The sequence below is a fragment of the Spermophilus citellus genome, assembly GCF_964194105.1.
Source record: "Spermophilus citellus genome assembly, chromosome: X".
NCBI lineage: Eukaryota > Metazoa > Chordata > Mammalia > Rodentia > Sciuridae > Spermophilus > Spermophilus citellus.
Genome location: NC_138190.1, coordinates 87,499,742 through 87,625,364, shown reverse-complemented (window position 1 = coordinate 87,625,364; position 125,623 = coordinate 87,499,742). Strand labels below are relative to the sequence as shown.

The window sequence follows — 125,623 nt, the reverse complement described above, 5'->3', positions numbered from 1 at the left end:
GCTGGCACATGTCTATAATCCCAGTGACAAAGGGAGGCTAAGGCAGAAGGATCACAATTTCAAGGCCAGCCTGGGTCTCAAGATAAAAATTAAAAATATAAAAGGCTTGGAATATAGCTGAATTGTAGAGCAACCCTAGGTTTAATCCCCATTACCTTAAAAAATATATATCAATATATGTAAAGTTCATAATTTTGACCCATTCAACAACTTCCAGCAATTTATCCTAAGGAAAAATTTAGGCATTTACACAAAGATTATAAGGATATATATACATGTTTATTTGTAGAAGCAAAAACCATAGAATCAATATCTAGTAATAGGAAAATAAATGAATTATAGTATTTTCAAATGATACTAAAGTATTTATTATACAATCATTAAGAATGAGGGGCTGGGGTTGTTGCTTAGTGGTAGAGTACTTGCCTAGCATGCGCGAGACACTGGGTTCAGTCCCTGGCACCACATAAAAATAAAAAACAAAAATTAAAATAAAGGTATTGTGTCCATCTACAACTAAAAAATATTTTTAAAAAAGAAAGATTGTGTTTGGACTGGGATTATAGCTCAGTGGTAGGGAGCTTCCCTAGCACAAGAGAGGCGCTAGATTTGATCCTCAGTACCACATAAAAATAAAAAAATAATGAATAAATAAATAAAAGTATTGTAAAAAAAATAATATTTTGATTGGGCTGGTATTGTAGCTCAGTGTTTGTGCTTGCCTAGCATGTGCAAGGCTCTATGTTCAATCCCCAGTACTGCAAAAATAAACAAAAAGAAGCAATGTGTTTTTGCAGTTGTCTAATGACAAGGAAAAATTCTAACAAGTGAACAAAAGCAGGGGGCTGGGGATATGGCTCAGTTGGTAGAGTGCTTGCCTTCAATCCCCAGCACCACAGGGGGGAAAAAAGAAAAGAAAGAAAAGAAAAAAGCAGTCATAAAGAAAAGAAAAAAGCCCCTGACTAATAGGGGCTGGGGTTGTGGCTCAGTGGTAGTGCACTTTCCAAATATGTGTGAGGCACTGGCTTGGATCCCTATCAACATATTTAAAAATATACATAAATAAAGTAAAGGTATTGTATCCACTACAACCAAATAAAAATAAGAATTTTAAAAATTGACTAATAGGATCAGATTTTGTAAAACTAATTTATGTAATTTTGTTCATAGGGAGGGAATTAAGAAAAAGATTGGGCTGGGAATGTGGCTCAGTGGTAGAGTGCTTGCCTAGCATGCATGAGATTCTGGGTTAAATCCCCAGAACCACCAAAAAAAAAACAAGGTTAATGATAAAATTGACCAATATAAATTTAAAATGTTCATGTCTTCACAGTGCGGATCATGAATTATTTTTCCTTTTATTATAGAATTTGTGCATTTTATAATGAATATGTATTATTTCCATTATCATATAATTTGGAAGAAAAATATTTTATATAATGATCAGTTGTTGAACTATGAATAGGTTTCCCGAAGTGGTCATTTTACTGCCATATTCAATGTAGGATATTTGGAGAACAAATTACAAAGACAAACACTTTATACTTTGGTGTATTCTTCCCAGTCTTTTTAATATATATATATATATATATATATATATATATATATATATATATGAAAAAAATTCCTCTCTTCTCTAACAAATCCTACTGTTGACTACACAACATTGAGCCCATTGAAAGCAGTGTCTATCCCTCATCTGTCCATGTATTCCTGCAATGCCTAACTCACTTGTATACACTTTGTAGGTACTCAGTAGTTTATAGGTTTCATAATCAGAAAAAAAGTCTGAAATTCTTCCATCACAAGATGGAACGGAAATCCCATCTGTTTCCCTCCCTTACACACAAAGATGCATTAGGTTCTCCTGCACAAAAAAATATTGTGCTGGGGGGATATATATTGTTTTTTTTTAATTTTTAAAATTTATTTTTTTCTGGGGCTGGGGATGTGGCTCAAGCGGTAGCGCGCTCGCCTGGCATGCGTGCAGCGCTGGGTTCAATCCTCAGCACCACATACAAATAAAAATGTTGTGTCCGCCGAAAACTAAAAAATAAATATTACAATTTTAAAAAATATTATTTTTTCTAATCAGTTGTACATTGCAGCAGAATGCTCTTCGATTCATTGTGCACAAATAGAACACAATTTTTCACTTCTCTGGTTGTACGTGAAGTAGAGTCACACTATTCATGCAATCATACATGTACCTAGGATAATGATGAATGTCTCATTGCACCATCTTTCCTATTCCCATGCTCTCTTTCCTCCCCTCCTCCCCCGTTTGCCCAATCAAAATAGGGGAAAATGGTTTCACCTTTTAATTTTTTTTTTTTTTGTACCAGGGATTGGATCCAGGGGCCCTTAATCATTGAGCCACGTCCCCAGCCCTTTTTAACATATATATATTTTATTTTGAGACAAGGTCTTGCTAAGTTGCTTAGGACCTTAGTAAGTTGCTGAGGCTGCGGCTGGCTTTGAACTCACAATCCTGTGCCTCAGTCTCCTGGGCCACTGGGATTACAGGTGTGTGCCACAGTAGCTGGCTAAATGCTTTTAATCTAATGCATTTCAGAGTGAATCAGAAATACAGAAGAAGCAAGCAAAAAACTACATCTACCGGGGTATTATTGTATTTTAGACAGTATGCTAGGCAATTTGCATGCATAGAATTCTTACAACAAATCTTTGACACAAAATTTTCCATCCACATTTGATAAAATGTGGAAATGAAGTCTCAGATGAGTTAAGTAACATCCAGATTTACACAGTGGCAGATATGGGATTCAACTCCTGAACTTTCTGGCTCTGACAACACTGTGTGTGTGTGTGTGTGTGTGTGTGTGTGTGTGTGTGTGTGTGAGAGAGAGAGAGAGAGAGAGAGAGAGAGAGAGAGAGAGAGAACTAATGGTGCAAAATATTATAGGAGAGGCCTCAGAGCAATGGGTAAGAGCCTGGACTCTAGAAATGACTGACTAGGTTTGAATCCTGGCTCCACACTTACTAGCTATATATTCTTGGGCAAGTTACCTAACTTCCCTGGTGCTCAATGCCTCTATCCATAAAACCGGGACTCATACATACCTAGCTCACAATGTTACTGTAAAGGTTAAATGAATCAATACAAGTAAAGGACAGTGCCTCACACATGCTGAACAGTCAATAAATACTGTTTTGTTTTGTAATAGAAAATTGAAAGGGGAAGAAATCATATTCATCTGAGTGGATCATGGAAGGCTTAATGGAGGAGGTGACACTTAAGAAAATGTGGAATGTGAATGAAGAATGATGAGGAAGGGGAGTGATCAAAGGGAGGAGTGGTGGGAAGGGGCAAGTAGTATGGGACCATGAATAGAGAGATGTGGGGTGGCACATGGCAGTTGGGAGGTATTGAAAGATACATCTTCAAAGTGACAGGGGTCAAAATGTGGAGTGTTTTGAATATCCAATTAAAAACTGGAGTTAATCATTGAGCAATGGGAATCATTAAAGGATTTTGAGGAAGAGATAAAGCCTTCATTTGGCTGCAGTCAAGCCTGACAACTTTGCACTTTTATTGTCCAGTGTTACCCACTGCAGACACCAGTGACTCTTTGAGGACTAATGTTTTGATTAAGGGAAAAGAAGAGAAAGCGGTAGAAAAAGGGGGTGAATAACTAAAGGAGAATGGTGGGAGGGGAAAGGAAAAGTGGCCTGGTAGGAAGTCTTCCTTAATTCTTCATTCCAGGGGATGTTCAGTGACAGAACTTGAGGCATAAAGCTACTTTCTCTCCATTAAAAACTTGAACTCCCCGCCACAGTTTAGGGCTTCCTTTAATTTCCAGACTATCTTTTTGGCCTGTGAGGTGCAAGCGTAGGGCATTAGGACCCAGCGATTGTTGTAGTGAGAGTGGTTGAATCTCGATCTCTCAATTTTTCTCTCGAGCTCCCTCCTCTCTCTTTGTCATTCTGGCTGCCTGCTGCCTCCGCAGCGTCCCTCTAGCTCTCCCTGTGCTAACTGCCTGCGCCTTAGACCGACGGGTGCGCAAAGCAGAAGGATTAGTTGGGACCTGCTTTGGTGACCTTATGGCATCCCCCAGAACCGTAACTATCGTGGCCCTCTCAGTGGCCCTGGGACTCTTCTTTGTTTTCATGGGGACTATCAAGTTGACCCCCAGGCTCAGCAAGGATGCCTACAGTGAGATGGTAAGTGAGGCAAACGGGCGATGAGGAGCGCACCTCCATGGGATTTCTGGTACCTCTCCCCTTCTTTCTCCGTCTCTAGTCCCATCCCCTTAACCTCTACCCCCACCCTGGATATTCCTTTCTCCCCAACAACTTTGCAGCTCGGGAGGAGCAGTTGGACAAGAGCGATTTCATTCGTGGGCTATACTGGGAGCAACTGTTTTGGAACCACTGAATATCAGTGGGGGGAGGGGCTGACCAGCGAGTAACCCCCAACCCCAAGTAAACCAGAAGGCTGAGCCCGGTGTAACACCTGTCATTGGCAGGAGTCCTTCCCTCTTTCCAGCACACACCCAAAGTCCAGGGCACCAGTCTGCAAGTCTGATTCCTAACCTCCGAGCTAAGAGTTTAAGAAGCCGGAGAGTTTATTTATTTTAGGGAGGAACAAAGAAGGAAGAGGGGGGAGCTGGGAAGAATGGGTTACTAAAAGGAGCAATTTGTAGGGGCTGGCTAGGTAGGTATTCTTCACCCCAGGCACAGAGCTGATAGTATTCCTCTAGCTCCCCTGCACGTATCTGGATCCTTAAGACAAAGCAGTCTTGGCCCAAATAAAGGTCATTGAGCTCCTGCTTCTGCCCTTCTCCTAAGAGAGAGCTAGATATTTTATTTTGTTTTTTAATGTAGGCTAATCTGCAAAATCTGCCTTTTCTCTCCTGCAAAACAGTCCATAATCCCACCTTTCCTCCAATGGATGCCTGGGGCCAGGCCCTCTGCAGGTTTTCCCCTCTGCAGAGTTGGAATCACCGAAGGTGACTGGCCAAAACATCTCTGCAACCTGGGGGCTGGGCTGCTTTCCTCAGTTGGGTGTGATGAGGACTTGCTTTTATGTTGTGGAGTACTAGGAGGTAGCAAGAATGTTTCCAGCACTTTCGGTTGCCTCTCCCCCTGTCACTTTACCTCTTCGTTTACCCGCCCCAGATGAAGGGAACCTGCTTCTCCAAGCCTTTGCCAGACTGCCAGTAATGGGAGGGAGCACATTACTGGGCTCTCAAGGTCAAGAAGGAAATGAGCTTAGGGGAGGAACAGAAGGGAGACAGAAAAGAGGCAAGAGGGACTCCCTGTTAGGGCTGATGCTGAGAGAAATAGCTTCACACGTTGAGATGAATTAATCACTCTCCTGGAGCCCAATGCAGAGCTTTCCAGGGCCCATCAACGTGAGCTGCAAATGGATGGACACTGGCAAATTATAGATGCTCAGAAAATGTTTGCAGGCAGCTCTGGTTTCTGTCTCAGGGTTTGAGCTAGAGCTTTCCATTTCTTCTTAACCACAGGATCAACCTGGGGTGGGGGAGGGTGGCTGGAACTCAGGGCTTAGGTCTAGCCCCAGTGGCAAATCCTAATATCCTTCTCCTTTCCCCCCTCCCCTCCTCCCAGCATGTTTGACCAGATGGAATTGAAATCAGGTCAAAATGAGTATCTAAGGCAGTCTGGTGGTGGTGGTGGGGGGGTGAGGTAGCAGAAGCCACCAAAGGGTTTGAAAAGATTGGGGCAGATGGAGAGGGTGCAGGGGAAATGTCACTATATTTTTGTCTTGGTTATAGTAGTTTAATGTTATATTATAAATAAATGAATGTGTTCTTGCTTTACTCTTCATATGTACATATATTTATGTATTTATGTGTGTGCACCATAGTATTTTAAGGCTTTCCCTGTCTTAGGGAAATTGTACCCTTCTTCAGTATAAATCCTGATCTCCATACCTTGCTCAGCTGCTTTAAAGGCCCCCAAAGCTGTGCCCTAAGTACAGTGTTAGGCTCTGCAGACAATCCAACTAAGATGGAGTCACCGGGAATCTTCCTACCAGCTTGGCAGGAGCTCATGAGGAGGACCAGCCACACATGGGTTTACAGTAGGCTTGTTCCTAGGGAGTAGAGCTGTCTATTGCAACCTAATGAAAGAAAGAAGAAACAAACATGAAGATTTCATGTCATATGTGGGAACATATTTAAAATAATTATAATCTAAAATAGTAGAGTGGAACCACTGTGTGTGTGTGTGTGTGTGTGTGTGTGTGTGTGTATTCACATCTATGCTTCTGTGCTCATGAGCATCTGGAAGGAATGGAAAGACTACATCTAACTGGGAGGTAGATGTCACTGTGGTATGAAGCTTTGAAGAGGATTTTGAGACTGCCCTTTTTCAGGGTCCTTTCCTGTACTGAGCATCAGGATAGAGATGGCTCTCTGGGATAGACCCACTGCATAGTGCCTAGGCTTGGCCCAGCTTTATTCTTAAGTCCATAGGAAAAGGGGGAGATTTAATTCTAGTACAAAGAAGGCACTCAATGTGTGTTTGTGTGTAGATATACATACACACATATACACATATATATGTGTATCTGTTATATATATAGAAGTGTGTGTGTATGTGTATATATATACACACACAAAAGTACAGTTTTTTGTATGTATATATATACACATATATGTGTATATATATACATACATATTTTTTGTATATGTATATATATGTGTATATATACACATACACACATATAATGGATGATGAATAAGAGAGTCATTGTAGGGCTGGGGATATAGCTCAGTTGGTAGAGTGCTTGCCTCACATGCACAAAGCCCTGGGTTCAATCACTAGCACTACACACACACACACACACACACACACACCAAAAAAAAAAAAAAAGACCTTAATTGGTCACCCCCCCCTCAGATTTCTTTGATTTTCTCTTTATTATGCAGTTCAGGAGCTATTTATTGTTTTTTAGAAGAGGTCAATAGTCCCTAAGAACCCCAAGCCTAGATCAGATTGGATGATTATCTGGAATTTTCTGTTTTCCATTTATGAGTGATTCCTCTGCATTGATGGGGTTAGTCATGTATTGACTGCAGTGGCATTTCTCATAAGATCTTAAAATGCTGTTGTAGCTATTATTGCTTTTAAGATGATTTGTTTTTTAAAACAGCTCTGTGAGATAGATTCATTTTATTAGCTATTCTTATTTTACTGATGGATAAACTGAAGCACAGCAAGTTTAATGACTTATCCAAGGTCATAGGGTAAGCTGTCGTTGGAGCAGAGATTAGAAACCAAGTTCACAAGCCAATACTCCCAGTGGAGGGGTCATTAGTGTTTAAAATTATTGGATTTTTTTTTTTTTGGATGCCAGAACCTACAACTGATTCTTGAAAATAACTGGTATGTTCTGCCTCCCTTTTTTTTTTTGTACCAGTTCAACTCCTCAATCTATATTTTTGGATTTTGTTTTATTTTTACTTTAGAACCAATTTTTCAAATTTAGATGTTTTGTTTTTACTTCTCTGCCAATTTTTTCTTGTCCTAAAACCATTAGTGTTATGCTTAGGTGTTATTTCCTCCATGGAGAATCACTGCTAAAAACGGAATAGATAAATGATTATGACCCCCCCCACCCCCCGTCTTGACTGGAGAGGCCAGAAAAGATTAGAGGAAAAAGTACAGTTTTTTTTTTTTTTTTTTTTTTGTGTGTGTGTGTGGTTGTTGTTGTTTTAAGTACTGGAGATCACACCTAAGGCCTTACACATGAAAGGCAAATACTCTACCACTAAGCTACATTCCCAGCCCAAGAATGCAGGCTTTGGATTCATACAGGCTTAGGTTTGTGTCCTGGCATTTTGGTGTTTAAGTTTCCTTATTTATAAAATGGGTATAATAATAAATATCTCAAAAGGTTGTAAATATGAACAGAGATTGCTTATGAAAGTATTTTATACAGGGGCTGAGGCTGTGGCTCAATGGTAGAGCACTTGCCTAGTATGTGTGAGGCACTGGATTCGATTCACAGCACCATATATAAGGAAATTAATAAAATAAAGGTCTATACATATAAAAATATTTTTAAAAAGAAAGTATATTATACAGTGTTTGCTGTAGTAGATGTTCAAGAAATGCTGAGAGAGGGCTAGTGATGTAACTCAGTGGTAGGGCCCTTGCCCAGCATGCATGAGAACCTGGGTTTGATTCTCAGGAAAGAAGAAAGAAAGAGAGAAAGAGAGAAAGAGAGAAAGAAGATAGAAAGAAAGAAAGAAAGAGAGAGAGAGAGAGAGAGAGAGGGAGGGAGGGAGGGAGGGAGGGAGAAAGAAATGCTCTGCATGAGGTGATGATGATAATTTATTATATTTTATGCAGTGGATTTCTAACTAATTGAATGGTCTGTTTAAGGGACTGAAATCAAGCATTTAGAAGAAAAAGATGCTATTTTTGTGTGCCCTGGTAAACAAAATTATATGACCAGCTAGTACTAAAAAATCTACTTGCTGCTGGGTAATGCACAGTGGATCCCATGTGGAACTTGCAGATGCATCTCTGAATAGCCCATTTGGCATGTGTTGTCTCATACCTCCTCCAGAATAAGCAAGTATTATAGAGTACTCTAAATCCTACGTGAATCCAACATGATTTGCTACTCCTTTAACTAAATGCCTTCATTAGTTTACTTGAATTGGAAGACAGTACTTACAGGTGCTGCTAGGCAGTTTCCTGTGCAGTGATTAACACATGAATGGTTAATTTGAATTAAGTTTGATATTCAGCTTTTTGTAGCAGTGCTTTTATCCTGTCAGCACAGGGAGCCAAATGTGGAATGATAAGAAAACACCAAAATTCTGTCAAAATGAAACCAAAAAATTTTGGCCCTGAGGATAATGGGACACATCTTAGATTTTTTGAATCTCCTCATAGTAGAGGTTTGTTGATTTGGTTGATTTAGTTATTTAGTTATCTGTCCTCCCATTTGTGAACCCTGGGGATACACACCCAAAATGTTCAGGCAGCTTATTTAATGTTCATATTTAATGAACATTAATCATATTTAATGTTTAATATAATAAGGTAGTCATTCACTGGTGCTTAGTCTGCTCTCTGTACCAAATGTTTATTTCCTTAGAGAGGAAACTGAGACCCTGAGATAGGAAGTGATTGTACTTAGTTATCACAGCTAGCCATCACAAGTTAATCTACACAATGGAGTTTATGTCAGAGAGCTTATAGATGCGTAGCCTGGCCAACAGTTTAGTTTGTTTCACAGCGACCTTTGACAGTAGAAGCCAGACTTTTCTTTTTGTAATATATGTGTGTATGTGTGTGTGTGTGTGTGTGTGTGTGTGTGTGTGTGTGTGTGTATATATATATATATATATATATATATATATATATATATATAGTTGTAGGTGAACACAATATCTTTACTTCATTTTTATGTGGTGCTGAGGATCACATGTGCTAGGCAAGCACTCTACCACTGAGCCAAAACCCCAACCTGAAACCAGACTTTTCTATCCTAAGATGTAATGTAGAAAGGATCCCCTATGGTTAGTAGGACCAAGCTTTTTAGCTTCCTCTTAAGGTGGGCACTAAATGACAATAGACAGTAGAATTGCTCTAAAAGTGTTTATCATTCATATGGATATTTGGGATATTTGGCAATGGAACAGGTGATGAGCTTTTTATTACATTTAAACAACAATATATGTCACAGGTGTTTTGGTTTTTTTTTAACAGAAATTCAGGAAAATCATACATGAGTCAGTAAATTTCACAGCACTTATGTCGGCTTTATGGTCCAAGATAGCAACCAGGCTGAGATTTTTAGACAAAATGTATTTTTTGTGAGTGCCCTCTTCTGCTCTCATACTGTTTTTCCCCTGTAAATTTTATTGAAGTATAACATTTATACCAAGACACACACAAGGAATTTTCAGGATACTCCCATGTAACCAGACATCAAAGACAAGAAATAGTATTGAGTCTGGCGCCATGGCACATGCCTATAATCCCAGAAATTCAGGAGGCTGAGTCAAGAGGATCACAAATTGTAGGCCAGTCTCAGTAACTTAGCCAGACCCTTAGCAACTTAGTAAGAACCTGTCTCAAAAATAAAAAGGAATGGGGATGTACTTCAGTGGTAAAAATCCCTGGGTTCAATCCCCAGTACCATTTAAAAAAAGAGAGAGCAAGCACTGAGTAGCACCCTCGCTACGCCCCTCATGGACGATTCCAGTTACTTCTCTCCCAAGGGTAATTACTATCCTGACTTCTAATGACATAAGTTAGTCTTACCTATTTTTGAATTTTATATAAGTATATTATACAGTTTATTTGCCCAACTATTTTTTTTCTTTCACCTAATTGGCATAAGTGACCTAAAGTGGATCAAATCACTTGCCCTTTTCCCCCATTTTGTCGTGTTAGCTGGCTTAGGTCTGTTATTAATTATAATCAAAGATGAATGTTATTTGACAGTTTTCAGCTTTTCAAGGTTTAATGTAATTAATTTGAGATCATGGCCCCTGGGGTGAGGAATAAATGACAAAAGAGAAAAAGGGGTATGACTAAGGAAAGTCTCCCTATACTTTTGGCTCATGTCTGAATCATATATCCTCATACCACAAGAATGGACCTGCTTGATTCATCACTATTATTATTGAAATTACCATGACTTGCAAATATATGGATTTCTAGTTGGGTGGTTCATTAATGATAAAATGTGTACACTGTGATTCTTTAACTAAATCCCCCAAATGCTCATTTCAATTAAAAAAAGGGAAACTGAGGTAATAAAATACCTGGTATTTTTTCCAAGCAATTAGGGGTAAAACCAAAATTGGAATTTAGATCATTTTTAAGAATACTGGTGAGCTGAGCATAATGGCACAGGCCTGTAATCCCAGCGACTCAGGAGACTGAGGCAGGAAGATTGCAAGTTCAAAACCAGCTTGGGCAATTTAGCAAGACCCTGTCTCAACATAAAAAATAAAAAGGGCTTGGCATGTAGCTCAGTAGTAAAGTGCCCCTGGGTTCAATCCCTGGTACACCCCACCTCCTGCCCCCTGGGGGAAAAAAAAACTGATCCAAGGATATTGCTGGATGATTGCCTTTGACTGGGGGATTAGAAACATTGACTAAACCCTTCTCTTTCCTGATTCTTTCCCTTATAGGGAAACTATGGTTTCAGGGTCTGCCTCAATTCAGTGGAAAGAAACAGACCTAATAAAGTAAATTGCAAGACCCTTTTGGGAAAACGAATGGGTCAACTCTCTTTATTCTTACTATCAATACAATTAAAGTCTTTAAAGACCTAGTTACCATAGACTCAAGACTGTGACTCTTCTATTGTTAGAAATGAGGTGGCCTGGACCAAGCTATAATAATGGGGCTTGGAATAGTAGGATTCTTTTGATGTTTCTATGTTATTCCACAAGAGAAAGAATAAAGAACTTCCTACAATGTTAAGAGCCAGCCAAGAGTCAAACACAGTGTTACACACTTGTAATCCCACTGGCTGGCTCTAGAGTCTGAGGCAGGAGGATCACAAGTTCAAAGCCAGCCTCAGCAATCAGCAAGGCCCTAAGCAACTCACAAAGACCCTGTCGCAAAATAAAAAATAAATAAATAAAAAAGGGCTGGAGATGTGGCTCAGTGGTTAAACACCCATGGGTTCAATCCCTGGTACCAAAAAGAAAAAAAAAAAAAGCCATTCAAACTCAGTTCCATCTCTAACAAACTACACATTACCTCTTTGGAGTTCTAGAAAATAGATCTTATCTATACCAACTCAGCTTTAAACTAAAGACTTGATAAGTGACTTATTTACATACAGTTTTCTCTTTAGAAAAAGAGGAAAGAAAGAGGCAACAGGTGCATAAAAATATTCACATGGGCTGGGGTTGTAGCTCAGTGGTAGAGCACTCGCCTCACACGTGTGGGACCCTGGATTCGATCCTCAGCACCACATAAAAATAAATAAGTGAAATAAAGGTATTGTGTCCAACTACAACTAAAAAATAATAAATATTAAAAAAAATATCCACAGCTGCAGTTTAACAGGTTAGTTAAATGGCTGGTTAGGGTGGTGTATGCCTATAATCCTAGAAATTTGGGGGGCTGAGGCAGGAGGATTGCAAGTTTAAATCCAGGATCAATCAGTAACTTCGTGAGGCCCTAAGCAACTTAGTAAGACCCTGTCACAAAATAAAATATTAACAAAAAGGGCTGGGGATGTGGCTCAGTGGTTAAGTGCCCCTGGGATCAATCCCAAGTACCCCCCCCAAAAGAAAAGTTAGCTAAAAAAACAAAAGAAAAAAAAAGGTGGGGAGGCTGGGGTTGTGGCTCAGTGGTAGAGTGCTCACCTACTATGCATGAGACACTGGGTTCGATTCTCAGCACCACATAAAAATAAAATGAAGATATTGTGTCCACCTAAAACTAAAAATAAATATTTAAAAAAAAGGAATATAGAGTTACACCAAATTGAGACAAAAAAGATCTTGAGAGAAAAAAGATCTTGGAATTCATAGGCACTTGATTTTAACATCTGAAATTTGGACCCAGGCTATAGATTGCACTACATTATAGATAAGAATCTATTTTTTGGTACCTGGGATTGAACCCAGGAACACTTCTTAAACCACTGAGCCCCTCCCCAGCCCTTTTTATTTTTTATTTTGACCCAGGGTCTTGCTAAGTTGCTTAGAACCTCACTAAGTAGCTGAGGCTGGCTTCGAACTTGTGATCCTCCTGCCTCAACCTCCTGAGCTTCTGGAATTATAGGCATAGGCCATAATGCTTGACAAGGATCTATTCTTAAATAAGTGGTTAACACTAGCCAGAAAGAGAGAGTTCCCAGAAGCCATTCAGCCAGCATTTGGAAGTCTTAGCTCAGAACTAACTGGAAAAACCCAACTTGCTTCCTGTATTCATCAATAAGAAACTTACACTTAGGATTTAGAAGTTGCCTCTTGAGAAACTTTATGTTGCTAATTAGAAATGGCCCTTACTTAAAAGTGTTAAGAGGCTGGGTTGTTGCTCAGCGGTACAGCGCTCGCCTAGCATGTGTGAGGCACTGTGTTCCATCCTCAGCACCACATACAAATAAATAAAATAAAGGTATTGTGTCCACCTATAACTAAAATACATATTTAAAAAAATGTTAAAGATACCCTAGATACATGTATGACTGCACATGTGGTGCGACTCTACATCATGTACAACCAGAGAAATGAAAAGTTGTGCTCCATTTGTGTACAATGGATCAAAATGCATTCTGCTATCATGTATAACTGATTAGAACAAGTAAAAAAACACATCAAAAAAAGTGTTGGGCTGTGGTTGTGGCTCAGCCGTATGTAGAGTGCTTGCCTAGCACGTGCGAGGCCCTGGGTTCAATCCTCAGTACCACATAAAAATAAATTTAAAAAAAAATAAAGGTATTGTGTCCAACTACAACTAAAAAATAAATATAAAAAATATTAAAAAGTGTTAAGGAGCTGGGGATATAGCTCAATTGGTAGAGTGCTTGCCTTGCATGCTCAAGGCCCTGGGTTTGATCCTCAGCAACACACACACACACATACACACACACACACACACACACACTCTCACACAAAGTGTTGAGAAGGTCTGTTTGGTCTATATTTCTTTTCCCAATGTCTCCTTGCTACCATCAGCTGCCTGCAGAGGAGGAGGTCATAGGCAGGTGGTGTATTCAGGCTAACAGAGGAAAGGGGTAAGCCTGTAACCATCGCCTCTGACCCTCGGCTCAGTTCTGCTCCACACGGGCTTGGCTGTACTCAGCCTAGATTTTACCTACTGGTCAATCTCTTTCCTCATTTCTCTCTGAAAAATCCCTGATTTAATCTAATAAAGAAAAGGGAGAGCTGGATATATAGTGGTGCACGCCTGTAATCCCAGCAACTCAGGAGGCTAAGGTAAGAGAATCACAAATTAAAAACCAGACTCAGCAAATTAGTGAGGCCCTAAGCAACTTAGCAAGACCATGTCTCAAAATATAAAACAGGCTGGGGCTCAGTGGTTAAACACCCTTGGGGTCAATCCCTGGTACAAAAAAAAAAAAAAAGAAAAAGAAAAAGAGAAAGAGAGGGGAAGAACAACTAACATTTTGTATTTCTTTGTGTGCTCAGGATCAGGTAGGGATCAAGATGAGTTTAAATTTTAAATAGGGATGGTCTCTGATAGGAGATTAGGGATAGTTAAGTGAGGCAAGGTCAGGTAAGTTAAGAGTCAGAGCCTACTATATTTTTTAAAAATATTTTAAAAATATTTTTAAAAAATATTTATTTATTTCTATTTATATATGACAGTTGAATGCATTACAATTCTTATTACACATATAGAGCACAATTTTTCATACCTCTGTTTGTATACAAAGTATATTTACACCCATTTGTGTCTTCTATACCTGTACTTTGGATAATAATGATCATCACATTCCACCATCATTAATAACCCCATGCCCCCTCCCTTCCCCTTCAACCCCTCGGCCCTATCTAGAGTTCATCTATTCCTCCCATGCTACTGCTCCCTATCCCACTATGAATCAGCCTCCTTATATCAAAGAAAACATTCGGCATTTGTTTTTTTGGGATTGGCTAACTTCACTTAGCATTATCTTCTCTAACTCCATCCATTAACCTGCAAATGCCATGATTTTATTCTTTTTTATTGCTGAGTAATATTCCATTATGTATATATACCACATTTTTATCATTTAAAATTTTTATATCTTCTTCATTAGAGATATTATTTATCTTGATTAATGAGTGTTTTTGGTAACCCCTTAAATTTTTCACCAAGGCAAGTAGACTTACTTTCTTTGCCTTTGTCCCCAACCTGGTCAGGAAAATGAGACATAGAGGTCAAATAAGTTACTCATGAACATCCCACTAGAAAGTGGCAGAGTTGAGCCAAGAGCAGTGGCACATGCCTGTAATCCCAGCAAGAAGACTGAGGCAGGAGGACCACAAGTTCAAGGTCAGGCTCAGCAACTTAGCAAGGCCCTAAGCAACTTAATGAGACACTGTGTCAAAATAAAAAATAAAAAAGCTGGGGATGTGGCTTAGTGGTTAAATAGCCCTAGGTTCAATTCCCGGGACCAAAAGAAAAAGAAAATAAAGTGGCACACCCAATTAGAATAAGTTACACTCCATGTTGTATAATATGTCAAAATACACTCTGCTGTCATGTATATCTAAAAAGAACAAATAAAAAAGAAAGTGGTGCAATTGAAATTGGAAGTCAAGTTTACTTGGGTCTATTCTCATGCTTTTTTTCCCCCCCACTAAGCCATCAGTCTTTTTTTTTTTTTTTTGTGCTGGGGATTGAACCCAGAGGCACTAAACCACTGAGCCACATCCCCATCCTTTTAAAAATATTTTATTATTTTATTTAGAGACTGAGTTGCTTAGGATCTCACTAAATTACTGAGCCTGGCCTTCAACTTCCGATCTTACTGTCTTAGCCTCCCGAGCTGCTGAGATTACAGGAATGCACTACCATGCCCAGCCAGATTTAATTTTTAAAAACACTTTTTATTTGCAGTTGGTTGAATCCACAGAGGTGGAACCTGTAGGTATGAAGGGCTGATTGTAATTGTATGACATCTGGTGCTTCCCCACCCCCACCCCCCAGTGCTGAGGATTGAACTCAGGGCCTTGTGCATGGGAGGCAAGTACTCTACCAACTGAGCTATATCCCCAGCCCATCTGCTGCCTTTTGTGTGTGAGTGTAGAGGGCATTCACATGCACACTGGGGATTAAAAGAAACTCACGCACATGCTCTATCACTGAGTTACACCCACAAACCCATTAGTCTCTTCTTTTATTTTTTTTTTAGTTGTTAATGAACATTTGTTTTATTTATTTATATGAGGTACTGAGAATTGAACCCAGTGCCTCACTCATGCTAGGCAAGCACTCTTGCCACTGAGTCACAACCCCAGCCCCATTGGTGTCTTCTAAAACTCCTTTTGGGGCCGGGTGCAGTGGTACATGTCTGTAATCCCAGTGATTTGGGAGGTTGAGGCAGAGGAATATAAATTCAAAGCCAGTCTAAGCAATTTAGTGAGGCTCTTAGCAACTCAGTGTGAAACCCTGTCTCAAAATGAAATATAAAAAAGTGCCGGGAATATGGCTCACTGGTTAAGCACCCCTGAGTCCAATACCTGGTACAAAAACAACAACAACAGCAAACTCCTCTTGGTGTCTGAGATTCTCTCTCCTGATTTTCCTCTCACTTTTTTGACCATAACTTTGTTCTGTGTGCTTTGTGGACTCTCTTTTCCTTCCCATATCTTAAATGTCTGTCACAGAATTGTATATACCCTCCTTGGGCATACTGATGACTATCCATGCTTGATCATTAGCCCAGACTTCTCTAATTGAGCTGCCTACAAATCATCTCCACTTGGGTGCTTTTAAAGGTATCTTGATTCAAAAACCCCAAATCAAGTTTCTCTTAGTCCTCCTACTCCCATCTCTCCCAATATTTTCTCATGTTTGGAAAATGGTAACACCTGTTTACCCAGGCATCCAAACCAAAGACCTCAGAATCTTTCTTGACTCTTTTCTTCAGTGGCTACAACCAATAAGACGCCAAATTCTGTTGATTTTGCTTTCAAAGTATTCTTTTTAAAATCTTTTTAAAAAATCTGTTCTACTTAGTTGTACATGACAGCAGAATGCATTTAAATTCATCATGCACAAATGGAGCACAACATTTCAATTCTGGTTGTACACAGTGTAAAGACATACTATTCGTGTAACCATCCATGTACCTAGGGTAAATGATGTCCATCTCATTCTACCATCTTTCCTATCCTTATAACCTTTCCCCAATCTTCCTTTTGCCCAATCCAAAGATCCTCCATTCTTCCCCCACCACCACCACCATTGTAGATCAGTATCCACTAATCAGTGAAAACATTTGACCTTTAATTTTTAGGGACTGGCTTATTTCGCTAAGCATAATATTCTCCAATTCCATCCATTCACCTGAAAATGCCACAGTTTTATTCTCTTTTAATGCTGAGTAATATTCCACAGTTTCTTTATCAATTCATCTATTGATGGGCATCTAGATTGGTTCCACAGTTTAGCTATTGTGAATTCAGCTGCTATAAACATTGGTGTGGCTATGTCACTATAGTACACTGATTTTAAGTCCTTTGGGTATATCAAAGTATTCTTGTTTTTTTTTTTTTTCTTTCTATCTTCAATGTCATTATGCTAGTCTGGGTCTCTACCTGATCTCTTTGTTTCCAAGTATCTCTCTCCCAATCCATCCTTCATTCTATTTCCAGAAGAACCTTCCTTAATAAAGCAAATTGATTACGTTTACTCCCCCTGGCTTATAGGACAAAGTCTAAAGCTCCATAACACAAAAACAAACACCATTCTTTTTTGGTTTTGTTTTTGGTACCAGGGACTGAACTCAGAGGCACTCGGCCACTGAGCCACATCCCCAGCCCTATTTTGTATTTTATTTAGAGACAGGGTCTCACTGAGTTGTTTAGTGCCTCACTATTGCTGAGGCTGGCTTTGAACTTGCCATCCTACTGTCTCAGCCTTCCGAGCCGCTGGGATTACAGGCGTGTGCCACCCCGCCCAGCCAGACACCATTCTTCATGACCCAATTCATATCTATTTCTTCTGTTTTACATCTCACCTCTCTTCCTTTCCTCCCCCAATCTATGCTAAACTCAGGAAGTGTTTGCAACAAACCAGTCTATTTTGTGCTTTAGGGGCCTTTTCTCATCCAGCTTTCTCTGTCTGCAAAGCCCTTCCTGTATTGATCTTGCAAATGCCTACTCTTCTTTGAAGATTTAACTCTCAATTTTCTGTCATCATCTAGGGAGATTTGACCACTCTCTGATGTGCTTCCTCTGTACCCAATACATAATTTTATTCAGCACTCACAACATTTTATTCCATTTATGCTTTTACATATCTACTTTTTCCCTTGTAAACTTTAAGCTTCAGGATGGCAGTGCCCTTTGAATGATTGATGTCTGTATCCAGAATACTTAATACAGTGCCTATCACAGGGAGACAATAAATACTGGGTCAGTGAATAGATTTTTTTAATGAAAAATAAAGCAGTGGACCAAACTAGTAAGACACTTGATAAAAATGTCATCAATATACTCCCAAATGAGGATTATGCCAATCTGAATAGTGAAAACTATGAATGACCTATTACCCTAAAATCTATATAATTCTATTATTTTGTAATATATCTAGTGACTCCTTCTTCTGTCCTATAACGTTTCCTTTTGGGTTGCCATTGGACCTTGTACAGACATCTATTATATACAATTAAACATGCTGCTATAATAATGTCATTTACATATCCACCCCCCACTAGACTGAGAGCTTCCTGATCCTGCCTTAGTTCTCTCTGTATCTTCAATGCACATACCAAAGTAGGTGTTCAATAAGTATTTGAATTAAGCTAACAAAAGTATTATCTTGTAAATGTCTAAAGTTTATTTCAATGAACAGTGGAATGATTTTTGTCTTATTATATTAAGATATATAAGGAGCTAATATTTACATACATTTTTATTTCTCTATTTGCACAGCAATTTTTATAGATTCCACAAATGTAAAATCCAGTTCAGTTCTTTTTGGAAGTATCATAAATGCCAAATTAGGGAAGTACAACTTTTTTATATATATATTTTTTATTTTACTTATTTCTTTTTATGTGGTGCTGAGGATCAAACCCAGGGCCTTGCAAAATGCTAAGCAAAAGCGCTACCACTGAGCCACAACCCCAGCCCTAGGGAAGTACAACTTAAAGAAGCTTTATCATACCATGCCTTGCCTTGTTTTATTTTTTTATTTTTTGGTATTCATTCATGTGCATCTGGGTTTGTATAAGGCAGACCCTAGGAAATGTGGATGTGGCTAACACCTACCAGTTTTTATAGGCCCAGTGAATTTTCTTTTAAATCCTTAATGCTTATAATTTCTTTTTTTAAATATAAATGAGCTCCCCTTTAAAAAATTAAGTTTATTTTAATTTATTTATATGCAGTGTTGAGAATTGAACTCAGTGCCTTACACATACTAGGCAAGTGCTCTACCACTGAGCCACAACCCCAGCCCACTTATGATTTCTTTTTAGCAGCATTAGGAATTGAATCCAGTACCTTGTACTGGCAAGCACTCTACCACTAAGCTACATCCTCAACCCAATGGTTATAATTTATAATTGACAACTTTTTAAAATTATGAAGCCAAATTCTTTGCCTTATGACATTTCGTGCATGTCTTAGTCCATTCAAACTACTATAACAAAATACCATAAACAACAGAAACTTATTTCTCATGGTTCTAGAGTCAGGGAAGTCCAAGGTCAAGGTGCCAGCAGATTTGGTGTCTGTTGAGGACATTCATTTTGGTGACTTCTAGCTGTGTCCTTACATGGTATAAGGGGCAAGACAGCACTCTCTGGGACCTCTTTTATAAAGGCATTATCCCATTTATAAGGACTTCACCCCACAGCCTTATTAAATCCCAAAGGCTCTATGTACTAATACCATGGTCTTGTGGTTTAGGATTTCAACATGAATTTGGGGAGGACAAAAATATTCACACCATAGTAGTACTATTACTAAGTTTTAAATCACAGGGAACATAACAGATTGCTTGCTTTTTCTTAATTATAAGGCTTTTATTTAGGGGACAAAATGAAAAATGGGATTCCCTTGGCTGGTGTGTAAGTGCCATGATAGGGAAGGAGGCCCCTGTTTGTTTTTCTTCATTTGAATGTTAGTTATGGTTAACACAGTGTTTTTCTTATGACATTCCCATTCTAGAAACGTGCTTATAAGAGCTATGTTCGAGCTCTCCCTCTGCTGAAGAAAATGGGCATCAATTCCATTCTCCTCCGAAAAAGCATCGGTGCCCTTGAAGTAGCCTGCGGCATTGTCATGACCCTTGTGCCTGGGCGTCCCAAAGATGTGGCCAACTTCTTCCTACTCTTGTTGGTGTTGGCTGTGCTCTTCTTTCACCAGCTGGTTGGTGATCCTCTCAAACGCTATGCCCATGCTCTGGTGTTTGGAATTCTGCTCACTTGCCGCCTGCTGATTGCCCGCAAGCCTGAAGATCGGTCTTCTGAGAAGAAGCCCTTGCCTGAGAATGCTGAGGATCAACCCTCCTTATATGAAAAGGCCCCTCAGGGCAAAGTGAAGGTGTCATAGGAAAGTGGAAGTGCAAAAAGTGGACCTTCCAGGCAGTTGCCTCCATGACACCCAGGAAGATGTCAGTGTGTATTTTTCATTTGATTTATTTATCTTGGGGAAAATGGAAAATATAATCTGCAAGTTAACTGGCTTGTGTACATTGTACTCTAAAATGACCTCCCCACATTGACATTTGTGCACCACCTGTAATCACTCTGGGGCAATGCTCACATCTTGCTGCATGTACATGTATACGGCTACTATTGAAGTGTATTTGTGAGATGGACTCCAGCAAGCATGTGACTGTGAGATTATGTGTGGGGAAATGTATTGAACTATTGTGTGTGTACACACACACACATGTGGAGAAGGCTCTGATCTTGAACTAATCCTGCACAGGTATCCTTCCCTTTATAAATGGATTCCAGTAAAGATAGAATAAAACAAATTTCCTAAAAAGAGAATTCCATTTTTGGTATAAAACAAGTGACCTGTTCCCTGGTGGGAATGGTATGTTCTCTAGATAAAGCTGAAAACTTAAACTCACCACTTTAGGGAAAAATTCCTTTAATTTGAAACACTGAGTTATGTGTAAAATTAATTAATTAGCCTTTGCTTCAATAGTTAAGTTTTAAATACTTCATATTGAGTTTAATTTAAACAAAGGATACATGCAGTCAATTGATGGTCTATTCTTCAAGTGATAAAATAGGACGTTTCACCTTGCCTTTGTTCAAGCCCAACCTACTAAGTTCTTTTACTAACATTTAAAAACTGAAACAGTAATCTTGTTACTAGACATCTTCTTCGGATTTTCTTAAGCTCACAGCTGCCTCACTTCCACTATTCTTAGTAGCTAACCAGGATTTGGCAGCTGCTCCACTGTTGTGGTTGAGGGAGCAGGCATTGGTCTTGTTAGAAATCGGAATCTCAAACGTTAGCTATTCTCTGAAACTGTCTCTGAAAATTGACAGAGAAGCTGTATCCTGTTTCCCTGCCAAACAGATTTACTACCCCTATTGATTCTTCACTGAACTTTGCCAGTGTAAGCAGAGTTCAAATCACCCCCAGAGTTGTCTTCCCTACACTTCTTTATCATTCCAGTAGGTGGAGTTTAGCTGGCAGAAGGACATTTGACATGGGTTAGTTGGATTGAGCAGTATGGAAATTTGCTTCCTTCATCACATACTGCTGTTTCTCCTTGTTAAATGTGCTTTGATGGTTTTAGTATTATTGTGCCAGGGATGGGAAAAGGGGTGGGGGGTTGTGTGTGGGGAGAGTACCTATTGTATTTTCTTCAGTGTCATTGTTCTTGGTAATTGATACCTCTGTCTTATTTCTCTCATTCTTTCAAAATAAAAAAAATTTTTGAAATTTGGAGGAAATTGTCTGGATAAATACTGAACATATGAAAAGAAAGGGTATTTAAAAGGATTCAGGCTTTTTTGTTGTTGTTGTTTTTGGTCTGAATGAAGGAGGAGAAGAAAGAGAAAGTATAAGTATGATCACTTAATACACTAATGAAGTTGCCAAGGCCAGTTTGCTAATTCCTTATAAGTTCCCTCGCAACTTTTTTTTTTTGTTTTGGCAGTACTGGGGATTCAACCCAGGGCCTTGCACATGCTAGGCAAGCACTCTACTACTGAGTTACACCCCCAGCCTTTTCTATTTTATTTTCAGACTGGATCTTGCTAAGTTGCCCAGGCTGGTTTCAAACTTGGGATTCTCCTGCTTCTGCCTCCTAAGTACCTGGTCCCTCACTTTTTTTTGAATGCATATAAGACAGAAAGTTGTAGTTAGGATCTCAATACAATTTCCAGGTTTGGGAGTTCTTTATTAGTTGATGCCAAGGGAAGGTAAATTATTTCAGAGAAAATTGAAGGTTTATTAAATAAATATGAAGTACTGTCTCACTATGTACATGTCCATAGAGAGATCTAAGTTTTGCAGTGCCCAAAATTTGTCATGTTAGGCAAGTTATTTCATTGCTTAGGGCACCAGTTTCATGGGCTTAAAAAAATAAAAGGAAAAAGGTTGCTGGGCATGGTGGTGCACACCTGTAATTCCAGTGATTCAGGAGGATGAGTCAGGAGGATTGAAAGTTCAAGTAGCCTGGGTAACTTAGCAAGACTTTACCTCAAAATAAAAAGTAAAAAGGGTTGGGATATAGCTTAGTGGGAGAGTAGCCCTGGATTCAATCCCCAATACTGCAAATAAATAAATAGGTGTCAAAATCTTAAAATCTCTTCCAATGTACCTTTATTTGAGGCTATGAAATGATTAAATGCATGAAAAATGACAAAATTTCAGTTTTACTAAAGAGTAGCTATCATAGAAAAATTGCAGAGTCTCTATTTTCATGCATGACTAAATAAGAGTTTGTCAAACTACTCTGAAAACCACATAAAAATAAGATGTGGTAAATAGTCATATCTTTTTTCCTTTCATGGAGGGGCAGGGATTGAACTCAAGGGCACTTGAGTACTGAGCCACATCCCCAGCCCTTTTTGTATTTTATTTAAGAGACAGGGTCTCAGTGAGTTGCTTAGTGCCTCGCTGTTGTTGAGGCTGGCTTTGAACTTGCCATCCTCCTGCCTCAGCCTCCCTACCGATGGGATTACAGGCATGCACAACCGCTCCCAGACATAGTAGTCATTTCAAATACATTATCTTAACCTTTGATTATTCATTTTTCTCTAAGATTGCAAAGTTTCCACCTACATTATGTTTTGGCCTCAAATCAGGGAGTACCATTACATTTATAGCTTTCCTCTATTTTTTTAAAAAAATTTCATTTATTTATTTTTTTGTACCAGGAATTGAACCTAGGGGCACTTAACCACTGAGCCATATCCTCAACCCTTTTTATATTTTATTTAGAAACGGAGTCTCACTGAGTTTGCTTAGGGCCTCAACTAAGTTGCTGAGGCTGGCTTTGATTACAGGCATGCGTGCCATGACCGGCTTATTTATTTATTTATATAAAGACATTGGGGATTGAACCCAAGCCACTCAAGCAGGAACAAACTTTATTTCCGAACTCCCCTGAACGCCACCCATGCGGCGGCCTTCTCCGGGACACACCACACACCAACCGGAACTCCCTCCACTGGAACTTCACCAACCAATGGGAACTCCCCAGGAATCCCCGGGAGAACTCCAAAGTAGCGGGCACCTGAGGCAGACAGTAGGGGTCTGTATACAATTGAATACACAGCCTGTTTCAATCCAGCATCATCCAGTTACAGCAATTATAGACAGCTTAACTTAATTATCATCATCTTAATGGCTCGCCTCTCAACCATTACTTTTGGCAAAATGCCAGGGGCCTTTCCAACTCGGCTGTGGCTCTCAGCATCCAGGTGCACTTTACCACTAGGCTACAACCCCAGACCCCCTTTTTTGGTAGTGGGGATTAAACCCAGGGGCACTTAATCACCAAGTTACACTTCCAACCCCCTTTATTTTTTATTTTGAGACAGGGTCTCATTAAATTGCTGAGGCTGGCCTTCAACTTTCAATTCTCCTGCCTCAGGCTCCCTAGTTCATAGGATTACAGGTGTGCACCACCACATCTGGCAACCCCAGACTTCAAAAAAAAAAAAAAGCATCTATTTATTTTCCATACCAGGGATCAAACCTAGGGGTGCTTTGCCACTGAGCCCAGCTCTTTATTTTTTTATTTTGAGACTGGGTGTCCCTAAGTTTCTTAGGGCTTCCGCTAAATTTCCCAGGTTGGCCTCTAACTTCTGATCCTCCTGCCTCAGCTTCAGCAGTCGCTAGGTGTACAGGCTACAGGCGTGGACGCTCTAGTCTTTTTTTTTTTTTTTTTTTTTTTTTTTTTAGATAGGGTCTGGTTTAGTTGCTGAGACTGGACTCAAACTTGCCATTTTCCTGCCTTAGCTTCCCCAGTTGCTGGCCTAACCGTTATGCACCACCACACCAGGTTTATAGTTCTCTTATTCCTAGTTTAAAAAGAAATTAAATCAGGTCTCAGACTAAGCCATTGTTAATATTTTAGGGAGTTTAAGGTCAATGGATTCGTCAAGGTTAGGCATATACTTGCTACAGCCCACAATCTGCAACCTCGAAGGTGGTTCAACATCTGGTTTAGGATACAAGTTTCCAGAAAACGTGGGAGGTTATCCATACCTATCCTAGGTAAAAGGAGGGCAGAACGTCTTTTTTTCCTCTCAGCCCCCTAACTTCAGGAGGAGAGCGACTGGAAACTTTAAATCTCAGCATGGGAGAAGCCGCCTTTACAGTGAAGTTTGCGGTTTCACATTTTCCTACAGATTCAAATTGATATTTGGGGTCAATCTGGGCAAAATAAACACTATAATCGATCATGTTAAATTTAACAATCTTGACACCAGTTACCGGTTCTACGCAAAATGACGAACGCGAACATTATTAGAAAAGTGAGAACACCAGCCAATTAGCTAACTCCAGCAGCAACGGCCCACTCGCTGCGCTCTCCGGGCTTAGGTAGGTGGGGCAAACCGCTCTGGGTAATTGGGTCTGCGTCATTGTCTGCGCGCGACGACTCCCGCCATAGAGCTGCATTCCAACCAATCAGGCTCCAGCAGAGCACGTCACTCTGCCCATTCGCCGCCGGATCTCCGCGGAAGCGCATGCGCGGGGCGCGGCCCGCGCCTTTGAATCCAGAAGGCGGCTTTCAGACTCCGGAGCTTGGGGGTTGACGAGTGTTTCAGGTGAGGAACTTTTACACACCGTACGAAATGGGACCTCTGAGAGCGAGGGGAATATTTCAACCTCTGAGGGCGGTACTGCACTGTGAAGGATAACTGGGATAGATTTTTTTCCAGCTCAGGAATTTGCCTAATGGGTGTTGACTTTGACAATTTGATTCTCTGCTTTGGCAGGTTGTGAGAATGAGTGATCCTTGGCAAGCACTGGAACGGTTCACTCCATGGGGTCAGAAGCTGCTTCCCTGCTTTCTTTCTTAGGACTCTAGGAAACAACTCCAAGTTGGACAGTTCCACTGGATTGGACGCATTTGTTACTCTACTGTTTTGGCATCTGTTCTAGGTAGGTGGGATTGAGTAAGTGTCATTACAATCATTCTCTTACTTTTCCCTATTTGAAGTAAAAAATTTAGAATTCATTCTTGGTTTTCCTCTTTCTTTTTCTTACATCTCATTCTTTTGTCACAGCCTGTCCAATCTACCTTCACAACATATACTGAATCCAGTCTTTTTCCATCATCTTCTGGACTTCTCCAAGATCCTTTAAGTGGTCTTGCTGCTCTTTGATCCCTAACATTTTAGTCTCCATACTGCAGATAAAATGGTCTTAAAACACAAATTGGATATTGCTCCCTCCTCTAACCACCTCTGTCCTCCTCTCCCTGTGGGAAAATCCAAACTCCTTATCGCTGGCCTACAAGACCCAGTATACTCCCTGGCTGCCTTTCTGACTCTCACCACCCTTTGCCTCTTTCACTCTCATCATACTGGTGTTGCTGCCGTTTCATTAACATACAAAACACTTTCTTGCTTTAAGGTCTTAGTATGTTTTCCTTTTCTCTCCGTATAAACTATTCTTTCACTGGAGGTTTACATGTTAGGTTCCTTGACACCCAAATATCAGCTTAAAGGTAACCTCAGAAGGGCTTTCTCTGAACACTTATTTCAATAGATTCCCGCCCCATGCTATTTCTATCACATCCCTGTATATTCGTTATTATTTGTTATTGGTTGATTCTTAATTTTCCCCAGCCTCTCACTCCAGTGTAAGTTTCATGAACGTAGGGACCTTGATTGTTTTATCCCTGGTAGGTAGAATTATGCTTGGCATATAGACAGTGTTCAGTAATTATTTACTGAATACATGCATTAATAAATGGAGAATGTTTCTGTCTTGAGAATGTTTCGTCCGCCTCCCAGTTTGGCTTTTTAACTACGCAGTTTTAACTGAGCACTGACAAAGTAGGGAACATAATGATTAAAAGCAAAATCAAGGAGGAATACAGAAAATAGGAGTGGAGAAAGTAGAGTACATGAGGTTTATTAGCTTTGGACTTGCTTATATGATATAGCCATTCTAAGAGGGCACTTAAATTTCACAGCTGATAAATGTTACCTTCTTCAGTTGTTAGTTTCTCTTTAGGTCAAGGTAAGCTTTTTGAAAAAGTTAACCTGTAGGTTTTATTTTCTAGATTATTGTCAACTTATTTATTGAATGCCTTTTATGTGCCAGGTACTAAGTACTAAATGTGGGAATATAGGTAGATGTGACCCCTGTCTTTTGGGGGGAAAAAGTATCGTTTAGCTGACTAATGATAACTTGACACTTGTTTCTGTATAGAACATATGCAATAATGTCACCTCAAAAGAGAGCCAAGAATTCCCAGGCACAAAATAGAACTTCACAAGTTAGTAATAGTTGTCAGACCAAACTCTCAGCTTGGAAAGCAAAACCAAGCAACTCAAAGAGCATCTTGAAACAAAACAACACCGTGGAAGATTGTGAACATGGTGATGATCAAGCTGAAGATGCTCTGCAAATAACATTGGAATACTTTGAAAAAGGTAAAGACAGATCATTTCCTTATGAAAGTCCTATTTTGATAAAAATACTTATTTTTTTCTTAAGATATTTTTAAAGGAAAACATGTTTTTTTTTTCTCATTTATGCTTTTGTTTATTTACATTTGTTGAACATTTACTATACATCAGTGTGCTAGGTATTATTATGGACACATAATGAAACATCTTTCCCAGTGGAGTGGTTCCCAAACTGCTGTACATCATGATCACCTGAGAAATTTAAAATATACTGATGCCTAGCATCCACACTTAGACATTCTGATTTTTTAAAAATATTTTTTAGTTGTCAATGGATCTTTTACTTTGTTTATATGCACTGCTGAGGATCAAACCCACGGCCTCACACATGCCAGGCAAGTGTTCTACCACTGAGCCACAACTCTAGCCCTTAGACATTCTGATTTTATTGGTGTAAGATGCAACCTGGCATTAGGACTTCTTTTATTTTTTGTGGGACTGGGGATTGAACCCGTGGCCTTATGCATGGGAGGGAAGCACTCTACCAACTGATCTATATCCGCAACCTGCATTAGGGCTTCTTAAAGGCTTCCTAGGTGATTCCAATATATAGTAAATTTTGAGAACCATTGTCCTAGTGTTTAAAGAGACTATAGTCTAAGTTGAGTGCTTTTAGTTAATTTATAGCAAGGATGCCAGGACATGATTCAGTTTTTCTCACTGAAAGTACTGTTGCTGTTAAATATTTTAGACTTTTAAAGGCTTTCAAGGGTGGGAATTTTTTTTTTTTTTTTTGGTAAAGCCATTCCTTTAGTGCATGCTGAGTTGTAATTGTTGGGGTTAAGGACTGAAAAAAATTTAAAGGGCTTCTTATTTAATAGTATTCTTTTCTTAAGGTCCTATTAAAACTTCACGAAGTAAAGATAAAATCTTGGAAAAACACTTGAAAACTGTGGAGAATATGGCTTGGAAGAATGGGTTAGCTCCAGACGCAATTGACATTCTATTAAATGCAGCACTCAGTGGCAAATTTGGTATGTCAAGTGGATACATTTGTCATGTGTTTGCTATTGGTTTTGCCTTTCAGACTTTGAATTAGATTGTTCATTGGAATCAGTGGCAGTTCTTTATTTTGCTATTCTCTTAAGATTAATCTGGTAAGATTATAAAATAGCCTTTCTTGTGTTCAGAGTACTTTATGAGCCAAAAATTTCTGTTTGCATATTGCTGAAATGACCAATTATCACCTCTTTACAAATTAAACGTGGAATCTTGTCACCAAACATGGAATCGTTTTTAGTTTTTTTTTTTCTTTTTTTGATTAAGCATAGATAATATTTTATTTATTTTTTGAAAATATTTTAAATAATGTTTCTGCAAGGAATTTTAGAGATCACTTAGTCTATTTCATTGCTTTTAGGTTTACTTATCTAGGACAAGTTTCTATTTGCACTGCTTTCATTATAGTATCTGTGACCTTAACAGTCAAAATGCTTTTTCTTTTGTGTAAATGTTTCTTTTTCTGTTCTCAGGTTATTGAATGGTGGATTGGGTAGGAGGGGTTCTTAGAAATAACACCTGGTCAATATTATTTTTACTTGAAAAGATTTCTTTTAACCTTCACTCATCTAAATTCAGAATTGCAAGGTATTTTAGTCCCTAAACATACCCATTTTAAAGAGGAGGAAATATTCCTAGAATAATTAGAGACTTTCCTTTTTTTTTTCTTTTGGTACCGGGGGTTGATCTCAGGGGCACTCCACCACTGAGCCACATCCCCAGCCCTATTTTGTATTTTATTTAGAGACAGGGTCTCACTGAGTTACTTAGCACCTGGCTTTTGCTGAGGCTGGCTGTGAACTTCGATCTTCTTGCCTCAGCCTCTCGAGCTGCTGAGGTTACAGGCATGTGCCACTGCACCTGGCAAGACTTTCTTTTTGTTTCCTAAGGTTTTTTTTTTAATTGTAAATGGACACAAAATCTTTATTTTACTTATGTATTTTTATGTGGTGCTGAAAAATTGAACTCAGTGCCTCATGCATGCGAGGCAAGTGCTCTACCACTGAGCTACAATCCCAGCCCAAGACTTTCTTAATGTCAGAGCCCAAACTGGGGAAATTAGATCTCCTATTGCACTTATACTATACTACATGGCTAATGCTTTTTTTCCTACTTAAAAAAAATGAACTAATACATTCATCAATACTGAATTCTTTTAATACTAAGTATTTCTGGACCCTGTGTATTAGCTTCCTTTGTGTATACTGGAGCATCCAATTTTACAAGTGTGTGTGTGTGTGTGTGTGTGTGTGTGTGTGTGTGTGTTTTAAAGTAACAACACTGTACTAACTAAATTCAATCTGTGACTCAAGTATTTGTTTTTCCTCTTTTACCTGATTAGTTCTGTGTGTTTTCTTAGAAAATTAAGTTAGACCTAATAAAACTGACTTTTATTCTTGTAGGTAATAGTTTCAAATTGTTTGGTTCTAATACCTTTCCAGGAGTCCATGTTGATTAGTGTCTATCAAGATCAATTTTACCACTCACTTATCCCATTAAAAGATGTATAGAATGTACATTTTTTCTATTTTGGAATTATCTTTACTGATATTAATGGTTAGGGAGTTTTCATGTTATATGCCATTGTGTTTCAAAAGGCATGTCTCAGGCTCTGGAAACTTGTACATAACAATTTAAAGTGAAACACTCTGCCTCTCTGTTGTTTTCATTTTTCTGTTGGGCTGGAATTTATCGAGGTTGAATATGACCTCCTTAATTCCTTTTCCCTTTTAGTTAGTTCTATGATACCTCCCCTAGATCTTTATATATAGCTCTTTTGGGAAATTGAAATGCATATTTAGATGCATATTTAGGGGACAATTATACTAGAAATATCATTATAATTAGGTGCAAAGGGACTTTAGATCCTGAGAAATTAATTAAAAAGTCACTGGAAGTAAAAACAAAGGTAGTATTGAGTTCCTTCTTTGATTTGGTACATGTGTAAGGTGTTAATGGTGAGACTCTTTAAAAATTTAAAAAGGTTTGTGAACAGGAGTGGGAGAGGAAAAAAAATATTAAAACAAGAAACCTCAGAGTGGAAAGCAGGGATTTTTATTCTTGTGATTTTTTTTTTAAACTTGCCATCACTGCTTTCTTTCTTCTTCACAGGGTGATGGGGTAGAAATTGGTGACATATTTTAATTATTGAAGCTTATTGCATAGAAGTTAGAATAAAGAATATACAAAGCCAGTGTCTGTAACATCATTTCTGTTACCAGATGAGAGAATACCATGGAGGCCAGAAGGCAAGATGGAAAGATTAGAATAGGATAAAATAATATCACCTCCAGCTAATTCCAAGAAGATAAGTTTCATTCTGCTATCCTTCCCCGTTTTATGGGGCAGTGGAGGCTACAAGTTTATTTATTTATTCTTAACTGTAGCATCTCATGCAACATGTCTACTAGTCTGAAACCAGTCTATTTTGCCATTAAAAATAAGAAAAATTTGATATTTTCCTGTGATTAAAGACTTTTTAAAAAATATTTTTTAGTTTAATTGCCAATGGATTTTTAACTTTGTTTATTTTATGTGATGCTGGGGATCGAACCCCATGCCTCATGCATGCTAGGCAAGCACTCTACCACTGAGCCACAACCCCAGCCCTGATTAAAGACTTTTTTTAGATATAATTTACATACCATAAAATTTGTGCATTTGAAAGTTCAGTGTTACCACTGGGTAATTCCCGAATATTTTCATCACTTCAAAAAAAAAAAAAAAAACCTTGTGTTCATCCTCCCCTTTAAAATAGAAATATGTGGGCCAAATAATTTGCTTCATATTTTATTTCAGGATCTGAAAGTACAATTTTGTTTTGACTAGTGTTTTATAATGATGATAAGAGGTACTAAATGTTATATAGTGTGTTGGTTTTTATTGTCTTCAAGGTAAAGTATTATTTGTATGACCAATAGTGAATAATAGTAAGTAAACAACTGAGATACTAAAACATAGTTTAATTTCAAGTTTGTTGTCCAGGGAATGCTGTAAATACGCGGATACTGAAGTGCCTGATTCCAGCAACTCTAATATCAGAACATTCTGTGGTTAAGGCAGTCTCCTGGCTCTGTGTTGGCAAGTGTTCTGGTAGCACCAAGGTAATCTTTTTAAACACTTTGATGGTAAGTCCTTCAGAACCACTTAAGGGCTAGCAAGGAAGAGCCACTTATGAAGTAATGGACGTGGTCTTTTGTGTAAAGCCTGTAGTTTTGGAACAGTATAGCTTGATACAAGGACTCTGTTTGAACAGAAATTTTTACTGAGAAATAAAATCTATTATTGTGTTTTGTGATAGAAGCGTCTAAAACAGCCCTGAGGGTGAAATTAAGCTCTTCTATGCCCGTTAGTTGTATTTTTCTAAAGATAAGCTTTTTGGGGCTGGGGATGTGGCTCAAGCGGTAGTGTGCTCGCCTGGCATGCGTGCGGCCCGGGTTCGATCCTCGGCACCACATACCAACAAAGATGTTGTGTCCGCCGAGAACTAAAAAATAAATATTAAAAATTCTCTCTCTCTCCTCTCTCACTCTCTCTTTAAAAAAAAAAAAAAAGATAAGCTTTTTGTCTCTCGATAGGTACTTTTTTATCGATGGCTGGTTGCAATGTTTGACTTCATTGATAATAAGGAGCAAATTAACTTGCTTTATGGCTTCTTTTTTGCTTCATTGCAAGATGATGCACTGGTAAGTAAACACTAGATGCGTCTAGCATCAATCAAATAGTACATGGATGTGAATTGATGCACCATATATGCTTCAGGGTGCTACAATGTGTTTTTCTGTATTTATTTAAAAATATATCAAATATACAGGAATTATAGAGAATAACATAACAGCACTTCACTTTCTCTCAGATTAATTATTGCCATATTTGGTCTATATCTATATCATCTTTTAAGGAAATAAAAATATTACAGATTGAGTTGATTCCACATTGCAGTTTCTTTGCTGATCTACAGCAGTGATTACCATTTTTTTCTCTCTTAAACCACTTAAGCAAACTCCTTTGGGTCACTTACTCTACATTTTCTTGATTAACACTGCAAAAATTTCATCACAATTAATGATAAGGAGAGGATTACTTTTCATGAGTTGCCAATGGACTGATTATGATTAAATGACATAATTATTCCCATTAAAAACATGAATAACTCTAAGAAATCAATCTACTGTCCACCTGGAAGACTTTCAAGGATCATTAGTAGTGAGTGACACAACTAGCTGAATTTTTCCTATAAGAAAGGAATTCATTCACTAATTTCATTTTTAAAAATTCATGTTTCAGGGGGCCGGGGATGTGGCTCAGTGGTAAAGTGCTTGCCTAGCATGTGTGAAGCACTGAGTTCAATCCCCACCACCACCAAAAAAAAAAAAAAAAAAAAAAAAAAAACAAAAAAAAAAACAAAAAAAAAACTCATGTTTCATCCAGGCATGGTAGTATGCTCTTGTAATCCCAGCTACTTGGGAGGTTGGGGCAGGAGGATAGCAAGTTCAAGGACAACCTGGACAACTTAGTGGGACCCTGTCTCAAAAATAAAAAAGGGCCAAAGGGATGAGATTGTAACTCACTGGTAGAGTGCTTGCTTAGCATTCACAAGGTCCTGGGATCAATCCCTGTACTACGCCGCCCCCCCCCCCCCCAAAAAAAAAAGTTGTTTCTGTTGTGTTCTTGTATTGTACTAGGCAAAAGTAGAAGATTCAGGCTTTAGCATAAAGTTTCTGTACTCCAAAAATTTAAAGTTTAATTGGGGAATTAAGGAAAGCATATGAGGTTAAATAACTTGAGGGTGAAATTATCAAAGACAATGTATGGTAGTGTGAGGATAGTACTTCCAAGAAGGAATAGAACACTGTAAATCAGAGGGATTACAAAAAACTTCATAAAGTATGTAGGTGTTTGAGCTGGGCCTTGAAGGTAGAATAGAATTTGGGATTTGATGAGAGGAAATAATATTTGATATAATGGGAATATTTCAAGCAAAGTTCAAGATGTGTATTTTAAGGAATGATGACTAGAAAAACATGTTCAGTACAAACCCATTTTTTTCTAAGTATTTTTTATCTGTAGTTGGTTGAATCTGCTGATGTAATCTGCAGTTAGAGGCTGACTATAGCTGTTTATGGAAATAAGAATGAAAGTTGACTATAGACAGTTTGGAAGGTCCAGATGAAATTAGAGAACATGAATTTGGGACCTTAAAATATGCAAGAGGGACAGGCGGGGTGGTACATGTCTGTAATCTCAGTGACTCAGGAGGCTGAGGCAGGAGGATCACAAGTTCAAGGCCAGCCTTGGCAACTTAGTGAGGCCCTAAATAATTTAGTGAGACCCTATCTCAAAATAAAAAGTAAAAAAAAAAAAAAAAAAAAAACTGGGAATGTGGTTTACAGGTTAAGCTCTGGGTTCAATCCTTGGTACAAAAAAAGAAAAAATACCCAAACACCAAATACACAAAAGAGTGGTTTCTCCAGAGTTATGACAAAGGTATAAGAGAGTGATTAAACTTCTGGACTATGGAGTGAAAAGGGAAGAAAGTGAAGACAAAAGAGTGTAGATCTGGAGCACATACAGCTTAGATTCAGGATGCCGTGATGACATTCAAGAAACATTGAGATTAAAAAGTGGACTGATAACAAGTTATAGCACTGAAGTTTAAGATTTCAGGAGGGGATGATTCAATGTAATGGCAAGGTTCTGAGAGACTGTCAGGTGATTTGCTGAAGTACAGTGAGGAAATGAACGTTATTAGAGTAGTTATTTTCTATTTCCTTATGGATTTCTTTGTTGTTGCTGCCCATCCGTCAATTACTGAGAGGTATGTTGAAAATCAGCTATGAAGGCAGATTTGTCAATCTTCCTTTAAAATTCTCAATTTTTGTTCTGTATATATTTTGTGTGTATTATTAGATATATGCACAATTATATATATATATATATATATATATATATATATATACACACACACACACATATATATGTATGTATATATGTGTATATATATAATTGTGCATATTCCTAATAATACACTAAAAATATATATAGAACATATATATGTATGTATATATATGTGTGTGTGTGTGTGTGTGTGTATGTATGTATATATATATATATATATTTTTTTTTTTTTTCTTCTGGTACTAGGGCTTGAACCCAGGGTTGCTTAACCACTGAGTCACATCCCCAGCCCTTTTTATTTTAAGACAACATCTCACTAAGTGGCTGAGGCTGTGATCCTCCTGCCTCAACCTCCTTAGTTTCTGGGATTATAGGCTTGTGCTATCACACCTGGCCACAATCATAATTCAATCAAACTTTATATCATGGAGTAACCCTTTGCTGTTAAAATGTTTTTCATCTTAGTTCAATTGTTTGTCTTATATTGGCATTGCTACCCTGCCTTTATTTTTGTTAGTAGTTGCTTAGTATATTTCCATCTTTTTTTTTTTCATACCAGGAATTTAACCCAGGGGTGCTTAACTCCTGAGCCACAATCTCCAGCCCTTTTTATTATTTATTTTGAGACAGGGTCTTGCTAAATTGCTCAGGGCCTTGCTAAGTTGCTGAGGCTGGCCTTGAACTTGTGATCCTCCTGCCTCAGCTTCCAAAGCTTCTGCGATTATGGGTGTGTACCACTGCACCTGGCTATATTTCCATTTTTTAATATTTTAAAATTTGTTTTTACATACTAGGGATTGAACCCAGAGGCACTTTACTGCTGAATTACATCCTCGGCATTTTTTTTTTTTCTAATTTGTGGTTCTTTTTTTTAAAGTTCATTATAGTTATACATAATATTGGGGTTCATTTTGACATATTTATATAAGCATGAAATATAGTTGACTCCAATTTAGTCTCCAGTATTTCCCTTTCTCTGCTCTCCTCCCTCCCCCTGTTCCCTTTCCTATACTCTACTGATCTTCTATTTATTTATAGTTTTTTAAAATTACTGTATTATGGATATACATAATATCAAATTCACTGTGGTCTATGCACATGTGTATATAGGAAAGTTTGGTTAGATTCATTCCACTGTTTCTTTTCCTGTCCCTCCTCCCCGCCTCAGTCCCCTTTCTCTACTTCACTGATCTTCTATTTTCATGAAATGTCCCCTGACTTTCTTCTTTCTTTATCCATATTTTGGTCTAGCTCCCAGTTATGAGAGAAGAACATTATGCTAAGTGAAATAATCCAGACCCATTGATTTTTTGGGTCTGGATTATTTCACTTAGCATAATGTTCTTCAGTTTCTTTTATTTACCAGCAAAGGTCATAATTTCATTTTTCTTTATCCCTGAGTAAAACTCCATTGTGTATATATACCACATTTTCTTTATCCATTGGACCCTTTTATTATTTATTTGTTTGTTTGTTTATGGTACTGGAGATTGAACCAAGAGATGCTTTGCCATTGAGCCACATTCCCCAGCCATTTTATTTTTTATTTTAAGACAGGGTCTCTTGCTAAGTTGCTTAGGGCCTTGTTAAATTGCTGAGACTGGCCTTGAACTTGCAATCATCTTGTCTCAGTCTCCCAAATCACTGGGATTACAGGCATGAGCCACTGCACCCAGTTTATTTTTTATTTTGAGACAGGGTCTTGCAAAGTTGCCTAGGCTGGCCTCAAACTTGTGATTCTCCTACCTCAACCTCACAAGGAGATGGGATTACAGGCATGCACCACTGCGCCCAGCTGCAGTCTTTTGATTTTGAAAAAAATCCTTTTCTACCCTTACATCTCAGATGTCTCTTTTTAAAATTGCATACAACTCTGTGTGTGTGTGTGGTGCTGGGGATTTAACCCAGGGCCTTGTGCATGTTAGGCAAGAATTCTACTGCTGAGCTATATACCCCAGACCCTCGATTTTAGTTTTGCTCTTTTTTTTTTTTTTTTTTTTTTTTTTTTTGTGGGTTCTAGAGATTGTACCCAGGGGCACTTAACCTCTGAGCCACATCCCCAGCCCTCTTTTTATATTTTATTTAGAGACAGGGCCTTGCTGAGTTTCTGAGGCTGTCCTTGAACTCAAGATCCTCCTGCCTCAGCTTCCCCAGCTACTGGGATTACAGGCATGCACCACTGTGCCCTTGTTTGATTTTTATTTTTGTTTATTTTATTTCTTTTTACTTGTATATTGATTATTGCTTTGGTAGAAATAAACTCAAATATTTTATTTTAGGTTTTCTAACCACTCTCCCCCAATTCTTCTCTATCTCTTTTCTTTTTGTCTACTTTCTTTTGGAATGATTGTGGTTTTCCCTTTATTTTTGTTGGGAAATTACATAATCTGTGCTCTTTGGTGTTTTTGTACTGATTTTAATATACTTACCTAAAGTGTAAGGATAACTGGTATCTTTATCTTGTATAATTCAAGGAACCTAGAGTGCTTTAACTCTGATCACATCCCTCAAAGTTATATGTTATTGTTTGGTATTTCTTCTCCATCCTCCTGTATGCACATAAAGCAGACATTATTATTATCTTTACAATTGAGTTTATTTTCATTTACCTTCATATGTTTTTATTTTTTAAATATTATTTTAGTTGTAGATGTACCTTTATTTTGTTTATTTTTATGTGATGCTAATGATCGAACCCAGTGCCTCACACATGGTAGGCAAATGCTCTACCACTGAGCTATAGCCCCAGCCCTACCTTCATATTTACTAGTATCATTTAAAAAAATTTTTTTTTAATTATAGATGGACAGAATACTTTTATTTTATTTGTTTGTTTTTATGTGGTGCCAGGGATCAAACCTAGTGTCTCATGCATGCTAGGCAAACGGTCTACCACTGAGCTACAACCTTGGCCGTATTTACCAGTGTCTTTGCTCATCATTTGCTTTTTGTATCTTAGACCTTTTTTTAAAAAAAAATTATTTATTTTTATGTGGTGCTGAGGATTGAACCCAGCACCGTATACATGCTAGGCAAGCGCTCTACCACTGAGCCACAACCCCAGCCCCTCTTAGACCTTTAATATGTGATCATTTGCAATTTTTTTGTCTTAACAGTATACTTAATATACTGTAGACTATTATTTCAATGAAAATCTGTTGATTATAAATGCTCTGTCTGAAAAAGTCTTTATTTTTTCCTTGTTTTTTCTTTAGCTTATTATATATGATAGTAGAATGCATTAAAATTCATATTACACATATAGAGCACAATATTTCATATCTCTGGTTGTGCACAAAGTAGAGTCACACCATTTGTGTCTTCATACATGTGCTTAGGGTATTGATGTCCATCTCATTCCACCATATTTCCTACCCCCATTCCCCTCCCTTCCCTTCTCTCCCTTTGCCCTTTTTTAGAGTTCATCTAATCCTCCAATGACCCCCCAACCCCATTATGAATCAGCATCCTTAAATCAGAGAAAACATCCGGCAGTTTGTTTTTTTGGGACTGGCTAACTTCACTTAGCATTATATTCTTGAACTCCATCCATTTACCTGCAAATGCCATGATTTTATTCTCTTTTAATGCTGAATAAAATTCCATTGTGTGTGTGTGTGTGTGTGTGTATATGTGTGTGTGTGTATATATGTATGTGTGTATATATATATATACACACACACACACACACACACACACACATACACACACACACCACATTTTCTTTATCTATTCATCTACTGAATGGCATCTAGGTTGGTTTAAATATTGTGAATTGTACTGCTATAAACATTGATGAAGCTGTGTCCCTGTAGTATGCTGTTTTTAAGTCCTTTGGATATAGACGGAGGAGTGAGTTAGCTGGGTAAAATGGTGGTTCCATTCCCAGTATTCCAAGTATTCTCCATACTGCTTTCCATATTGGCTGCACCAATTTGCAGTCCCACCAGCAATGTATGAGTGTGATTTTTTTCTCCACATCCTTGCCAACACTTATTGTTGTTTGTCTTCTTAATAGCTGCCATTCTGACTGGAGTGAGATGAAATCTTAGAGTACTTTGATTTGCATCTCTCTAATTGCTAGAGATGTTGAACATTTTTTCATATGTTTGTTGACTGATTGTATATCACCTTCTGAGAAGCGTCTGTTTAGTCCCTTGGCCCATTTATTGATTAGGTTATTTGTGTTTTTGGTGTTGAGATTTATGAGTTCTTTATATATCCTAGATATTAGTGCTCTATCAGTTGTGCATGTGATAAAAATTAGCTCCCAAAATGTAGTCTCTCTATTCACCTCACTGATTGTTTCTTTTGCTGAGAAGAAGCTTTTTAGTTTGGATCCATCCCATTTATTGATTCTTCATTTTATTTCTTGCACTATAGGAGTCTTATTAAGGAAGTTTGGGCCTAATCTGACATTATGAAGATTTGGGCCTACTTTTTCTTCTAATAGGTGCAGTGTCTCTGGTTTAATTCCTAGGTCTTTGATCCACTTTGAGTTGAGTTTTTTTCATGGTGAGGGATAGGGGTTTAATTTCATTTTGTTGCGTATGGATTTCCAGTTTTTCAAGATCATTTGTTGAAGAAGCTATGTTTTCTCCAATGTATGTTTTTGACGCCTTTGTCTAATATAAGATAACTGAAGTTATTTGGGTTTGTCTCTGTGTCCTCTGTTCTGTACCATTAGTTAAAAGTCTTTTTTGGTGCCAATACCATGCTGTTTTTGTTACTGTTGCTCTGTAGTATAGTTTAAGGTCTGGTATAGTGATGACACCTGCTTTACTCTTCTTTGCTAAGGATTGCTTTAGCTATTCTGGGTTTCTTATTTTTTCCAGATGAATTTCATGACTGCTTTTTCTATTTCTATGAGGAATGTCATAGGGATTTTATTGGAATTGCATTAAATCTGTATAGTGCTTTTGATAGTATGGCCATTTTGACAATATTAATTCTGCCTATCCAAGAGCAAGATAGATCTTTCCATCTTCTAAAGTCTTTAATTTCTTTCTTTAGAGTTCTGTAGTTTTCGTTGTAGAGGTCTTTCACCTCTTTCATTAAGTTGATTCCCAAGTATTTTACTGGTTTTTAATGTAGTCACAGTAAGTGCAATCATTAGCCTACTCAGTTTTAGAATATTTTCATCATCTCGAAAAGAAAACCCAAGCCAAATATGGTGACACATGCCTGTAATCCTAGCAGTTTGGGAGGCTAAGATAGGAGGATAGCAAGTTCAAAGCCAGCCTTAGCAACTTAGTCAGGCCCTAAGCAACTTAGCAACACCCTGTCTCAAAAATAAAACATAAGGGGCTGGGGATATAGCTCAGTTGGTAGAGTGCTTGCCTTATATGCACAAGGCTCTGAGTTCAATTCTCAGCACCACAAACAAACAAACAAACAAACCAAAACAACCAAAAACAAAAACATAAATGTTTGGGGTTGTGGCTCAGTGGTTAAGTGCTCCTGGGTTCACTCCCTGGTACCCCCCGCCCCAAGGAAGAAACCCCGTACCCTTTTGTTATCATCCTCCTCATGTCCAATTTCCCCTAGCTCTAAGAAATCTCTAATGTATTTTCTGTCTTTATAGATTCACCTATTCTGAAATTTCATATAAATGGAATCTTATAATATGTGGCCTTTTGGGAGTGGCTTCTTAGCAAACTGTTTGTAAGCTTCATGTTGTAGCCTATATAGTGCTTCTTTTTAAAAATCTATTGTGCTTTTTTATATCATAAAATTCACTATTTTAGTTCTTATTTTTTTCCTTTTGTGGTGCTGAGGATCAAACCCAGGGCCTTGTGTTTGCAAGGCAAGCATCCTATCAACTGAGCTATATCCCCAGCCCATAAAATTCACTATTTTCATGATTTCTGTGGGAGCTAGGGTTGTGGCTCAGTGGTACAGCAATTGCCTTGCATGTGTGAGGCTCTGGGTTCCATCTTCAGCACCACATATAAATAAATGAAATAAAGGTATTGTGTCCATCTACAACTAAAAATTTTTAAAAAAAGATTTTTGTATATAATTCAGCAGCATGAATTATATTCACAATGTCATGCAGCCATTATCACTATTTCCAGAAATTTTTAATACCTCAAACAGAAACTCTGTGCATTAAGCAATAACTTCCCATTCCTGCTACTCCTTTGCTCCTGATAACCTCTAGTCTACTTTCTGTTTCTATGAGTTTGCCTATTCTAAGTACCTCATATAAGAGGAATCATGTGGTATTATCCTTTTGTGTCTGACTTCTTTCACTTAGCATAATATCTTCAAACTTTATCCATGTTATAGCATGTAATGGGACTATATTCCTTTTTATGGCTTAATAGCATTCTCTTCTATGCATATACCACGTGTTTGCTTATCCATTTGTTTCTTGATGGGCATTTAGGTTGTTTTTACCTTTTGGCTATTGTGAATGATGCTGCAGTAAGCATGTTAAATAATAAAGTATCTCTTAGTATTTGTGGGGAATTGTTTCTAAGACCCCTCATGGATACCAAAATCCATGGATGTTCAAGTCCCTTATATAAAATGATGTAGTATTTGCAGATAACCAATGCACATCCTCCTCTGTATTTTAAATAACCTCTAGACTATGTTTAATACCTAATGCAATGTAAATTTTATTTAAATATTTCTTATACTGTATCACTTAGGAAATAAAGTCAAGCAAAAAGCTTGTACATTTTCAATACAGACTCAGTTTTTAATTTTTTAATTTTGTATTTTTATTCTTTTAAAATATACATGATAGTAGAGTGGAGTGTATTTTGACATATATACATGGAATATAACTTGTTCTAATAGGATTCTATTGTGGTTGTACATGATGTAGAGTTTCACTGGTCATATATTCATATGTGAACATAGGAAAGTTATGATCAATTCATTCTACTGTCCTCCCTCCCTTCCCTTCATTCCCTTTTGTCTAATCCAATGAATTTGTATTCTTCCCCCTGCCCCAGATGCAGTTGTTTTTTTTTTTACTTGAATATTTTGATCCATAGTTGGTTGAATCTGCAAATGTAGAAACTGGGAGATAGAAGGCTGACTAGCTGTTCAAGTTTCTATTTTCACTTATTTTGGGTTTATATAGAGAATCAAAATTACTGTATCAAATGGTATTTCTGTTTAAATTTTTATTTACTTATTTTTAAAATTTTCATATTTATATTTATTTATTTATTTATTTTTATGTGGTGCTGAGGATTAAACCCAGCACCTTGTATGTGCTAGGCAAGTGCTCTACTGCTGAGCCACAACCCCAGCTAACTTTTTTTAATAAGATTTTTTAGTTGTAGTTAGACAGAATACCTTTATTTTATTTATTTATTTTTATGTGGTACAGAGTATTGAACACAGGGCCTTGAACGTGCTAGGCGAGTGCTCTATTCCTGAGCCACAACTCCAGCCCCTCTGTTTAACTTTTTTTTTTCTCTTTTTTTTCTGTTTTTTTTTTCTTTCTGTTTAACTTTTTAAGGAATCATCACACTGTTTTGCATAGTGGCTGAATGATTTTTCATTCCCATCAACAATGTATAATAGGGTTTTGAGTTCTTCCCATCTTCACCAACACTTGTTATTTATGTGACTTTCTGATATAGTGGGCATAGAATGATATTTCACTGTTATTTATTTATTTTTTTTGGTGTTTTGTTTTCTCAGTCCTGGGGATTGAAACTAGGGCTGCTTTACTACTGAGTTACATCCCTAGCCCTTTTTTATTTTTTTAATTTTTATTCTGAGACAAGGCCTTGCTAAATTGCTTGCTAAATTAGGCCTTGCTTAATTGGCCTTAAAGTTTGAATCCTCCTTCCCCAACCTCCTGAATCACTGGGATTCCAGGCCACTGTGCCTGGCTCATTGTTTTGATTTACATTTCCCTGATGACTATTTGTCTTGAACATCTTTTCATGTGCTTATTTTTGTATTTGTATATCTCCCCTGAAAATAGGTCTATTAAGATGCTTTTCCTGCTGGGCACCATGGGGCACACCTGTAATCCCAGCAGCTTGGCTCTGGAGACTGAGGCAGGAAGATTAGGAGTTCAAAGATGGCCTCAGCCATTTAGCAAGGCTCTAAGCAACTTAGTGAGACTCTGTCTCTATTTTTTTTTTTCATTTTTATTTTTTGGTAGCAGGAATTGAACCTGAAGTGTTTAACCGTTGAGCCACGCCCCAAGCCCTTTTTATATTTTATTTAGAGACATGGTCTTGCCAAGTGGCTTAGGCCTTGATAAGTTGCTGAGGCTGGCTTTGAACTTGCCATCCTCCTTCCTCAAGCCTCCTAAAGTGCTGTGATTACAGGTGTGTGCCACCACACCCTGCTTATCTTTAAATAAAATATAAAAAATGCCTGGGGATGGGATGTGGCTCAGTGGTTAATTAATAGCCCCTGGGTTCAATGCTTGGTACCAAAAAGGGAAAAAAAAATTGTGTGTGTGTGTGTGTGTGTGTGTAAAACATATATAAAATACATGTAAAAATATATTTTACACACACACACACACACACACACACACACACTTTTTCTGCTGGGTGTGGTGCTGTAAGTTTGTAATCCTAGAGGCACAGGAAGCTGAGGCATTTAAGGAGACCCTGTCTCAAAAATAAAAATAAAAAAACCCCCAGCAAATAAACAACAACAACAACAAAAACTGCTAGGGATGTGGCTCAGGGGTAGGTTGCCTTGGGCTCAATCCCTGGTACAAAACAATTTTTTTTTTTCTATTTTTAACAGAGTGGTTTGTCTTTTATTGTTGGGTTGTAACGATTATTATTATTATTTTTTTAGATACAAGTCCCTTATCAAATCTATAATTTGCTTAGGAGTTGCAACTAATTCTTTACTTGAGTATTTCCAGGTCATAACAGGTAGTGTTAATTCAAATTGTAGACCTACATAGGGCTGGGTAGTGGTTACAGAGTTTTGAAAGTAGTTTTATTTTCACCCAGGATCAAGACAGGAAAGTTTATTTGTTGTTATTGTCCATACAGTGGAGTTTGTTTTTATTCTACAACCATATATTAGTGTATAACTTTTGTGGGTTCCAATTTTCTGATAGATCCCACTTTTATTTCCTGCAACATACCCCTTCCTGCCACACACACTTTGTAGCTATTAAACCCAGAAGTTCAAGGTTTCTAAGGTTTGGCAGAAAATCTTGATGAAAGAGCTCATTCAGTATTTAGTATTCCCATATTTTGTCTTTGTCTTTAGGAGCGGCAAATTCTTTGCTTTCATGTCAGCTCAGAAATATGCTTATACAGCTGAATACGATTTTAAAAAATTGCTAAGTTTTCAAGAAAGCAATTACCGACATTGAGAGTATCTAATATACAATATTTCTATGAATAATAATCAGATCATTGGCATTAAGAAGGTTAATAAACTGTGAGGCTAATGTGATTTGCTGACCCAGAGCCTCTTGTATACTAGAAGTACTCTACCACTGAGCTATATAACCCCAGCCTTAAGATTGTGCCTTTTATAACTCAATTCATGGCATATAGTATGTAAAGTTCATGAGAACAGAACTTTTTGTCTGTTTATTCAATAGTTAATAAATATTTCATGAGTGAATAGAACTGTTTATAAATGTCAAATGAAATGCAATCTCTTTGAGTACTTTTTCTTTTTTCTTTTTTTTAAGAGAGAATGAGAGAGAGGGGGACAGAGAGAGAGAGAATTTTTAATATTTATTTTTTAGTTATTGGCGGACACAACATCTTTGTATGTGGTGCTGAGGATCGAACCCGGGCCACACGCACGCTAGGCGAGCATGCTACCGCTTGAGCCACATCGCCAGCCCGAGTACTTTTTCTTATACTAACTAGAGTATTTCTTTTTCACATTGGCAAGAGGGAAGGGAGCCAACTTATTTTTCTTCTATCTTTTTAAATTTTTTTTTTTTTAGTTGTAGATGAACAAATTCCTTTATTTTATTTGTTTTTGTTTTTGTTTTTATTTTTATGTGGTGCCGGAGATTGAACCTAGTGCCTCATGCATGCTAGGCAAGTGCTCTACCACTGAGCCACAACCCTGATCCATTCTTCTATCTTTTTAAGAAAAATATTTAATAAAGTATACTATAATACAGAAAATTGATGATCAGCTTGGTTAATTTTCACTAACTGAATGCTTTTGTGTAAATATTACCAAGATCGGGCTGGGGATGTGGCTCAAGCGGTAGCGCACTTGCCTGGCATGCGTGCAGCCCGGGTTCGATCCTCAGCACCACATAGAAACAAAGATGTTGTGTCCACTGAAAACTAAAAAATAAATATTAAAAAAAATTAAAAAAATAAAATAAAGGTATTGTGTCCAACTACAACTAAAACAAAACATTAAAAAAAAAATATTACCAAGATCAAGAAACAGGAGAAACAGGCCTAAACTTTTAAAAGTAATATTTTAGAAAAGTCATTTTCATATAATTTGGTGCGAGTCTTACTCTGTAGTGACTCAGATGTGGTAGTTAAATATTTGCAGCAAGGTGACTGTAATATATTAGCTGCACATGAATTTTTCCTTTGAAGACATGATTAATGTTAGATTTTTTATAGTGCTGGAGCCCATGGCCAGTGATTGCATGACACTCATGAATAGTGTTGCTAATGGTTCATATCCCAGGGGTGTGAGGTAATGAATTTTTTACTGAACTCTAAATCCATGCTTAAAAGTATGTCTAAATTCTTCATCAATTTCTACCCACAGAAAAGGCAACATGGAATATGCTGAACTTCAAAGTTTAGAGTCATGACTACCAAAATGCAAATTTGTTTAAAGAAAGTATTTGTTTTATTGCTTTCAATAGTTCCATTAAATAATTCACTTTTGACTTTTCCTATCATGTAGAGCAAGTGTTGGCAAATGTTTTTCTTAAAGGATCAGGTACTAAATATTTTAGGCTTGCAGATGATACTATATGTCACAACTACTCAGCTCTGCTAGTGTAGTGTGAAAGCAGCTATAGACAGTACATAAATGAGTGGCTGTGTTCCAGCAAAACTTTATTTACAAAAACAGGTAGACTACAGGCTGGGGTTGTGGCTCAGTGGTAGAGCGCTTGCCTAGCATGTGTGAGGAACTGAGTCCAATTCTCTCTCTTTTTTTTTAATTGGTTGTTCACAACATTACAAAGCTCTTGACATATCATATTTCATACATTAGATTGAAGTGGGTTATGAACCCCCAATTTTACCCCAAATGCAGATTGCAGAATCACGTCGGTTACACATCCACAATTTTACATAATGCCCTATTAGTAATTGTTGTATTCTGCTACCTTTCCTATCCCCTACTATCCCCCCTCCCCTCCCCTCCCATCTTCTCTCTCTACCCCATCTACTGTAATTCATTTCTCTTCTTGTTTATTTTCCCATTCCCCTCACAACCTCTTATATGTAATTTTGTATAGCAATGAGGGTCTCCCTTCATTTCCATGCAATTTCCCTTTTCTCTCCCTTTCCCTCCCATCTCATGTCTCTGTTTAATGTTAATCTTTTCTTCCTGCTCTTCCTCCCTGCTCTGTTCATAGTTGCTCTCATTATATCAAAGAAGACATTTGGTATTTGTTTTTTAGGGATTGGCTAGCTTCACTAAGCATAATCTGCTCTAGTGCCATCCATTTCCCTGCAAATTCTATGATTTTGTCATTTTTTATTGCTGCATAGTACTCCATTGTGTATATGCCACATTTTTTTTTATCCATTCATCTATTGAAGGGCATCTGGGTTGGTTCCACAGTCTAGCTCTTGTGAATTGTGCTGCTGTGAACATCGATGTGGCAGTATCCCTGTAGCATGCTCTTTTAAGGTCTTCAGGGAATAGTCCGAGAAGGGCAATAGCAGGGTCAAATGGTGGTTCCATTCCCAGCTTTCCCAGGAATCTCCAAACTGCTTTCCAAATTGGCCGCACCAATTTGCAGTCCCACCAGCAATGTACAAGTGTACCCTTTTCTCCACATCCTCGCCAGCACTTGTTGTTGTTTGACTTCATAGTGGCTGCCAATCTTACTGGAGTGAGATGGTATCTTGGGGTGGTTTTGATTTGCATTTCTCTGACTGCTAGAGATGGTGAGCATTTTTTCATGTACTTGTTGATTGATTGTATGTCCTCCTCTGAGAAGTGTCTGCTCAGGTCCTTGGCCCATTTGTTGATTGGGTTATTTGTTATCTTATTGTCTAATTTTTTGAGTTCTTTGTATACTCTGGATATTAGGGCTCTATCTGAAGTGTGAGGAGTCAAAATTTGTTCCCAGGATGTAGGCTCCCTATTTACCTCTCTTATTGTTTCTCTTGCTGAGAAAAACTTTTTAGTTTAAGTAAGTCCCATTTGTTGATTCTTGTTATTAACTCTTGGGCTATGGGTGTCCTATTAAGGAATTTGGAGCCCAACCCCACAATATGTAGATCGGAGCCAACTTTTTCTTCTATCAGACGCAGAGTCTCTGATTTGATATCAAGCTCCTTGATCCATTTTGAGTTAACTTTTGTGCATGGCGAGAGAAAGGGATTCAGTTTCATTTTGTTGCATATGGATTTCCAGTTTTCCCAGCACCATTTGTTGAAGATGCTGTCCTTCCTCCATTGCATACTTTTAGCCCCTTTATCAAATATAAGATAGTTGTAGCTTTGTGGATTAGTCTCTGTGTCCTCTATTCTATACCATTGGTCCACCCGCCTGTTTTGGTACCAGTACCATGCTGTTTTGTCACTATTGCTCTGTAATATAGTTTGAAATCTGGTATCGCTATACCGCCTGATTCACACTTCCTGCTTAGAATTGCTTTTGCTATTCTGGGTCTTTTATTTTTGTATATGAATTTCATGATTGCTTTATCTATTTCTACAAGAAATGCCGTTGGGATTTTGATTGGCATTTCATTAAACCTATAGAGAACTTTTGGTAATATCGCCATTTTGATGATGTTAGTTCTGCCTATCCATGAACAGGGTATATTTTTCCATCTTCTAAGATCTTCTTCTACTTCTCTCTTTAGGGTTCTGTAGTTTTCATTGTATAAATCTTTCACCTCTTTTGTTAGGTTGATTCCCAAGTATTTTATTTTTTTTGAGGATATTGTGAATGGAGTGTTTTTGCTCATTTCCATTTCAGAAGTTTTGTCGCTGATATATAGAAATGCCTTTGATTTATGCGTGTTGATTTTATATCCTGCCACTTTGCTGAATTCATTTATTAGTTCTAGTAGTTTCTTTGTAGACCCTTTTGGGTCTTCTAGGTATAGAATCATGTCATCTGCAAATAGTGATAATTTAAGTTCTTCTTTTCCAATTTTTATGCCTTTAATTTCTTTCGTCTGTCTAATTGCTCTGGCCAGTGTTTCGAGAACTATATTGAATAGAAGTGGTGATAGAGGGCATCCCTGTCTTGTTCCGGATTTTAGAGGGAATGCCTTCAACTTTTGTCCATTCAGAATGATGCTAGCCTGAGGCTTAGCATAGATAGCTTTTACAATGTCAAGGTAAGTTCTTGTTATCCCTAGTTTTTCTAATGTTTTGAACATAAAGGGATGCTGTACTTTGTCGAATGCTTTCTCTGCATCTATCGAGATGATCATATGGTTCTTATCTTTAAGTCTATTGATGTGGTGAATAACATTTATTGATTTCCGTATATTGAACCATCCTTGCATCCCAGGGATGAATCCTACTTGATCATGGTGCACAATTTTTTTGATGTGTTTTTGTATTCGATTCGCCAGAATTTTATTGAGGATTTTTGCATCGAGGTTCATTAGAGATATTGGTCTGTAGTTTTCTTTCTTTGAGGTGTCTTTGTCTGGTTTCGGAATCAGGGTGATGTTGGCCTCATAGAATGAATTTGGAAGAGCTCCCTCTTTTTCTATTTCCTGAAATAACTTGAAAAGTATTGGTATTAATTCTTCTTTAAAGGTTTTGTAAAACTCCGCTGTATAGCCATCCGATCCTAGGCTTTTCTTGGTTGGTAGTCTTTTGATGGCTTCTTCAATTTCATACATTGATATTGGTCTGTTCAAATTGTGTATATCCTCCTGACTCAGTCTGGGCAAATCATATGACTTAAGAAATTTATCGATGTCTTCACTATCTTCTATTTTATTGGAATATAGGTTTTCAAAATAATTTCTAATTGTCTTTTGTATTTCTGTAGCATCTGTTGTGATATTGCCTTTTTCATCCCGTATGTTAGTAATTTGAGTTCTCTGTCTTCTTCTCTTCGTTAGCATGGCTAAAGGTCTGTCGATCTTATTTATTTTTTCGAAGAACCAACTTTTAGTTTTGTTAATTTTTTCAATAGTTTCTTTTGTTTCAATTTCATTGATTTCCGCTCTGATTTTAATTATTTCTTGCCTTCTGCTACATTTGCTGTTGTTTTGCTCTTCCTTTTGTAGGGCTTTGAGATGAAGTGTGAGCTCATTTATTTGTTGTTTTTTTCTTTTTTTGAGGAATGACCACCAGGCGATGAATTTTCCTCTTAAAACTGCTTTCATTGTGTCCCATAGATTCCAATATGTTGTGTCTGTATTTTCATTTATCTCTAAGAATTTTTTGATTTCCTCCTTTATGTCTTCTGTAACCCATTGATCATTCAGTAACATATTGTTCATTTTCCATGTGATGTAGGATTTTTCCTTCCTTCTTTTATCATTGATTTCCAGTTTCAATCTATTATGATCAGATAAAATGCATGGTATTATCTCCACCCCTTTATATTTACTGAGGGTTGCCCTATGGCATAATATATGGTCTATTTTTGAGAAGGATCCATGTGCTGCTGAGAAAAAAGTATATCCATTTGATGATGGTTGATATATTCTATATATGTCAGTTAAGTCTAGGTTATTGATTGTGATATTGAGTTCTATAATTTCTTTATTCAACTTTTGTTTGGAGGATCTGTCCAATGGTGAGAGAGCTGTGTTGAAGTCACCCATAATTATTGTGTTGTGGTCTATTTGATTCTTGAACTTGAGGAGAATTTGTTTTATGAATGTCACAGCACCATTATTTGGTGCATAAATATTGATAATTGTTATTTCTTGTTGGTGAATGGTTCCTTTTAACAGTATATAATGACCTTCTTTATCCCTTTTGATTAACTTAGTCTTGAGGTCGATTTTATTCGATATGACGATGGCCACCCCTGCTTGCTTACGAGGACCGTGTGCGTGGTATATTTTTTTCCCATCCTTTCACCTTCAGCCTGTGTATGTCTTTTCCAATCAGATGTGTCTCCTGGACACAGCATATTGTTGGATTTGTTTTATTAATCCATGATACCAGGCTATGTCGCTTTATTGGAGAGTTTAAGCCATTAACATTCAGAGTTACTATTGATATATGGTTTGTACTTCCATCCATGTTTGATTATTTATCCTTTTTTTAAAATAATTTAGTTTGTTTCTCCATGATTATCTTTCCCCTCGCCCTCTGTCTTTACTGAGGCACTTCCCACTGATGGTTTTGGTTATTGTTTTTCATTTCTTCCTCGTGTAGTGTTTTGCTCAAAATGCTTTGCAATGCTGGTTTTCTGGCTGCAAATTCTTTTAACTTTTGTTTATCATGAAAGATTTTTATTTCGTTGTCATACCTGAAGCTTAATTTTGCTGGATACAGAATTCTTGGTTGGCATCCATTGTCTTTCAGTGTTTGAAATACATTGTTCCATGACCTTCTTGCTTTCAGTGTCTGTGATGAAAAATCCGTTGTTAACCTTATTGGTTTACCCCTGAATGTAATCTGTCTCCTTTCTCTTGTAGCTTTTAATATTTTCTCTTTGTTCTGTATATTGGATATCTTCATAACAATGTGTCTTGGCGTTGGTCTACTGTGATTTTGTGTGCTCGGTGTCCTGTATGCATCTTCAATTTGTATATCCGTTTCCTTTTTCATTTCTGGAAAGTTTTCTGTAATTATTTCATTCAGCAGGTTACTCATTCCCTTGGTTTGAATCTCTGTACCTTCTTGTATCCCAATGACTCGTAAGTTTGGTGTTTTTATGTTATCCCATAACTCTTGGATGTTTTTCTCGTGATTTTTTACCAGCCTTTCTGAGTTGGCTAGACTCTTTTCAAGATGATATATTTTGTCTTCATTATCTGACGTTCTGGCTTCTACTTGCTCCACTCTGCTAGTGATACTCTCAATTGAGTTTTTAATTTGGTTTATCGTTTCCTTCATTGCTAGAATTATTGTTTGATTATTTTTTATAATCTCTATCTCCTGATAAAGATGCTTAACTTCTTCTTTTATCTGTTTATGAAATTCATTCTCAATGTGTTCTTTCGCTGCTTGAATTTGCTGTCTTGTATCCTCTTTAAGGTTCCATTCCATCTGTCTAAGGTGTTCCTTGAGTTCTTTATATGACCATTTTTCTGATGACTCCTGGTCCTCCTGAATATTTAGGCTGTCCTGCATTGTTTGTACTCCTTTTCTTCCTTGCTTTTTGAAGCTGCTCATGTTACTTCTTGTTCTGTTTGACTGCTGAGTTACTGTTTACTCCTATAAATTTATTTGATGCTTGGGAGGAAAGGTATTAGAAGTGAAGGGAAGAAGTCAGTAAAGAGAATGAGAGTAAGCCGGTAGAATTCAAGGAAGGGGGGATAAGAGAAATGAAAAGACAAAAGAAGAAAAAAATAGGAAATAAAAAAAGGAAAAAAAAATTAAAAAGTAATAATAAAAAATTAAAATTAAACTTAGAAGAAAAAAAATTAAAAAAAATTGTAAAAAAATTAAAAAAACAACAAGAAAGAAAAATGAAAATGAAAGAAAAACTCAAATCAAAAAAAAGAGAGAAAAGAAAAAAAGAAAAGAAAACTAATAAATGCAGTCTTAGAGTTTGATTAACTTCTCTTCCAGTAGGTGGCGCTGTGCCCACCAGGTCAAGTTTCTCCTGTCAATACGTGGGAACCAATCACTGTGCAGCAGCTCCTCCCAGACTGGGCGAGTCTCCAATCCTGAGTGTCTAGGGCCTCCTCTTGTGTCTAGTCACTTCCCACTTTTCCTCTAGCCAGGCCCCTCTCACGGGGTCCGCTCATCACAATACTGGCTACACCCCAGGTCTGCTGCTCCCGGGAGCCCTGTTTTCATGAACGACTGGGCACACTCTTCCAGTTTGCCATTCCCTCAGGCCCTAAGTTTGTAGAGCTTGGGGCTGAGAATCCTCAGCGGATTTTACTTGCCCTCCGGTAGCCACTCCCCCGGTAGCTGGTGCAAGAGACCTCAGCAGTCAGCCCTGGTGGGAGCGGTAGTTCCGCGCCGCGGGTCCTGCGCCACCTCTGATTCCCTCGGGCTGGCTGTCTCGCTCACGGGAGAGCTGGGAGGGGCCCTTAAGTTTTCCCGGATGTGTGGAGAGGGAAGGCTAGGGGATTACACAACTGTAGCCGCAGGTTTCAATGAAGTTATCTCCTTCGCCGCAGTCTGATGACGTCAGTTCTCTGCCATGGTGGTATCTCTTGCAAATGGCGACAGTTCGTTTCCCTTTACCGGGTTACCAATGCAACGGGTGGGTCCTTACTGTCTCTCCCAAGCCCCCTTTCAAACCTGTGGCCACTACCTATGAAGGCTCGGTAGGCATTTACCTCCGTAGGATGAGAAGGGCTGACCAGTTGTTTCAGCCGGATGGATTAGTGCTGAGTCACAGCTGTTTGTCTGCGGGAAGCAGGCGAACGGGAGCTTGAATTCATCCGATCCGGCCTCAGTGTGTGTTCTGAGAGGCCCAGACTGTTCGCCCCAGATCCACGTCAGCTCAGCATTGCCTAGTGATCCTGAGCAAACAGATTTAGGTTATTTACGACTCCCTATGCCTGCACAGCTGAAGAGGTCAGGGACTTGATCTCTCTGCGCCCGCCGCCATGTTGGAATCTCCAGCTTATCTTTCCTGAGTCCAATTCTCAGCACACCGTAAAAATAAGCAAACAACCTGGTGCAGTGGCACATGCGTATAATCCCAGCTGCTTGGAAGGCTGAGACAGGAGAATTGCGAGTTCAAAGCCAGCCTCAGCAATAGCAAGGCACTGAACAACTCAGTGAGACTGTTTCTCTAAATAAAATACAAAATAGGGCTGGGGATGTGGCTCATCAGTGGAGTGCCCCTGAGTTCAGTCCCTGGCACACCTCCCCCAAATAAATAAATAAACAAACAATATAAAGGCATCATGTCCATCTACAACTAAAAAATAAATAAAGAAATAAAAAACAAAACAAAGCAAAACCCAGGTAGCCAGAGTTTGCTGACCCAAATCTAGAATAATACATGAACAGATGGATGCTCAATAGACTATCATAGGGGAATTGGCCATTCAGTAATTTAATTAACAAATTACTGAGTGGGTGCTACTTCCCAAACTGAGGACTAGGCTGTTAATTAAATTATAGTATACTTGGGCTGGGCTGGAGTTCTAGCTCAGTGATACAGTTTTTACTCTGTATGTGCAAGAATGTAGGTTTGAACCACAGCACCCCCCCTCCCCCCCAAAAAAAAAAGGTATGTCTACTCACTGGAACATGAGACATTGAAAAATGATAATTTTTAAGACTTTTTTTTATATGTGAGAAAATGCTTTTAGGTGGGAAATCGAGATAAAAAGTTTATATCTTAATAAATATGGACTGATACTTAAAGAAACATATAAAGTTTTTTTTAGATAGAAGGACGATGGACAATTCTTTTCTGCTTTTCAAATTGTCCTCAGGATTTTTGCATTCCAAAAATAACTAAACGTGCCCTAATTAGATGCCAGTTAAAACTTGTTTTCATTGCTATTATGTATAGATTGAATATACCTAATCTGAAATCCAAAATATTCCAAAAGTCTAAAGCTTTTTGATCATGGACATGATGCCAAAAGTAGAGAAATCCATGCCTGATCTCATGTGACAGGTTGTATTAAAACACAGGCACACAAATATATTGTATAAAATTACTTTCAAGCTTGGTGTAGTGGTTAATGTTTGTAATCCCAGCAGTTTGAGAGGCTGAAGCAGGAAGATTGTAAGTTTGAAGCCAACCTTAATAATTTTAGCAAGACCCTGAGCAACTTAGCAAGACCCTGTCTCAAAATAAAATAAATAAATAAATAAATAAAAAGAGCTGGGGCTATATAGCTCAGTGGTAAAGTTCCCCTAGGTTAAATCCCTAGTATATAAAAACCTTCAAAGTATGTGTATAAGGTATATATGAACCAATTTTGTATTTAGAATTGGGTACCATTCCCAAGATATTTCATTGCATATATGTGAATATTCCAAAATCTGAAGAAGGAAGAAATCCTAATCATTTCTGATTTCAAGCATTTTAGATAAGGGATGCTCATTTTATAGAATGAACAAGAAGTTTTGAAAAACTATTGTTCAGTGAAGTTCTGAAGCCTTTTACCTAATCAATATAAAATTGACACTTGACAGTATGTTGCTGCTTTTTTCAAGATGTATTGTCATTTCTTTTATTTTTTTCTGTTTTAACAGTGCCCTTATGTCTGCCATTTGTTATATTTACTTACCAAAAAAGAAAATGGTGAGTATTTTCATTCTAGTTTCATTACATTCACTGTATGGAATTAGCATTTGTTTTGGCATTTATAAAATTAAAATAACTATTACTATTGGTTATATGACAGGATTCATTTGGCAAAAATTGCTTTGTAGTACTTTTATCTAAGATCATCTGCTTAATGGCTTTACTGAACTGGGTGTTTATATTTTTGATGTGTTTTAACATGAAATTATATGAACTACATAGTGGTTAGGCATAATATTTTTCTTCTTTTTTTGAACCAAATGCATAAAACTTCTTTTCTTTACCTTTTCTAGTCAAACCATTTCGTGTGAGAAAGCTGCTTGATCTTCAGGCTAAAATCGTGAGTATTAAAAAAACCTGAGACTAGCCAGTTTATACTATGAGCCACATACTGAAGTAAGCTTTGGAGATACAAAATCAAACATCATTATCTTTTGTTTTTTTATAACAATTTTTTTTAGAGAGAGAGAGAGAGAGAGAGAGAGAGAGAGAGAGAGAGAGAGAGAGAGAATTTTTTAATATTTATTTTTTAGTTTTCGGCAGACACAACATCTTTGTTTGTGGTGCTGAGGATCGAACCCGGGCCGCACGCATGCCAGGCGAGCACGCTACCGCTTGAGCCACATCCCCAGCCCTCAAACGTCATTATCTTAAAAGAACTTATTTTCTAGGGAGCTCAGTCAACCAAAAAAACATCACAGTTAGGGCTGGGGGTATAGCTTAGTAGTAGAGTGCTTGCCTAGCATGCATGAAGCCCTGGGTTTGATTTCCCAACATCACAATAAACAAACAAATAAATAAAGCAAGCAAGAAGCAGAATCAGACTGGGATCAAGGAGGAGAGGTGATGGTTGAATGAAATTTAATGGGATGAATAGGATTTAAATAGGCAAAGAATGGAGAGAAGGATACATTTGCTAGAGGGAATAAAGATAAAGATATGTAGATGTCAAACAAGAAAATATACTTTTATGGAAGTGGGTTGTTAGGGCTAGAATACTAAGTATTAGGGAGTAGCCAAAGTGAATTTATAATTTTTGTGGATATTTCTAGAAAACCATTTTAAGGCATTTTCTACTAGATACTTAAACTGTAATATATTTTCTAACCATTATCTCTTGTCCTTATAGCTCTGTTGCATTGTTATTTCCACTATACCTGTCCAGTAACAGAGATCTCTGAAGGTTTGGAGTAGTGTTCATGCCTAATTGAAGTTGTTATGGCCTATCTAAAGGCATTCACATTGAGTGAAAAACACACAGAATACACCTATGTTTCTCCAATATGAGGTTTCCTTTTAGTACATACAGTTCAATGATTGATCTTGTTTTATAGCCTCCTGTTTTGGTTCCATGAGTACAATATCTTCTCTTAGTTCTGTGAGGCTATTAATGATAATATTTTTATCCAAGTTGAATTTTATTTCACATTGGTAGAAATTGTGAAAAAAAATGTATATTTTCCCATGCTACAGCAAAATATTTCAATGGAATAAGAAAATTCTTACCATAGTATAAGTTCTTGTTGATTTGTATAACTGAAACGCAGTGTATATTCAAGGTAAAAAATGATTTAGTAGCTGGGCGTGGTGGTGCATGTCTGTAATCCCAGTGGCTCAGGAGCCTGAGACAGGAAGATCATGAGGTCAAAGCCAGCCTCAGTGGGCTGGGGTTGTGGCTCAGTAGTAGAGTACTTGCCTAGTATCTGAAAAAAAAAAAAAGCCAGCCTCAGTTATGATGAGAGCACTAAGCAACTCAGTGAGACCATGTCTCTAAATAAAATACAAACTAAGGTTGGGGATGTGGCTCAGTGGTCAAATGCCCCTGAGTTCAATCCTCAGTTAGTGCCCTCACCCCCGCCCCCCCCCCAAAAAAAAAAGATTTAGTAGATGATTGTCTAAAAATTTTGAACCCAGATATTAAATGTATGGTTTCATTATTAACATTTAATCTAGTACACTGCTAAATTATTTCCATTATTGATTAATACCCATTTATGAAGATGTATTTATAACATTGTTTTAGTTTTTTATTAACTTGGGCAAGTCCAAATATCAAATTGAGAAGACATATATATTCTCATGTGTAACATACCCTGCTTGTAATAGTAACAGGTTACATGAGCAAATAGTTAACGTGAATTTCTGATACCAGCCAAGACTTGTATCCTGTCTATTCCCATCCATGCCCCATATCTCCCAATATATGAAAGGAAACAAAAACAGTAATTGCCTTTCTGATGATAGGCATTAATGGTGGGAAGTAGAGCAGGCATGTTATTCTCCCACATATACTGGGCTGTGTTGAAAGTGATCTTTGGAATAAGAAGGGGTATTAGATTTCATCGTAAGGGTTGATGAGGATAGTTTCTGTGATTTTCCCTCAACCAAGGCATGATTCTTTGTGTATGCACTTTGGGCTGTGCTTTTTTTCCCCTCTGTTTCCAGTTTTCTTTCTTTTTCCCCCCTTTTAAGATCAGGGACACTACCACTAGGTGGTGTCCTCTGTGCTTTTTAATTTTATTTTGAGATGGGGTCTCACTAAGATGTTGAGGCTGTCTTCAAATGGTGATCTTCCTGCCTCAGCTTCCCAAGCAGTTGGAATTATAGGTGTGCACCACTATATCTGATGTCAGCTCTGTTTCTGTTTCCGTGTAGTTCTTTTTTTTAAAATTGTTTTTTAGTTATAGTTGGACACAAATATCTTTATTTATTTTTATGTGGTGCTGAGGATTGAACCCAGGGCCTCGCACATGCCAGGCAAGCACTCTACCACTGTGCCACAACCCCAGCCCTCCTCATAGTTCTTATTTGGTCTGACTTTCATCATAGTGGGTTTTTCTCAAATACTTGGTAAAGCTTATTTGTTTATATTTAATAGTAGCACTAAAATGGTGATTGAAAACTTCTGTGCATGAGCAGGACTTTTTCATTGTAGCATCTTGATGTCTCATGGGGGAGCCTCCCTGATGATTGTGCCAATTTTCCCAGAGAGATATTATCCTGTTTCCTGCTTGGGGGTTCTAGGGTTCTCCAGAGAAAGAGAACCAATAGGGTATGTGTGGGGTGGGGGTGGGGTGTGTGTGGGTGGGGGTGTGTTATAATGAATTGACTCCTATGGTTATGGAGGATGGCATGTCCAAAATCAGTAGGATATGGTAGGCCAGCAGGCTGGAGACTCAGGAGAGCAGGTGTTTGCAGTGAGTTCAAAGACAGTCGGCTGTAGAACTCAGAAGAGTTGATGGTTCAAAAGAAATCTGAAAGTAGTCTGCTGGAAAAGTTTCTGTGTCTCAGGGAGATTGGTCTTCTTGTTCTATTCAGGCCTTCAACTGATCATTACAAGATCCATCTACATTATAGAAGACAATCTGCTTTAAAGTTTTCCTAGTTAAATGTTAATTTCATTCAGAACACCCTCAGAAACGCCCAAAAATACCTGGGCATCTCATGAACCAGCCAAATTGATACATAAAATTAACCATCATAGGAGTATAAACCTGGCTGTTGGCACTTGAGACCTAAGCAGTAGGAAGGAGCAAAGAGTGGTTGGTCTTGGTATTCTCCCTTAGATGTGCTGGAATATAAGTCCTGCTTCATCTTCAGGGAGTGAAACACTAATGTTTTACCGGAATGGTGAAGGAATTTGGATTCTAACTTCTGCTTCTTTTTTTTTTTGGTACCTGGGATTGAACTCAGGGGCACTCAACCACTGAGTCACATCCCCAGCCCTTTTTGTATTTTATTTAGAGACAGGGTCTCATTGAGTTGCTTAGTGCTTTGCCATTGCCGAGGCTGTCTTTGAATTCGCAGTCCTCCTGTCTCAGCCTCCTGAGCCGCTGGGATTACAGGTGTGTGCCACTGTGCCCAGACTAACTGCTTCTTTTGTAGGCTTTCAAGTGATCCTATTTTCTGTCCTCTTGAAACTCTACTTTTCAGAGGTATCTAGTCCTTCAAAATCTTGAGCCTTTCTGGAAGTTCACAAATATTAATCAGCTTCCTTTGAGGCTTTTTGTGTTGGTGCCTTAATTTTATACTATCTGTTCTGCTAAATTTTTACTATTTGCCCATCTTTATTTTAGGTTCCAAAATCTTGTTCAGGTCTCTCCTGTACTGTTGCCTCTTCTCTTGTTCTCCTTGAACTTGTGCTTTATGCCTTTTTCATTCCTTTACTGTGTTCTTAATGGCGCTTTGGTAGGACCTTAGGGTTAATCACATATGTTCAGTATGCCATATTGAATTGAAAGTCTCCTACTTTTTAAATGTTAACTTTTTAAAATATATATATGTGTATGTATGTATATATGTATATATACACATATACATTTGTAGTTGGACACAATACCTCTATTTATTTATTTATTTTTATGTGGTACTGAGGATTGAACCCAGGGCCTTGCTTGTGCTAGGTAAGTGCTCTACCACTGAGCTACATCCCCAACCCCTTAAATGTTAACTTTTTAATAAACAAATATAAGTTTAATTAAAAGATCTCTGCATTCCTGGGTGTGGTGGTGCATGCCTGTAATCTTAGTGGCTCGGGAGGCTGAGCAGGAGGATCACAAGTTCAAAGCGAGACTCAGCAACTTAGGCCCTAAGCAATTCAGTGAGACCCTGTCTCTAAATAAAATTTTAAAAGGGGAGGTGGTGCTGGGGATGTGATTAAGTGTCCCTGGGTTCAATCCCTAGTATCAAGAAAAAAAGGAAAGAAATTAATAGAGGGATTTTAGAGGTTGGATAAAGGGAGGTTGGATTTGACCAGTGCAAGCTGTACGCATATATGGAAATATCACACTGAACCCAATTAATTTGTGTTAAATAAAAAATAAAAGGTTTTTAAAAAGCAATTTTTAGCCAGGCATGGTGGTGCATACCACTAATCCCAGTTACTCAAGAGGCTAAAGGTAGCAGGATTGCAAATTTGAGACCCTCCTGGGCAACTTAGTGAAAACCTGTCTCAGAATAAAAAATAAAAAGGCCTGGTAGAGTACCCTTGGGTTCAATCCACAGTACCACACACACAAACACAAAAGACTTTAAATAAACTTAATTTTACGAAGCTTTTATAAAATAGGAATTATTGTATGCCTCATAACATTTTCGTCAACAATAGGCTGCACATACAATGGTATGTATCATATAGCCTGTATGTAGTAGACTGTACCATTTAGGGTTTGTGTAAGTACATTCTGTGATGTTCCAATGACAAAATCACCTAACAATGCACTTCTCATAATATACCCCCATCATTAAGTGACACACTTCCGTGCTGTATTTCTAATGCCTATTTGCTGCCTTTGTACAGTATTAAAATAAATTTTAATGTACTAAAACAATGTGGTTACCTTTCTGGATTCATTTTAGTGGTATGATTTCTCTGGATATCTGGTATCTAGCAGTAATGATTTCTTTCATTGTAAAGTTAGTGTGTGTGTTAAGACTTTTTTTTTTTTTTGTAATATCAAGTTGCTTGACACTTGCAAACCAATTTTGAGATTTTTCTAGTTAGTTTTCCAGGATTTATGATAATCAGGCATTATATTAATATTTCTTCTGTTTCCTTGGCTTCCCTTTTAGAACCCATCTCCTTGATGTCTGAATCATAGATGAGTAAACTAAGTCCTGAATATGTTACCAGTGAGAATAAGCCATCTTATACTAGCAAGTATGACAGGCAAGACTAAGATATGGGAGGGAAGAAGATAAAATAGGAAGAGGAGAGAAAAATAACAAGGAAGAAGTAGAACAGGCAGAAAGGTCATAAAATAGAAGTTCTCAGGTTGGAGAAGTTTGTTTTATGATGGTTGATTCAAATATGTGGTTAATTATTCCTTTATTTTCTGTAGCATCTTTCTATAGTTATAGCATAGTAAAATTGCAATCTGAATATCTGTTTAATCTAATTTTATTATTAATTTTCCTTCTTCTTGGTACTTGTTTCCTCAATTTCTTACTGGCCACAAAATTGAAAATGGAAAATTCTTATTTTTTTTTTCAGGGAATGCAGCCTCATCTCCAGGCTTTGTTGTCACTATATAAGTTCTTTGTTCCTACTTTGATTTCTGTATCTCTGCCTGTAAGGAAGAAGGTAAGGGATTATGGAGAAATAAGTCATATGGAAATTGAAATATATTATTTTTAGAAGTTTACAGATTTGGACTAAAATATTTATTGCTTACTGTTTAGATATCTAGTGTTATAGTACTATTAGGGGAAAGTTTTATTAGGGATTTTGTGTTGTTCCATTTGGTGCATTTAATAGATTCTTGATTAGGAAAACACATTAAATGGATTTGTGTGGGAACAAAATCATAATTAATATGCTTTCAGTTAATGAAGAATTTTATAGTTTATGTTTCTCCAACTTACCAGTACCAATTTCATTGTACTTTACACCCAAAATTATAGATCTATTTTAAGAATTCAGAGAATATGTGGAATTCAGCTCTACTTGCTATGAGGCTAAGAAATCAGCAACCTTTTCCAGAACCTCTAAAATTGGTGTTGGGTTCAGCTAATGTCCGTCCTCTAAAAAGAGTAAGTATCTGTACCCCAAATGACTTGTGTGCCTTTCTTTTATAAAATCCAAATAATAACCAATCAGATATTGGAGGAGATTATATAGATTTAAATTTAAATCCATTTTATTTATGCAGGATACTATGGAAACTACATTCAGACTGCTTTAATTAAAACACCTTAACAACCGATTTTATACTTGTAATTTATAGTCTGTTTAGTTCATTGATAGATTGTTCTATTATCTTTTTCCTTTAGAAATTGAATTCTCACTCAGTTATACCTGTGCTAAATTCTGGTAGCTATACTAAAGAATGTGGAAAAAAAGAGATGAGTCTTTCTGATTGTCTCAGTCACAATAGATCCTTTCCACTAGAACAGCTTCAAAACTTCCCTCAACTCTTACAAAACATTCATTGCTTAGAGGTATGTTTATCTGCATTTTCTATTTGACTTTCATGGCTTTTATTTTTGTTGTGTATTCCATATATGATGATTTCCTTGTTGCCATGACCCACTTTTTATATACTAACTGCTGACTAGCTGTTTTATCTTTATAGCTGCCTTCTCAGATAGGCTCAGTGCTGAACAACTCTCTGCTACTTCACTATATGAACTGTGTCAGAGATGAGTCAATTTTATTGAGGCTCTATCACTGGTTGAGTCAAACATTACAAGAAGGTAAGAATTAACACTTAAAAACATTAAATAAATAAGAACAGAACAAGATAGTTTTCAAATGAGTTTCTTTTATAAGGGTGCCAAATTCTAGACAAGAAGAGACTTCATGGGCTGTAATCGTTTCTCTGGTAATCATATATTCAAACCATAAATACTTCTGTTGTAATTTCAAGTCAATAAGAAAGTAGGGGTGTTAAAGAAATCCTGCTGGATGGCTACCAGAACTTGCTGATTGCCTCTACTTTGATGCCCATCACAATCTAAGGCCTCCTTTTCCTTGCATACCCAGAAACTTGCCATTAGTGAGAATATTTTTTTTTTATTTTTTAAAGAGAGAGGGAGAGAGAGAGAGAGAATTTTTAATATTTATTTTTTAGTTATCGGCGGACACAACATCTTTGTATGTGGTGCTGAGGATCGAACCCGGGCCGCACGCATGCCAGGCGAGCACGCTACCGCTTGAGCCACATCCCCAGCCCCTAGTGAGAATATTAGGTTAATAAAACTAACAAACCAGAGGACACTAATGTATAATCTAGAATGTCAAATTATTATTTTACAATAGAAAAGATTCTTTCTGATAACCACAATGTTCATATCTGACAACTAGAATATCCCTTTTTTGCCACCAGCGTATATGGAAGACAGGTTTGTCATTAGAAGATTTCTTAATTATAGGATTAAAGGAAAGGGCAGTGAGAAGTCTTTCATCTAGGACATAGTAGAACCTGATCATTTCATTCCTCCAAAAGGAAATATTTTTCTAGAGATAGTCTTTCTGTTTACCAGAATGACTGTGTTTCTTTCCAGGATAAGCAACTTCTGACTCTTTAAGTATTTAAAGTCAGTTTTAGTCAGTTCCAGGCTAATTCTTCTACTCAGAGGCTTTCTTTAGAAAGGACATGATGTAATATATTAGATGTCCAAATAGTTAATTGTTACCACATGTAGATTATATCCAGTGAACCCTAATTTAAGCTTAGTGTATTCTCAAACTTTTAATCTGTACATTAATAGTTTCTTGGATTACTATGTGACATAAAGCTAATCACATTCATTATATATGGATTTTTACTGTTTTTTTTTTTTTTTCATAATAAGCCTTCCCCTAAGCAGCCATGTTTTTGAGGAGCATTTTATTATCACCTTCACATTCCTGTTACAGTCTACAGTATGAGTTGTCTAGAATGTGAGACAACTTTTTAAATGTGTCATTTATTTGTCACTTCAGAGAAGTGATAATTATATTTTGTATGGTTTTTATTATTATGCAACCATTTGCTTATGTTCACTATTTGTGATCTAGAATGTATTTGGTATAAGGTGAATAATTATGAACATGGAAAAGACTTTACCAACTTCCTGGACACTATCATCAGGGCACAGTGCTTCCTACAGGTAAGATTCCATTTTTTTTCTGCACACTCCACCACTCTTTACTAAAATTTATTTAGAGGTCTGTCAAAAACTTTTCTTTAATACCTGACATCTTTTGTAAGCAACATTTGCTCAATGTGAAATTCACTGTAAATAGAGCTGAGGTGGACTGATGTTTATCTTTGCTCTGTTGGATTTGAAGAAAGAATTTACATTATTCAAATAAAAGGGAAAGGCTATCTATGATTCAAGAGAAAAACTGAAGATATCATTGAATGCATACAACTAATTGAATTAGCTGATAAAGTGAATCACATAGGGTCACTACTTGTGTTCTTGATAGCAGTAAACATTTTTTGAGTATCAAATATGTTACAGAAAATGGTCTATTTAGCTTGGGTAACTCTGACTTGTATTGTAAGCTGTGTTATAGATATCATTGCCATCCCAAAGCCTTCATGCATCACCCAAGTCTAGATTAGCTACTTGTTTTACATGCCCCATTTCTCCCTGTTCTTATCTCTGTCATGGCATTTTTAGTATCCATTTTCCCACATATTATGAGCTCCCAGAAGACAATAACCATGTCTAACTTTTTTTAATGTTCTACTTGGTACCTAATTTGAAAGAGATGCTCAAAGTTTGTTCAGTAAATCTTAGGGTATGAAACCATTTAGTTTGAAATTGGGTATGAACTATGGTAGGATAAAAAGAGCAATCTATGTTGAGTTTTGGTTTTCCTGCTGGGAAGGATGGATGGTCTTCATTGAGAAAAGGAATATAGGATGAGAAGGCTCAGAAGAAAAGATGAGTTTGATTTAAGAGATGCCTTGGGATATCTAAGAGGTCATATCCAATCGGCAGTTAGATCAAGTCAAGAGCTCAGAAATGAGATCAGGGCTAAAGATAAAAACTTAGGACTCCTCATGATAAAGGTGGCATTTTGACTTTCATATGGATGAGATTCCCCAGAGATTTCATGTCATGAAAATAAGGTTTGGGATAGAGTCCTCGTGAATGCCAGTACTTAAGCCTCAAATGAAAAAAGGGAAACACTGGGTCTTTATTTTGGTGGAAATGTAAGCATCCTAGACTCTTGGGCTTTTCCAGATGGGGCTACTCAGAGTTTGGATTTGGTCTATGGCCCCTAATGAAATTCTTACCCTATTATATAACATTGTACACATTTTATTGACTATTCAAGTTATATTGTATATACTCAAATAATAAATTTCATTTATCCTTAAAAATATTACATTATTTGGGACTGGAATAGTAGCTCAGTGGTAGAGTGCTTGCCTAGTATATGTAAGGCACTGGGTTTGATTATTAGCACTGCATATAAAAAGTAAATGAATAAAATAAAAGTCCATCAATATTTTTTTTTTTTTTGGTGGTTGTGCTGGGGATTGAACCCAGGACCTTGTGCATGCAAGGCAAGCACTCTACCAACTGAGTTATATCCCCAACCCAAAAGTCCATCAATACCTAAAAATAAATTTAAATATTCCATTATTTGACTTTTTACCTTCTTTCTAATTTATAACATTTTATAGTGCTTGAAAACTATTGATAAAGATGGTAATGTATCTAAATACTAATCACCTCATCCTTTTTATTAGCACTTAGGGTGCCTAAGACTTTTATACTTTTATATTATATTATATTATATATATATATATTTTTTTTTTAAATTTATTTTATTTTATGTGTGTGTGTGTGTGTGGTCCTAGGGGTTGAACTCATGGCCTTATGCATGCAAAGCAAGGACTCTACCAAATGTAGTATATCCCAAGTCCGACCTTTATTATATTGATGACAAAAAAATTTGTCTTAAAGTGAAACAACCATAGCACAAAACAAAAATAAGCTGGTTTCCTAGAGAGTAATTATGATTAAGAGTTCCATGTAAGGTTTGCTATCGACTTGTATTTTAGGAGGGGTTTTATTCCTGTGAAGCATTCCTCTATAAGAGCCTTCCTCTCTGGGATGGCCTCTGTTGTCGGTCACAGTTCCTTCAGCTTGTGAGCTGGATTCCTTTTAGTAGTTTTTCAGGTACGTATCATGAAAACTTAGAGTCATTTAATTCAATGTAATATGAATTTAAAGGATCTTTAATATGCTTTTTTTTAAATTCCTAGAGGTGAAGCCACTTCTTTTTGATCATCTAGCACAGCTCTTCTTTACATCAACCATTTATTTCAAGGTAAAAAAAAAAAAGTCCTGCTTAATCTCAGTAAGAGGTATTGTTTATTACCAGTAGTACACAATTCTAAATTGATATTATAGCACTGATGTTTTGAGTGATTCTCTTGAATCTGGACTTTGAAGTATTAAATTACTCAATTCAAAGTTAACAGAATTTTCTGCTTTTAATGTTTTGTCTTATATATTTTTCCTGGATTGTTTCCATTTGTAGCAAATGACAAAGTGAATGAATGTGGCAAATGTGTACTATTATTATTATCATCATCTTCATCATCATTAGAACTGGGGATTGAACCTAGGGCCTCACACATGCTAGGCAAGTGTTCTACCACTGAGCCATATTCTTATCCTGCAAATGTATATTAATAAAAACAAACTGGGAAGTACTCAACTGTACTTAGTTTGATTGTTGTGGTTTGTGTTTTTGTAGATAATGCTTAATTCATTTCACAAATATTCATTGAGCATCCACTGAAACCGAATTTTTGAGATGAAACTCGAATCCTTCTGATGGTGGGTGGGGTCTGTGTAAGGTTGCAGGCCTCTGCAGTGGACAAATATTGCAGCTATTAATGGTGCGTCATGCTCTCCAGTGTTTCAGCAGACCCCAGCAGCTCACCATTAGTTTCTTCTTTCTGGGTTCTTGTCTCATGAATTTGAAGAATGAAATCCACAGACCAGGATGAGTGAGTGTAAGAGTAGGATTTAGTGAAGAATAGAAATAGGAACAGAACTCTTGTAGTGGAAGAGGGGACCAAATAGCAGGTTTTCTCCATCTGAATGTGCTAGTCTAGAGGTTTATATAACACTTAAATCACTACTATTGATCCAAACTTATGCTAATTAGAAACTCTCAAGTCCCAAATTCCATTCAGGTTTGCCCCACTTCCATTTTCTCGCTGGACGTTAGGATGGAGGAAGTTAAAGTTGTGGGATGATCTATGCTTGCAGATTTGAGGCTGCAGTGCCATGTGGAGTGGGCTTCTGGCAGCAGGTGTCTGAACCATGCCCAGGCCTGTCTGCCAAAGCATGACAGGTTGGTGTGCCTCGGCTTTTAGCACCTTAGGACCATCATGCCTGCACAGTGGGCTCCATGTAGCTACAGGCTATGCTTGCCACCCACACTCCAACCAACCTGGGCTGCCACTCCACTTTCCTGCTCTGCTGCCACTTCTTGGCAGGGATAAGTAGGACGGCTTTGCAGGTTAGCAGCCAGGAAGCCATGTTACCACTATATACTAGGCACTCTTCTTAACACTGGGAATATGTAAACAGCATATAGTGACCAAAGCAAACAAACTCCTTGGGACATTCATATTGTGTATTTATAATTTAGTCATTTTCTGCTAATAAAATTCTTCAAATCTTATTTGATAAAATTAAATGTGTTACTATTTTTGGGGTGGTCTCCAAAAAGACCACTGTGACTTTCAAGAGCTCTTCCTGGATGAGTTGAGGCACTTTCTTAAAGAATGGTTATTTCACTTCCCAAAAAGTGATAACATAAGTAGTGTTTCTTTTACAACTTATTTTCATTTAAATCACTTAATGTTATAGGAAAAATATGTCTTCTGATTAGCATTTGTCATAAATGAATCATACATTATTTCTTAAAATTTGATGTATTTTTAAATTAGAGTTTTATGGTTATATATAATAGATGGATTCATCCTGACAAACTCATACATGCATAGAAATCAATTTTGGTTCATGACCCTCCCACTTTTCCCTCCTGTCCTCCCTCCCCTCTCATTCTCCTTACTCTACTCTAGTAGACTTCTTTTCTCTCATCTGTTATTTCGTATCATTTTATCCTTCCCTTCCCTTTTCCTTTATTTTACTCTAGCTTCTGCATATGAGATAAAACATTTGACCTTTAAGTTTCTAAGTTTGGCTTATTTCACTTAGCATGACATTATACTCCATTTTCATCCATTTTCAAAATAGATTCTGATAATTCTCTGGATTTCAGAGGGTTCTGCAGTGATAGGTCCATTTTCATCCTTGATCCTATTATTTGCTTCTTACTCTTTTGGTTAGTTTGGCTAAAGGCTTGTCAATTTTATTTTTTCAAAGAACTAACTCTGTTACATTGATCATTTGTATTATTCTCAATTTCATTGATTTTTGGCTCTGATCCTAATTATTTCTTGTCTTCTGGTTTGGGGGTTGGTTTGTTCTTTTTCTTTTTCTTTATTTTTTTAAAAAATATTTATTTTTTAGTTGTAGATGGACAGAATACCTTTATTTTATTTATTTATTTTTCTGTGGTGCTGAGGATCGAATCCAGGGTCTTCCACATGCTAGGCGAGCGGTCTACCACTGAGCCACAATCCCAGCCCCAGTTGTTCTTTTTCTAAGACCTTAAGGTGGAGCATAAGCTTATTTACTTGGACTCTTGCAAATTTTTTTAATGTAGACACTCAGTAGTGTCTATGAATTCTCTTAGGACAGTTTTCATGCTGTCCCAGAGATTTTGGTATGTTTTACCTTTGTGTTTGTCTCTAAGAATTTCTTGATTTCTATTCTCATTTCTTAGATCCATTCTTCATTTAAGAAAATTTTGTTTAATCTCCATGTGTTTGTATAGTTTCTATTATTTGTCTTGCTGTTGATTTCTAGCTTCATTCCATTATGATGTGATAGGAGACATGGGATTAGATCAATTTTTTATATTTGCTAAGATTTGCTTTGTGGCCTAGAGTATGATATATTTTGGAAAATGTCCCATGTACAGCTGAAAAAAAGGTAAATTAAGCAGTTTTGGGGTAGAATATTCTGAAGATGTCTATTAGGTCCATTTGATTTATAGTGTTTAGGTTGGAAATATATTTATTGATTTTTTTTTTTTTTGTTTTGATGAGATGTCTTTTTGTGATAAGAGTGTATAGAAATTCCCCAGTATTATTGTGTCGGGGTCTATGTGGAATTTAATGTCATGGAATATTTTTTCATGTAATTGGGTTTGTTGACATTTGAGGCATAAATGTTTACTATGGTTATATCTTCTTATTGGATTTCCCTTTACTAGGACATAGTGGCCTTTGTCTCTTCTGATTAATTTTTGCTTGAAATCTGCTTTGTTTGATATGAGAATAGCTACTACTCCTTGATTTGTTGGACCAGATGCCTGGAATAGTTTTTCTACTCGCTTTTTACCTTCTTCATCATGTCAATGTCTTTGCCTATGAGTCTCTTGTAAACAGCATATAGTCAGATTTTGTTTTGTGGTCCATTCTGTTAATCTCTGTCTTTTAATTGGAGAATTGAGACCATTAACATTCAGCGTTAGTATGCATATGTTTGTGTTTTTCTCCATTTATTTTTTTGCTATATTTTATCCTGTCTTGATTCTCATTTACTGAATTATTCTTCTATTGAACGTCTTTGTGGACTTTCGGAATTATTTTTTAGTTCCTCTGTATACAATTTATCTTTGAGTATTCTTTTAATGCTGATATGGTCCTCATGAATTTTTTAAATTTATTCTTGTTGAAGAAAGTTATTTCCTCCTTGAATTTAAAATTGACTTTTGCTGGGTGTAGTAACTTTGGCTGACAGTTTTCTTTTAATTTGTTCTAATTAGTTATGCATGATAGCAGAATGCATTTCAACTCATTGTACACAAATGGAGCACAAATTCTCATTTATCTGGTTGTACACGATGCAGAGTCACACTGTTTGTGCAATCATACATATACATAGGGTAATAATGTTCATCTCATTCTACCACCCTTTACACCCCACATCCCCTCCCTTCTCTCCCTCCCCTCTGCCCAATCCAAAGTTCCTCCAACCTTCCCTAGCCACCCCCGCCCCATTATGGATCAGTGTCTGCATATCAGAGAAAACATTTGGCCTTTGGTTTTTTGGGATTGGCTTATTTCGCTTAGCATGATATTCTCCAGCTTCATCCATTTACCTGGATATGTCATAATTTCATTCTTCTTTAAGTCTGAGTAATATTTCATTGTCTATATATGACATTTTTTTATCCATTCATCTGTTGAAGAGCATCTAGGTTGGTTCCATAGTTTAGCTATTGTGAATTTACCTGCTATTGTGAATTATGCTGATTTTAAGTCCTTTGGATATAGACCAAGGGGTGGGATAGCTGGGTCAAATGGTGGTTCCATTCCAAGTGTTCTAAGGAATCTTCATACTGCTTTCCAGATTGGTTGCATCAATTTGTAGTCCCACCAGCAATGTTCGAGTCTACCTTTTCCCCCATATCCTTGCAAACACTTGATGCTTGTATTCTTGATAATTACCATTATGACTAGAGTGAGAGGAAATCTTAAAGTAGCTTTGATTTGCATTTCTCTAACTGCTAGATGCCGCAGTCTGGCTGGGCACAATTCACTACCCACTTGTCAAGCAGAAACGAACTTTATTTTTAGAACACACACGCCGCACCACACGAACTCTTCAGGAATTCCCTCAGAGCCCAACTGCCACCACCGGCTTCCAGGGAGCCTCTCAACCCCCAGTCCTCCTGCTCTTGAGGCCGATTGGCTGGGTTGCATGGGCCGAGCCAAAAGTCCCCCCCAATGAGCAGCTCCGTGGTCTGAAAGGGTGGGGAAACAGCCCAATGAGCATCACCGCAGAGGAGCCAATCAGCTGGAAGTTTGCTGGGGCCGCTGTGAGCCAATCAGCTGGAAGTTTGCTGGGGCCGCTTCAGCTGTGGCTCTCAACATCTAGAGATGTTGCACATTTTTTCATATATTTGTTAATTGATTGTCCATCTTCTGTGATGTCCAATTCCTTAGCCCATTTATTGATTGGTTTTTTTTTTTTTTTTGGTGTTAAATTTTTCAAATTCTTTATATATTCTGGAGATTCGTGCTTTATCTAATGTGCATGTGGTAAAGATTTTCTCCCATTTTGTAGGTTCTCCATGTTATTGATTGTTTCCTTTACATAGAAGAAGCTTTTCAGTTTGAATCCATACCATTTATTGATTCTTGATTTTATTTCTTTGTTTTTAGGAGTCATGCTAAGGAAGTCAGGTCCTAAGCAGACATGATAAAGTTTGGGGCCTACTTTTTCCTCTATTAGGTGCAGGATCTCTGGTCTAATTCCTAGGTCCTTGATCCACTGTAAGTTAGTTTTGTGTATGGTGAGGGATAGGGGTTTAATTTTATTTTGTTTTGCATGTGGATTTTCAATTTTCCTAGCATCATTTGTTGAAGAGGCTATGTTTTCTCTAATGTATGTTTTTGGTGCTTTTGTCTAATATAAGATAACTGAAGTTATGTGGGTTTGCCTCTGTGTCCTCTATTCTGTACCATTGGTCTACAAGTCTGTTTTTGTGCCAGTACCATGCTGTTTTTGTTACTGTTGCTCTGTAGTATAGGTTAAGGTCTGGTGTAGTGATATCACCTGTTTCACTCTTCTTGCTAAGGATTGTTTTAGCTATTCTGGGTCTCTTATTTTTCAAGATGTTTTTCATTCATGACTGCTTTTTCTATTTCTATGAGAAATGCCATTGGGATTTTAATAGGAATTGCATTAAATCTGTATAACGCTCTTGGTAGTATGGCCATTTTGACAATATTAGCTCTGTCTATCTGAGAACATGAGAGATCTTTCCATCTTCTAAGGTCTTCTTTGAATTTTTTCTTTAGTGTTCTGTAGTTTTTATTGTAGAGATTTTTTTACCTCTTTTGTTAGATTGATTCTCAAGTGTTTTGTGGTTTTTTTTTTGAGGCTATTGTGAATGGGGTAGTTTTTTAATTTCTCTTTCAGAAAACTCATCACTGATGTGTAGAAATGCATTTTATTTATGGGTGTTGATTTTACATCCTGCTATTTTGCTGAAATCATTTTTTAGTTCTAGAAGTTTTATGGTGGAATATTTTTTGGATCCTCTAGGTATAGAATCATGTTGTGGGCAAGTAGTGATAGTTTGAATTTTTTTCCTGTTTATATCACTTTGATTTCTTTCATCTGTCTAATTGCTTTGGCTGGAGTTTCCATAACTATGTTGAATAGAAGTGGTGAAAGAGGACATCCCTGTCTTTTTCCAGTTTTTAGAGGGAATGCTTTCAGTTTTTCTCCATTTAGAATGATGTTGCCCTTGGGCTTAGTGTAGATAGCTTTTACAATGTTGAGTTATGTTCCTACTTTCCCTAGATTTTCTAGAGTTTTGAACTTGAGGGGGTGCTGTATTTTGTCAAGTGCTTTTTCTACATCTGTTGAAATGATCATATGATTTTTTTGTTGTTGTTGTTGTAGTTGGACACAATACCTTTATTTTACTCATTTATTTTTATGTGGTGCTGAGGATCAAACCCAGGGCCTCACAAGCGCTAGGCGAGTGCTCTACCACTGAGCCACAACCCCAGCCCTGATCATATGATTCTTGTCTTTAATTCTATTCATGTGATGAATTACGTTGATTGATTTCCATCTGTTGAAGCACCTTTACATCCTTGGGATGAACCCCACTTGATTGTGGTGTACTTTTTAAAAAATATGTTTTTGTATGTGATTTTCCAGAATTTTTTTAAATTTTAAATTTATTCTAATTTGTTGTTCAATACAACAGAATACATTTCAATTTATAGTTCACATATAGAGCACAATTTTTCATGTCTCTGGTTGTTCATGAGTCACACCAAGTACATGTCTTCGTACAAGTACTTAGGGTAATGATGTCCATTTCATTACATCATCTTTCCTACCCCCATGTCCCCTCCCTTCCTCTCTCTCCTCTTTGCCCTATCTAAAGTTCCTCCATTCCTCCTATGTTCCCCACCCATCCCCATTATGGGTCAGCATCCACATATCAGAGAAAACATTTGGCCTTTGTTATTTTGGGATTGGCTAACTTCACTTATTCTCCAACTCCATCCATTTACCTTCAAATGCCATGATTTTATTCTCTTTTAATGCTGAGTAATATATCATTGTGTATATATACCACATTTTCTTTATCCATTCATCTACTGAAGGGCATCTAGGTTGGTTCCACAATTTAGCTATTGAGAATTGTGCTGCTATAAACATTGATGGGGCTGCATCACTGTAGTATGCTGTTTTTAAGTCCTTTGGGTGTAAATGAGGAGTGAGATAGCTGGGTCAAATGGTGGTTCCATTCCCATTTTTCCAAGGAATCTCCATACTGCTTTCCATATTGGCTGCACCAATTTGCAGTTCCACCAGCAATATATGAGTGTACCTTTTTCCCCATATCCTCGCAAACACTTATTGTTGTTTGTATTCTTGATAAGTGCCATTCTGACTGGTGTGAGATGAAAACTTAGAGTAGTTTTGATTTGCATTTCTCTAATTGCTAGAGATGTTGAGCATTTTTTCATATATTTGTTGATTATATATCATCATTGAAATGATCTTTTGCTATCTGTATTTTTCCTCTTATATCATCCTTTATTTTGCAGATCAGTTTAACTATGTACATTCTGAAGTCCTTCTCTGACATTTCTTCTACTGTCATTTCTTTTTTTTTAGTTGTAGTTGGACACAATACCTTTATTTTATTTATTTTATGTGGTGCTGAGGAGCGAACTCAGTGCCTCGCACGTGCCAGGCGAGCGCTCTACCGTTGAGCCACAACCCCAACCCCTTCTACTGTCATTTCAATAGAGTATATTATTATACCATCTTGGTTTGTTTGGGGCACTTTCTTCCCCTGTTTTTTCATGTTCTTGTGTCTTCCCCTCTAGCATTGCAGATCCAAGGTATTATAGTTTCCACCCTGCAGGTTTCCAAAACTTTGTCTTTCAGGGGGAGATCAATATTAACAGCACTCAATGCAAACAATATGTAGCCTTAAACCAAATAGTTCATATTCAGGCATTTACAGTTTTGTTGCAATAAACAGAAATGTTGTGCTCAAGTATTGTTTACAGCCTAAGCAATATGTTTGCAAAAGGTTCTACAATTTCTAATGGTAGACGAAGAGAACAGGGCTGTTGTAGGATGTGATGTTTATGAGGTTGGAGGAGAAAATAGAAGTATTAGATTGTAGGAAAAGGGAGGGAGGAATCAATAGAAGTTTGCTGTTTGCAGGAGAAAAAGAGAAGAAGAGAATCTGGGGAACCAATAAGTGACAGGAAAATATAGAGAAAGAGTAAAAACATAAATAAATAAAATAAGAAAAAAAATTAAGAATAAAAAGAAAAAAAAAGTAAAAATTAAAGAATATACAACAAAACTGTAAAATACCATTCAGACATCTCTATCCTCAGTATCCTGATATATGAAAAGTACTTGATTTAAAAAATGGTGTGGATGTGAAAACCAGAAAAAAAAAAAATCTAAGGAAAATCAAACAATTGTTTCTATTGAAGTTCAGTATCTTCTCTGCTTCCCTTCTCATCTCATAGATGGGGTTGTCTGGAATTTGATGGTATCTCCATCTTCAGGAATGTGAGGGTTACTGGGTGGGTGGATTAATCTTGGAGGCGGAACTCTTTGAGGCAGGGTATAGCAATTGCCAGTCTCCATTGGAAGACTGCACCCTGGGAATCTCCTTTGGGGTCCACTTGTGTGTTGTAGGAGCCTGATCTTAGCCCCCTATGTTGCTTGTGGGCCCTAAAATTCCTGTGTCTAATTTAGTCTCTAAACTGTATCTCTCACACCCCTGCCCTGACTTCCCAGTTAGGTATCTTTCTCTCTAGAGGTCCTAATGGCTGAGTACTGGGACCTGTGTGTCTGTTGTGAAGAGCTGTTCTGTATTGGGCAGATCAGGACCAGGCATTGAGAGCTCTGGGCCAGTCACATTGCTGCAAGTGTTGGGCCAGGTTGGTGGCTAGGGAGAGGTTGGGAGACTAGGGATTGGGGAGCTGGAGGGCCCTGTTGATTGCCAAACTGGTGGGGCCAGGGGATCAGTGGATGCCAAATTGGGAGTCAGGGACTGGACTGGTGTTGGGTCCCAGTAAGTGCCGGCTCTTGTTAGCTTTGGAATCCTGATGGGTGCTAGACTGGTTGGGTGGGCAAGATGAAAGGCTGGGCAAGATGAAAGCCAAAGGCTAGATGCTGTCACACCCTCTTCCAATCTATCAACCCCGTGCAAGGCTCTCTCCTGCCTCTGCAGCAAGATGGTGGCTATTAGCACAACTGCAGGTACCTTGATGATGGTCTTTCAGGCGCTGGCTGGTGTTACTAGATTGAAGTGGACATGCCCCTATATGTTGGTGGCAATGGTGGTGGCAAACCTGTAGATACCTTGATGTTGGGCTTCTAGGCCCTAGCTGGTGTCCCAAGATGGAGGCTGTTGCAGCTTGAGATGGCAATGGTAGTGGCAGAGGTAACCCACCATGTGGCAGAAGTGTCCCAAGATGGAGGCGATTGCTTTCAAAAATGGGGCAGTGAGGAAGGGCCATGTGGTGACAGTGGGTGACTCCATTCAGAGATGCAGTGCTGTGGCGGATAAGTGTCCCCAAGGTGGAGGCTACCACGTTGAGGTGGCTATGGTGACTGTTGAAGTGTCCTAAGGTGGCTGCAATTGGTAGATGAGGCAACAGTGGTAGGTGGCTCAGTGATAGTGGTCGCAGCATTGGCCCTTTTCCTTATTTTCTGTTAGGCATTTTGATTATGATATGTCTTGGTGAGCTTCTTATTTGACTACATCTATTTGGGGTCTTTCAAGCTTCCTGTATGTGAATGTCTATCTCATTTCTGGTTATGGGAGAAGTTTTTTTTTTTTTTTTTTTTTGTAACTATCTCACGGAAAAATGTTCTTTATGCCTTTAGTTTGTATCTCCTTGTTCTCTTTTAGCTGAGTGAGTCTCAGGTTTGATCTTTTAAAGTTGTCCCAGAGTTCTTATATTTTCTGTAATTTTTTCCCTTTTACTGCCTTCTGTGTACTTCAGGTCATACAGCCTGTCTTCAGTGCCTAAAGTTCTGTCTTTGACAGCTGAGGTTCTATTTCCTTTGCAGTCTAATCTGTTAGTGATGTCTTTGAGTGAGCTTTTAATTTGTTTGATTGTGTCTTTCATTCTAGGAGTTCTGCTTGGTTTCTTTTCACTATTTTATTTGTTTATTGATGTGGTCTTTTATCTACTGTAATTGTTGTCTCTCTCTCTCTTTGTGGGTTTTTTTTTTTTTTTTTTTTGGTACCAGGGATTGAATTTGGGGGCACTCAACCACTGAGCCACATCCCCAGCCCTATTTTGTATTTTTTTAGAGACAGGGTCTCACTGAGTTGCTAAGTGTGTTGCCATTGCTGAGACTGGATTTGAACTCATAAGCCTCCTGACTCAGCCTCCTGAACTGCTGGGATTATAGGCATATACCACCACACCTGGCCTGTAATCACTCTCTTAATTCCTTCCTATGAGAATCAGTTTTTATAATCTTTCTCTGGGTATTTGTCCACCTTACTCTCAGTGGGATCCTTTGTTAGGGGTTTATAGATTTTGTTTGCCTCTTTTCTCATGTTTTCAGAGATCTACCTCTTTTATTGTATGTAGTTATTTTATTTGTTCTGGGACTTCTCCCTCATTTTTGTTTGTTTGTTTGTTTGTTTTTGTTTAGTTTGTCAATAGTTTTATGTTCCATGAAGAAAGCAACTATTTAGTTTACCACTCAAATGTCACATCAGTGCTTCTCAAGAAAACCATTGTTCCTCTTCTCTGTTTTTGATGTATGGGTAGAAGCCAATGGGTGGGACCTGAGTTCCCACTCTGGTTGTTCCTCCTTGAGTCTTTGTTGATGGCTTGGGCCTTTTGTATTGTCCTTTTTTTGAGTTGGTATAATGTCAGGGGAATATTTAGCTCAGCAGCAGAATCTCTAACCTGTGAACTTTTAGTGTCCCTGAAGATTCTCGCACCTCACAGAATGGGGAAAAAATAAACAGTAGTATCAGTTGTTGCAAACAGCAAATAGTAAACAGTGTTAAAGTAAATACCCAGATCCTACAATGCCATCTTTAATGTTAATTGCCACCAATAAAGAAGGAAGGGTGGATTCAGCAATTATCAGCAGTGAAAACAATAACCATGAACTAGTCTGCCTTTAAAGCAAATAGCAGGCATCAACTAGATCATCCACAGTAGTAATAATGGTGTTAGCATTTATTGTGGGGGCAGGAGTTATATAAACCATTTAGTTCTGAACGAGAGTAAAAATACAGGAACTTTGTTAGGAAGTTAGAAAAGACTAAAGTTTCAGAAAGTGAACAGGATACAAAAGAGTATGTCATGTGATCTTTATACAGAGTGAGGGGAAAAATAATAGAAGCAAGGTATTGGGAGAGAACAATGGAAAACAATAGAATTTGGCCTTTAGCAGGAGAAGATAGAGAAACAAGAGAAATAAACACATGAAAATCATATAATATCAGTTTAAAGAACCCAAACCTTCACACAACAATGCTAGGAAAAGATAATTACATTTTTTAAAATGCTGAATGTGAGAGAAAAAAAGACAAATAAGTGTATGCATATATGTCCCTGAAACAGGACAGCCAGAATTCACATGCTTGCATACACGCACACACACACATCCACACATGTATATACACACATACATACACACACATGGAAGGAGTAGGAAGAAAAATTAAAAAATATATATATATTTTTTTTTTTTTTCAAAATCTTGGTGAAGATTGAAGAGAGCTTTTCCACTGAGTTGGTCAAAATATTTGACCAGAATAGGTGGTCCTTGTCTACGTCAAATAGTCTTTCTTTCCATTTTTTTTTTGAGCTATGTATTGATAGAACAAGGGGTGGGGGATGTTAACCTCTTCCTGTTTTTGTGTTGCTCTCTGAATTACCTGTTGAAGTGGCCTAATACTGAAGCTGTTTGATATATGTATTAGTCAGCTATTTTGTCACTGCTGTGACAAAATGACCCAACTAGCATAGCTGTAGAGGAGGAAGAGTTAATTTGAGGGCTCACAGTTTCAGTGATCTCAATTCATGGACAGCTGGTTCCATTCCTCAGGGCTTCAGGTCTAATTTGGCTTTGTTGAATGGTACCTTTTTTGGAAAGACAGGATTGTTCCATTCCTAAGGTTAGACTTTAGCAGATCACTTATGCGGGTTTCTTCCTAAGAAAGCTAATCATGGGCCAGTCCTCTTCTCACTGCTGCCCAAGGAGCACAGCCTTCTTGGGACTAGTCCCTGAGTGTATTCACCCCTGTTCCCTCATGTGAGCCACCAGACATGAAGACTCCCCTTGGCCCTTCTGACTAGAATCCCCCTGAGTTTAGTCTACTCCAATGCCATTTCTCATGTTCAGCCAGGTACTGCCTAGGTCCCTCGATAGGCACCTGCAGGATATTTGTGTGTGTGTGTGTGTGTGTGTGTGTATTTGTGTGTGTTCTTATCTCCCGAGTCCCACAGATGCCTTGGGAGCATACTCTCCTAAAATGGCTCCCATGTCAGCTCTCCATGACCAATTGAGACACAGAGCTCACTTATTTAAACACCTGAGTGCACTTTTCAAGAACCTGCACATACTGCAGTTTCTTGGGTCAGATAAGCGTAGGCATTAGTTGTAGATGGACACAATATTTATTTATTTTTATGTGGTGCTGAGTATTGAACCCAGCGCTTCACACATGAGAGGCAGGTGCTCTACCTCTGAGCCACCACCCAAGTCCAGTAGGCAGTGTTTTTGATCTCAGGTTTATCCGCACAAGACAGCTTGGAATGTGGCTTCCTTTACTTCCCTTCCCTTTGTCTGTGGTGAGTATGTTACAGCGGCTGCAGGTAGTAGGCTTTCTTCTTTGTTTCCTGTACTGAAATTTCGGCGTCCCTAAGCACTTAAGTGAAATCCCTCTTTCACCCACCTCACTGAAAAACTGTATGCCTGCTACTTTGGTGTCATGCCATGGTGCATCTAACAATGTAGCCACCTCTACTCCACGACCTTCCAACCCAGTGTATATGATTTATTTATATTGCTTATAACTTTTACTACCTGATCAGTGTTATCATTCATATGAAAATACACACCAATTCTTCCAGCTAATAAATTTTCAGAGGCTCCATTTTGTAGTTTATTTTTTGTAATTTTCTCTTAATCTTCTATTTGGGTTTTTCTGTTTATTTTTATTGTGTGTGTGTGTGTGTGTGTGTGTGTGTGTGTGTGTGTGTAGTTATAGATGGACACAATACATTTATTTCATTTATTTATATTTTGCCATGTTGAGGATCAAACCCACTACCTCACACATGCTAGGCAAGCACTCTACCACTGAGCTATAGCCCCAGCTCTATATTTTTATCTTATTCCACTAAAGAGCTATTTATCTATAAACATTGGGTTGAACCATATGCAACTGCCAAATGTAGGTCAAAGATGGTCGACAATTAGCAGTTTCTTATGGTTAAACCAAAAATGCACATACACATTTATGCATACATACATGTATTTCTATGAAAGTGAGAGGTGGGATGGGGGAGGGAAGATGGAACGGAAAACAGACAGTCTTCAAGGATAGAACTCAAGGGAATATTCAGTATTTAATTCTGAAGCTAAAAATGAGGAGAGTCTGTAAAGCTACCTTAAGGAATTAACAGAGGTATGAAAAGAACTAGGAGAAGAATAATGCAAGGAAACAAAGGGAATACAGGATATCATGAAGGAGTGAAGGAATACTGTTGCCAAATATTCCAGGAAAGATGCCACTTCTTTTTTTCTTTTGGAATTAATAATACCGAGATTTTGGCTAACTTTGTGACTAATTTTAATACAGTGTGGATCCAGAAGCCAGGTTGTGAGGTTTGAAGGGTGAATACAAAGTGAAAAAGTTAAGACAGCTGGGGATATAATTTAGTGGTAGAGTGTTTGCCTAGTATGTGCGAAGCCCTGGGCTGATCCCCAGCATTGTAGAAAAAAAAAAGTGAAGACACTGGTTACAGAGCATGCTTCAAATTTGCCTAAAAAGAAGAGGTTCAGAAAGAGATATTTTTATTGGGACTTTGAAAGGAAGTTGTATTTGCTTGTTTGTTTCCCCCAGAATGAGAGAGAGAAACCTGAGTGTTTATAAATAGAGCCGAAAGAGCTAGTTAAAAACAGGGACAGGCTGAAAATTTTAGCAACTTAGTGAGGTACTAAGCAACTCAGTGAGAACCTGTCTCTAAATAAAAACTTAAACAAGGGTTAGGGACTAGGTAGAGGGGTTTGCTTGAATGGATGGTGAGAAATGGGAAGCACCACTTATCTTCTAAAACTGTATGGGGAAGGACATATGGTTAGGTGGATATGTAGATATATTTGTAGAGTTGGAAGAAAGGGCAAGAAAATAAAATAATTTGTGCCTAAGACTGTTGAAGTTTTCAAAATAGGAAGCATGTTACATAGGAAAGAATTAAGAAGAAGGACTTGGGGGCTGGGGATGTGGCTCAAGAGGTAGCGCGCTCGCCTGGCATGCGTGCAGCCCGGGTTCAATCCTCAGCACCACATACAAACAATGATGTTGTGTCCACCGATAACTAAAAACTAAATATTAAAATTCATTCTCTCTCTCTCTCTCTCTCTCTCTCTCTCTCTCTCTCTCTCTCTCTCTCTGTCTCTCTGTCTCTCTCTTTAAAAAAAAAAAAGAAGGACTTGGGGTGGTTATCTAGGTAGGACAGCCTACACAGATGGGGAGGGGAGCAAGAACATGCACTGATCAATGACAAAGAATTATTGAGCTTCATTAAGGGTCCTGCTGAAGTTGGAGAACATAAATTTGGAGTGGCACTAACACCTATAGTTTTGTAATTTTCTTCAGCTTAATAATGTAGAAGAGAAAATATGTATTAAAATTGAATGAATCTGGGGCTGGGTTGTGGCTCAGTGGTAGAGCCTAGCATGTGCTAGGCTGGGTTCGATCCTCAGCACCACATAAAAAAAATAAATGAATAAAGGTATTGTGTGCAACTACAACTGAAAAATAAATATAAAAAAATTGAATGAATCTGGAGTTTTGATTGAATGGAGTGCAAGAGAATTGAGAATGATTGACAGTGTGGTCTGTTCTATATAGAGAAATAAGGATAAGAGAAGGTTAAGCTTGAAAATAGAAGTTAAAATGAAGTAATCAAAGGATTGAATGTGAAGTTGAATAGCAAGAGTATAGTTAGTTGGAGTTGAGGGTGTGAGGAAAAATAGAAAGTTACAACACAAAAGTAGTAGATTTCAGTGGTGGTTCAATTTAGGTTATGACAGAATCTAGTGTGTGGCTATAGAAGTAGGTAAGGTAAGTGAAAGTGAAGGCTGTTTGATTTAAGGTAAAGAAAATACAGCTGAAGTGTTGAGTGGATTATCTTTGGGGGGACACTGACATAACTGAGTTGTCAATGGCAGGATACAAAGCAGAGTGTTGAGGTCCTCAATGAATGTGGATGAGTTTCCAGGAGATAGATAGTAGAGATTTGGGGAAATAAAGTGGGGATATGGGTATACCTCAGTGATATAACACTTTCCTACCATGCATAAGGCCCTGGGTTTTATCCTCAGCACTGCTAAAACAAACAAACAAAAATGTAAATGGTAGTGTAGTTGGATAATGTGAGCATCAAAGGAGAAAGGGTTTTTTACACAAGGAAGGAGAAATAATTGTTTGGAAATAATGTTGGAGATAGACAATTTTGTGTTTTGAAAATCAAAGAATAGTCAAAGACATGAGAAAAACTAGCAAAATGCAATCTAAAATGGGGGTCTTTAATTCATCTGTTGGTAGATGTTTGACTTATGAGGTTCTGTAACTGATAAAATATTTGTAAACATTCTGAAACAAGGAGAAATTTTTCCCCCGTGTCACCTGATTAAATAGAAGGTCTATTTGATTTTTATTTTGTTTTGTTTTTGGTATCAGGGATTGAACCCAGAAGTTCTTAACCACTAAGCCAGAATCAGAATATAATTATGGTGAAAAGAGAAGCATACTTTTAGAATATGAATGTGTGGGTGTAGGTTAACATTGAATAAAAGTTTAGGGTATTGCAACTGAGAGATTTTAGAAGGCTAGGATTAATGAAAGGGGACATGAAGCACAGAGAAATATAAGGATATATATCCAAAGGAGCATATATTTTAGGAGGTGACTAAGAATAATAGAAACATGAAATAGGGTAGAATTAGCTAGAAATTCAATTAGTTTCAGAGGCTTTATAGTAACTTATTATTGCCTTATTATTGTATGGTTTGACTACCACCTTAGTTTAATAAATGAATAATATTTTAAAATCTATAAAAGTATTTTAACATTCTAGTACATTTTGTTTGTGCCTGATTGATTGTGTCTGTCATAAAAAAAACTTTTTTTTTCATTGTAGAATTTTGCATAGGAAAAGCCCCATAAACCCTCCATAACCATGATGTCTTTGCTTTGGAACGTTAATTGTTCAATTTTTGTTCTTATTGATTTATCATTTTCTATACAATTTCAGACATAATGGACATAAATTTTAAAAACCAAATACAAAGTTATCATTGCATAACAATTCCATGTTTCCACATAGTCTTCATAATATTTCTAATAGTGGCACCATAGTCATAGTACTACAATCTATTTAGTCATTTCTCCATTATTATTTCTATTTAGTTTCTGTTGTAGAAATAGATAGCTGTCTTGAGCATCTTCATGTGACATATACATACTGCTGTTCCTTTGCTAAAGCATTAAACACTGCAATGTGCACTTGATAGAGTGCTTCAAATACAAGGGTCTAGCAGCCATGGAGAAAGAATTAGGGTTTGGGAGATGAGACTAGAATATGGGAGACTAGCTAGGAGAATAGAGATGTGAAGGACTGGTATAGGGTAATTATAGTGGAATTGGGAAGGAAATGAATAAGTTGGACATTTTGAAGGAAAAACTTGATAGGATTTGGTGACTGGAAAAAAAGCATGAAGGATACAAGATAACTTCAAACTTTTTATCCTGAGATAGTAAAGGAACTAGGGAGATTTTGCCTGGAAGAAAAACAGAGTAAGATCTTTTGGTTCCTTTCAGGTTTTTAAAGGATCTTTAATTAAAACATGGAGGTTCTCTGTATAAGAGGCAGAGTTAGCTAGAGGGCAGTATTTATTTACTTATTTAGGTACTGGGGATTGGACCCAGGGGTGCTTTAACACTGAGCTACATCCTACCCCTTTTTATTTTTTATTTTGAGATAGGGTCTTGCTAAGTGGCTTAGGGCCTTGCTAAGTTGCAGAGACTGGCCTTGAACTTGCCATCCTCCTACCTCAGCCTCCTGAGTTGCTGGGATTACAAGTGTATATCACTATGCCTGGCTTAGAAGACAGCATCTTATTACAGGTAGAGCAGACTTAAAAAGGAATAAAGGATTTTCACAGGTAGTGCATATTTCCTAACAGTGGAGGAGGTCAAGCAGAGGTTTAACATTTGTCTACTAGGGATGTGTATGTAGAAAAGATTCTACATACACATCTTCTTACCTTTTTTTTTGTCCCCTTCCATAAACATGAAAACCTTCCTTTGTTGTGGGGTAGAGTAGGTGGGTGGGGAAATAAACCTTTTTGATTTGTATATTTAGCATTGTAATATTGATTTTTTTCAAATTATAAAATTCCCTAGCAGAGGGATTTTCTAAGTCAATATTGTTTTAGATGACCCAGGTTGCTTTCAACTTGGACATATTTTTAATATGAACATGAAGTATCAGTTTCTTTTTTTTCTTTTTAGTGTGTGTGTGTGTGTGTGTGTGTGTGTGTGTGTGTGTGTATGTAGGGGTGGGTACTGGGGATTAAACCCAGGGATGCTTTACTACTGAGCTCTATCCTCAGCCCTTTTTATTTTTTGAGACAGGGTCTCACTAAATTGCTGCCTTCAAACTTGTGATACTCCTGATTCAGCCTTCCAAGTTGTTGGGATTATAGGTGTGGGCCACCATGCTGGACTGAAGTGTCAATTTCTAGGGAAAAAAAAGTAATTGAATGTTCTGTGAAGTAGTAGTATGCACCCTATTGCTGGAAATATTCCTGTAACTAGGCCATTCTTTATTAAAGATATTTAAGAAAGGTTTTAGATTTATAGATTCTATAGTTTATAATCATTAATACCTGGGTGAATTTCTATTATGACTCTTACTTTTTATATGTGAAGACAATCCTGGGAAATCAAGGCAAAGCCTGAGAAAGGAAAAATTAGAATTATTTGATTTTCAAGGTCAGAAAAGATAAATTTTATGACCTTCAAAAAGAAAGTAACTTGTGGTCGGGGGTTGTGGCTCAGAGGTAGACCACTAACCTACCATGTGTGAGGCAATGGGTTCAATCCTCAGCACCACATAAAAATAAAATAAAAAGATATTGTGGTTGCCTATAAATAAAAAATAAATATTAAGAAAGTAACTTGTAGTTGTGGATCACAAGGTACAAGGGGTGGGAAACTCATCTGTAGCAACTTCAAAGGATCTCTAAGAGGGGACAATAATGATAATTTTTTTTGTTTTTGTTTGTTTGGTTCCCATGTGTCCACTGGGGATTAAACTCAGGGGCTCTCTACCACTGAACTACATCCCCACCCCTTTTAATTTTATTTAGGTTTTTAAAATAATTTTTCCACATTATTTATTGGTACATTATAGCTGTACATAATGTTGGGAGTTGTTTTACATATTCATACATACACATAATGTAACAGTATAATTTGGCCATTATCACTCCCCAGAACTCTAAATTAATTTTTAAGTTGGTGTATTATATTTATACAAAAAAAGTGGAATTCATTGTAATATGTTCGTACTTGTATGTGGCATAGTTTGGTTAATTTCATTCTGCTCTCATTCCCCTTTCTTATCCCTCCTCCCTCTGTTTCATTCCTTTCCTCTCTTCCCTTGTTCTCCCTTCTGTTTTCAAAAGATCACCCACCCCCTCTTTTAAAATTTCTTATTTTTCTCTAGCTTCCACATGTAAGAGACACATTTGAACTTTGACTTTCTGAATCTGGCGTATTTCACTCAGCATAATGTTCTCCAGTTCCATCCATTTGTCAGCAAATTACATAATATCATTCTACTTTATATCCCAGCCCTCACCCGTTTTTTTTTTTTTTTTTTTTTTTTGGTACTGGGGAGTAAACTCAGTGGCACTTAACTACTGAACCACATCCCCACCCTTTTTAAAAATTTATTTATTTAGAGACAGGGTCTCACTGAGTTGCTTAGGGCCTTGCTAAGTTGTTGAGGTTGTCTTTGAACTCAATCCTGCTGTCTCATCCTCCCGGGCCTCTGGGATTAAAGGCATGCACCAATGTGCCTGGCTTATCCCAGCCCCTTTCCCCCACATGTTTTAAAATATTTTTTTAGTTATTCTTGGACACAGTACCTTTATTTATTTATTTTTATGTGGTGCTGAGGAATGAACTCAGGGCGTCGCACATGCTAGGCAAGCGCTTCACCGCTGAGCCACAACCTCAGCCCCTCCCCCACATTTTTAATTGGTGCATTATAGTTGTACACAATAATGACATTTGTTGTTACATCTTTGTACATGCACACATTGTAACAATATAATTTGTCCACTATCACTCCCCAATACTTACTCCTCCCTCTCTACCCACCACCCCTGTTCATTTTCCTCTTCTGATCTCTCTCTGATTTTTAGGAGATCCACTCCCACCTTTCTTTTCCTTTTTTCCCTCTAGGTTCCGCATAGGAGAGAAAATATGACCCTTGACCTTCTGAGTTAGACATATTTCACTTAACATGATGGTCTCTAGTTCCATCCATTTTCCCACAAATGACATAATTTTCATGTTTCTTTATGGATGAATAAAATTTCATTGTGTATATATACTACATTTTCTTTATCCATTGATAGACACCTAGGCTGGTTTCCTAATTTGGTTATTTGATTGCTGTGAACTGTGCTGCTATAAACATGGATATGCATGTATTGCTGAAGTAAGATGACTTTACTTCTTCAGGATAAATTCCAAGGAGTGGTATAGCTGGGTCATATGGTAGTTCCATGTCTAGTCTTTTTTTTTTGTGTGTGTGTGTGTGTGTGTGTGTGTGTGTGTGTATGTGGTGCTGAGGATTGAACCCAGTACCTTGTGCATGTGAGGCAAGCACTCTACCAACTGAGCTATATCCCCAGCCCTCCATGTCTAATCTTTTGAGGAACCTTCATATTTATTTCCATAGTGGTTGTACTATTTTTCAGTCCCACCAACAGTGTAAAATTGTCCCTTTTTTTTCACATCCTCTCGCTAGCCCCTTTTTATTTTGAGGTAGGGTCTCATTAAGTTGCCTAGGCAGGCCTTGAACTTGAGCTCCTTCTGCCTCAGTCTCCCATGTAGCTGGAATTACAGGCATGCTCTACCACTCCTGGAAAGGATGTTTTCATTTGATGATATAATATTTGTTATAAATGAATATAATTTAGAGAAAAAAGTCTTGTTTTAGGCCAGTCCTGTTGAGGTGAGTTTCTTGTAGAGAAAATGGCAAAATAAACTTGTGTTTGAGGTCATCTGTCACCTGGAGAATTACCATGTTGGAGCAGCACCTATTGAGTTCTAAGACAGTCGTCTCTATGGTCCCTTCTGCCTCTACCCTCTGTTCTGAACATTGTTGTGTCTGAATGATATCTTGAATGAATTTTTGTTTTGTTTTGTTTTGCCCCCTCAGTGTAGTGTTCTTCAGAGTCTGAAAGAGCTACTGCAGAACTGGCTGTTGTGGCTTTCTGTGGACATTCGCATGAAACCTCTGACAAGCAGTCTTCTGTGAGTTATCTTACAGTCCTCCAGAAAAGATAATCTATATAAAAATGTTTGCATATGAAGTTTAATAGTGTGTCATGAAACCTTATGGTTTCTTATAAATGCTTGGTAGTACTTTTCTGAAATACTTTTTTGTTACTTTTCACTCTTCTTCCCCACAAAAAGAGAAGTTAATTCTCCAGGTTCCTATTATATGTCAGAAAGCAGCCCTTTAGCCTCAAAGCACTTGGTATGAGTTACTTAGCAAAACACTGGAGAGCTGAGATTAGCATTGCAACTTTGACTTCCATTCAGCCTAACTCACTTTATAAAATGTATTCTTATATATGTAAAGCCAATTTTGATGATGAGTAGAAATTTTTTGAGGTAATTTTTGCCATACAATTTTGATTTTTACATTCCTCTGGTGTAATTTGGTTAGGTGTATTAATTTATTTTGACTTTTGGGTTAAAGAGCCCAAATTTCCATTAAATGTGTGCTTTACCCTAAAAGTGGAAGTAAAAGACTGGATTTCAAGGAAATACATAATCATATTATTCTATTATCAGCCACATTATTTTATAGCATTTAAAAACTTTATATTATAGGAAGTTGCAAACATAATTAAAAGTAGAGAAAATAGTGCATTGTTATCTCTAGATACTCATCATCCACCTTCAAAAGTTAACTTATGATTAACCTTTTTTTAATCTATAAATCCTTCTACTTCCTGGATCATTTTTGTAAAAATACCAGGGTTTTTTGAGATATAATTAATACACATAGCATAAAGTTTATCCTTATGAGTACACAATTTCTTGGGGTTTAGTATATTCACAAAGTTGTACATCTAATTTCAGAATGTGTTCATTATTCCCCCAAAGAAATGCTATACCTATTAGCAGACATTCCCCTGTTGTGCCCTGGCAACAACTAATCTACTTTTTTATCAATTAATTTACCTTTTTTGAGCATTTCATGCTGCTCCCATCCAGCCTACCATGCAGACACGGAATAACTTTTTATAAGTTTTAGGATGGCTTCCCTGGCTCCCAGCCTCAGGCTCCCACAGGGGGACAAGAGAAAGTCACGAGAGGCTGATGAGAGATAGGGAGTGCACGTTCTGGAGTTGGCTTTTATTGGGGGATGCTGTTTCTTAGAACATCCTATCTGAAAAAAGGGACAAAGGGTAGGATTACAAAGGAACAGGTGAGTGTAACTCAGTCCCACCAGGTAACGCCTACTCCTGGAGCCATGCCTAATTATCCAAGCAGAGGTAAAGCCCAAGTTATTGTGGGGTGCAATAATTGTTCAGTATCTCTTGCTCAGGACTTAAGGGCATATTTCCAGAGCAGCTCCCAACATATTCCCCCTTCTTTCTTTGAAAAAGTATGTGATGAGTCACTATCTAGAATTCTTGTTCTGAAGGCACAACATCCTATGACTGCAAGAGAGGATTAATAGCAAAGAGAACAGTCCAATAATATACCATGTAGAATGTTTTAGTATGTTTCCACGGTTAAAACCATTCAACTCTTGAAGTATTTGATCAGGTAAAGAGGTAGGATCTGAAAAATTAATCTTACTTTTTTGTATATCTTGGATATGATGATGTAACTCCAAAAGATCCAAGTTGTAATTATTGTTCTGCCAAATACCTAATAAATGGTTTTTAACCATTTCCCAATTCCATTGGGAAGCACTGTATTTGGCAGCAGTAACACACACATATTTATAATCAGTATGACATTTGAGTCTTTCCTTGAACCTTAAAGCTGAAAGCTCATTATCAACATTTATGACAGTAGCTTCTAAGGCATCTCGCTTAGTTTCAATCCTTTCCTCAGTATTTATCTGACTAAAAAGAGCTTTGGAAGTGTTCTGAGCCAAATTATTAAGAAAATCTGCATGCTGAATATTTTGGCCACTGAAGCTGTGACCATGGAAGCAATAAATGAAATTAAGGCAGCCACTCCAAGTATTATAAGTCCAAGAGCTCACTTAGGTCTAGTCAGCTGGGCATGTATTTGTTGTAACACTTGAAAACCAGGATCAGCATACCATGGCTCTGAGATATTAGCTGGCAATACAACAAAAGAGGGCTGGTGAAGTATCAGTGTTCCCTTCTCTGTATTGTATCTGGTGATACAATTAGTTAAATTACATTTATTACAGGCTACAAGATATATATCGTCTTTTCTTTTGACTTTCACATCTCTAGTAATTAAAACATAAGGAGATTGAACACAGGCTCACAGGCCATGATAAGAACCTTCCTTACTACAATTTCTGCCTACAAAGTCAGGTAAAGGTTTGTCAGTAAAATGTAAACATTCTGAGGCTGCAATCAAATGCCAGCCATCTTTCTGAATGCCACCTTTGCTGAAGATCAAGATGTTACTAACAAATCCTCCAGGGGTCATGGCAGCACCCTTATGTAATTGTTTTTTGTCAGTCCTCGGAGACCAGTCTAAAATATACCCACTATTTCTAGACAATTTATGCTGTATTGGGAAGGTATTTATACAATCCATCCATTTAGGGAATGTGCCAATTTCTATTGCAGAACGGTTAGGACAGTGAGGTATTAATGAACATTCTGCTGAAATGACTGGCTTGTTATGAGAGAATCCCTTTTAATAACTGTTCTAATATGGCTTTGAGTACTTGAGGCCAGTATGATTAGCTGGTCTAGGCCCCCCAACTGCTGTTTTCCTCAAAGGACACTTTTAGACAGCCAGCATATTTATTGAGGGACCAACACATAGGTAACTGACCGCTGCAGCCAGAATAATTAAATCCAGTCATCTGGATGGGAGTACTATGGGTGTCTGTAAAACCTCCCATCATATGTGAGTCATTAGTAAATAGTGGGATGGATTCTCTAGTCCATACCGTTGGGTGTACTAAAGGTGGATCTGGAAAGTATGTAGATACGTTTCTCCCTGTGTCCCAGTTACCTGGCAGCTCAATACAGCTAGCATTGCTTTAAGCTCATAGCTGGAGACTTAGTCCTTCCTTGCTACTGGATCATCTGCTCAGCCTGCAGCGTCAGATTTTTCAACAACTTCCATGAGGGTAGTTTCACCGTTGGGTCTCTCTGGGTCATCTTTTTTTTTACCCCCTCATCCTTCCTCTTCTTGTAAGGAGTCATCTCTGGATCGATCCTCAGTCATTTGAACCTTCGCTCTAGGTCCTCCATGTCTGATGGCACATTCAGGTACCCAAGTAGGATAAATTGCACCTTCTGGGAAAATACAAGCATGACCTCTACCCCATATCATCACTGGATCTGGTCCTTTCCATTGACCTGTTTGTAAATCTTTCCACCAAACTTGGCTTAAAGAATCTGTTACTGTGGAAGATGTGTGTCTCTCAGCTGCATTGTGACCTTCTGAGTCACAATTTAGAAAATTTAAAACAAACAAGGCATGGTTAAGGTTATTTTGGGAGGGGTCCTATTTCTCCCTTTCTGTTTTTGTAATTATAGTTTAATAGATAAATGAGCTCGTTCTACAATGGCTTGACTCTGAGGGTTGTAAGGAATACCTGTTTTATGGTCATATGAAACTGTTGGTAGAACTGCTGAAAAGAAGAGCTAGTATAAGCTGGTGCATTATCAGCTTTAATCTGTAAAGGACATCCTAATACTGCAAAGGCAGCTAGGCAATGAGAAATAAAATGTTGCGTATTTTCTTTTGCATGTCTGTGGCAAAGATAAATCTGGAATAAGTATCTACAATTACATGTGCATAACATTATTTGCCAAATTGAGGAATGTGAGTTACATCCATTTGCCATAACTGATTTGGTCATAACCCGTGGGGATCTACCCCAGATGGTAAAGATGGAATGTGTACAACACATTGTGGGCATTGATGTACAATTTGACGCACTTGCTCTCTAGTAATAATGAAATTTTTATGCAAATTAGAAGCATTTTGACAATGTAATGAACGTGAAGCCTGTGCACAGTCATACAAAGACAGTTGCTGACAAACAGCAACCAGTTTATCAATCTTATCATTACCTGATGTTAACGGCCCTGGGGGATTAGTGTGGGCCTGTGTATGGCCTATAAAACATGCATGTTGATGTGTTTGAACTGTCTTCTGCAAGGTATGAAACAAATTGAATAACTCTTTGTGATGGTGTGTACCCAATAGGTGAAGTTTCAATATTTTTTGTAACTCCAACTGCATGTAAACTATCAGAATAAATATTAATTGACTCATTTGAAAAATGATTTAAAGCACACATGAAAGCCTGAAGTTCTGCTCATTGTGCAGGATTACCTCTGTCTGAGCATGGCTATATAAACCTGCTTTACCTGAACTTGACCCATCAGTGAACATGGATAGTGTTCCAACTATTGGTTGAGCATGCACAATTTTGGAAAAATAAATGTAGTTACTAAGGCAAATTGAATAATTTTATCATGAGGATAGTGACTTCCTATCTGACCAGGAAAATTAGCAAAAGCTACTTGCCAAGTATTAGAAGTTTGGAAAAGCCAATCATTTTGTTGAGTAGAATAAGGGATAAAAACAATATTAGGTTATGATCCAACCAGCTGTAAAACTTGAGTTCTGCCTTTAATAACCAACTTAGCAACAAAATCATAAAAAGTAGTTAATGACTTTTGAAGAGAATGAACTAAGTGGATCCATTCAATATCTCCCAATGATTGCCATATCACTCCTGTAGGAGCATAAGCAGTGGGAAATATTAATAAATATGTAGGCTCCTGTGGGTTAATTCTGTAAGATGAGCACTTTTAATAGCAAATTCAACCTTCTTTAAGGCCGTTCTTGCTTCTGTTGAGAGCTAACAAGGAGAAGTCGGAGAACAGTCCCCCTGTAAAATCTGAAACAAAAGACTCAAATCTGTTAGTTTTAAATATGGTCTCAGCCAATTAATATCACCTAGTAATTTTTGAAAATCATTAAGGGTGTGTAATCCTTTGACTCTTGTAAGTTTTGAGGACGAATTGTGCATCCTTCTTTTATATTACCTAGATACCAAAAAGGAGATGTTTCTGCACCTTTTCAGGTGCTATGCACAAACGCATTGCAGTACGTGAATTTTCTAATTGAGCAAAAACTTTTAAAAGTATATCTGGACTAGCATGAGCTAAAAGTATATCATCCATTAAATGAATAATGTATGCATCAGGGAATTTTTCCCTTATTGGCGTGATAACTTGTGCCACAAAATTTTGACAAAGAGTTGAACTATTACATATACCCTGAGATAATACTTTCCAGCAATATCTCTTAACTAGTTCTTTAAAATTTATTGCTGGAACATTAAAAGCAAATGTTTTTACAATCATCTGGATAGTGAAAAAACAATCTTTTAGATCTATCATCATTAGATGATAATCTAAAGGAATGCCTGTAAGAGAAGGAAGCTGTGGTTGTAAAGCTCCTGTGGGCTTGGTAACATGATTAATTGTCCTGAGATCTTGCAACAACCTCCATTTACCACACTTTTTCTTAATTACAAAAATTGGACTAAAAATAGGTTCGATATGGTCAGCCTGAAGTTGTTCCAGGACCAACATATTGGCTCTTTTAAGTTTCTCCCTTGTTAAGGGTCACTGACAAACCCAGATTGCTCTTCTGTAAGTCAGTTAATCTTTTCTGATGTTTTTTTTTTGGGGGGGGGCTGGGAAGAAAGTCAGTGCCCCTGCCAAAAGTTTTGGCTGGATGAATTAACTAGTCTTCTCTGGGGAGACTAGGTTATAGGTACATACCCTTCATGTGAATTCCCTTCAAATTTCCTAGGAGAAATAAATTTTTGATTAAGTCCCTGAAATGACACAATGGAGTTTGGAGTTATTAATAACAAGCTCAAGCTGCTTAGAATATCTTGACCCCATAAATTTACTGGCAAGGTGTCTAGGACATAAGGTTTAAAGACTCCACAATTACCATCTTTATCCTTTCACCAAAGATATTGAGCACTTTGTTCAGGTTGAGAAATTTGACCAATCCCATTTAAGCTGGCAGGTGCAATATGTAAAGGCCATTCTTTGGCCAGTACCTGCTAGAAATAACTGACTTGTCTGCTCCTGCATCAAACACACCTCTGAAATTTTTATGATTGGTTTTAAGATTCAATAGAGGGCGCTCCTGTCTAACCAATTGAGCCTAATACACCTGGTCCAGGGACCTGAAACTTGGGTTTTCACCTGGGCCATTGGAGGACTGACAAGGCAAGAATATTAATTGTGCTATCACATCCCTTGGAGAAAGCTGAATAATCAATTGATTGAACAGTAACCCTGATCTCTTGCCGCAGTCTGTCTGGACACAAATAACCGAGCCGCCACAAAGCCTTGTAGGTTCAAACAGCCACCCTTTATTCCCGAACTCTCACTGGCACTCTACACACACTTTCTGGGAACACACTCCCTCCACCAGGCTCTGTGTGCCAATTCTCTCAGAACCCCCATGAGAACTCAAAAAGTAGCTGGCGCCTGAGGCAGCAGGATCCGCCCTAATCCCAGCAGGATCTGCCCTAATCCCGGAGCAGGGTCACCTTTCAACCATTCCCTCTAGCAAAATGCCAGGCCTCATTCCCACTAAACTGTGGCTCTCAACAATCTCCTTCAAAATTTGGATCAATAACACCCGGCAATATTTGAATTCCTCTTTGACTTAAATTGCTTCATCCTAACACTAGGCCTATGGTATTTTGCGGCAGAGGCCCATTAATCCCTGTAGGAATTTGTCGTGGGCCCATTTCAGGAGTTAAAATTAGTCCCATGGCTACTCAGAGTCCCAAGCTCTCGGCCCCTGGGGTGGAAGCATCCGGGAAGCATAGTAATGCTGGGCCAGCTGGGCTAGGCTTGATGATGTCTGACTGTGAGCCCAAGGCTCCTCTTTTAGTGTAAACTGCAGCGCCCCTACTGTTTGGTGGGTTTGGGGCAGGCCCCATGTCCAGTTTCCCTGGCAGTAAAGATGGAAGTGGAGCCACAAATGGCAGCTGGCCACCTCTGCAATGCCTGCCAGAGCCTCTCCACGCCACATGGTCACCTCTTCAGTGGCGCCAGCGGGAACCAGGTGGATCTCCCTGGCTGCATGACGACCCACAGTCCCTAGCCATGTGCCCAGTCTTACCACAGTTAAAACATTGCCTCTGAGAGTGTCATTTCCTAGACTGAGGATGTAAAACTTGCTTTAAAGCCGCAGTGATAGTCAAACCTTGTGATTGCACCGGACCCACATCAGAGAAAAGGCAAATAAATTCAGAAAGAGTTTCTTTTTTCCAATGGGGTTGGATAATTTCCTGGCAGACTTTTGGCATTTTCAAAAGCTAATTGTTTGACCAAAACCTCAGATGCATTTAAGTCACCAATGGTCCTATTAGCTGCCTGGTAAAGGCAAACTACAAAATCCAAGAATGTCTCCTCTGGTCCTTGCCGGATCTGACTGAAATCTAAAATTTTTTCATCTTTGTTTGGTAGTTCTCTCCAGGCTCTCCTAGCACATGTACTAATCTGATCATAAATTGGTAAATCATAATTTAACTATTCTAAACCTGCAAATGGTCCCATTCCAGTTAACATCTCTATGGGATTGTCAGTACCATGTCTGTGATTCCTATCAGCTTGTTCAGTGCAGAAATCCGTCCTGTTTGATCTCCATAATAATAAATCACCTCTTGATAGATATGCTTTGACTAACGTAATCCAGTCATGAGGTGGTAATGACTTACTGCAGATTGATTCAATCAAGCTCTGAACAAAAGTTGAACTTGGAGCATAAGTGCAACAAGCATTTTTCAGCTCCTTCATAGTTTTAAAAGGAACCACAGTGTGCATTCAAACACACTGGTTTTGCTTGTCTACCTGCTGAAAAACTGGAAAAAGCTAGAAACCTGTAATGTCTTCTCCTTCCCCCAGTGCACCCTTAAAGCCACGTTGGAGCAGTGAGAGTTTGGCCACAGCCATGTCGGAGTGGCTGAACCTCTTTCTCCCGGAGGGGAGTGGCTGTGTCCAGATGGTGGAAGCAGGACCACCCAACCACAGATTACTAAAACCCATTCCCAGCTCACTTTCTTCATCAGACTGGGAATCCTCTGAACTCTGCAGCTTGGCCTCTCCGGAATTTTCCCTTGTGGTTTCCTCCCTTCCATCTTGGATTTGCCTTCCTGATGCTCAATCCAGGCTGGCTTCCTCTATAGCACCCACCCCTACCAACCAGTTTCACTGACATGCTTGTGAATCACTCTTTACCCCATCTGCTGTAATTTGAATAGTCTTAGGTCTTGCCCCAAGCCTTTATGTCTGAGGTTTACAAGCTACAGACAGGGCGTGACTTGACTCCACCCTTAAGCCCAGGCACGGACAGAGAAATTCGTCTTGGAACGGCTCAAGGCTGTCATGTTCAAAGGTCCTAATTGCATTCTGCAGCCCTTCCAACAATTCCTTGGAGGACCAGTGGTCCTCTTCTCAGTCCACGAAAAGACACATTTGTAAGGCAGTCCAGACTTTTTGAATATTCTCTATTGTACCTCTGGGTAGTTTAGCGGAGAGGCAACCTTTAAATAGCTTTCTACCTAGCCTCTCCCAAGTATGTAAATAAGGCAATTTTTCCTCAGAAAAACGATGGACAGACATCATTGACTATTTGTAGGAATTTAGTGAGCTGGGCTCTCTTGATCTGTTTTTCCCCTACGATTAATTAACGTCTCTAGGATCATGAAGTAGATTTCTCTCTCTGAAGACTTTGAATTCCCCATGTTATGATTAGTGTCCCTCCCCTGTCAAGATTAGCATTCTTTACTCTCCATCTGCAATATGTTTTCTATTTTCTAACTGCGCTTAACCAAAGTCAACCTGCCAAACTCACAATGAGTGCCTCTCGTTTGGTGCCAATCTGCTGCCCCCGTCTAGCGCAGGCAACTGAACCAAAGTCACTCATGTGAATTTTGGGGTGACACAAAATATCATCCAGACATGGAATACCTTTTTGTAAGCTTCAGGATAGCTTCCCTGGCTCCCGGCCTCAGGCTCCCACAAGGAGAACAAGAGGCTGACATGAGATGCTGACAAGAGAGAGGGAGTGCATGTTCTGGAGTTGACTTTTATTGAGGGCAAGGGGCAGGATTACAAAGGAACAAGTGAGTGTAACTCAACCCCACCAGGAAATGCCTGCTCCTGGAGCCAAGCCTGAGCAGAGGTAAAGCCTACGTTATTGTGGGGTGCAATAATTGTTCAGTATCTCTTGCTCAGGACTTAAGCATGTGTATTCCCAGAGTGGCTCCCGACAATTTCATATGAATGGAACCATGCAAAATGTGGCCTTTTGCATCTGGCTTCTTTTACTTCCTGTTTACTTTCCACCTACATTTGGCAGGGGTGAGGGGGGATAGTACTAGGGATTGAACCCAGGGGTGTTTAACCACTAAGCCACATCCCCAGCCCTTTTTTGTATTTTTAATTTAGAGACAGGGTCTCTCTAAGTTGCTGAGAGCCTCCCTAAGTTATTGAGGCTGGCTTTGAACTCATGATTCTCCTGCCTCAGACTCTCAAGCCACTGGGATTACAGGTGTATGCCACTGTGCCTGACTCCCCTCATTTTTATTGGTGCATTATAGTTGTACATGATGATGAGATTTGTTGTTTCATATTTGTACATGCACACAATATAATAATAAAATTTGTCGACTATCACTCCCCAGCACTCACTCTTTCTTCTCCACCTACCTTCTCTTGTTCCTTTCCCTCTATTGGTTTCCCTTTGATTTTTAGGAAATCCACTCCCACCTTTCCTTTCCTTTTTCCTCTCTAGGTTCCACATAGGAGAGAAAATATACTACCTTGACCTTCTGAGTTTGACATATTTCACTTAACATGATGGTCTCTAGTTCCATCCATTTTCCCACAAATGACATAATTTCATGTTTCTTTATGGGTGAATAAAATTCCATTGTGTATATATACCACATTTTCTTTATCCATTCAGCCATTGATAGATACCTAGGCTGGATTTGGTTGTTGTGAATTGTGCTGCTCTAAACATGGGTATGCATGCATCACTGTAGTATGATGACTGTAATCCCTCAGGATAAATACTGAGGAGTGGTATACGTTGATTATATGGTAATTCCATGCCTAGTCTTTTGAGGAACCTTCATACTGATTCCCATAGTGCTCATACTAATTTACAATCCCACCAACAATATAAAAGTGTTTCTTTTTATTATTATGTCAAAATAGATTATACTATCATGTATGACTATAAAGTGTTCTTTTTTCTCCACATCCTCCCTTTTACTTTTAAAGTAAAACTCAGATACCATCTCAACTGTAGAATAATGGTACCATTATGATATCTAAAAAAATTAATAGTTCTTAATATTTTGGGGGGGGGTACCAGGGGTTGAACCCAGGTATGCTTAACCACATCCCCAGCCCCCCCCCCCTTTTTTGGAGACAGGGTCTTACTAAGTTGCTTAAGGCCTCACTAAGTTACTGAGGCAGACTTCGAATTTGTGATCCCCCTGCCTCATACCCCCGAGTTGCCGGGATTACAAGTATGCCCCACTGTGCCTGGCTAATAGTTCTTAATATGTTCAACTATGTAACTGGTGTTCAAATTTCCCTTTGATTGAGTTGCATATAACTGATTAAAATATAAGCTCAGGCCCATTTTCCTTATATCCTTATCCCTATAGTGTTCTCATTTTTTTTAAGAGGAATAGAGGATAGAACCTTCTTGAGGGTAGCATGAAAATTTGTTTTTAATTAATCATATCCATTATTGTAATGTTTACATATATACCTGATTGTTTTTAGATTAAAATGGATTATTAGTGGATAGTGAAAATGTTTTGTAATGCTGTGTTTCTCAATAATGTGGTCTCTGTACCAGTAGTGTCAGCATCATCTGGGAACTTGTTAGAGATTAAAATTTTCAGTCTCTGCCCTAGATATACTGGGTAAAACTCTGGAGGTGGCCCAGTAATCTTTTTTTTAAATACTTACATAATTCTTGTGTAAACTAAGGTTTGAGATTCACTGTTATGAAGAAATTCTATTAAGAGTAGTTTGTGTCTATAACCTTTGGCCAACTTGCAATGTAAGTCTCAGACACCCCTGAGACACCCCTGAAATAGGTACCTTACAATTTCTATATTTTCTTTTCAAGAATCCTAGGATCTTTCTTTATTAGTGTTATAAATTCAGGAAGAACATCTACAAAGGAGGAGTGCTTTCTAAAATTTGTAAAACAAATAAATGAATATATATATATATATATATATATATATATATATATATATATATATATATATATATTGTGTGTGTGTGTGTGTATATATATAACTTTTCTCATTATAATATTTGGTATTGTATGGTTTAGCTCTTTAGTTCTCAACAATTCCTTTTAAAGATATGAATGCAATGCTATAGTTCTACCATATTATCATATGTCATGTAACTGTCAAAAAGGAAGTAAATTGTAGTTCTAGACCACAACTAGAGAATGATAGGAAACGTTTTTCAGTAGTGGTTCTCCAAGGACATTTCTAATTGTCACAGTGACTGGGAAGAGGGTGCTGTTGTCTTTTAGTAGGCAGCAGCTAGGGATGCTAAATATGCTGAAATTGCTGGGCTGGGGTTGTGGCTCAGCGGTAGAGCACTCACCTAGCACATGTGAGGCCCTGGGTTTGGTCCTCAGCACCACATAAAAATAAAGGTATTGTGTCCAACTACAACTAAAAATTAAATATTAAAAAAATGCTGAAATTGTGAGGGAGTAGGAGGCAGTCCTGAATAGTGAATTGTTTCATCCAAAATGCCAATAGTGCCCTGTGGTAAGACATCTCAGAAGAGGCTGTTCAGTAGTAGAGTACTGGCCCAGCTTGTGTGAGGACCTGGGTTCAATCCCCAGAACTTCTAAAAAAATTTTTAAAGATATTCTGAGCAATCAACATCATTTCAAATTATTTCAGACACACTTGCCAAGTGCTCTCAAAAACCATAGTTAAACTCAGCTTTGCAGGTAGCCAGCTGATTGTATGGATGCCAACTATTTGAATAGTCTCCTAATCCTTCCTTCCTTGTTCTGACACTGAACCATCACAGTGGAAGTGGTAGAATCATCATCTCTCAAGCTTGAGACTATATATATGTATGTATGTATATACACACACACACACACACTTGCGTGCACACACACACACTGTTATTATTTTTTTTTCTGTTCTTAAACATTGTTGACTACATGGATAGGAGGGTAAAGCTATGAATTCACATTGCAGGTCATTTCCTAATCTACTCAACAGCAGATTGAAATAAAGTCTGAGAAATGGATAGGTTGAACTAATTATGCCCAGTATGATTTAAAGAGATTGATTTGGGAAGAATATAAACTACCCAGATCTGCATTTTACTAAAAGAATGAAAGATGCCAAAAATTTTGTTATTTTAATATTAGGATTAGATTGAATTTCAGTGGGAAATATATATACATATAGGTACTGGGGGTTAAACCCAGGGTGCTTAACCATTGAGTCACATTTCCAGTTTTGTTTTGTTTTTTATTTTAAGAGAGAGTCTAGCTAAGTAGCTTAGAGCCTTGCTAAGTTGCTGAGATTGGCTTTGAACTGGTGATCTTCCTGCCTCAGCCTTCTGAGTCTCTGGGATTACAGGTGTATGCTACCATGCCTGGGTCAAGTAAAAATATTTTAACAACATCTTCAGCTGAAGAATTCAGGCAAAACTGGGTTTTGATTTATGTATTAAGTTTTACTCATTGTTTTGCAATGGTACTGGCATAAGAAATGATTCCCAAAGTCATTTTAATGTTTATCCTTTTAAACCACTTATGATTTGGTTGAGATTAATTAGTCCTCATTTTTTTTCCTGGCTGGCTTTATCATTTTGTTTATTTTCCGATTTTATCCTGAATTTTTCATGTTGCTTTGTCATGAACTCATTCCCCCAATTTCTAGAAATATCCTATTAGGATCCCTACACATTGGTAATATTATTTAAAATCTATCTAGAACTTAATCCTCCCCACCTCTCATAATTACTAGTAGAGTCTGGTTATTGAGGATGTTCTATGAATTGATCTTAATGGTTCCTTAGAGGGCTAAGTGTAGTTTTATGATTCATCTCTGTGATTTTTTAAAAAAAAATTATTTTTTAGTTTGACACAATACCTTTATTTATTTATTTTTATGTGGTGCTGAGGAACTATCCCAGGGCCTGAGCAAGAACCCCAGCTCTCATCCCTGTGATTTTCTAAAGGGAAATATACATTGGAGTACTGATAGTCCTCATTTTGTATCCTATCAGCTTCTTGCTATATGTTATCTTCTTTTAGCTTGGAAATTTCACAATTTCACACTTTCTCTGTTCTGTATCTGAATGTTATGCATTTCTTTATTGCAGAGAGACAACTTTGGGTGGATCCATGGACTCTGTGTCTAAACTGATTGACTATGTAGGATGGCTGTCCACTACTGCAATGCGATTGGAGAGTAACAGTACTTTCTTGTTGCACTTCATTTTGGATTTCTATGAGAAGGTAGCACACATTCCATTTTTCCAGTTTAGATTTTGTGATAGCTGTTAAGTGTTCTAGCCCATTATTTAAATTTCATGGACAACCATCAAGGTGTGCTATGAACTTATTAGTATGGTTAAGATAACCAAACATCTTAAAGTTGATTATTGTATTTTCATCTGAGTAAATGACTTTCATAAAATAAAGTATAAAAACAAATGTGTTTTATTTTTGATCTAGTTACCTACCACTTTAATATACACTGACCTATAATAATACTGGCCTTAGACAGAAGTCTGTTTCTAACATCACTTTTTGTTTATCCATTGTATATCACCAACCTCTTGCAAAAACCAAGATATCATTTTGTTTTTTCAGATCTCCTACCTTTCAACTACCTATATTATTCTGGTACTTAGTGCCTTTATGATACTAGTACTCTTAATTGTTTTATAGTATTTAGATAGAACTAAATACTATAGAACTATTACCATGAAGCACCCATTATAATCTCACATTTCTGGCTTTCTTCCTTCATTAATACCTCATTGTCTTGTATTATGTGTTTGCTTAGAAGCATGCTTTCCTTCATTTTCCAGGTCAACCGCTGACTAATATGATAAATAAGTATTCATGGGACTTAAGGAGAAAGAAATGCTCCTTTGTCTACCCTGTTCCCAAACTCAAAGACATCCCCCCAGAAAAAATTAAATCCTTTAATAATGATGTTCTAGAAATAATTTTCCATTGCAAGGTTGATATTTGATGAAGTTTATTTTCAGCAGACTTATGGCTACCTATTCTGTTTAGGAATCAGGCATGTCTAAACCTGTTGTTTTTATTATTTATTTTGATAATTCTTTGGAACAACTTGGCTGATTTCTGGCAAATAATCTATGTGCTGATGTTATCATTTTCCCCAAAAGGTATGTGACATATATGTAAATTATAACCTTCCATTAGTGGTATTATTTCCTCCTGGGATCTTCCACTCTGCACTCCTCAGCCTGGATACCAGTATATTGAACCAGCTCTGTTATATTATGCACAGGTACAAGCCTTTTTACCATTTAATGCTTACTACATCATAATTTTGTCTTATCTTTCAAGTATAACACAATAAGTATTCCTATTCATTTTCTGCCAAGGCATGCAAAATAGGAAACATGACTTTCTTTTGGATACAAAATTCCAATATGGGGATAAGATAGCTGTGTTATCTGTAAGTCCCGTTACAAGGGATATGGAATTTTTTTTTAAAAAAATCATAGTTAAGGATCTGTTGTACAAGGTATACTTGCACTCAGCTTTGTTAATTCCAATTTTTGTGTTGGTAACTGATTTAAGTATATGTAGATTTTCTGGGCGACAAGAGGAGCTATTGCTATTATGTGAAACTCTATAAGTATTATTTCTTTTCTGTGGGGATTACCAGGGATTGAACTCAGAGGCATTCAACCACTGAGCCACATTCCTAGCCCTGTTTTGTATTTTATTTAGAGACAGGGTCTCACTGAGTTGCTTAGCACCTTGATGTTGCTGAGGGTGGATTTGAACTCACAATCCTCCTGTCTCAGCCTCCCAACCAGCTGGGATTGCAGGTGTGTGCCACCGCTCCTGGCTTCTAATTATAATTTTTGATCTCCTCTTTTCTTTCACTTGTGGACTGAAGTTACTTTTTTCAATCATAAGTGTAGACCCTTTTTGGCTTACATTGTAGAACTGTGTCAAGGTTAAAATATTATAAAACTAATTAGATCATTGTTCTCAGGCAAAAAAATAAATATTTCTTAATTTTCTCTTTTATGTTGTGACTTTTTTTATATGATGAAAATACATTTTGTGTCAGTGGCTGAGTGCTTTTGAGCCTTTATTAACTTTAAAAAAATTTTCTTTAGTTGTAGATGGACACACGATATCTTTATTTTTATGTGGTGCTGAGAATTGAACCCAGTGCCTCAAACATGCCTCATACAAGTGCTTTACCACTGAGCTATAGCACTGAGCCTTTATTAATTTTTTTCTTTTTAAAAAACATTTTTAGGTATAGGTGGATACAATATTTTATATTTGTGTGGTGCTGAGAATTTAACCCAGTGCCTCATGCATGCCAGGAGAGTGCCCCACCTCTGAGCCACAACCCTAGCCCACTTTCATTAATTTTTAATAGTGAAACATTAAAATCATGTCTGTTGGGCTGGGGTTGTGGCTCAGTGGTAGAGCACTTGTCTAGCATGTGTGAGACACTGGGTTCAATCTTCAGCACCATATAAAAATAAATAAGTAAATAAAGTAATATAAAGGTATTGTGTCCACCTAAAACTAAAAAATATATATTTTTTAAAAAGCATGTCTGTCATTGTTTTGTCTTTTTTTTAATAAGGTACATTTTACATATAGTCAAATGCACATCTTAAATGTACAACTCAGTTTTGAATCTCTATTTTTAAAATTCTTTGAGTAGAATGTGTCATAAAATGATAAAATCATCAACCAGACAACTGAATATTTGTATAGACTTACACACATTTGCATTTAAAATGTAAGGTTTTATTTATTTGTATTTCAAAAGCATTGTATCTAAAGGCATGTTAAACATTTTATTCTATTTGTTTTTACCATTAGGTATCATAAAAATTTGAGTGCAGCAAAGAAAAATGAGTTGGTACAAAAGGTATGAGTGATAAATCTCTGTGTTAAATCACTGTTGTTTAAAAACTGACCTGTTCAGAATAAGACGGAAAGGAAGAATAGATAATAATGACAATTTTATTTCTTTCTTTGACTCTTTAGGCAAAATCAGAGTTCAATTTCAGCAGCAAGACCTATCAACAATTTAATCAGTATTTGACAACCATGGTTGGTTGTCTGTGGACATCCAAACCCTTTGAGAAAGGAACATATATTGACCTCCAAATCCTAGAAAGTGCTGGAATAATGGAATATAAAAACAGTTTAAATTTAGTCTGTCACCCTTCTCTATTAAGCTATGCTGCCTCCTTTTTGCTGCAGGTAAGGGCGTTTAAAAGACTTAGATTTTACATAGTGATACTATAATGTCAAAAATAGGAAATGCCACAAATTTAGTGTGTCTGAATTGTAATACATGTTCAGTATTTTTTCTAGTATCAATTAAATTTTGGGCATTGTGGTAGGCTTTAGGGATTCATTTAACTTAAATAAGTCTCTGTCTTGCAAGAGAGCTTGGGCTTATAGTGAAGACAGACTAGTTAACAAATTAATATAGCATAGTGAGGTGAAGTGAGAAAAGGTAGTTGTGAGAAAGATAAGGAAATGATTAGTTCTCCTTGGGTAAAGGTGGTGCTAAGTAAGAGGTTTCATAGAAGTGAAAGTTCTCATATAATCCTATGGAAAATGTAGGCCAGATAATATAGAGTCTTTGCAGAAACATGCTGATTTATTGGATTGATAATAATGTGGGCAGAGGGAAGGGTGCCTTCTCATTACTTTATCCTCAGCTTTGTCATTTTCAACATTATCAGTGACTTGAAGAGGATTCATATAGTGTGCATTTCAAATTCATGGATGACACAACAGGGTGGGATTGCAAATACTCTGAAAGAATCTAGTTTCCAAATTTCCTCAACAGGCTGGAACATGAAGAAATCTAACAAAATGAGAAAAAATATGTACTGAGTGGGGAAGATAATTCATTGAACAAATGTTTAATATATGCATACAATGAACCAGGCACTGTAATTAATAAGACATATCTGGGTGCAATTTTGTCAGGGAGGCAATCAATCAGTAGAATCTTAGTGTAAACAGTAATGAGCAATGTGTGAAGTTTCAATTTTTCTGCATCTTTCCCAACACTTGTTAAATGTTATTTTTTATTCTAGGTATCTTAAAGGATGTGAAGTAATATGCATTATGGTATTGATTTGCATTACCATGATATCTGTTGATATTCAGCATCCTTTCTTGTGCTTATTGGCCATTTGTATATTTTCTTTGGATGAATATTCAGACTCTTTTGCTCATTTTAAATTGGATTATTTGTATTTTGTTACTGGTTTGTGAGAGTTCTTTCTATATTCTAGAAGTAAATCCCTATCTAAATATACACTGGCAAAAGTTTTTATCTATTCTGTGAATTGTCTTTTCACTTGTTTGTTTGTGTCTTTTGAACACCAAAGTTTTTCATTTTGAAGTCTGGTTTTTAATTTTTTTTTTAACTTTTATTGCTTGTGCTTTTGTTTCAAAGTTAAGAAATAACTGCCTAACTCAAGGTCATGAAATTCCATTTCAATTTTATTATCAGTTTGCCATTTTCTACAAAGAATCCAAGTATTATTCTAATAGGTAACGCCTCAGATCTGTACATAATTTATGTAGTACTGCCATCTTAACAATATTAAGCCATCTAACACATGACCACCACATATCTTTCTTTTTTTTTTGTAGAGAGTGTGTGTGTGTGTGTGTGTGTGTGTGTGTGTGTGTGAGAGAGAGAGAGAGAGAGAGAGAGAGAATTTTAAAATATTTATTTGTTTTTAGTTTTTGGCGGGCACAACATCTTTGTTGGTATGTGGTGCTGAGGATCGAACTCGGGCCGCACGCATGCCAGGCAAGCGTGCTACCGCTTGAGCCACATCCCCAGCCCCTCCAGATATCTTTCTATTTAATAAAAATTAAATAGCTCCTCTTTAATTTTTTCAACAATGTTTTATGCAATGAGTGTAGGTTTTGTACTTTTGTTAAATTCATTTCTAAGTATTTTCTGATGTTATTGCAAATGGAATTGTTTTTTTAATTTCATTTTGATTACTCATTGTACTATAAAAATGTGATTTAAGGGGGCTGGGGATATAGCTCAGTTGGTAGAGTGCTTGCCTCACATGCACAGGGCCCTGGCTTCAATCCCCAGCACCACAAAAAAAAAAAAAAAAAAAAGATAAAGAAATGCAATTTAATTTTATATATTGACTGTATATACTGCAACTTTATTGAACTTCTTTATTAACTATAATTTTTCAGGTGATTCCCTAGAATTTTCTGTATCTAGAATTATGTCATCTGCAAAAAGGGATAGTTTTATTTCTTCCTTTCAAATCTCAGTGCTTCTTCTTTGTCTTGCCTAATTGTCAAGCGTAGAACTTTAGGTATATTGTTGAAGAAAAGTGGCAAAAATGGCTACTTGATCACTTTGTTACAGTATGGTAAAGCTTTCTCTGGATTATGAGGTTAAGGATTTTCCTTCTACTACTAGTTTGTTGAATGTTTTTATCATGCATGAGTGTTGGATTTTTTAAAAAAAATTTTTGTAGTTATAAATGGACAGAATGCCTTTATTTTATTTGTTTATTTTTATGTGGTGCTAAGGATCAAACTCAGTGCCTCATGCATGCTAGGCAAGCACTCTGCCACTGAACTACAGCCGCAGCCCGAGTGTTGGATTTTGTGTAATGCTACAAACTTGATCCTATGGTTCTGTCCTTTATTTTTTGAAATAGTATATTACATTAATTGATGTTCAGATGTTTAACCCTGCACTCCTGGAATAAATTCCACTTTGTCATAGATAACAATTCATTTTACATGTTACTAGATTTTTTTAGTACTTTGTGAAGGGTTTTGTATCTATATTGGTTTTTCCTTATGATTTCTGACTGATTTTAGTTGCAGGTTAATATTGGCCTCATAGTATGAGTTAAGAAATGTATTTTTCTCTTTCACATTTTGGAAAACTTGGTAAAGGGTTGGCATTAATTATTTAAATATTAGGTAGTGAAGCCATCTGATCATGGGCCTTTTTTCAGTAGAAGGTTTAAAAGTTACTAACTAATTCAATCTCTTATTATTAGGTTTATTCTTATATCCTATTTCTTTTTGATATTCTACCTTTTTAAATATATGTTTTTATAGGTGCAAATTGATCTCAAAATGTTTTCTCATTTTACTTTTTTTGGGGGGCTGGGGGGTTTGAACCCTTGGAGATCTTTGCCACTGAGTTGTATCTCCAGTCCTTTTTATTTTTTGAGACACGGTCTTGCTAAACTGCTAAGGCTGGCCTCTAATTTGCAGTCTTCCTGCCTCAGCTTCCTGAGTCACTAGTACAGGAGTGCTAAGGTTTTGTTTTTTTTTTTTTTTTTTTTTTAGTTGTAGATGGACACGATGCCCTTTATTTTATTATTTTATTTTAAAAGATTATTTTTAGGGCTGGGGATGTGGCTTAAGCAGTAGCGAGCTCGCCTGGCATGCATGCAGCCCGGGTTCGATCCTCAGCACCACATACAAACAAAGATGTTGTGTCTGCCGAAAACTAAAAAATTCTCTCTCTCTCTCTCTCTCTCTCTCCCTCCCCCCTCCCTCCCTTCCTCAATCTCTTTCTCTCCCTCTCTCTCTCCTCTCTCTTAAAAAAATTTTATTTTTATGTGGTGCTAAGGATCAAACCTAGTGCCTCAAATGTGCTAGGCAAATGCTCTACCACTGAGCTACAACCCCAGCTCCAAGGAGTGCTGAGTTTTTAAAGACAATTTTTGCCAACTGCCAATTTTTTTAGGAAATAGATTTATAGGTTTCTATATAGAGCTTTCTATAGTCTGGATTTTGCTGTTTGTATCCTTGTGTAACACTTCACATGTTCTTGTGTTCCTGTTATTTCCTATAAATTGGTAGTTAGATCTAGGGTTTTGATCAGATTTGGGATCTTTTAAAATTTTAATAATTTTTTTAATTTGACAAGGACATTTTATAGGTAGTATTATTTATTCCATTAGAAGGAACTTAATATAGCTGATTATCTTTTTTAAAAAATCTTTTTCATTGTAGATGGACACAACACCTTTATTTTGTTTATTTTATTATTTTTTTTAATGTGGTGCTGACAGTCCAACCCAGTGCCTCACATGTGCTAGGCAAGCACTGTTCCGCGGAGCTACAACCCCGGCCCCCTGATTGTCTCTCTCTTACTATATAGTGGGCATTGATGATCATTGCCCAGATTTAGTTCATCAGTGTTGAAGTGGTAATATTTTATCATTCCTTCTTTATTTATTATCTGAAATACTTTCTCTAAAGAAAAATTTCTCTTCATTTTGATACTTTTAGGATTTAAAAAAATTGTCCCTCTTTTAATTGTCCTCGGGTATCCTGGGAACAACCTAGTCTATGATTACTGAAAATGAAAGTAAATGTTCTCATTAAGAAATTAGAAATTATTGCTTTACTCATTCCCTGGTGTTATTGTTTAGAAATTGTGTGACCTAGGACAAGTTCTTTAAATTCTTTGGGCTTAATTTACCTTGTCTGTTAAATGGGAATGATAATACCTACCTTGATTGAGTTGTTGTTATAAAAAGTAAATTTCATGGTGCATGTGAATCTAATTATCTTTGGCATATAGTATTGCTTGGATAATGGTTGTTGTTATCTATTGATTGATTTATGTTATAATTCAAGAATATTTTATGAAAATTTTGATTATTAGTTATTGTTTCCCAATTCTTTAAAGCAGTAGTTCACAGATGAGGGAACCTTCATTTGCCAATGTCTGGGAACATTTTTGGTTGTCATAAATGAGAAAGGGAACATACTGGCATCAAGTGGGTGAGACTAGGGATAATACTTTACAGGACATTCCCCTACAACAAAGAATTTTTCAGTGTAAAATGTTAGTAGTGCCAAAGTCAACCACCACACCCTACTTTGAAGGTTTTCTCTCCATAGTCTGTCTCCAGCATCTTATCTGTAATCATCGTCTGATAAGGCTATTTTATTAGATGATTTGATAGTTCTTGAGTGTATGCTTGTAATCAGTTTCATGCTGCATACTCTCTTACTTTAATAGATATTGTTTAATGAACTTAAGATCCTATTTCTATTAAGTGATTTTGACTTGGTAAATGTTTAAAATTGTTTTTTGAGGAGGTTGTAACTGCACATACAGAAAAGTCAAATTTAGTTAATAAAGGTATATAATTTTAAGGGAAGTGTCCATAAAATGATACATTTTGGATTTGCTTCAAAATAACTACGGAGTATTTTGAAATTCCTCAAAAAGTAAACAGAATTTGTCATCTGACCCCATAATACCATTCCCAGGTATATACTCAAGTTGAAAATGGTGCTGAAACAAATGTATGTACACTTAGGTTCATAATATTATTAATACAATAGCCAAAACAAGAAAATACCCAACAGTTCATCAGCTCATGAATGGATAAATTATGGATTAGTCATTCAATGGAAATTATTCATGTAAAAAAGGAATGAAATACTGATACACGCCACAATGTGAATGAATTTTGAAAACATTATTTCAAGTGAAAAGCTAGACACAAATGATCACGTGCTGTTTAATTATTTATGAAAAATCCAGAATAGTCAGGCATGTTGGTGCATACCTATAATCCCAACGGTTCCTGAGGCTGAGGCAGGAGAATTGTGAGTTCAAAGCCAGCCTCAGCAACTTAGCAAGGCCCTAAGAAACTCAGTGAGACCCTATCTCTAAATAAAATTGAAAAAAGAGCTGGGCATGTGCCTCAGTGGTTAAGTGCTCCTGAGTTCAATCCGTGGTCGGTACCAAAAAAAAAAAAAAATGGGGCTGGGGTTGTGGCTCCGTGGTAGAGTGCTTCCCTAGCATGTGTGAGGCACTGGGTTCGATTCTCAGCACCACATATAAAAACAAATACATTCATAAAGTTCCATCAATAACTAATGAAATTTATTTTTTAAAAAATCATCCAGAATAGGTAAATCCATAGACACAGAACACAAATTGGTTCTTAAATAATCTTCCCTATTTTATCCTCTGGTTACTTAGTTTTCCCTCCCCAGAAACTACCACTCTTAAATATTCTTTATCAGATACATGGTGTACATTTCTGTGTAAATTATCTTTTTCAACACTATTTACTATACTTAACTGTTTTGTCTCTTGATATTTATATTTATATTTATATTGTGCTGGGATTGAATCCAAGGCCTTGTGCATGTGAGGCAAGCACTCTACCAACTGAGCTATATCCCCAGCCCTGTCTCTTGATTTTTTAATAGTTTGGCTTTTGTTTCTTAATAGTACATAAAAGACTGTCATATTCCTTTGCGGTGTATGCATAGTATTCACTTGTATGAATCTAGTGTATGTTAAAGTGATCCCTTATTGAATATCTAAGTTGTTTACAATCTTATTTATTCTAACCAGTACTCTTGAATTATATATATTGTTTTACACATGTGCTAGTGTGTTTGCTAGATAAAATTACTTAAAGAAGAATTGCTTTCAAAGGGAACAGTTTTTAATTTTTTTTGGTTTTCATCAAATTGCTTTTAGTAGAAGTTAGACCAATTTCTATTCACACAAGCAATGAATGGGTTTCCATTTCTCCATACTCAGTCAACATATGCATTTCCTATAATTCTTAATTGGAAAAGCGTATAATGAATTATAGATAAAGCATAACTGATCTTCATAAATCAGTGTGTTTTTTTCCTCTAAGGGGGAGGTGGAACAGAAAGAGAAAGACACTTAGTTACAAGATTTAATCTCTAAAGTAGTTAATTTATCAACTTAAACATAGGTAGCAAACTTGTTTTGGGCGATCAGTAATTGATACACTGTTTTAAATCAAAACCATTTTCTTTTTTGGGGGGCGGGGGAGTACCAGAGATTGAACTCGGCCACTCAACCACTGAGCCACATCCCCGGCCCATTTTTGTATTTTATTTAGAGACAGGGTCTCACTGAGTTTCTTAGTGCCTTGCCATTGTCGAGACTGGCTTTGAACTAGTGATCCTCTTGCCTCAGCCTCCTGAACTCCTGGGATTACAGGTGTGCAGCACCACACCCAGCTAAATCAAAACCATTTTCTAAATGTTTAAGGAAGATTAGTTTTGGAAGTTTACATTTTGGCAGCATAGAGTAATATATTTGGCAAAATGTGAAACTGTCATTTCTGTAGTTAATGTTGTTTCCATATGGTTCAGAAATACTAAGCTTTAAAATTAATACATTAACTTTTCTTCAAAAGAATGCCTTTTGATTTCCAATCACCAAGTAACTGTTTACTATGTGATTACTGATTACTTAACTTTGAGGTGGTATATACAACCTCTGATACCATGGCAGTATGATTTAAGTCTGACAACCATTTTTACTGAATTATTCCATTATAAGTGTTTCTTATTAGCCATGTTCTTTAGAGATAATTTAATAAAATCTACTTTGGCTAATTAGTTGTCAGAAAATGTATACAGCCTACATTTCAGGGAATTCTGAAGCTTTGCATGTGTGGTGTTGGGGGGTACTAGGGATTAAACCCAGGGGCATTCTCCTGCTGAGCTACATCCCCAACTAACTTTATGTTATGTTATGTATATATGTATGTATTTATTTTTAAGACAAGGTTTTGCTAAGTTGTCTAGGCTGGTCCTAAACTCATGATCTTCTTGCCTCAATCTCCCAATTACCTGCAATTAGAGGCATGCATCACTGTACCTGGCAAAGCTGTTTTTAAATCATAAATTTCCTTTGAATTAGTAACTAGTTGTTTCCTTGTTTGTTTATTCATTCAGCTAATATTTATTTGGTGCCCCTTGTGCTTCTAGCACTGGAATATAATACTGAAAAAGACAAATACACCCCTTCCCATGTGGATTTTACTCCTAATGAAGGCAAATGATTAACAGTAATAAAATTAGTAAACATGATAATTTTAAAGTTTGATAAATATTGCAAAGGAAATAGGATGAAGTGAGAAGGGCTAGGGAGATGTCAAGAGATGGGTGATCAACGAAGGCCTTTTTGGGTAAAGTGACATTAGAGCTGACATTTCTTCTGAGAGATGAGAATGAGCATTTGGAAATAGGTACAGAATGAGCATTCCAGGCATTGGAACTTAGAACAGCTCAAAGATTTCAAAGAAACTGAGACCAGTGTGGCTTAGCACTTAAGGAACAAGAAGGAGAATGGAATGAAGAAAGCTTGAAGAGACTTTGAGAGCCATCTGCCTTCCAGGTCTTAAGAATGCAGTGGGAGACAATGGAAAGAAATTTAAGCAGGGCTGCCATATGGTTTGAGTTGATGTTTAATAAGATCCCTGGCTTCTTTGTGGTGGATGAATTAAAAGAGGAGGCCTGAGTGGGAGCAGGGATACCCAGGAGGAGGCTATCGCTAGAGTTGAGAGAAAAGATATTAATAGTAATTTTTATGCAAGTGGTGGTGGTGGTGGAGATGGGTATAAATTGACTGATATCGCAGTATATTGTAGCAGTAGAACAGGCAGGACTTTTAATGGTGGCTTGATTGGAGGTGGGAATTAGAAAACGACTTTTGGGGTTTTTGACTTGAACAATTGAGTCAATGGTGGTTCCATTTGTTAAAGAGAGGAATACTGATGCATGAATGGAGAGGTTATTTCATTTGGACAGGGAGGATAAGTTTAGAATTGAGTTCTCTTTAGAGTTTGAAATGCCTGTTAAGACATCTAAAAAATGTTAAGTGGACAGTTTGAAATAGAGGCTTGGATCTCAGGAGAGAGGTTGAAACTAGAAAAAATATAATATGGAGTTCATCAGCCTGTACTATATTTCATCAATTTCAAAAACACTTTTTTTAACTTTCTGACTTTTCAGAGATCAGGATACATCTTGTGATCATTGTCAGTTAGCTAATAATCATGATATAGTTGTCATTTGCTATTCAAGCATGCACAGGCAGAATTCTAGAATCAGACTGTGTAGAATGAATGTTAGCAGTTTGGTAGGGGGAGTCTGGAGTCAGTGTTGGATCACTGTTTTAACCCTCAAAACCTGAATAATTTGGGAGGAGGGAGAAGGGAAGAAATGAACCACACATGTTATTAACTTTTAAAATTTACTCTTGGTATCCTTGGGGGATTGGTTCCAGGAAGGCTCTTTTCAGATAAAAAAAAAAGTCACAGGTGCTGAAGTCCTTAATATAAAATGATGTGGGAATTTTTATATAACCTGCACACATCCTCCTATATACATATGCTGTGCCAATAAACCCATTATAAACTCAAAAGATCTTAAGTTGAACCATGGTTAAATTGATCATCTCTGGAATACTTATGATACTTACATATTGGTTAGGGAATAAAGACAAGAAAAAAGTCTGTACGTATAATCATTGGTGCAAGGTGAACATTGCTCAAATAATGATTGATGGGAGAGACTTAGGGTCTATGAAATGGAGGGAGGTTTCAGTAGGGTATACCTATACATTACTTCATTCATGTGGATTCAGCATAATGCTTAGCACTCAGCAAATTCCTGAGAAAACTTTTTTCTAACACCCTGCATCTCTAGTCTAATGGCTAAGTACAGAATAAAAAAATGAGGCCATAGATTGGCAAAATGGTGTTCACTTTTTCTACTGTGATTTTGTTTCCTCTCTATTTGCTTCTAGGAAAAGGGAAATATGGAGGGTTGAGGTGGGTATATATTCAAAAGGAATCCAAGAATTATGGTTGGAATAGGACTTAGTAAAATGAATCAGAGAGTGAAGAACCATCTTGATTTTCTAGTGTTTTTGCTAACTAAATATTTTCATCCCCATGTCTCCCCACTTTTTTTTTAAAGGAAAACCTGGAAGAAAGGACAATAAACATGGGCTCTATTCGGGTAAATAAATTTACTTTTATTACGGTCAGAGATTTCATGTAGCTTAATGTCGTCAAGACCTTTACTGTTTTCCAAATCTTAAGTCTGGTGCCTCTACAAAGTCAAAGTGAAATGTTTGCATTCTGAATTCATTCCTGTGATTTATATGGATTTATTGGCACATACCTTCTTTATTCTTCTCTAGGATGTAACTCTTCATTGTTTAATACTTGCTGTTGTGATCATGCATTGTCTCATTTAGTAGTATAGTTGTATGTATATAAACTGTACCTGTAATGAGATTAATTTAACAAAACTCTGTACAATTGTTTGATTATTATAGAAACTCCTTCTGTTTATTTTTGTATTATAGGCAATAGTGTAATAATGTCTGCTCCTGTGTTATCTATTTTAGATGTTAAATTTCTAGAGTATGGAAATGGTGGCGATTTTCATAGTATTTTGTTTAGTTGAACAGATTGTTTTTGCCAATATAATGAAAGGGATGTTTAGCCCTTAGACTTTGGGAACTTTCTGGTTTGAATGTTACTTAGTGACTCAGCTCCTGTTATGAACTTGGCCCTTCTTCTGAGCTAACTCTTATGTGTATCTAGGATGCTGTGAACTTTTCCTAGGGAAAGAAGAGGAAGTAGAAAATAAGCATATGTATTTCATAAGTACTTTTTCTTTTTTTCTGCCTGCAGGGGAAGAAATGGAACTGGTATTTGGAATATTTATTTTCAGAGGGGTTACAAGGCTTGAAACTTTTCATAGGAAGTAATATTCATCATTCTTCTGTCCCATGATCAGAGCTGTCCCCTGATAACCACCATGGTAAATATTAAATGAATGTTTACATACACACCGAACTTGCTGGACTAAATTCCTTCCTCAATGCTAGAGAGGACAAGTAGCTCAACTTGTGTTTCCCTAACCATTTCATTAATGGACTGCTATTTTCTTTTTTTTCTTTCTTTTTTTTTTTAAAGAGAGAGTGATAGTGGGAGAGAGAGAGAGAGAATTTTTTAATATTTATTTTTTAGTTATCGGCGGACACAACATCATTGTTTGTATGTGGTGCTGAGGATCGAACCCGGGCCGCACGCATGCCAGACGAGCGCGCTATCGCTCGAGCCACATCCCCAGCCTCTGGACTGCTATTTTCAAGGAGTACTCAGAGTGGCCTTCTGTCCATGGCTCAGGAGGGCCTTGGTGCGGCTAACATTTTGTGATTTAGATTTTTAGCTTACTGGTAAAAATGACTTCTTCATCATGCTCTGTCTTCCATCAAATTATACGTGAAGAGACACATTTGCTTTGTGGTGGGATTTTTCACATTTTTGTATACTATGAGCTGCATTGATAGAAGAGAGCAGATCATACATAGTGGTAGGTAATCCATAGACATACTCATGCAGAATACCCTGCTGCCTCTGTGAAACCTCTATGGATATTGCCATTTTTTCTTACATGAACAAAAGCAGCAGCACCAAATTAATAGGATACAACACCTATGACTCTAAGAGCCCTGAGTAGCTGAAGGCCTCCTGGGCCTTCACTGGTAGGAATCTGTTGAGGGAAGGAAGGGGAAAGGATGGGGAGGGGGGATGGATAATCAAGACATTTCTGTTTATGCTGATATGGTTTCATGAAACTATTTTATTTGTGTGTATATGTGTATGTATATATCTACTTTTTAAATATTCAGGCCATAATAAATTAACTGCAGCTTTACTTTCAGAAGTAATTCTGAAGCTTTTTATGATTTCATATCAGCTTAACTGTCTTGTTGAAAATGTAAACATTTGCTTCAGTGCTACTAAATAACTCTCCTACTCTTAATAAAATTCATATCATTTGAGAGGAATGAAACTGAATTTACCTTTGTTTTTAAAGGCACATTTTTATCATTCATTTTTTTTGTATTCATTAAAATGAACATTATACTATTGGATTGTAGAAATCCCATTCATTCATTCATAAATTGAATTATGTATTGAGCAGGGCGCAGTGGCGCATGCCTGTAATCTTAGCAGCTTGAGAGACTGAGGCAGGAGAATTGCGAGTTCAAAGACAGCCTCAGCAAAAGCGAGGCAGTAAGCAACTCAGAGAGACCCTGTCTCTAAATAAAATACAAAAAGGGCTGGGGATGTGGCTCAGTGGTCTAGTGCCCCTGAGTTCAATCCCCAGTATCCCTGAAAAAATAGGTATTGAGTTCCTTACTATGTGCCAGGTATTCTTTGGTATGCTGGTTATACAGCTGTATCCCATACAAAGTACCTGCTTCTATGGGGTTTACATTCTAATGAAGAAGACAAACAATAGCAATATAAGCAATGTATAATATCAGGTGCTAAGAAGAAAAGGCAGGGAATAGGGACAAAATGTGGAGGTGGTTGCTACTATATATAAGGTAGTTAGGAAAGATCTGTCTGAAGAGGTGATATAGGTAGAGAGCCTCATAAGCATACGAGCCATGTGACTGAGAAAGACCATTCTTCACAGAGGTAAATGCAAGTGAAAAGACCCTAATATGTTAACTTACATATTTAAGGACAAGCAGAGGCTGGTGATGTTATAGTGTAATGATTAAGAGAAAAGAGTGATAAGACCTTTATGAAAGGTCCATTTAGCCTGGTATGGATATGTAAATAGAGGCCATTAGTGAGATGGAGAAGAGGAGTGGCATAATTTGGCTTACTGTATGAAATATGAAGCTACAGTGTGAAGGTTCGACTGAAGAGGATTGAGGTGGAAAGCAGAGAGACCAGTTAGGTTATTACAGTATTCCAAGCAAGAGTCTTAGGGTAGCCTTAGAGATGATGGAGAAGTGGTTAGATGTTGGGTTCAGTCTCTATTTTGAAGGTAAAGGAAGTTAGGATTTACTGATGGCTTGGATATTAGGAAGAAGAAAGAGAAGAGTAAAGGATGACTCCTAGATCTTTTTCCAACTTAAAGGACTGGGTGAATTCTAAGATAGAGATCAGGCATACTGGAGGAAGAACAGGTTTGGAGAAGCATGGAATTGAGCTCTATTTTGTCCATGTTGGTTTGTAGATGACGAATAGACAATTGGATTTCAGAGTATAATTTAGGGCTTGAAAATTAATCTGGCAGTCATTAGGGAATAACCATGGCATTAGATGAAATCACTTAATTCAGCTGAAAAAGAGAAAATGGCAAAGGACCTAACCCTGGAGTATTCTAACATTAAGAAGTAAAAAATAGAATAATAACAAATAAAAGACTGCAATGAACTAGAAGAAAAATCAGGAGATTGGTATGCTGGAAGCCAGGTAACAAAACGGTTTCAAAAAGGTGGGAATGTTTCTATATGTTCTCATGTACATGTAGAAGCTCAAAAAGTTGATCTCATAAGAGAGAGTAGAATAGTGATTAGCAGAGGCTGGGAAGAGTTGGGGAGTGAAGTTTGGAGAGAGGATGGTTTACAGGTGTAGGGGTGCAGAAGGGAGGGGGAACTAATGTTTTATATAGCACTGTAGGATAACTGTGTTTGACAACAATGAATTGCATATTTCAAAATGGCTCCTAAAGAGAATTCTGAATGTTCCCTAATACGAAGAAATGATATATGTTTGAGATGTAATATATATGCCAATTACCCTGATCATTATACTTGTTTGTATATATTTATTGAAATTTCACACTGTACCCCATAAATATGTATGATTATGTGTCAATTAAATATTTTAAATCAAATAATAAAAATTTAATTTCCAAATAGAAAAATTTTTGCCAGTGTGGAATATTACCTGTATACCTTAGAAAAAGAAGCTTTAGCTGCCATAAATGTGATGGCTTCCCCAAAGGGCAGCCTTTCTCATTTAGAGATTTCTCTTCATTTCAAAGTTAGTACTCCAAATAACTTTCCATCTTATTTGCAGAATATGTTGTTTTGGTCCTTAAAATTATGTAGAAGTTTCAATTATGAGAAGGGATTTGTTTTTTTATTCCATTAAATTTAACTTCTAACAATCTTCAAGTCATTGAAGAAATTTTCTAAAATTAAATTTATGTTCCAGGAGGAAGAAATTTTTTCTTGGGTTTGTTCTTTTGTTCACTAATGATCCAAGGGTGTGGTTTTGTGTGTGTGTGTGTGTGTGTGTGTGTTTTTTTTGTTTGTTTTTTTTTTTTGTTTTTTTTTTTGTTTTTTTTTTTTGGTACTGGGGATTGAACTCAGGGGCACTTGACCACTGAGCCACATCCCCAGCCCTATTTTGTTTTTAATTTAGAGACAGGGTCTCACTGAGTTGCTTAGTGCCTTGCTTTTGCTGAGGCTGGCTTTGAACTCATGATCCTCCTGTCTCAGCCTCTGGAGCTGCTGGGCTCACAGGCATGCACCACCCCTCCAGGCTCAGTGGGTTCTTTTTTTTGCTCATATTTCTCTTGGTCAATTTTAGATCCATTCAAGATTAGATATATGGCTGTGTAAATAAGCTAAGTCTAGCTATTTCAAAAGTCTGTTTTGAAAACTCTTCATGGCAAAAAATGGATTTAAATAAGACTTGTTATTTTGCGTCAGTACAAAAGATATCTGAAGAAAATGGAAATTTGGGTTTTATTGCAATTGTACATAAAGAATACTTTCTTTACCCAATGTTTGTGTAAAATTGTTGGCTTTACAGCACAATTCACAATTGCTAGACTGTGGAATCAACCCAGATGCCCTTCAATAGATGAATGGATAAAAAAATGTGGCATTTATACACCATGGAGTATTACGCAGCACTAAAAAATGACAAAATCACAGAATTTGCAGGGAAATGGATGGCACTAGAGCAGATTATGCTTAGTGAAGCTAGCCAATCCCTAAAAAACAAATACCAAATGTCTTCTTTGATATAATGAGAGCAACTAAGAACAGAACAGGGAGGAAGAGCAGGAAGAAAAGATTAACATTAAACAGAGACATGAGGTGGGAGGGAAAGGGAGAAAAAAGGGGAAATCACATGGAAATGGAGGGAGACCCTCATTGTTATACAAAATTACATATAAGAGGTTATGAGGGGAATGGGATAACAAACATGGAGGGAAATGGATTACAGTAGATGGGGTAGAGAGAGAAGATGGGAGGGGAGGGGAGGGGGATAGTAGAGGATAGGAAAGGTAGCAGAATACAACAGTCACTAATATGGCAGTATGTAAAAATGTGATGTGTAACCGATGTGATTCTGCAATCTGTATTTGGGGTAAAAATGGGAGTTCATAACCCACTTGATTCTAATGTATGAAATATGATATGTCAAGAGCTTTGTAATGTTGTGAACAACCAATAAAAAAAATAAGTGAAATTAAAAAAAATTGTTGGCTTTATAAATTTTCAACACTAAAGTTAATATTAGAGGTTTTTTGTTTGTTTGTTTGTTTGTTTGTTTTTAGTATTGGAGATTGAATCCAGGGCATGTTCCATTTTATTTCCAATTCTTCTTTTAAAATCCAACATCTACAGTTTTTTTTTATATTTTCCTTAGTGTGTTATAGTTACATATAATATTGGGGATCATTTTGACATAATCATACATGTATGAAATATATTTGGGTCTACTTTAGTCCCCAGTATTTCCACCTTCCCTTCATTCCTCTCTCGCCCGTTTCTTCTTCCTGTACTGGTCTTCCTTCTATTCATTTATATTTTTTTAAATAGGAGCTTTATAGATATACATAAGTATGAAATTCACTGTGGTATATTCATATGTGTACACAGTATTGATTTCTAACATCTTATTTTCCTTTGTATTATAGCTTTTCCTTTCTTTTGGTCTTGGGGTTGATCTGGGAAAAAAAAAAGTAGCTAAGTCTATGGTGCCTGTTATAACTTATTAACATAGGAGAATGGTTTATTAAAAAAACATTATTCTCTAAAATTAGTATTATATTTTTAAGATGTCTTTTCAGTTGGTACTACCATTCCTTTTTTTTTTTTAAGAGAGAGAGAGAGAATTTTTTAATATTTATTTTTTAGTTTTCGGCAGACACAACATCTTTCTTTGTATGTGGTGCTAAGGATTGAACCCGGGCCGCACGCATGTCAGGCGAGCGCGCCACCGCTTGAGCCACATCGACAGCCTTCCTTTTTTTAAATTACTGGATTTTCTAATCTAGAGAGCCTGTATTTTAGTTAAGTAAAAATTCTACTAAAGATGGGCAATAGCATTTAATGGAGTGTATCATTGGCCCAAATGACAAATGTTTTATTTTTATAATACTCAGAAAAAGATGTCTTTCTAAGAGACATAGTAATACATGTAAATTAAAGTCTACTTTTAAGTATGTAACAGGAACACAAATTTATTTAGTTCATCAGAAAGAACATTAGCGTATCTATCTAGATTTGGTACACAGAACTGGATTGTAGATGCCAAAGTCCTTTGTTGCTTCTGGTTTATGTCATTAATGAATGTATGACCTTGGAAAAGTTGGTTAACTATTTTGCCTCCTGATTTCCCCTTTGGTGAGATTTATATTTGAATGTCTTATCTTTCCAAGCTTTGATATAGAAAATGATTAAAAAAACTAAAATATTATTAAAATAGGGGAAAAAAGATCTAGAACTTTTTCCTGCCTTTGAAGTGTGACTCATATAAATATATTTGAAGACTATCCCAGAAGGTAGTAGCTCATTTTCTATCATTTTTCATTTTCTATCATTTATCTTTATGTGTGAATAGGTTACCTGAGCCTTTCTGGATGAAGGGCAAAAGGTGTGGTTGAATGAGCACTTATTTAATAGATTAACATCCTAGATATTCATGAGTATTCCAGTCCTGGATACAATGACTCAATTTTACCTATGAAATTGAACAAGATTTATTTTTTTGTGTTCTGTACCTTGACCCTTATATGTAGGCAACTTTTTTTGTTACCTGGAACAATGAGGAAGAATGTAGTATGCAATTTTTTATTAGCCATTAATTCCAGCATTGTAAAATTAGAAATGAATCATTTTTTCTTTTTATAATCAGCTTTGTAGACTAGGTTAAATTCCAAAACTTGATCAACAGTTTCTGCATAATCAGTTGAAAATTGTAATGTGGAGGATCTCTGGATGACATGCAAAGAGCTCACTGGAACTTCTCCCCAGAGAAATATTTGTTTTAATTGATCAGAATTAGCAAAGGTGATTTATTCAGGTTCTCTGGGGAGTGACCAAAGAACTGTATTCAAAATTTGCAGAACTCATTAACAATAGTAGGAAACCATAACATCTGAGCTAGAGGCTATGTCCATTTCCCCACTCAATTCCATGTTGCAGATGAGCTATTGTGGAATATGTATTCTAGTGTGCATAGCAGCAAAGTGATAGTTCCCATCTCCCCCAGATACTGCTTCATAAATATAGAGGTTCTGCCAATGCAAGATTGAAAGAAACCTTCAGTGACTGGAAAGAACCTGCCGCTGCCTGAGGGGCCTGTTTTGATTGTGGAGGAACTTATGCCTCCAGGGAATTGCTTAAAGCCATAGAATAAACAGGTAAAGACTAACAGTATGCCATGGTACCAAGAAGAAGACCAGAAGTTAATAGGAACATCAGAGATAGAGCAAAGGAAACCCTGCTAAACTCATGGCCATCCATATCTGGTGATATGGAAGAATGTGTGTATACCTCAGTTGCATTCTCTCAGGAGCAAGTGAAGAGGAAACTGTTTTGTGATTAGTTCCTGACTAAATGTGAAAACCTTGTTAACTCCCTGGAGTATGAAAGCAATCTCCAAGCTACACAGAACAAATAGTAAAGAATGAAAACCTTAGTGGCTCAGAGGGCTTAACATAACTTCTGATCAATCAGTGACCTACTGCTAAACTGTACTAACCTGAGAATAACTTTTTGAAAGCCAGATTTAAAGGTAAAAACAAGGGGCGGGGGAAGCAAGGACATTAAAGGCTGCACACAGTGGGAGAGCAGACTTCACAGAATTAGTCCAGCCAAATTACCAAACAAATATGTGAATAAACAGCAATGTCAAAGACAGGATCCACACAAAACTTTGCAGCCCCATGAACTCTTTAAATTTTTAGTTCTAGATGGATATAATACCTTTGTTTTATTTATTTTTATGTGGTGTTGAGGATCGAACCCAGGACCTCACATGTGCCAGACAAGCCCTCTACCACTGAGTACAACCCCAGCCCCGCCACCTCCCCCATGGACTCTTGTGGTAGAAAGGCGCACCTCAGCATTAGTCCTGCCCTCAGAGTACACAGCTCAGGAAGCTTTGGGAAAGAAAATTCACTTATTGAGCTCAGCATTCTGTGCTGATTCCGAATTGCCACAGTGCCAGTGTCTGCCTCACCCTCAGAGTGTGCAGCCCAGAAAGCTGCAGAGGAAATCTTAGGTAACCAAATCTACATTCTGAACTGGCTTATTAACATGCAGCAGCCAAGGTGTTGATCCTACTGGAGCAGCACAAAGGACTACTCAGAGCTGTTGCCTAGTGAGTTTTGCATTCCATACTAGCTCCTTCCAATGTGCAAAGCATCCGAGAGGAACTCCAAAATAACTTCAGCCACAAATCACTCCTGCCAGTCACCTGGCAGAGTTTAAGATTAAGACATGGGAAGCGAATAACCCTTAGCCTTCACTCTATTTTTGTTTCTCCTTGTTTTAATTTTTCTATTTTTTTCATATTTTACTTTACTTCAACCTCTTTGCTTTTTTTTAATTTTAATTTTCCTTTGCTAATCTTTTTTTTAAGATTTTTGGTTAGACACAATACCTTTATTTTATTTATTTTTATGTGGTGCTGAGAATCGAACCCAGGGCCTTGCACATGCTAGGCGAGCGCTCTACCACTGAGCCACAACCCCAGCCCCCTTTGCTAATCTTAATTCTATATTTTCTTACCCTTTTGTTTTTGTTTTAATTTTTTTACTTTCTATCACTTTTTATTTTATTCTTTGTATTTATTCTGTTGTTATTGCTTTACTGTTTTTGTTTTATTATTTTTTTTTTGGAGTTCTAGGGATCAAGCCCAGGGTTTGTACCCATTGGGTGGGTAGTCTGCTACTGAGCTACACTCCAGGCTCAGCTGAGAGGAATTGATGTAGCTCCAGCCACAACCTAGTCCTGCCTGAACTTTGGCAGATAGTTCATTTTAAAGAATTGGGGTGGGGCACAGCTAGGGGGTCTGACAACCCTGCTTCTAGACTATCACTCCCCTCAGTAATAGCAAAGAGAAATAACACAACTGTTGAGAACACCACACATACAAAGGTCCTTAGTATTGGTCACTTCCACACCCTGTCAGACAGGCCTCGTTGACAACATTGGATGTGAGTGCCACAGAGGGAGAGCTCTGATCCTGGCCCTCATCTCTCTACAAGAAATACCAGGAACTGCACTAGTGTCTAAGCAGGGGATTAAAAACTTCAGGCCCTTCACCACAACTGGAACAGCCAATATCAGTATCATTTTCAAGTAACAGAGCCAAATATCAATAGTGCCCATGGTAATCCCCACCATCTAATAAGGACTTCCACTCCCACTATAGGCATAACCACCAAGTATGTCCCCCACATGCTTTACTGTATACACCATGCCAGCCTTAATTACCAGAGATCCACTCTTGCAAAACCCACAAATAAAGTGGATCCTTCAGGCTCTGACACAATACTCATGTCAAAACCCACTAATTGCAGCCAAAGAAGCCACAGCAAGGTTAAACTGCAAAATAAAATTGGAATTAAACTGAACACTACAAAAAACAGTCAAATCACACTATCGAAAGAAAGGCACTTATTAATAAGGCCTTCACAAAAAGTGCAGGAGATATCCATCTCAACAGATGCTAAAATGTCAGCATAGGAGCATTAGCAATATGAAGAAACAAGGCAATATGACACTTCCTAAAGTTCATAATTCTGTAGTAACAGATTACAGATTACAATTTATATAACTAAATATATACTAATTCTGTAGTAACAGATTACAGTATATAAATAAATATATACTAATTCTGTAGTAACAGATTACAGATTTATGTAACTCAAAAGTATTGAGTTATATAAAATGCTGGGTAAAGAACTCAAAAGAGGGCTGGGGTTGTGGCTCAGAGGTAGAGCACTCGCCTAGCATGTTTTGGGTTTGATCCTAAGCACCACATAAAAATTCAATAAAGAAGCATCAGAGTTAACTTACACTATAGATCAAATACATCTACAGAATATTCCATCCAACAACTGCCAAGGATTAGATGGAGTTATTGCTGAATTTCATTAGATTTTCAAGGAAAAACTAACACCAATACTCCTCAAACCATTCCATAAAATAGTAAGAGAAGGAACCCTTCTAGACTCCTTCTACAAAGCTAACATTACTCTTGCCAAAACCTGATAAGGACATAACACAGAGAAATAGACCAAGATTTTGGGTGATCATAGATGCAAACATATGCAAAATAATACTAATAAATCAGATTTAACATCACATTGCAGAGGTCACACACCATGATCAAGTTGGTTTCATTCAGGGCTGGGGTTGAGCTCAGTGGTAGAGTACTTGTCTTGCACATGTGAGGCACTGGGTTCAATCCTCAGCACCACATAAAAAATAAATAAAGAATAAAGATATCACTCTCCCCTCCAAAATACTTAAAAATTGATTTAATTCCTGGGATGTCATGATGGTTCAATATAACAAATAAATAAGCATAATACAGCACATGAATAGAATCAAGGGTAAAAATTACATGATCATCTCAACAGATGCAGAAAAAGATTTTGATAAAATTGAACATGCTTTCATGATAAAAGCCCTGAATAAATCAGATATAAAAGTTTCATACCTCCAAAATAAAGGCTATATATGACAAACCTAGCCAAAACCATACTAAATAGGGAAAAAAATGAAAGCATTTCCTCTAAGATTAGGAATAAGAAAAGGGTGTCCACTCTTACCACTTATTTGATGTAGTACTAGAAATATCAGCCAGAGCAATTTGGCAAGAGAAAGAAAAGGTGTATAAATAAGAAAGGAGGAAGTCAAACTATCTCTCTTTGCTGAAAATCCAAAAGACTCCACTAAATGACATTTAGAACCTATACATAAATTCAGTAAAGTATCAGGATACAAAATCAACATCCAAAATCAGTAGCTTTTCAGTACCCCAATAATGAATCTGCTGAGAAAGAAATCAGGAATTTAATCCTACTCACCATAGCATTTAGAAAATACCTAGGAATAAACCTAACTAAGGATGTGAAAAACCTCTACAGTGAAAATTACAAAATACTGAAGAAAGAAATTGAAGAAGACACTAGAAGGTGGAAAGACTACCCATTTTCTTACATTGGGAGAAACAATATTATTAAAATGGCCATACCTCTCAAAGTAATCTATAGATTCAATGCCCTTGTCATCAAAATACTGATGACATTCTTCACAGAACTAGAAAAAAATCCTAAAATTTGTGTGGAAGCACTGAATAGCCAAAGCCATCCTGAACAAAAAGAGAGGTGCTGAGGTTTCAAAATAACTGACTTTAAAATATAGTACAGAGCCAGAATAACACAACAGCATGGTATCGCCATGAAAATTATCATGTAGACCAATGGAACAGAATACAGAACTCAGAAATAAATTCACATATCTTTAGCCAACTAATTCTCAACAAAAGTACCAAAAACTTACATTGGAGAAAGGATAGCCCCTTCAATAGATGTTGCTGGGAAACCTGGATATCCACATGTAAAAGATTGAAACCAGATCCCTGTCTCTAACCCTGTACAAAAATCAACTCAACTGAATCAAAGAACTTAATGTAAGACGTAAAACTTTGAAACCACTAAAAGAAGACATAGAGGAAACACTTGAAGATATTGGCACGAACAACAATTTCCTGGTAGGTGACAATAGTTCGGAAACAAATGAATTGACATATAGGGTTGCATCATTAAAAAGCTTATGCATGACTAAGGAAATAATCAACAGAGGGAAGAGACAACCTTCAGAATTGGAGAAAACATGTACCACCTATTTATCTGACAGAGAATTCATGTCCAGAATACGTGAAGAAGTAAGAAAAAAACTTTTAATAAAGCAATCTAATAAAAATACTAGTATAATAACCTGAATAGAAACTTCCCAAAAGAAGGACAAATAGCCAGTAAATATATGAAAAAATGTTCAATGTCTTTAGCCAACAGAAAAATGCAAATCAAAGCTACATTGGGATTCCATCTCTTTTGGTTAGAATAGTACTGCAAAAAAATGCTAGCAAAGATGTGGAGAAAAAGCAATCTTCATACACTGTTGTTTGGGAATATAAGTTAGTACAACCACAATGGAAAATAGTTTGGAGGGTCCTTAAAAAAACTAAAAGCTACTATATAAGTCAGCTATACCACTCCTGGGTATATATCCAAAGGAAACGAAGTCAGCATACAAATGAGCATACAAAAGGGACACTATGTTTATCATCATACTATTCACAATAAACAAAATATGGAATCAGTTTAGGTGCCTGTCAACAGATAACTAGATAAAGAAAATATGGTATGTACACACAGAAAGACAAGCATCACATCTTTTCTCTCACATAGAGGAAATTTTTAAAAAGATGACTGGAAAAGGATCAAATGTTTTCTCCCATATGTGGAAGCTAGAGACAGAGAAGAAGGAATGGAAAAGAGAATCTCACAAAAGTAGAAGGGAGACCAATAGAGAGAGGAAGGGGATCAAATGGGAGGGAAGAGGGGAGGACATGAGGTAGTACTGGGGAACAAACTTCTAAATTATGCTATGTCAGTGTATGAATATACTACAGTGAATCCCACATATGCATCTAGCACACTAATCAAAATAATAGTAGTAATAATAATAATAGGTAAAGAAAGCAGAGGAGGGGTGAGAAAGGGAAGTTACTGGAAGTGAGCTGGGTCAAGTTATGTGCATGTACAGATATGGAATACAGAAGCACATTATTATGTATAATTATAATGCACCAATATTTTTTAAAAGAGTACAAGAGTAGGGTTTATTCATGTCTTTATTTGTTCTGAAGTCTCCTTTTGGTTTGTAATTCTGAACTATCTTTTTATTGATTTTATTTTTTTTAAATATATGACAACAGTGGAATGCATTACAATTCTTATTACACATATAGAGCACAATTTTTCGTGTCTGTATATAAAGTATGTTCACGCCAGTTTATGCCTTTGTACATGTACTTTGGGTTTTGTTAGCATTACAATTCTTAATACACATATATACCACAGTTTTTCATATCTCTGTATATAAAGTATGTTGACACCCAATTCAAGTTTTCATACATGTACTTTGTATAATGATGTCCATCACATTCCACCATCCTTGTTAATCCCCTGCCCCTTCCCTTTCACTCCCACCCCTCTTCCCTATCTAGAATTAATCTAATCCTCCCCTGCTCTCCCTCCCTACCCAACAAGGAGTCAACTTCCTTATATCAGAGAAAACATTCGGCATTTGTTTTTTGGGATTGGCTGACTTCACTTAGCATTATCTTTTCCAATGCCATTCATTTACCTGCAAATGCCATGATTTTGTTCTTTTTTAATGCTGATAAAATTCCATTGTGTTTATATGCCACATTTTTTTATCCATTCATCCACTGAAGGGCATCTAGGTTGGCTCCACAGTTTAGCTATTGTGAATTGTGCTGCTATGAACATTGATGTGGCTGTATCCCTGTAGTATGCTGTTTTTAAGTCCTTTGGGTATAGTCCAAGGAAAGGAATAGCTGGGTCAAATTGTGGTTCCATTCCCAGATTTCCAAGGAATCTCCATACTGCTTCCCTATTGTCTGTGCCAAATTTGCAGTCCCACTAGCAGTGTATGAGTGTACCTTCCCCCCCGCCCAGATCCTTGCCAACACTTATTGTTGTTTGTCTTCATAATAGCTGCCATTCTGACTGGAGTGAGATGATATCTTAGAGTAGTTTTGATTTGCATTTCTCTAATTGCTAGAGATGATGAGCATTTTTCATATATTTGTTGATTGATTGTATAACCTCTTCTGAGATGTGTCTGTTCAGGTCCTTGGCCCATTTGTTGATTGGGTTATTTGTTTTTTCGGTGTTTAGCTTTTTGAGTTCTTTATATACCCTAGAGATTAGTGCTCTATCTGATGTGTGAGGGGAAAAAATTTGCTTCCAGGATGTAGGCTTTCTGTTCACCTCACAGATTGTTTCTTTTGCTGAGAGAAAACTTTTTAGTTTGACTCCATCCAATTTATTGATTCTTGGTTTTAATTCTTGTGCTATAGGAGTCTTATTAAGGAAGTTGGGGCCTAATCCTGCATGATGAAGATTAGGGCCTACTTTTTCTTATATTAGATGCAGAGTGTCTGGTTTAATTCCTAGGTCCTTGATCCATTTTGAATTAAGTTTTGTACATGGTGAGAGATAGGGGTTTAATTTCATTTTGTTGCATATGGATTTCCAGTTTTTCCAGCACCATTTGTTGAAGATGCTATCTTTTCTCCAGTGCATGTTTTTCACACCTTTGTCTAATATAAGATAATTGAAATTTTGTGGGTTAGTCTCTGTGTCCTCTGTTCTATACCATTGGTCTACTGGCCTGTTTTGGTGCCAATACCATGCTGTTTTTGTTAATATTGCTCTGTAGTATAGTTTAAGGTCTGGTATAGCAATACCACCTGCTTCACTCTTTCTGCCTAGAATTGCTTTAGCTATTCTGGGTGTCTTATTTTTCCCGATGAATTTCATGATTGCTTTTTCTATTTCTAAAAATGCCATTGGGATTTTGATTGGAATTGCATTAAACCTGTATAGTGGTTTTGGTAGTATGGTCATTTTTGATAATATTAATTCTGCCTATCCATGAGCAAGGTAGATCTTTCCATCTTCTCAGGTCTTCTTTGATT

At 37.3% G+C, this 125,623-nt stretch overlaps 2 protein-coding genes across 2 annotated transcripts; both read left to right on the top strand.

Moving 5' to 3' along the window:
- Positions 1-4,034: 4,034 nt before the first annotated feature.
- On the top strand, positions 4,035-20,848 carry TMEM35A (transmembrane protein 35A). Its single transcript, XM_081277630.1, has 2 exons — positions 4,035-4,185; positions 19,839-20,848. Exons 1-2 carry the CDS (start codon positions 4,066-4,068, stop codon positions 20,220-20,222), a joined length of 504 nt encoding a protein of 167 aa, XP_081133756.1. The 5' UTR covers positions 4,035-4,065; the 3' UTR covers positions 20,223-20,848.
- A 3,980-nt stretch (positions 20,849-24,828) lies between these two features.
- Positions 24,829-111,699, top strand: CENPI (centromere protein I). The gene is made up of 22 exons (XM_081277851.1): positions 24,829-24,919; positions 25,091-25,270; positions 26,535-26,758; positions 27,631-27,768; positions 30,779-30,897; positions 31,372-31,479; positions 53,164-53,212; positions 53,509-53,555; positions 59,208-59,297; positions 59,618-59,746; positions 59,987-60,154; positions 60,289-60,409; positions 61,716-61,807; positions 63,724-63,841; positions 63,928-63,992; positions 84,556-84,650; positions 98,042-98,177; positions 99,083-99,207; positions 100,782-100,830; positions 100,950-101,168; positions 110,724-110,765; positions 111,449-111,699. The coding sequence occupies exons 3-22, from the start codon at positions 26,548-26,550 to the stop codon at positions 111,548-111,550; spliced, it is 2,223 nt and encodes a 740-aa protein (XP_081133977.1). The 5' UTR covers positions 24,829-24,919; positions 25,091-25,270; positions 26,535-26,547; the 3' UTR covers positions 111,551-111,699.
- Positions 111,700-125,623: the final 13,924 nt, after the last annotated feature.

What these genes read in the sequence shown, in the direction of transcription:
- TMEM35A (XM_081277630.1), top strand. Translation starts at nt 4,066, where the DNA reads ATGGCATCCCCCAGAACCGTAACTATCGTGGCCCTCTCAGTGGCCCTG. An exon ending in AGGATGCCTACAGTGAGATG is followed by an intron (nt 4,186 to 19,838) that starts GTAAGTGAGGCA and finishes TTCCCATTCTAG; the next exon opens with AAACGTGCTTATAAGAGCTA.
- CENPI (XM_081277851.1), top strand. Translation starts at nt 26,548, where the DNA reads ATGTCACCTCAAAAGAGAGCCAAGAATTCCCAGGCACAAAATAGAACT. An exon ending in AGTGTTCTGGTAGCACCAAG is followed by an intron (nt 30,898 to 31,371) that starts GTAATCTTTTTA and finishes GTCTCTCGATAG; the next exon opens with GTACTTTTTTATCGATGGCT. An exon ending in CATCAACCATTTATTTCAAG is followed by an intron (nt 63,993 to 84,555) that starts GTAAAAAAAAAA and finishes TTGCCCCCTCAG; the next exon opens with TGTAGTGTTCTTCAGAGTCT.